The sequence below is a fragment of the Chanodichthys erythropterus genome, chromosome 10 (assembly GCF_024489055.1).
Source record: "Chanodichthys erythropterus isolate Z2021 chromosome 10, ASM2448905v1, whole genome shotgun sequence".
Taxonomy (NCBI): domain Eukaryota; kingdom Metazoa; phylum Chordata; class Actinopteri; order Cypriniformes; family Xenocyprididae; genus Chanodichthys; species Chanodichthys erythropterus.
In genome coordinates, this window is record NC_090230.1 from 25,479,003 (window position 1) to 25,612,483 (window position 133,481).

Sequence of the window (133,481 nt, forward strand, 5' to 3'; positions counted from 1 at the left end):
GATTTCAACACTGATGCACCAAAGTTTCACCTTCTTGCGGTGAACTCAAACGTACTACGTAACACGAGAATGAACCTCATTGGTTCTTGCGGAAGCTCAAATGTGATGCGTAACAGGAGAATGAACCTCACTGGTTCTTGCTGAAGCTCAAACTTGCTGCGTAACATGAGAATGAACCTCATTGGTTCTTGCGGAAGCTCAAATGTGATGCGTAACAGGAGAATGAACCTCATTGGTTCTTGCGGAAGCTCAAATGTGATGCGTAACACGAGAATGAACCTCATTGGTTCTTGCGGAAGCTCAAATGTGATGTGTAACACGAGAATGAACCTTATTGGTTCTCGTGAAAGCTCAAATGTGATGCGTAACATGCAAATGAACCTAATTGGTTCTTGTGGAAGCTCAAATGTGATGCGTAACAGGAGAATGAACCTCACTGGTTCTTGCTGAAGCTCAAACTTGCTGCGTAACATGAGAATGAACCTCATTGGTTCTCACGGAAGCTCAAATGTGATGCGTAACAGGAGAATGAACCTCATTGGTTCTTGCGGAAGCTCAAATGTGATGCGTAACACGAGAATGAACCTCATTGGTTCTTGCGGAAGCTCAAATGTGATGCGTAACACGAGAATGAACCTTATTGGTTCTTGCGGAAGCTCAAATGTGATGTGTAACACGAGAATGAACCTTATTGGTTCTTGCGAAAACTCAAATGTGATGCGTAACATGCAAATGAACCTCATTGGTTCTTGCAGAAGCTCAATCGTGCTGCGTAACACGAGAATGAACCTCATTGGTTCTTGTGAAAGCTCAAATGTGATGCGTAACATGCAAATGAACCTCATTGGTTCTTGCGGAAGCTCAAATGTGATGCGTAACAGGAGAATGAACCTCATTGGTTCTTGCGGAAGCTCAAATGTGATGTGTAACACGAGAATGAACCTTATTGGTTCTTGCGGAAGCTCAAATGTGATGTGTAACACGAGAATGAACCTTATTGGTTCTTGCGAAAACTCAAATGTGATGCGTAACATGCAAATGAACCTCATTGGTTCTTGCGGAAGCTCAAATGTGATGCGTAACAGGAGAATGAACCTCACTGGTTCTTGCTGAAGCTCAAACTTGCTGCGTAACATGAGAATGAACCTCATTGGTTCTTGCGGAAGCTCAAATGTGATGCGTAACAGGAGAATGAACCTCATTGGTTCTTGCGGAAGCTCAAATGTGATGCGTAACACGAGAATGAACCTCATTGGTTCTTGCGGAAGCTCAAATGTGATGTGTAACACGAGAATGAACCTTATTGGTTCTTGCGGAAGCTCAAATGTGATGTGTAACACGAGAATGAACCTTATTGGTTCTTGCGAAAACTCAAATGTGATGCGTAACATGCAAATGAACCTCATTGGTTCTTGCAGAAGCTCAATCGTGCTGCGTAACACGAGAATGAACCTCATTGGTTCTCGTGAAAGCTCAAATGTGATGCGTAACATGCAAATGAACCTCATTGGTTCTTGCTGAAGCTCAAATGTGATGCGTAACAGGAGAATGAACCTCATTGTTTCCTGCGGAAGCTCAAATGTGATGTGTAACACGAGAATGAACCTTATTGGTTCTTGCGAAAACTCAAATGTGATGCGTAACATGCAAATGAACCTAATTGGTTCTTGTGGAAGCTCAAATGTGATGCATAACAGGAGAATGAACCTCATTGGTTCTTGTGAAAGCTCAAATGTGATGCGTAACATGCAAATTAACCTCAATGGTTCTTGCGAAAGATAAAATGTGATGCGTAACCGGAGAATCAACCTCATTGGTTCTTACTGAAGCTCAAACGCGATGCGTAACACGAGAATGAACCTCATTGGTTCTTGCAAAAGCTCAAACGTGCTGCGTAACATGCAAATGAACCTCATTGGTTCTTGCGAAAGCTCAAATGTGATGCGTAACACGAGAATGAACCTCATTGGTTCTTACGGCCAGCGACACCAGTTATTAAAAATTGCATTGTGTTGTATAGCATTGTGGAGACAGACATGGGACAGCAGGAGGCAAATTCACTGGAACTTTTTACTCTAATATATTTAAAAACAGAAAAGTAGCCTCAATGAGAGACTCGTCCTTATCGTACATTTATCACCATGTGATCACTATGTGCTCATTTCCATATATTAGACAAAAAAGTGCAAAATGACAAAAAGAATCAAACAGATAAGTAAAATAACATTATACACATATTGGAGTAAAAAATCAAGACATGAAAGCATTAATTACAAAAAAGATTAATTAAGATTATCAGGAGTCAGATTATAACACACCCCTTCCATGCAACTTACAATGCCAAGAAGAAGAGGAGGGGACAGAAAAAGAAATAATGCTGGCTCATGATGATATCACCACAAAGGGGAAAGCACTCACCTTTCAATTAGGCCGTCATATCAGGTGTATGTAAACGAACAATGTGTAAATTATAACAATATGTATTTAACAGTACACTTTGTATAGCTGTTACACAAACACGCTTGTGCATCCGTTTACCATATCTGATGTGTACGCTTATGAATGTTTAGATGTGAATAAAAGCCTATACTAAATCTGTTCATAAGATGAGATTAACGTTTTAAGTACATTGTGCACAACTAGCCAAGTTGTCACAATCCCTGCATGTGTTTCCTGTGTCTCCATTGTTGTTTGTTCACCTCATGTTTCCCTGCCACTCTGCTCACTTGTTTGTTACCGTGGACACTTATTGGACCATGCCACCTTGTCATCTTGTTGCCTTTGTTAAGTTTGTTTAGTCTCATCACCTCATGCTATATGCAGAGCTAAAGACTTCATGAGTTTCAGGAAGTTTCAGTTTTTTTTTTTTTTTACTTTATGTTGCGCGCCACCTGGAGGAATACAAGCTACATGCATATTTGAACAGTGTCAGCACTCTGCTGTTTATGCACTCTGCAAACCACATATACAGGTAATATATATATATATATGTTTTTTTGTTTGTTTAATTGTTTTTTTTTGTTTTTTGTCTCGTTGGAGACGTTGCTTCACTAAAATGTTGAATGTTTTCAGTGTAATTTTTTTCCAATCCGTGTTACAATCACAGTTAAAATATGAAAGTTGTTATATAAGCTCATCATAATTTCAGGAAACACTGATCCAGGCCTCTACACTTCTCAGATTCTCCAGAAGAAAAGACCAGACGACTCATCAGTTTTTACCAAGATTAAATCTCTCAAGTAACCAAATGCAAATTTCTCTAAATGAACAATTACATTTACATGATACTGTATGTTTTCATTAACATTGACTTTACAAGCAAAAATATGTATAATATAGCCTATTCATTTCTGAGTCAAAATGGAGTCTGCTATGGTTTTTCTCTTATTTTATCTGTACTAACATCAGTGTGTCTGGTTTGATCTGTCAGTGGATAAACAGCGTCTGCTGGATGTTTGTGGTTGATGTGCGTGTCAGCAGTTTGTGGCTGAAGTGTTTCTTCATTTTCTATCCTGCTAATAAGAATATCACAATCTTTCACACCACACTAAACATCTTTACACTGAAATAAAGTGAATCCATCAAAAGTCAAATAGATCAAATGTGACTGACAGCACACAACACTTAATAACACACCAGTAGACACAGATCCAACATTTCACTCTTCTGCTGTTAGTTTTCATTCAGGTCCTGAATTCATTAAAAAAACTTAAAGTAATGTGAAAAAAAAAAAAAAAAAAAAAAAAAACTCATATGATTTTACATATCTGTATATATATATATATATATATATATATATATATATATATATATATATCATATTTTTAACTGGTCTTAGTTAAATACAACCTTAGATGAACAATGATATACGCGGCATATTACACAGTGTCATTATTCATTTAACAAAAATAAAGCCAAAGCCAACCAAAAAATGAAGCCATGTATAAGTATCTAGTACACCCTATGATTCAGTTGCTTGTAGATCCACTTTTAGCTGTAATAACTCAAAGTAATCATTTTCTGTATGACTTTATCAGTCTCTCACATTGCTGTAGAGGAACTCTAGCCCACTCTTTTTTAGATCATTGCTTCAGTTCATTGAGGTTTGTGAGCATTTGTTTATGCACAGCTTTCTTAAGGTCCACCACAGTTTTTCAGTCAGGATAAGGTCTGGACTTTGACTGGAACTTTACATTCTTTTGTTTTTCAGCAATTCTGTTGCAGATTTTCTGGTGTGCTCATTGTCCTATTGCATGACTCAAATTCAGCAAAGTTTTAGCTGTGGGACGGATGGCCTCACATATGATTCTAGAATACTTTAGTATAGAGGATATCATGGTCAACTGAATGACTAAAGGAGTCCTGCGGCTGCGGCTCCTCACCTCTCCACCGCTGTGATGGACAGTTGCTATGAAGTGTTTGTGCCGAGATGCTGTGTTTGCTTTTCTGTGAATTATGGCCTAACATCTCCATTTTGGACTCGCATGTCCAAAGGACATTGTTTCAGAAGTCTTGTGGTTTGTTCAGATGCAGATTTGCAAACCTAAAGGTCCCAATATACTTACAGTGAAGCTCTTTTTTATTCTTCGTTTAGGGGTAAAAAGAAGTTCAAAATACATGAGCAGCGATATACTGTTATCGAATATCTGACATCGCCCACGTTTAGATGAATATGTGACGCGCTCGTTCCTCTCAGTAACAAAATAAACATAACAAAAATGAGAAAACAGCAGTTATTTTTTATAGAAAACATAAGAAAACATAAAAAATTCAATAGATTGCTTAAAGTAAGCAGGTTTACTGTATTAAACATGAAAAACAGTGTCAGTGCCTCATTTCATCAGAAGCACAACTTTATTTTGTACTATAAAGCAGCTTTCCAGCATAGATGGAATCCTATGGAACTCGATGGAATCAACGGATGAAATGAGTCAGAGGAGAGTTCCGCGTGGAAGGAGGTGGAGGCTCCTATGACATCACATCATTGCTTTCTTCTATTTCATTTGAAGTCTGGGCCTTGAGTCATGCTGCCATGGTCTTTTTAGAGAGAAGCTTTCTCCTGGCAACCCTTCCAAACAAGCCATACTCGTTCAGTCTAATTCTAATTGTACTGCTATAAACTTTAACATTGAGCATGTTAACTGAGGCCTGTAGAGTCTGAGGTGTAGTTCTTGGATGTTTTTGGTCTGACCTTGGGGTGAATTTGTTGGGACATCCACTCCTGGGAAGATTCCACTTGTGAATAATCTTCCTCTCTTTAGAATGATGGAAAATAAAACCCTTCCCAGATTGATGGCAACAACAATTGTTTCTCTAAGATCATTGCTGATGTCTTTGGTTGTTGTCATTGTGTCAACACACACCTGAATGATCCAGACCAGCAAACTGCCAAAACTTCTGCTTATATAGAGCTGCTCCCACTTGCTGATGATCGATTAATCAACGGGATTAGACTAGCAGTGCCTGACTGATACTGTCCCTCTTAATGGAAGCAGTAAGAGTGTACTTAGTTTGTCACTGTAACAATGACTGACTCGGTTGAGTATTTGAATCCATGTGTAGAGTTTTATTCAGCACAACAGCACAAACAAAGCTAGATGTAGTGCAGGAAGCGTGGTCAAAAAACAAGCAAAGGGTCGATAACAATAGCGGAAGTCCAGGCAGCAAACAAATCCAAAATAGTAATCCAAAAGTCAAGGTAAGAAACAGGCAGAGAGACATACACGTGCAAACAAACAGGGATAAGTAAATGCTTGGAAGAGACAAATGGCAATACTTTGCAACATGATGTACAAACAAAATCCCTTCGTCCCAATGTCCTTACTATCCATCCTAAATAGTATGTGAGATAAATGTGTGTCCCGAAGCATAGTATGTTGAAAAGAGTATGCCAAATGTCCCCGGATGGTCTACTATTTCCGGTAGATTTTCGAAGTGTGGATCCGTGCACACTATAAAGGCTAATATTGCCCACAACCCATTGCGCATTGGACGAGGATTCAGTTCGGAACTACAAACACGAGTAAAAAGTGTTAAAAAACTACAAAACATGGCGGATATGCGCGATCGACGCTGAGAGGTTTGAGTGACTAATAATCAGTTCAACCTGATAGAAAATATTTATTTAATGTTATCTGTGTCATATTTCATCAGCAAATACCAGTGTGGACTTTTATAAAGATCCGATTGGCCATTAACTTTTAAATGCATCATTATGCATTAATATGAGGACAGTTCTCCACATGAAAGACTCGCGACTGCAGATCAACGTGCTGCATTTCTCTCCTAATTTTTAGACTTTTTACCTAATTTTAAGACTTTTTTTTTATTATGTCTTGATACATAAGACCCTAAGATTCAATCAGATGTCCTTTCTTTATCACAAAATCTTGAATTTTGAGATGTTAAAGGAAACGTACATGTGAACGGAAACTGAGGTTGGAGGAGGATTCACACACAAGCAGATAAATATCAGTTCAGTTGTGAAAGTTTTCAGACATTTTAAGAGTAACTGCTGTGGACTTTTCAGTGAACCAATGAACAAAATGTCTCTGAAATTAGTTTTGTTCTGCTTCTGTCTGTGGCGTCTGGATGGTGAGTTTTAAATGTGTTTTTATGACTTCAGTTGTTTCTGTTCTGATACCATGTGATACATTACTGGTTAAATTAGTCAGAGAAGATCAACATTTACTGTTATTCTCATAGAGAAATAATTGAACTGTGATTTTATTGTCAGATCGATTTAGAATTCAGGTCTAAACTCAGTTATTATGGATTGATTAAATAAAATAATATAAATATGAAGCTCAAATACTAAAAAGCATTAGTTTTAGTGTGACATTAAACATTAAAGCAAAATTGTCTTTTTTATTTATTGTTCCATATATAAATCTATTTCTCTTTTAATTCATCATCTTTTGTCTTTGTACTGCTGCAGAACATTAAAATCACATTTAAAAGATTAAAAGTACTTTAGTGAAGCTTCATCAAACCAACATCAAGTGATTTTAAAGCTTTAATCTGTGAAAAACTCTGATCTTCAGGTGTGTTTGGTGCTGAATGGAAACGTGTGATAGAAGGATTTTCAGTCACTCTAGACTCTGATCTTACTGAAATGAAGGATGATGATGTGATTCAGTGGATGTTTAAAAACACTTTAATAGCTGAAATCAATAAACAGAACGACAGCTTCACTGTATATGATGATGTTCTTGATGGGAGATTCAGAGACAGACTGAAACTGGACAATCAAACTGGATCTCTGACCATCACAAACACCACAAATGAACTCAGGGGAGATTATAACCTACAGATCAACAGGGTGATCAAGAGTTTCACTCTCATTGTCTGTGGTGAGTTAAATATTTATTTCACCTGTTTTATATTTTAATCAGCAAAAAGATACAATTATTAACCCAAACTAATTTTTTCTTCTATTGTTTAATGATGATTTTCATTTCAAATTTAAATTTTTAACTATTTACATTTGTAAACTGTCAAATGACCATCTTAATCTGTGACAAACCCTGTTTCTGTTTGTTGATACAGTTGAAATATCAGTGAATGAGGGAGATTCAGTCACTCTAAACTCTGATCTTACTGAAATGAAGGATGATGATGAGATTGGATTGGAGTTTTGGGGCACTAGAATAGCTAGAATCTGGTATTGGGTCAACAGCTTCGCTTTATATGATGATGTTCTTGATGGGAGATTCTGGAACAGACTGAATCTGAACAAACAAACTGGATCTCTGACCATCATAAACATCACAACTGAACATACTGGATATTATACACTATATAACAAGAATATGGGCATGACTTTCATTCTTGCTCTCTATGGTGAATTAAAAATGTGTTTCATTATATTTTTAATTAACAGATATTGTTAATTCACACACCATGTTTTTTTTTGTTGTTTTTTTTGTCTTATCTATTGCATTATTCATTTTGAATTTAAATTTTAAAAATTAAGTTATTTTAAAAGCATTAATCTGTGATGAACCCTGTTTCTGTTTATTCTGTGTGCGTTTGTTGATACAGATGAAATATCAGTGAAGGAGGGAGATTCAGTCACTCTAAACTCTGATCTTACTGAAATGAAGAAAAATGATCAGATTTCCTGGATGTTTGGAACTGAAATCACTATAATAGCTAAAATCAATAAAGAGTTCAACAGATTCGCTGTATGTTATGATGTTACTGATGGGAGATTCAGAGACAGACTGAAACTGGATCATCAAACTGGATCTCTGACCATCACAAACATCGAAGCTGAACATGCTGGACGTTATGAACTACGGAAAACTGGAGCAAAACAGTTATTAAAAGCTTTCAGAGTTTCTGTCTATGGTGAGTAGAGATCATCTGTCCTTCAAATATTCTTGATATTAGAGTTTATTGACTGATCTGATCTCAGTTTGATGTTTTTATTCCTCAGACTCTGTCCACTGTTGTGGTCCTACTGAAGCCGTGATCCGATTGGTCCTCTCTGCTCTGGTGGGCGTGGCTACTGTCATTCTTCTGGTTTATGACATCAGATCCAGAAGAGCTGAACGAGATCAAGTACATATTCCTCCATTACAAACCTAAATTGTGATGTAATTAATTCTATAATGATTTTGTTTATCATTTATTAATCTTCATTTACTTGTAATGGCTTTATATGTTCATATTCTGGTTGTGATGTTCATTCATTTTCACCCTGAGAGTATTTAAGAGCAGAAAGTAACATTCTTGCTCACTTTTTTTTTTTTTTACAATCTTAGCTATTTTACATTTTAATATTTTATGCTGATGGAGCTTTAAAGTACTTTACTGTTTTACTGTTGTTCAGATCAGACGTCTCTAATACTGAAGCTCTTTGTGCTGGCTGTACATGAAAACATGAGTGCTTTCTTTTGCATTTTTCAGTGTCAGGCTTTACTGTTTCCCTCAGATAAATCAAACAAATGCATAAAGAGACACAGATCTCACTTCACTAATACTGCTGTTCATCTGTCATATGTATTTGCTTGTCTTTATCAATAAAGTTTTCTCACTCTGAGGTTCAAGAGTCTCGCCATGGTTTATTACATTTATTATGTCGAGCGCCCCCTGGAGGAATACTAACTTTATGTGTATTTGAACAGTTTCAGCACTCTGCCACATACACACACATTTACATTATTAAAACATTATTTGTGAATGATTACCTTATTATTAAGCTGATTCTTATTCTACTATAAAGATTATTTTTATTTTGAAATTATTGTCAAATTGTTTTGTACCTTTGCAAGAGTTTAGATAACCACATATACAGGTAAAAAAAACAAAAAAACGTTTTATTAATGTACAAATGCACATTAATGATTTCATTTTCCCAAATGGTCTTTTTTCCTCATGTGGTTCTGAGAAGCGTAAGTTGATAGATCTGTGAACTTTATTATTATTATGATTATTTTATTATTGACCAATTAGTCAATATCTTGGCATTAGACCAACAACTTTGCAATTTCAGTACATCTTTGCATTAGAATATACAGAACAGATACATACAAATACAACAGGAAAAAAAAAGAAAAGGAAAAAAAAATTACAGGGCTAAGTTTTTTTTTTTTTTTTTTTTTGTAAATCATATTCTTCAATAATAGAAAAAAAAATATTGCATTCCTTTTCATCACTTTCAGGGCTGAAATAAACTTATTATGAAATGCATAAAATGTTGGTTTCACCTTCAAGTTCTTAGTTGTCACATGTCTGGTTGCAGTAGAGACGATACTGGATTCAAGAGCAGCAACATTTATTGACAATAAACACTTTTTTTTTTTTTTTTCTTCCAATATAGATGTTCATGGAACCTCCACAGAATGTAAAAAAATAATAATAATAAAAAATCAGCCACAAATCCATCCATAGTCAGTAAAACTATGGAGATAGAATTACATTATTCCAGATAAACAGATTATGATCCACAAATAAATTTAAAGACCTTTACAAAAAATAATCATATGCACAAATAAACAGAATGAGATCCACAAATATATGTCAGGAGTTTCACAAAAAATGTATTAAATTCACAAATAAATAAAACGAGATTTGCAAATAAAAAATATGTTCACAAATATGTTTTTATGTCACAAGCATAACTCTGCCTGGCATTCATTTATGAATCTACACCTGTACATTGTGGATCTCTGCCTGTGCATTTGTGGTTTTTCAAACAGTTCTAGCATCAAGACCACAAACAAATCCACAAATACGTTGACTCCACCCACCAACTAATTAAGCCAATCAGATAACAGCCACATTGTGCTGACCAATCGTGGCATATTCTTGCTTAAAACCAATCACATTTTGCTTTTCGTGAGCGGTCTCGTCCTGTCCTGCATTGGCTTAGATAGGAAATATAGGGTTCTTAAACACTGGTACAGTAAAAAGATGTTTAAAATGTAGATTTCGGTGTGTCAAACCAAGCCAAACTATTATATTATCTGTCATTAGACAGAGGCAATGACTAATACTTGTAGACGCCGCACCATGCTTGCTTATTTCTAAAAGTATGTTATTTAGTCCCCATAGATCTGAACACACTGAATTAAAGCAAGACTATATCTAACCAGAGGTCATGACCATTACCATAGCACCAAGCTGACCAACCTAACCTTTCTAATGGTAACTTTATATAATCATGTCGTGGTTTCCCCGTACACTTAGTTAGAATAATATTTCAGTAATCAGAGGTTGAGGCTCACCCTATTCAGATTGGTCTGACAACCCTATGTTGTTCTGAACGGAAATGGTTCTGAACCATTACAGTAGCCTACACAGTCTAAGTATACATAACTAATGCTGATGTGTTAGTCGGAGCTCTAAAGTATCAGCTGGTGTGCCCCACTGCTCCACTTAAACTGTACTTTAGTCCATTACTAACCTGAGCGTAGATTTGTGGGGTTATGGCCTTAACGTAATCTACTAGAGCCAATAATTTCAGAGTAAGTCAGAACAAAATCAAATATAACAATTTATTAGTCAGGTAAATGTATCATGCCAATTACATAATCATTTCAGAGATGATCAATACAAAACATCAGATGCTCAGAAACAGAGTAAAAGATGAATACCTGACATTAGAAAAATACACATTGTTGAGTGTCTGAAGGACTGATCTGATTACTGGATCGAGCCCTGAGCCTCCTGCAACATCTCTTTAAATACTTAGACCAAGACAGAAACTTCTTTCAAATGGAAACATGAGTTCACGATGGTAATTTGCATTAATCAGGGTCCAAGACTGAGTAGTTTACACCTTTTAGGGACAGGAGGCCATTTGCATTAAAGACCCTGTGAAGGTGGACACACCCATTACAGAGAGCAAAATATCTCTAAAATCTTTAAACCTTTATTACCTTCTGGTTTACTTCTGTGGGAATGAGACCTTTGTACCAGTCGCACTGAGACATTTCAAATGATACCTAACATGTATAATGTTGTATGATAACTGTTCACATTGAACCAGATTTTGGGTGAATTTCAGGTCATCTCTGCATGTAGAGAGGAAATGTAGATTAAGGCATTGCTGAGGTGTGATCGACTCTCAAATGGGGATGCTAATTTTACAAGAGAGAGCTCAAATGTTAATTTCCTTTGTTTTCTCAAAGAGTAGCGCTTTCTCGGTCCAGACAGTCCAGCATTAGTCTTACAGAGGCGTCATGTTAATCAAAGAAGAACAGAAAGCACCAATAAGCTATTAACTTAACTAACTAGATCCAACAGCGATAAACATGCAAGTTCATGAAATAGATGAAACTGTCGTCACACAACAGCCAACAGTCAAACATTTTAATGATGGATATAGGCAAGGCAATTTTATTTGTATAGCACATTTCATACACAATGGTAATTCAAAGTGCTTTACATAAAGAAGAAGAATAAAAATAAAACATAAGGAATAGAAATAACAGTAAAAACAGATAATTTTGCTATTTGGATTTAAAATGCATTAAAAGTCAGAATCATGATGATACATAAAAGATATAAAAATACATTAAAAATGAAATAAAAACAGGAAAAGAATTTAAAGAATAAAAAGATAATACGTATAAAATATAAGCAGCAAACAAGCCCTGTTGAAAAAACAGCATATGCTGGTTAGGTATGTTTTGAAGCATGAAAGTTTGAGCTGGTTTATGCTGGTTCTTAACTGGTTCTGAGCAACTATTATCAGCATTGCAATGTTTTTATTTGCATTATCCACTCATAAAAACCATACACTCTGCAGTGATGCTGAGGCTCATACTCTTACATCACTGATGGTCAATCGGGCTCATATTTGGTATTATAGATGATATTATGCAAGTGTGGAATACTGTAGGCACTTTGGGAGTAGAATGGGTCGTTTACTGCCGGTGACTTGCCGTGCCGCTTGACAGTATCACTAGCTGCATTTACACGGACCATTAAAATGTGATCCTTTGTTTATTTATAGTGATTATAATGCCTTCTATTTGATGCATCGTGCCGCGCCGCTCCCGTGGGCAAGTCCTGATATTGCTGAGTTAGATGCGTTCCTGGGACAACATATTTTGTTGATCCTGGAACAACATTCTAGTCTGAAAATTTAGTCTTAACCCTATTCCTACCCCTAAACCTAACCCTAACCAAAAGTTATCCCAAAAATCAGTGTGAAATGATAGATGAATAACACTGATGTAGAAGCACCAATTCATGATTTTAAGCCTAAACTTGTCATAATTTGTAAACTTGTACCTCAAATCTGATATGAATGTTGTTCCAGGATCAAAAAAAATGTTGACCCAGGAACATGTTGAACTCAGCAATATCAGGTTATGCTGTTATAGCATGGGATCTGTGAATGATCATAATTTGTGCATAGCCCTTTATCCTGATTCACTGATCCTGATGCAATATAAAGAAACATTATCCTCCAAAAATCTTTTTTGAAAATGGGGTGTTTTAATCACTCAAACAGCATTTCAGCTCAATTGAAATGAAGTGCCCACAGAGTAGTACAGAACTGTAGAGGTGTAAATCTATTCCCGCCCTGACTGTAAAGCAAAACGTGATTGGTTGTAGCGAGAGCGTGCCATGATTGGCTAACGCATTGTGGCCGTTCTCTGACTGGCTTGAGTAGTCGGTGGGTGGAGTCGACCTATTTGTGGATTTGTTTGTGGTCTTGACGCTAGAACTGTTTGAAAAACCACAAATGTGCAGGCAGAGATCCACAAAGTACAGGTGTGGATTGCAGAAGGAATGCCCAGCAGAGTTGTGCTATTGTGAATATGTTTTTTATTAGCAAATCTCATTTTATTTTTTTGTGCATTTAATTCATTTCTGTGGATCTCATTCTGTTTATTTGTGCATATGATTATTTTTTTGTGAATCTCTTTGCATTTATCTGTTGGTCATAATCTATTTATTTAGAATATTGGAACAAAAATACCCACACAGTTGATTCACTGAAATGTTGAATCGTCATTTTTTCCTGTAGCCTTGTTGCTGTAATATACAGAGTGAACAGTTAAAATATGAGGATTATTGTGTACATTTATCATAAATTAACTTCTATTTCAGGAAACACTGATCCAGGCCTCTACTACACTTCTCAGTTTCTCCTGAAGAAAAGACAAACTCACGCTCCAACTAGTTTCACAAGTTAATTTGTTAAGATTCACCAAATAACCAAAGTCTGTAATCAAAAGACAGAGATCTAATTATGAACTCAAACATTTCTCATCAGTGACCAAATTTCACAGGCAGCAAAATAAAAAATGTAAGTCTTATTTTGGTTTAAATGCTACTCTTCTCATAAATTTACACTCATTGACTTTACTGTAGCAACACAGGTAATGATCATAAAAGTCATTCTCTAAATGTAGCGTGAGCAGCTCTGTTTGTGATGATTTGAATTATGAAATCAAACATTCATTCACAATCATTAGCATATATTATTGATGAATTATACAGAGCTAGAATTCATGTTGAAAATGTAAGATACAGTAGAAGATTCATTTTCATGATGTCCTGTTTTACAGGAAGTGGTCGTGTGAGAAAACTGTGACAGAGGTTCAGTCTTTATAGAGAGGATCACAAACACCCACAGCATCTGTTCAGTTGAGTTTCAGATCAATCTGAGAGTTTTCAGACATTTTAAGGGTTTTCAGTGAACCGATGAAGAAAATGTTTCTCAGATTAGTTTTGTTCAGTTTGTGTTTGTGGCGTTGGGCTGGTGAGTTTTAACGTGTTTTTATGGTTGTTTCTGTTCTGGTATGTGATTAATTATTGACTATATCAGTTAGAGATGATTAACATTCACTGTTATTCTCATATAGAAATAACTGAACTGTGGGAACAAGTTTGAATTCAGCTCTATATTCACTATCTAGTAGCGAAAGGTTCATTCAGACTGATTTTATTAATTTGAAGATCAAATACTAGCAGCATTGATTTTCATTTTTATTTTTTTTTTTTTATTTATCATTTTTGTCTCTGTAGAACTGAAGAAAATTATTCAAATACTTTAAACTAGAACTATTCATGGCTTATTTAAACCAGGATAAATTAATTATATTGAAGCTTTAATCTTTGACAAACGTCTCGGTTACATAGGTAACCCTCGTTCCCTGAAGGAGGGAACGGAGACGTACGTCGGACAGACCGACGAATAGGAATCTCGCTAGAGAGGCCAATCTACTTCGAGTGTAACTAAACGAGCCAATGCACATTGGCATGCAATCATATGCATCAGCTGCTTGCCTCGCAGCGCGGGTATATAATGAGCAGCAGGTGCGTTGCATCTTCAGGTTTTCGCTGAGGAGCCGAACCCAGCAGGCGGCAGCATCAGCAGGACAACGCCTGTGGCGACGGGACGTACGTCTCCGTTCCCTCCTTCAGGGAACGAGGGTTACCTATGTAACCGAGACGTTCCCATTCAGTCGGTCACGTTCGACGTACGTCGGACAGACCGACGAATAGGAATCCCTACCAAAGCGCCACAGGAGCTGCCCTCTTCCAGCGCTCTGTCGTGAGCCACCTGAACCCCCTTGCCTAAGGACGGTGGGACCAGGCTCATGCAGAGAGGGTCGATCACTGTTGTTCCCAAAACCCACTCAGTGCGACAATTGGATAACGCTGGGAAAGCGTAGCCTTACATGCGATAAGGAACGCTGCGGAAGCCATATCCTTCCCCGAAGGAGTTATATGGATAAGTACATATGGACTAACCTTGTAGGTTGTACAACATATGGAAGAACTGGGGTGACTCCACTCGGTGAGAGATGGGTTCTCCCAGAGGGAAAGACACGGGCTTCGTTTAGGAGCAGCCGTGGAAAAAGCCATATGGGATCCCCGTAGGGTCACACATATAGAACCCAGCCTAAATCCGGTTCTCAAGGATACAACGGAGTATAGGCCTGGCGCCAGACGCTCCGCCACGTCGGCTGCCGAAGGGTAGCCGGAGGACTCAACAGGGTCTGCCCGTAGGGACTCTCTGGAGAATAGAATGCGCATGTAGCGCAGCAAGCCGACACTAAGCCGGGGCCTCTCCGTGCCTCTGACCTGAGGCGAGAACACGGGAGGAGACCGGCTCGACACGAAGGCTATAGTATCTAGCGAACGTGTTAGGTGTCGCCCAGCCCGCAGCTCTACAAATGTCTGTTAGCGAGGCGCCACGAGCCAGCGCCCAGGAGGAAGCCACACCTCTCGTGGAGTGGGCATGCAACCTGAGCGGGCAGGGCACGCCCTGAGCTTGGTAAGCCAGGGCGATGGCATCCACTATCCAGTGGGCCATCCTCTGCTTGGAGACAGCCTTTCCCTTCTGCTGGCCTCCGTAACAGACAAAGAGCTGGTCCGAGGTCCTGAAGCTTCGAGTTCTGTCTATGTACAGTCGCAAGGCGCGAACTGGACAGAGCAAAGCCAGGGCTGGGTCTGCCTTCTCCGAGGGCAGCGCTTGCAGGCTCACCACCTGATCCCTGAAGGGAGTGGTAGGAACCTTGGGCACATAGCCAGGCCGGGGTCTCAGTACCACGTGGCTGTCACCCGGCCCGAACTCTAGGCACGATTCGTCGACCGAAAATGACTGCAGGTCCCCTACCCTCTTGATGGAGGCCAATGCCACCAGCAGCAAAGTCTTCATAGACAGAATCTTTAAGTCTGCTGACAGCAAAGGCTCAAAGGGAGCAATCTGGAGTGCTCTGAGCACCAGAGTAAGGTCCCAAGAGGGTATGGAGGGGGGACGAGGAGGATTTAACCGTCTCGCCCCCCTAAGGAACCTGATGACCAGGTCGTGCTGACCAACAGATTTGCCATCTATGTGGTCGTGGTAAGCGGATATGGCAGCAGTATGGACTTTGAGGGTGGAGGGGGACAGCCTACGCTCCAACCCTTGCTGCAAGAAGGAAAGCACGACTCCGATCGAGCATCTTCGGGGGTCTTCTCGGCGAGAAGAACACCACTCGACGAACAGGTTCCACTTCGAGGCGTAAGCACGTCTCGTAGACAGTGCACGTGCCGAAGTGATGGTGTTAAGTACCTCAGGGGGTAAGTCACCTAGAACCTCCGCGTCCCGTCCAGGGACCAGACATGGAGTTTCCAGAGGTCTGGACGCGGGTGCCAAAGAGTGCCCCATCTCTGAGAGAGGAGGTCCTTCCTCAGAGGGATGGGCCAGGGAGGGGCTGTCGCGAGGAGTGAAAGTTCTGGGAACCAGGTCCGGTTGGGCCAGTAAGGCGCAACTAACAAGACCTGCTCCTCGTCCTCCCTGACTTTGCACAGGGTCTGTGCAAGTAGGCTCACTGGGGGAAACGCATATTTGCGCGGGCCCCGGGGCCAGCTGTGAGCCAGTGCGTCTGTCCCGAGTGTCCCCTCGGTCAGAGAGTAAAACAACTGGCAGTGGGAGGTTTCTGGTGAGGCAAACAGGTCTACCTGAGCCTCTCCGAACTCCCTCCAGATCAGCTGAACCACCTGGGGGTGGAGTCGCCACTCTCCTGGCAGCGCAGCTCGTGATAGCTCGTCGGCCACACGGTTGAGCACACCGGGGACATGAATGGCGCGAAGCGACCTCAGATGCTTCCGACTCCACAGGAGGAGATGGCGGGCGAGTTGCGACATGCGACGGGAGCGTAGACCACCTTGACGGTTGATGTACGCAACGGTCGCAGTGTTGTCCGTACGGACCAGTACATGCTTGCCCTGAAGCAGGCCTTTGAGGCGGCTCAGAGCAAGGCGTACTGCCAGCAACTCGAGGCAATTGATGTGCCAATGCAGATGGGGTCCCGTCCAAACCCCTGAGACTGCATGCCCGTTGTACGTGGCACCCGTGAAAACCACAGCATGCCGGGACACTTGTTCTAGGGGCACTCCTGCCCGAAGAAACAAAGGGTCCGACCACGGACTGAAGGTTCGGCGGCACTCCTGAGTGATTGGCACCCGGAACGTGCCGCACTGCCACGCCCATCTCGGGACTCGGCCGTGAAGCCAGTGCTGAAGCGGTCTCATATGAAGCAGACCGAGCGGTGTTACAGCCGCTGCAGCCGCCATATGCCCCAGGAGCCTCTGAAAGAACTTCAGTGGGACCGCTGTCCTGCCATTGAACATATTCAGGCAGTTCAACACCGACCGAGCTCGTTCCTCTGTGAGGCGTGCTATCTGTTCGACCGAATCCAACTCCATACCGAGAAAAGAGATCCTCTGCACTGGGGCGAGTTTGCTCTTTTCCCAGTTGACCCGAAGCCCCAACTGGCTGAGGTGACTGAGCACCAAGTCCCTGTGTTCGCACAACTGATCCCGAGACTGTGCTAGGATAAGCCAGTCGTCTAGATAGTTGAGAATGCGAACACCCTGTTCTCTCATGGGAACAAGGGCTCCCTCCACGACTTTCGTGAAGACGCGGGGAGACAGGGCCAGCCCGAAGGGTAGGACTCTGTACTGATATGCTCGACCTTCGAACGCGAATCTCAGGAATGGCCTGTGTCGCGGAAGAATCGAAACATGGAAGTACGCGTCCTTCAGGTCGATCGCTGCAAACCAATCTCGGGGACGGATGCACTCAAAAATGCATTTCTGCGCGAGCATTTTGAACGGTAGCTTGTGGAGGCTCCGATTCAAAACCCGCAGGTCCAAGATCGGTCGTAACCCGCCGCTTTTCTTGGGTACAAAGAAGTAGGGGCTGTAGAACCCCGACCTCAAATCGGCTGGAGGGACCGGCTCTATCGCGTCCTTCGCCAGTAGGACTGCGATCTCCGCACGCAGAACAGGGGCATCGGCATCTTTCACTGTAGTGAAGAGGATGCCCCTGAACTTGGGGGGGCGCCGGGCGAACTGAATCGCATAGCCGAGCCTGATGGTCCGAAGGAGCCAGCGGGACGTACTGGGGAGCGCTAGCCAGGCTCCCAGAGACCACACAAGCAGCACCAAGGGGACCACCGGCGTACCCGCCGCGGGGCAGCGAGGTGGAACGCAGGGACGCGGCCCGGGAGGCTCTCTGTGTGAGGCGGCCCGAAGCGGGGTCACAGTGTGCTGTGCAACACTTACCTGCTTCCACGGGTGGACAGAGGGAGCAGTCGAGGTTTTGCCTACCTGCTGCTCGCTGCTGTCCGCTGGCGACAGAAGAGGTGGATGAGAGTGGTGAGGTTCTAGCCCTCCCACTGCTCTCCGAGCCCTCTTCGGACCCGGAGATAGAGGAAACTGCTCTTTTATTGAAAATTTGGGTACCGCTGGCCGTTGAGCCAGCGGCGGAAAAAAAAGGGGAAACAAAAGATTCTCCACCCGGCCCTCCTCCGGGGGAAGGAGCGGTGCGGTCACCACCTCCTGAAGAGCAGTCCCATCCATCTCCGGGTCGCCCGTCCTAGGGCCGCTTGGACTTGGCCTTGCCACCCTTCTTCTTAGGGGGTGGCTGGACGGGCTGGGCACCCCGCCCGCGACCGGCTCCACGACGCCGCTTGGATGAAGGCTGCTGCTGGGGCGTGGGAGCGGGGGCGGCTGCAGGGGGGCGCCCTCGGCGACGGGCAGTCTGAGGTGCCGCAGGCGGTGGAGGTGCAGCAGCTGACCGCCTCGGCAGGATGTGACTGATGGCCTCTGACTGCTTTTGTACAGCCGAGAACTGTTGGGCAAAGTTCTCGACCGCGTCGCCGAAAAGGCCGGTCTGGGACACGGGGGAATTAAGAAACCTGACCTTGTCGGTATCCCTCATGTCCGCGAGACACAGCCAGAGATGGCGTTCCTGGACCACCATGGTTGATTTCATCTCGATGATTATGATAATTGAATAGCATGACGGATGCGCAATGTTGGGAGACATGCAGCGGGTCAGATTTGAGTTTGACCACTTCATTAAGTTTTGTTTTATAGTAAGTCTTTCTTTAAAGTGAATTTCGTTTTGTAGAAATTGTATCTTAATTTCAATCAATGTTTCATCAACCAATTGCCTATATTTAATAAATGGGAAGAAAACCAAGAACGTCGAGTTTGGAATGGATTGAAGTGCGTAACAAACTGGTTATTTGTTTCCAACCCCAGAACGAAAAAAGAAAAATCAAGCCAGTTTTTTTCTTTTTATTGTTTTCATTTTTAAAAAAGTGCAGTTTTCAAATTTTTCTGATTTCAATATCAAATCAAAACATGAATGAATGAAAGATAACCTGATTATAATATGTATCTGATATGAATATAACGTGTCATCTAATTATAATGGAATGGATTATTATTGCCACTTCCATAGACATAAAGTTATGTTTTGATTGCTTTACTATTACACATTGTGTTCACAGTTTTATGTTAAGAAAAAATCCTTTTTATTGGATTGAAATTAAATAAGCTGACAGTTCTAACACTGTATAAATACCATTTAATTTTTTAAATGTCATTTGTGTTACTACTTTGGAGGGCTCTGAAGTATAATCATTATTAACATATATTTTTTTAATAAAAATAACTCCAAATGACACTTATTTTTGAGCCCCACACTTTTCAGCGCTCCAGAGCTCTAACATTGGATAGTTTGGACAAAAAGAATAGAGTTATTTCTGAATTAAATGTAACTCTTGTGTTCTCGAGTTCTTATATCGAACAATTAGTGGTACAGTCTTTGCTACCCAGCTAACAAAAAGGAGTTGTCAGAACGTTTTGTTAACATTCTCTTTAAGTTATGAAAACGTTATTTTGGAATGTTTTTTAAACGTTCAACACGTCCAGTTTTTTTAATGTATCAAGAACGTTTTTTCTTGGTTTATGTTAACGTTAGAGGAACATTCCATTCTATCATTTTGGAAATGTTATGAAAATGTTATTTTCTGAACGTTCAAAACACCCTGCCCCGCTAGAAATGTTACGTTCCCAGAACATTCTCAAAACGTCCCCACTGGTGTTAAGGGCGTTGTCTAGTAATGTTCCCAGAACGTTCAGAGACGGTCACGATGTGGAGTTCTTTTAAGGTTTGGGGGACGTTATTTGGCGGACATTCACAGAACATTCAGAACGTTCTCTGAACATTTAGGGAACCATATATATATATATTTTTTAGGGAACATCCTTGCTGCCCTTGTCAAAAAAGTCAATAAAAGTATCTGCTCAAACAAAAAATAGTTTTTCTTAAATGTCTTACAAAAGACAGACAGACAGACAGACAGACAGACAGACAGACAGACAGACAGACAGACAGACAGACAGACAGACAGACAGACACACACACACACACACACACACACACACACACACACACACACACACACACACACACACACACACACACACACACACACACACACAAAAAAAAAAACCAACAGAACATGAGTGAGCTAATGTAACTGCTGTATCACTGCATCAGTAACTACACAGTTACTGTCTGTATTGCTATAATTACACTTGATAACACAGTTAAAGCAGCCAGAGAAAAAACTAATGTAATACGTCAATAATCAAGAGCGCATCTAAAGCAAACGCTCACCTCTATAACGGTGACTTCAAACTTTATTATTTTCTATAAAACACACATGCAGAAGGCGATGTTCTCGTGACCTTGTGCAACTTTGCCTTAAAGTTCTCTAAAAGTGATAAAAATTCTGACATTTTATAGAACATTTGTGACATAAACGTCCTCTTTTGGTGATGAAAGTGCTGCAGTTCAAGGTTCCTTATATGACTTTAGGGGGACGTTCCAATTTGGGTCATTTTATGGTCACATAAGAACGTTCAAAACACTGAACTTCAAAAACATTTACCAAATATTAATAACATCATAAAGACACTCCGGCAATGTTGTTCTAAGTACGTTTTCTCTCAATGTTATGTATTTTATGTATAAACATGTTTCAAGAACGTTGTTATGAGAACGTTTTTACTCAACATTAGGAGAACATCAGTCAAGTACAAATAACGTGATAAAGACGTTACAAGAACGTTGTTATGAGAACGTTTTTACTCAACATTAGGAGAACATCAGTCAAGTACAAATAACGTGATAAAGACGTTACAAGAACGTTGTTATGAGAACGTTTTTACTCAACATTAGGAGAACATCAGTCAAGTACAAATAACGTGATAAAGACGTTACAAGAACGTTGTTATGAGAACATTTTTACTCAACATTGCGAGAACATCAGTCAAGTACAAATAACGTGATAAAGACGTTACAAGAACGTTGTTATGAGAACGTTCTCACTCAACATTAGGAGAACATCAGTCAAGTACAAATAACGTGATAAAGACGTTACAAGAACGTTGTTATGAGAACGTTTTTACTCAACATTAGGAGAACATCAGTCAAGTACAAATAACGTGATAAAGACGTTACAAGAACGTTGTTATGAGAACGTTTTTACTCAACATTAGGAGAACATCAGTCAAGTACAAATAACGTGATAAAGACGTTACAAGAACGTTGTTATGAGAACGTTTTTACTCAACATTAGGAGAACATCAGTCAAGTACAAATAACGTGATAAAGACGTTACAAGAACGTTGTTATGAGAACATTTTTACTCAACATTAGGAGAACATCAGTCAAGTACAAATAACGTGATAAAGACGTTACAAGAACGTTGTTATGAGAACGTTTTTACTCAACATTAGGAGAACATCAGTCAAGTACAAATAACGTGATAAAGACGTTACAAGAACGTTGTTATGAGAACGTTTTTACTCAACATTAGGAGAACATCAGTCAAGTACAAATAACGTGATAAAGACGTTACAAGAACGTTGTTATGAGAACGTTTTTACTCAACATTAGGAGAACATCAGTCAAGTACAAATAACGTGATAAAGACGTTACAAGAACGTTGTTATGAGAACGTTTTCACTCAACATTAGGAGAACATCAGTCAAGTACAAATAACGTGATAAAGACGTTACAAGAACGTTGTTATGAGAACGTTTTTACTCAACATTAGGAGAACATCAGTCAAGTACAAATAACGTGATTAATTAGTTACAATAACGTTGTTATGAGAACGTTTTTACTCAACATTAGGAGAACATCAGTCAAGTACAAATAACGTGATAAAGACGTTACAAGAACGTTGTTATGAGAACGTTTTTACTCAACATTAGGAGAACATCAGTCAAGTACAAATAACGTGATAAAGACGTTACAAGAACGTTGTTATGAGAACATTTTTACTCAACATTGCGAGAACATCAGTCAAGTACAAATAACGTGATAAAGACGTTACAAGAACGTTGTTATGAGAACGTTCTCACTCAACATTAGGAGAACATCAGTCAAGTACAAATAACGTGATAAAGACGTTACAAGAACGTTGTTATGAGAACGTTTTTACTCAACATTAGGAGAACATCAGTCAAGTACAAATAACGTGATAAAGACGTTACAAGAACGTTGTTATGAGAACGTTTTTACTCAACATTAGGAGAACATCAGTCAAGTACAAATAACGTGATAAAGACGTTACAAGAACGTTGTTATGAGAACATTTTTACTCAACATTGCGAGAACATCAGTCAAGTACAAATAACGTGATAAAGACGTTACAAGAACGTTGTTATGAGAACGTTTTTACTCAACATTAGGAGAACATCAGTCAAGTACAAATAACGTGATAAAGACGTTACAAGAACGTTGTTATGAGAACGTTTTCGCTCAACATTACGAGAACATCAGTCAAGTACAAATAACGTGATAAAGACGTTACAAGAACGTTGTTATGAGAACGTTTTCGCTCAACATTACGAGAACATCAGTCAAGTACAAATAACGTGATAAAGACGTTACAAGAACGTTGTTATGAGAACGTTTTTGTTCAACATTATGAAAACATCAGTCAAGTACAAATAACGTGATAAAGACGTTACAAGAACGTTGTTATGAGAACATTTTTACTCAACATTATGAGAACATCAGTCAAGTACAAATAACGTGATAAAGACGTTTCAAGAACGTTGTTATGAGAACGTTTTCACTCAACATTACGAGAACATCAGTCAAGTACAAATAACGTGATAAAGACGTTACAAGAACGTTGTTATGAGAACGTTCTCACTCAACATTAGGAGAACATCAGTCAAGTACAAATAACGTGATAAAGACGTTACAAGAACGTTGTTATGAGAACGTTTTTACTCAACATTAGGAGAACATCAGTCAAGTACAAATAACGTGATAAAGACGTTACAAGAACGTTGTTATGAGAACGTTTTTACTCAACATTAGGAGAACATCAGTCAAGTACAAATAACGTGATAAAGACGTTACAAGAACGTTGTTATGAGAACATTTTTACTCAACATTGCGAGAACATCAGTCAAGTACAAATAACGTGATAAAGACGTTACAAGAACGTTGTTATGAGAACGTTCTCACTCAACATTACGAGAACATCAGTCAAGTACAAATAACGTGATAAAGACGTTACAAGAACGTTGTTATGAGAACGTTTTTACTCAACATTAGGAGAACATCAGTCAAGTACAAATAACGTGATAAAGACGTTACAAGAACGTTGTTATGAGAACGTTTTTACTCAACATTAGGAGAACATCAGTCAAGTACAAATAACGTGATAAAGACATTACAAGAACGTTGTTATGAGAACGTTTTCGCTCAACATTACGAGAACATCAGTCAAGTACAAATAACGTGATAAAGACGTTACAAGAACGTTGTTATGAGAACGTTTTTGTTCAACATTATGAAAACATCAGTCAAGTACAAATAACGTGATAAAGACGTTACAAGAACGTTGTTATGAGAACGTTTTCACTCAACATTAGGAGAACATCAGTCAAGTACAAATAACGTGATAAAGACGTTACAAGAACGTTGTTATGAGAACGTTTTTACTCAACATTAGGAGAACATCAGTCAAGTACAAATAACGTGATAAAGACATTACAAGAACGTTGTTATGAGAACGTTTTCACTCAACATTACGAGAACATCAGTCAAGTACAAATAACGTGATAAAGACGTTACAAGAACGTTGTTATGAGAACATTTTTACTCAACATAATGAGAACATCAGTCAAGTACAAATAACGTGATAAAGACGTTTCAAGAACGTTGTTATGAGAACGTTTTTGTTCAACATTACGAGAACATCAGTCAAGTACAAATAACGTGATAAAGACGTTTCAAGAACGTTGTTATGAGAATGTTTTTACTCAACATTATGAGAACATCAGTCAAGTACAAATAACGTGATAAAGACGTTACAAGAACGTTGTTATGAGAACATTTTTACTCAACATTATGAGAACATCAGTCAAGTACAAATAACGTGATAAAGACGTTACAAGAACGTTGTTATGAGAACGTTTTCGCTCAACATTACGAGAACATCAGTCAAGTACAAATAACGTGATAAAGACGTTTCAAGAACGTTGTTATGAGAACGTTTTTGTTCAACATTATGAAAACATCAGTCAAGTACAAATAACGTGATGAAGACGTTTCAAGAACGTTGTTATGAGAATGTTTTTACTCAACATTATGAGAACATCAGTCAAGTACAAATAACGTGATAAAGACGTTACAAGAACGTTGTTATGAGAACGTTTTTGTTCAACATTATGAGAACATCAGTCAAGTACAAATAACATGATAAAGACGTTACAAGAACGTTGTTATGAGAACGTTTTTGTTCAACATTATGAGAACATCAGTCAAGTACAAATAACGTGATAAAGACGTTACAAGAACGTTGTTATGAGAACGTTTTTGATCAACATTAGGAGAACATCAGTCAAGTACAAATAACGTGATAAAGATGTTTCAAGAACGTTGTTATGAGAACGTTTTTGATCAACATTATGAGAACATCAGTCAAGTACAAATAACGTGATAAAGATGTTTCAAGAACGTTGTTATGAGAACGTTTTTACTCAACATTATGAGAACATCAGTCAAGTACAAATAACGTGATAAAGACGTTTCAAGAACGTTGTTATGAGAACGTTTTTGTTCAACATTATGAAAACATCAGTCAAGTACAAATAACGTGATAAAGACGTTTCAAGAATGTTGTTCTAAGAATGTTTCTTCTCAATGTTATGAGAACGTATTTTAACTATGAAAACATTATAAGAATGTTCCTGAAACATTATTTTAGAAATGTTTTTTTCTAACATTTACAAAACTTTAACATAACCTTAGTGAAAGTTATGGAAACGTTCCCTGTTAGCTGGGTAGCTAGGTCTAGAATGAATGGTTCATGCAGTTTTACACAGCAGAGTAGCGTGGTCACGTGGCAACGTTACAAAGAGGACATTTGGGATGTTAACGGAACATTGCCAGATGGTTAGTTATTTATATGAGGATGTTTCATTTTGGACTGCGCTGCACTGTGCGGCATCTCACTTCCCTGTTTTTCCTCAAACAGCCTATTTACATCTGGTGCTGCAGCAGAAGCCATTGTTCCTTATGCAGAGCTTTCAAAACGACAGATTAAGGATCTGCAGACCAAGAACCAGTGTTAAAGAAGAGCTGCAGTAACATTCTAGGTCCATTCTAGTAACATTCTAGTTTGGTCCCCTTAAAGTTCCTGGATTTTACTAAAGGTTCTGAAAACATTTAGTAAATGTGACAGAAGAACCTAAATAGGACCAAAAAAATAATATTCTAGGTTGGACCCCTAAAGGTCCTGCAAACATTATGGGAATGTAGTGTAGAGACCTAGAGGGAACGTCCTAGATACAGTCCCCTAAACATTCCCAGAACATCCTTAATGTTCCCTGAAGGTCCACCAAATTAAGTCCCCCAACCTTTAAAAATCATTACCATCCTGACAGTCTCTGAACGTTCTGGAAACTTTACTAGGTAACATCCTTAACACCAGTGGGGACGTTCTGGGAACGTAAAATTTCTAGCTGGGAACCCAGAGTCTTGCAGCCACGAACTAGCTCACCGTACAGCTTACAATAAAAATATTTACACAGACACACAATAAACATAATTTAACTTTGAGTTTAACTACAAAGCAGGAACTATAACAAAAAAACAAACAAACAAACAAAAAAAGAATTAAAAACAACCCACTGAACAAAGCTATGTCCAGAAGACGTCTTTTCAACGTCTTTGTCACAAAAGTCAGACATTGAACAGGCGTCCACTGAGGAGCCAGAATGAAAGTCTTTTTTTGACGTCTTCTGCATGTCCGATATAGACGTTCATTGAACCTCCGTACAAGGTTAAAATGATGCTAACCCAGCTAGAAATGTGATTGTTATAAGAATGTTTTCAGAACATTATGCTATGTTTTGGTAATGTTTTCAGTGGCAAGTTTTATTTTTGTTGCCAGAATATTCTCCTAGGATAACATTATTAAAAACATTGTAAAAATGTTTAGTGATAACATTGTTAGAACATTATCCCCTAACATCCTTATACAGTTTTTAGAGGGAAGCTTCCCATCGGGCGCTGGATGTGGACTTCAAGATCACTCAAGGAAGAATAAAAGTCTTGCCATATTTTTATTCCACCCACTGAAGCATTAATGAGATAAATAAGTGATTAATTGAGTGATGATTGACCATTATTGAAGACACCTGATGATAACAAGCAGAATCACCAAAGGAGAAAATCACAATTTTTAAGTTACCATCATCGAGGTCAGGGTTTGCTCAATCATCACTCAATTTATCACTTATTTATCTCATTAATGCTTCAGTGGATGAGATAAAAATATGGCAGGACTTTTACTTTCTGACCCCTGGAATGTCCACCTCTGAACAGCAGTATTAGTAAAGTGAGATCTGTGTGTCTCTTTATTAATGTGTTTGTATCAGAGATAAATATAAACAATAAAGCCTTACAAATAAGATTTTTAAAAAATCTGACACTGAGCGAGAGAAGCTCAAATAATCATCAATGTTTATTATGACAAAAACACACTTGAAGAATCTTTTAAAGTTCAGCGTTCTGCTTTAGATTTCAATACTTCCTGAAAAGATGAAAATATAAAGCCATTAATTAATAAATCTCACAAATATTACTATATGCAAAATCAGTGTGTGAGAAATGACATCATCAATCATGTACCTGATGTGTGAATCTGAGCTTGATCTCGTTCAGCTCTTCTGGATCTGATGTCATAAACCAGAAGAATGACAGTAACCACGCCCACCAGAGCAGAGAGGACCAATCGGATCACAGCTTCAGTAGGACCACAACAGTGGACAGAGTCTGAGGAATAAAAACATCAAACTGAGATCAGATCAGTCAATAATCACTAATATCAGCGCTGACATCAACTAATATCAGCACTGCCGTACCTGCACATGTGTGACAGAGGTGAGTGATGTCCAGATGTTGAGTCTGGTTGCTGATGGGATTGTTCAGCACACAGCTGTAGGTGTTTTTATCCTGATATTCCACCTCCAGAGGTAGAGAGAGACTGATGCTGAGATCAGACACACTGATGCTGGACAATAAACTGTTTCCTTTGTACCAGGAGAGAGTCACATGACTCACATTCACAGCTGAACACACCAATGAACAATTTGATGATGATGATGATGATGATGATGAAGAACATTGTGAAGAGTTTCCGCTGATGAGAGGAACAGGCAGATGAGCTGGAAAACATGAGAGAATAAAGAGAAATATGGACATGTTTAGACATTTGGTACTGTAGAAGTTAATTTAATAAGAATAATTGAAGGAAAGGAAAAATGATCTCACCATAGACAGAAACACTGAATGTTTTTGATATCAGTTTCACTCCCTTTATCTCTAGTTGATAAAGTCCAGCATGTTCAGGTCTGATGTTTGTGATGGTCAGAGATCCAGTTTGATCGTCCAGCTTCAGTCTGTCTCTGAATCTCCCATCAGATGTGATGAAGGTTTGCTTCTTTTCCTTCATTTTAGCTATGAGAGAGTTTTCAGCTCCATATTTCCACAGTATGTTGTCTTCTTCATGTATTTCAGTAAGATCAGTGTATAAAGTGACAGAATCTCCCTCCATCACTGACACTGAATCACCAAACACACCTGAAGAACATGAACAGGTTTTGTTGGTTTATAAATCCTGAGATCAGCTGTAGTTTTTATTATTAACATGTGAGCTGAAGAACATTCACGACAGCAGCAGAGACACAGAATGACAGGTGAGACTGATGAACAGATGTTTGTGTGAACCTTTGATCTTTCATTTGTTTGAAAGTTATATTCTGTAGTTTATAGTTTAATTGTGCTGGACAACTTACTGTTTTATCACCGTCTCTCAAGCTCTCAGGGTTACTGCACATTTTGAGTTTTGTAGCTACATTTATAAAATTGTATTTTTATAAATTAATTTTTTTAAAGGATAAAAACGGCCTGATATTTGGAAGCAACTGCAAGCAAAGTTTTGTCTTTCTGTGCCTCCATGCAGATCAGAAACAGAAACATTTACATTCACTAGAGATTTCCATTATTTCCCATGACTTTTAATTTTATGACATTTCTAGACCTGGAAATTTCAGTGTCTTCAACAGAGACCTGAATTCAAAGTAAGCAGATCTCACAATATTCATTATTCATTTAGTACATTTACAGCCAACGGAAATAGTCTAATATGCAGCAGCTTTTTCACTAAATTAAACCAAAAATATATTTATATCTTACCAATCAGTCTCCACCAGCACAAACAGAACGAAACAAGCATGTGAAACATTTTCTTCAGTTGTTCAGTGTCTGATGAAACTATCTGTTAAAAACACTGGAGCTGGTGTGAATCCTCCAGAGTCTGACCCTCCTACTTTCACTCGCTGCATTTGCATACAATCAAATGTTAGTTACACAGAGTTATCTTATTAAGACTTAACTGTTCTTAATGGATTCTTTATTTTTGTCATTTAACACAATCTTTGTAAATATCTGACTGTTAAATGGCTAAAAGAATATCATGTGAATAGTGTATAAACTACACTTCATGGTAAAATTGAGCCTAACTCTAGTGATTTAAAATGTGTTGTGTATATTTGTATATTTACTCAGTTGTCACTTTCAGTGTATGGGAAAATGAAAATAAATAGTTAAACCCGTCTGCCGTCTCACAGTAGCAGTTTTACTGAAGTTCATCTTCTGAGTCAAACTGAAACCTGCTGCGGTCTGATTCCTGTCTTCAGCAGAGACTCTTCATCATCGTTATCATTGGTGTGTTCAGTGATGGATTATTAATCGTTTATTCCAGAAGTGAACTATGAATCTACAGTGTTTTTAGGAGCATGTAAGGGAACAGAAAGATCAGTTCTCATTTCGTAAATACACAAATAAACTCAGCAGTAAAAACATGAATCAGCATCTTAAATGCGTCTCAAAAGGCACAATGTTAGAGGCAACAACACATTAGTTATAAGAAACTACAAAGAAAAACATGGCTCTGTTGGTGCCCTAAGTGAGTTTTTAGATAGTGCCCAACTAAATTTGATAGTTGAAATTGATTTGATTTCTGTCACACATCAACAAAAGTTCATACTGAGAATGAACAGATGTTTAGATGTTAATGTTTTAATGAAAGTTTAGTTTCAAGTCACCATGATGGTGAAAAGCGCTTTCTTTAGTTGAGCTCTTGACCCTTTAGCCTAATATTTCTTATTAGTTTTTCTCTGGCTGCTCCAGCTTTGTGTTTGTAAAGTAGTGATGAGCAAATGAAGCCTCATGATTTTCCCCTCATAGTTCCTGGAAAAGGTTCAAAGCTTCGAGAGTGTTGAAAACAGCGGCATCTGGTGTTTAGTAACAAATAAAGCAGCCAAAACCCTGTGAAAGAAGCTTCGCCGGACGAAGCAGCCACCACACGTTTCATGTTACATGCTCAAATAAAAGCCCAATAGTGCATGTGTGTGTGTTGAATTTATCTCTGTGTTAAATTAATTTACCCATTAAACTGTGGCATTTAATGCCAGTATGGATATCAATATGATGTAACAGAAGAAAAAAATACACATATATGAATTGCATATGGCAAATATTTTATTTTCCTGAAATGATTTGTATTCTTCATACTTTTATACCTGGGTATTTAAAAATGTTACTGAATAAGTCTGAATGAAAACCTACTAAAAACGTAAGATTTGGGGGTTCGAACATTCCGATACGCAAAGCGAATCACGCACGTGATTGGACAGAATGTGAGGGTTCCTTTGTCATTGGTCACGTGATTTCTACACTACCAACACAAGCCTCGAATCGAGGCTTCATCTGGCACGCCCATTTATCCTTGACACAAGCTCTGAAGGTTTAAATCACTATTGTGAAGCACATTTGTTGTGGCAAGAGGAAATATGATCTGGTCGAAATATGTTTTGAAGCTTACATTATCATTCTGTACTGACCTGATTCACTGATGTCATTATACTGACAAACAGACCAACTCTGAACATCACAAAACAAGCTACTGTCACAACAAAACAACAGAAAAATAAAAGCAAACTTGAACAATCTACAAAAATTACAGGACAAATCAGCTGCATAATTTATTCATACAGCAATGCATGATGGGAGCCATGGATGAGTTTTGATTGGTGGCTCCCATCATGCACTGCAACATGAAGCACTTTGTTTGATTGTCACCATTGTTGAGGTTCATATGCTGATTCTTGATATCTGAGTGTGTTGTAACATCACAGATTTACTGTAATGAAAAAAATTATATTAAAAAAAAGCATCTACAGCTAATAATACTTGATGTACCCAGTGAATCAGACCATTATACAATGACAATCTTTTTGTCTACTTGTTTTCTTTAAATTAGGACAGGTTTTGTATTTATTTTTTAAACTGATTGATCATAGGCCTCATTGATATTGGTCAAAAATTAAAACGAATGGGGTCGGAAATCAGAGAAACAATTAGTGTTCATATATACATGTGGGCGAGCAAAACCTCTGCATGTGTGGCATACTCGTGCATCCCTGCACATACACATACACGTTCATGTACACAAACTATTTTGAGTATTACAGGCTTTCCTTTGCACAGAGATGAACTTTATCCTCAAACCAGTGAGGCTCCGATCGATGAGGCCTGCGGTCAATCGGTTTAAAAGATAAATACAAAACCAGTCCTAATTTAAAGAAAACAAGATGACAAAAAGATTGAATACAATATTTGGTAATAAAATAGCATAACAAGTGATTTATAAGTTATTTTTCTGCAGGGCGGTCAGTTTTGTGCCATTTTGTAATAAATAAAACAAAATAAAACCATTTCAACAGTAAAAGGGTCAAACACAGTGTGCATAATGTATTATTGAAATTGTTCATATTGTTGTTGGATTTCAAAGCTGTAAAATCACAGGGCTACAATCACCAATACTAAAGTTACTCATAAAGCATATATATATATAGTCAGAGATTTAGACTCTGAATGACATCAGTGAATCAGGTCATTTCAGGATGATAATGTCATCAAAACATATGGTGACCAGATCAGATTTTATTCTTGCCATAATAAATGTGCTTTACAAACACAAAGTTGGAGCAGCCAGAGAAAAACAAATATCAAAAAATAAAGGGTCAAGAGTCCAACTAAAGCAAACACTGACCTCCATAACGGTGACTCATATTACATAACACATTAATTAACATAATTTTCTCTCTTTTTCTTTTAGTGATTCTGCTTATTAACATCAGGTGTCAACACTAACTGTCAATCATCACTCAATCATCTAATTAACTTTAACACTGCTTCAGTGTTGCTTTTAACACCCTGTAAAACCACTACATATATATATATATATATATATATATATATATATATATATATATATATATATAATGCCATATAATATATACCATATAATAAGAGCTTTTATTATGTTTTGCACAGTAAGATGATTTAAGCATTTTCAGATGTTTCAGTGTGGGGCAACTTTTGGAAAATGCTTGAAAACGCTAGCCTGTTTATTTCCCCTTGATTTACAGTGGTTTTGACTTTGTTCATTGATTGTGTGTTTTGCCTTGCTTCAGAAATGTTTACTGAACTTTGAATGAACCTGAACTTTGACTGCTCCTGGTTTTAAGTTTGAAAATGCAAGATCAGCAAAACCTCACTAATTTTCATGATGTTAAAGGAGATGGATTTGTGAGCGGAAACTAACTGAGGTTGGGGGAGGATTCACACTCAACCAGATAAATATCACAGTTCAGTGTGTTTCAGATCAGTGTTTTCAGACATTTTAAGAGTTACGATCGTGAGCTTTAAAGTGAACAGATGAAGAAAATGTTTCTTAGATTAGTTTTGCTCAGTTTGTGTTTGTGGCGTCTGGATGGTGAGTTCGAAATGTGTTTTTATGACTTCAGTTATTTCTGTTCTGGTTACATGTGATACATTACTGGTTAAATTAGTCAGAGAGGATCAACATTCACTGTTATTCTCATAGAGAAATAATTATTTCTTTCCTTTGTAAATTCAGGTCTAAACTCTTATTTGAGTAAAAGTCTCTCTTTTCTTCTTTTTAGTTATTGGTCAATAAAAAAACTATAGTTTTATATTGACCAATAACTGAAAAGAAGAAAAGAGAGACTTTTACTTCTTTTATTTTTTCTTTCATTCAGGATATTTAGTGTTTGTACTGCTGCAGAATATTATTCACTTAACATCTAAATAATTATTTTTGTGAAGCTTCATCAAACCATCTTCAAGTTATTTAAAGCTGTAATCTGTGACAAACTCTTCTTCATGTGTGTTTGATGATACAGCAATGGAGTCAGTGTCAGTGACACAGGGAAATTCAGTCACTCTAAACTCTGATCTTACTGAAATAAAGGATAATCATCTGATTCAGTGGATGTTGGGAAACACTTTAATAGCTGAAATCAATAAACAGGAAGACAACTTCACTGTATATGATGATGTTCTTGACGGGAGATTCAGAGACAGCCTGAAACTGGACAAACAAACTGGATCTCTGACCATCACAGCTCAAAACACTGGAGTTTTTCAACTATGGATCAATCAACAACTGAAGAAAACGTTCCTTCTCCATGTCCATGGTGAGTTAAATATTTGTTATACCCATTTTATTTTTTTATCAGATACAATAAGATCAATTTTAAAATAAAATACTATGGCATAATTTGTTGTTTGAAACCTTTCATATAAATATCAGTATTTTTAAAAACTGTTGAGACCATTTGCCCGGCAATTTGTAAAATCTCAATTGTTATAGTGGCACAACTGCAAACATGGCTCTTTTATTAAAAATTGACACGGTAATAACAGTAAACATGATAATGCAGCATACAGAGGATGCTTGTGGCAGAGAAAAAAGTTTTTTAGATCTCTCTCAAATACTAATAAAAATTGTCAGGATTCTGAGAGCACAGTAAATTTCCTGGTGGTAAATCAACAATGCTCGGTGTTCATATGGGAATCACCAATAGGGTGTTAAAAGTAACACCAAAGCAGTGTTAGAGTTAATTAGGTACTTAAGTGGCTAATTGAATGAGGGTTGTTTGATTATTGAAGACATTTGTTGTTAACAAGCGGATTCACTGAAGGAAAGAGAAACACAAGAACTACAACTAACTTCCAGCCACAGCCTTAAGCCGAGTTCAGACTGCAAGATTTTAGCCCCGATTTTGGCTCGCCGACAGGTTTTGAGAAATCGCTGACAAATGCCCGAAATCACAGGCAAATCGGTGCTTGTTCACGCGAGTGACAATCAGGCAGTGTGAATGAGCAAAGATGCGATCTGAGAGAATCGCTGACGAGTCGCCGACACCCATGAGATATTTGGCATGCTAAATATCTGGACCTGTCGGCGATTCAAAATACTGCTGTGTGAAAAGTGTTCTGACTGAAAACTACATCGGCGATGACCGACAGCCAATGAGAGAGCGAGATACAGAGCAGCGGGGAGTTCGGGGAGGAGTTATAGACCACAACATCAGCAAGCATGGCTTCGTACACATAAACATTACAATTCTATCAAACAGAAACAAAGCACAAACCTTTGCTTGACCATCCGCAACAGCAGCACATTGAAAAGTTATTTATTTACCTCCAACTCTCCCCAACCATTTCCTCCTCCATATCCTTCTTTTCTTTTTCTTGTTTTCGCTGCAAATCATCCCACAGGCAATTCGTATTGCAAGCTTCTTGCGGGCTACCGTTGCTAATAATAATAATAACTCCGTAAAACCCTTGCACTCGTGATATTGCGTTGTTTCCTTGTCACGTCTCGCGTGTGTTTGGTTGTGAAACGTAGTTTGCGTGCCAGACAGAGTTGTCGGCGATTCTTCCTATTGTAAAGTCATGCAGTGTGAAACCTTCTGTCGCCGATCCATCGTGCAGTTTGAACACAGCAGCAGCTGAATGCTGGGCAAGATAGTCATGCAATGTGAAAAGAACAGTGACCTGACTACTTTGAAAATCGTGCAGTCTGAACTCCCCATGAAATCAACATTAAATCTCTCTTATTACAAGCCAGACTGACTTTAAGTATTTTTTATAAATGCACATATAAAAAAAAAAAAAAAACATTACTGCTGTGCATCTTGAGAAAAAACAACGGCACTGACATATTTTAAGATAAGTCAGTATAAGTTGCTTTCAGCTGAAACAGCTCAAACATTCGTTTTAGTATAGGACTAACAAAAAAAATAACTAAGCGTTAACCAGGGGCATATCATACAATTCTGACTTTATAACTCACAATTGTGAGTTTATATCTTGCAAATGTGAGAACAAAAAGTCAGAATTGTGAGATAAAAACTTGCATTTGTGAAAAAAAAAAAATAATAATTGTGATCTTGCAATTCTGACTTTATATGTGGACTTTGTAACAATGTTTGTCAAAACACATCATTTGTTGCAAATAATACCAGAAACAAAAGTGATCAGGTGATATAGTTTTCATTATCATAAAGTATAACAAGTCACTAACCTCATCGCTGACCAAAACTGGATTTTGAGAGATTTATTGTCTTCTTTTATCTTCAGTTGATTTGGGGCTGTGTGGCTTTAAGTCAGTTGTAGTTGTGTTTCATTTTCTGAGAGTTCAAACATGATGTTGAACAAACATGACATTGTAACATTGATTCAATCCCATTGCCATTGATTTTTTTTGAAATTTCAACATTTTTTCAACATTAATCGCTTGTGCAAAAGTAGGGTGACTTTTGCGGGACAGTCCAGAAATTGGGAATTTTGTCCCGCATTCCGCAAGACTTAAATAGTGTCCCACATGTCATTTATGTCTTTACTTTTTTATCCCTGAAATTACAATACAACAGTGAGACATTTAATAAAAACTGTGACTGGCATTTAAAAATCTATTTGTGCAGCCGTCATATTCTAGCTGTGAAAATAAACAACCAACACAATCATAGAGAGAGGTTTTCCCGCTGATGACAACTGAGTGGACAGAGCAAAGGGATAAGAGCAGGCCTCATCAAAGTCGGTAAACACAACTACACCATCAAGGATCTCACATACTAGATAAGAACCTCAAGAGCTGATCAAAGCTGCCCAAACAGGGATGAGCACCCCAACAGGATGGAGTCAAGGATAACGACACAGGACAAAGGAAAAACGATGATGACAATACAGTGCAGCTGCGGCAAGATCTGCAAGAATGTGAGGGGTTTAAAAAATCCTTCAAGGAAGAAAAAGATGTTTGACAGTGGCAATGATGACACAATGCACAGAAGTAACTTCTGGTAAGATGCAGAAGGAGCTAGGCCCGGAGGCAACCAGTGCCCAGAGCCTACTAGTGTCACCAATACCTGCTGCCAGCAGCTCACCTGCCATCACAACTCAAGAGACAGAATTTCCTGATAACCTAAGCCAGCAAGCTGCAGATATAACAACTGGCTGTGCCCCTTCAATCCAGCCAAAGATCCAGTGGCCCAGATCCTGAGAGAGAGTGGTGTGGTAACACTTTGATGAAGATGTAAGCTAGGTCTTGGAAATAACAGCAAAGGGGGGCGTAGACCACCGACTGAGAACGATGACCACCCTCATAGTGAACATCACAGCTGAGCGATTTGGAACCGAAGCATCCAAGCCTGCTCCATTGGCATGTGCTCCAAGCCGCAGAGCAAGGAAAATCCAGTACCTCAGGGAAGAACTCAGGCTGCTTAAGAGGCAATACAAGTCAGCAGAGGAAGTTGATTCTGATCTAGTTGAGTCCGGTCTAGCAGATCTGAGAGCAATCCTAAGGAAACAACTCTTGACCTTATGGAGGGCAGAGTTCCACAGGAGGCAGAAGGAGAGAGCTAGGAAGAGGGCAGCATTCTTGGCCAACCCATTCAAGTTGACCAAGCAGCTCCTTGGACAAAAGAGGGGTGGCCACCTCACCTGCTCCAAAGATGTCATAAACGACCACCTCAAGGCCACCTAGTGACTCTATGAGAGATCAACCGCTGGGTCCATGTCTGGAACACATGGGTGTGGTAATCCAGTTTATCAGGGAAGCAAGCGAAGGCAGAGGGGACCTGGCTGTACTGTGGCTGGACCTCACCAACGCTTATGGCTCAATACCCCACATGCTGGTGAAAGATCTCATCCTGGACTATTACAGCAAGTTCAGCCTGAGAGTCTCCATGGGCCAGCTAACATCTGGCTGGCACCAGCTGGAGGTGAGGATAGTCACTGGCTGTACCATCTCAGTGATCCTCTTTGCGCTGGCAATGAATATGCTGGTCAAGGTAGCTGAAACAGTGCAGAGGCCCTCTCAGCATGTCTGGAGTAAGGCAACCTCCCATAAGAGCCTTCATGGATGACCTCACAGTTACAACAACGGAGGTACCAGGAGCCAGGTGGATCCTACAGGGGTTGGAGAGACTCCTGCAAAATCCAGGTCCTTGGTTCTAAAGAAGGGGAAGGTTACAGACAGATTCCGCTTCAGGTTGGAAGAACACCAGATTCCATCAGTCACTGAGAAACCAGTGAAGAGCCTTGGAAAGGTCTTCAACTGCAGCCTGAATGACAGAGACTCCATCAAGGCAACTGGTGCAGACCTGGAGGGATGGTTGAGAACAGTGAACAAGTCTGGGCTCCCTGGAAGATTCAAGGCCTGGGTCTACCAGTATGGAATCCTCACAAGTATCCTCTGGCCTCTGCTTATCTATGAGGTCCCCATGACTGTGGTGGAAGGTTTTGAGCAAAAGGTGAGCAGCTATCTACTCAGATGGCTGGGTCTACTGCACAGCCTAAGTAACATTGGGCTATATGGGAACACCAACAAACTTAGGCTCCCTTTTAGCTCTGCCAGGGAAGATTTCATTTCTGCAAGGGCACGGGAGCACCTGCAGAGATGCCAAAGTGTCTGGTGCAGGGATTGTTGTGAGGACAGGGAGGAAGTGGAGGGCAGCCAAGGCCGTCTAGCAAGCAGAGTCTCGGCTGAAGCACAAGGCCATCCTTGGAACAGTGCCGCAAGGCAGACCCGGACTTGAAAGTCTAAAAGTGACCCGATATGACTCTGCCGGCGGAAAAGAGAGGCAGAGGCTGGTACAGGAGGAGGTGTGAGCTTCAGTTGAGGAAGAGCGAACCAGCAGAGTGGGTGCTCTGGGTGAACAGGGGAGAGCTGTGGGGGCAGTAGAATGCCACTTGGACACAGGCCGGGGTCTGATCAGCCTCGGTCGGGTCACCAGGATGAGGGTGTCTGTTGTAAGACCCGAAACACCCAGTGAGTCCTGGAAACAACACTGATGATGTGTCCAGTGTTGTGCATCAGAAGATGTTTCTGTAAACTAAAATTGTTATAACTGGATTGTTATAACTAAAATTGTTATAACTAATTGTAAAACTGGATGTTTTTAATGTTCTCAGAACCAACACTGAATATTTAGAGAACGTTCTTATAACAAAATTCTGTTAGCTGGGTTAATGCCGTGTTGAAGCAAAAGTCAGTGCCGATTGTAATGAACTGCGTATGTGTGTGATGAGATAAGGTCCTTGTTGCAGGTCCTAGCAGATAGATACAACTATAAAATGCTCACTGCCGTTCACCATGTGAGAATGACTGAAAAATGTCAGGAATCAAAATGCACGTATTGTATCGAATCCCAGGTTCTTTAAAAATTTGGAACCAGTTGAAAAAAGGGAACAGGTTCTCGATACCCAACCCTACTTATCAATACATAAAATTAATTCACACACAATTTTGCTTTTTTTGGGTCTGTTGTGTTGTTTCATATTATTAAGTTCTAATTTAAAAGTCAGACTATTTACCTTTGTAAACAATCACAAAGTTATTTAAAAGTCTTAATCTGTGACTAAAACTGTTTCTATTTGTTCTCTGTATGTGTTTGGTGATGATGCAGCGAAGGCAGTGTTTTTATCAGTGACGGAGGGAAATTCATTTACTCTGAACCCTGGTCTTACTGACATTTTTGATGGTGATGAGATTCAGTGGAAGTTTGGAATTGAAGAGACTTTAATAGCTGAAGTCAATAAAAGGGCAGACAGATTCACTGTATATGATGATGTTCTTGATGGGAGATTCAGAGACAGACTGAAGCTGGACAATCAAACTGGATCTCTGACCATCACAAACACCACATTGAAACATGATGGACTTTATGAAGTAAAAAGAACTGGAGCAAGATTTTTATCAAAATTAATCAGTTTTTCTGTCTATGGTGAGTAGAGATCATTTTTCCTGTTCTCAAATATTCTTATTTCATTGACTATTTACATATTGAATTATTGAATCATGAGATGACAGACTGTATAAACACTCAACACTTTGAACTGAAAATAAGATTATTGATTAGATTTCTTCATATTTCTCTTTATTCTCTCATGTTTTTCAGCTCGTCTCCCTGTTCCTGTCATCAGCAGAAACTCTTCACAATGTTCTTCATCTTCATCATCATCATCATCATCATCATGTTCATTGGTGTGTTCAGCTGTGAATGTGAGTGATGTGACTCTCTCCTGGTACAAAGAAAACAGCGAATTGTCCAGAATCAGTGCATCTGATTTCAGCGCCAGTCTCTCTCTACCTCTGGAGGTGGAATATCAGGATAAAAACACCTACAGCTGTGTGCTGAACAATCCCATCAGCAACCAGACTCAACATCTGGACATCACTCACCTCTGTCACACATGTTCAGGTACGGCAGTGCTGATATTAGTTGATGTCAGCGCTGATATTAGTGTTTATTGACTGATCTGATCTCAGTTTGATGTTTTTATTCCTCAGACTCTGTGAAGCGGTAATCCGATTGGTCCTCTCTGCTCTGGTGGGCGTGGCTGCTGTCATTATTCTGGTTTATGACATCAGATCCAGAAGAGCTGAACGAGATCAAGCTCATATTCACACATCAGAAACCTAAATGATGATGTAATATCTCATAACTATTTCAATCCTAAATCTTCATTTATTTGTAATTACTTCATATATTCATCTGCTGTTATAGATGTTCAAACACATTATAACAGTGTTTGTCAGGATTAATACTGATGACTGCTGCTTTTTTTCTTTCTTTTCTTCTTTTTCTTTATTTATTTTTTTTTGTAACAGCTAATCTTCATGTTTGATTGCGTTCTTCAGTATCTTTTTTTTCTTCATTAAATTGGTTAATTTGAAATGAAATAAATGTTTTTATTTCCCTTATATAAGACACTGATCTCACATTCTGATATCATTCTGATATCCATATGCCATGTATCTGCCTGTAATTATCAATAAAGTTTCCTCACTCTGAGTTTCAAGAGTCTCAGCATGTTTTAATACAACATTCTGTCATGAAACTCTAGATGGCGCAAGCTGATGGGCCGTTAACGCATCCTGCTTGCAGTCAGATCATTCTCTTATAGGGCACAGCTGATTGGCTCCTGCTATGTCAGTAGCCAGTGAGCTCAACCTTTGCCTTAGCAATGCAATGCACTTTCAGAAACCCTCCACCTTCCCCAGCTCCACCTGTATAGATCTGCTATGAGTAATTCATGTACGCCATATTGTACAGCAGCATGTCTGTGAATGTATTGCAGTAGCAAGTCCTGTACTTGCAGCAGCGTAGCAGATTACCATGCCAAACCCTTAGAGAGCTGTCATATTCTCCGGGGATGAATTTTCCCTTTGAACCTTTCATATTTGGAATTGTCATGACCTTTGGGGAACAATATGACCTACGACCATTTTTTTTTCTGTGTGCAGAGACTTGTGACTCTGACTTAATTCTTTCTGAGAAGGACAAATAAACCCTTTTTAATCGTATATATTCTATAGATAACTACGTGATAAATGTATAAATATGTATCTGATTTCCCTCCCTCTTAATTTTCCTTTTATAGGGTTTGTATTAATTCTCTCTTTTGAACTTCTTTGTATTAATGTTTCAGAGTTGCATACTACTGTATGGTTAACTAAAATCACATGGGTTACATGTTTGGTATCGATGGACTCCAACTTTTGTTTTCCATTTGGTAATTTATGTTACATGTTGCTAACCCTGACACTTTAGTATTACAATAATCTAGAGGGTTCTTCTCTCAAGCATCCAATCCAATGTCTTATTCTAATATCATGCTAGAAAACAAAGGACTGTAAACTTTCCTTTCGGAATCTCAAGTAAGATTGGCCCAATGACCCAGAGAAGGAGAGACCAGCAACAGATGTTAAAAGCCAGAGCACACTGCTCCTCCCTCTCTATCCTCTTGCCTGATCCGACTGAAACTGTATCTGCGGGTTGTTACCTGTGGGTCTGCCAGGCCTTCAATTCAGAAGGCATCGATTGCAACTTCAGCACCATCTGACCGAATTCTTAGGACTTTCTACGGACACAGTATATTGGGACGCTCTTCAACCACTGAGGCCTAATGCAAGTATCAGACGATATACTAAATTGCTGCTAGTTAAAGTTATGAACCTCCTTTGTTAACAAAGGAGCTTTGTTATACTGATGTTTTTTTCTTTTCTCCATGGCGTCATGCCCTGTTCCCACTTCCAGTTCCACTCCATCAGTTCTCATTTTCTATATATGCATGATTTGTATGTATGTGTTTGTTAGTTTCGTTATGTGTTTGTGATTTAATAAAACTACTGCACAATACATATTTGTTTCTGACTCCCTGTTTGCTCAGAAGTGTCACTTAAATGGTCAGTAAATGCTAAGAAAGAATTATTTTTCTGTGGCCATGAAAAATACCCTTCTCTTAGAATTAATTATAATCAATAATGAGTGATCACAGAATGAAACTGATTTATTGATTGTAATTTTAATGTAGCTACATCAAGTTAATCTGATTCAAATATTCACAACATACATTATACAAAAGTCTTGTGAACAAATATTCAATATGGGTTTTATTACCTTATTTCAGTGACTAGGGGGACCAATTATGCAAAATTCACTTTTGCATGGTGTTGTAATGTGTGTTGGCAGTGTGTATACACAACCACCCTATAGTGATAAAAATCCACCCACTCTTTTTTTTTAATCCCCATAAGCAGTGTCTCAGAACAAGCCGTTTCCGGCTGCCTGGCAATGTGAGGTCACAAAAGCCACAGGCCCCGCCCACAGATGTTGACAGACACTTAAGTTTGAACATAGACCCGCCCTGAGCACGTTGTTCACAGCGAGTCCACCATTGCTGCACTGATGAGAATGATCCCAAGCGTTTTCGGTGTTCTGTAGCTGGATGGATTAATCCATTGAGCTCTCTCCATTTACTCCCTAAACGAGGTGGATTAACTTGGTTTTCCAGGAAAATCCTCCCTCAGTTCTGTCGAAATTCGTTTATTATCTGTGTGAATCATTTCAAACCGGACTGCTTTGTGAACGAATATCAATACAAAGGGACAATACAAAACAAAGACTGTGGTAGAAATATGCCACTCAAGGAGATACAAGTACAAACTGTTCGACATCTAGCTTACAGTCTCCAGAGTGATACTGGATACAGCAGTAATGAAGGTGAGAGCACTTTATTACAGTTCATCAGAGTTTATTTACGGATATAAATTGTTTATTAAGCACCGGAAAGGCATTTGTTTACTGTTAGTTGTAACGAGAGTTTCTGTGTTCTTCGCTATGTTTGTTGGTGATGATAATACAAGGATAACAGAGAGATTATGGATAATATTTTAATGCACACTTGCAGTGTTTTATTAAGATCTTACAGAGATTTTCTAAAGTGAAAACAGACGCTTCATCTTTTGTGTTAAGTACAATAAATGTTATAAAACTCATCTGTACATTTTTGGCCATCATTCAGATGGTTCAACAGGCCTGTACTAATATGGTGGATAAAAACAAGATGACAATATAAGTTATAACCGTAATTGAACTAAACTATACCTGTTACATCTGAATGCAGCAAATATTCGCAGTTTCTGACATTATAGCGCGTCCTCACTGAATCCTGACAGGGGAGAACAAGCTCTTGAAGCTCCGCCCTCTTAGGCCAATCACAGCAGCTCATTTGCATTTAAAGGGACCACACTGAAACGGCGTGTTTTTGCTCAACCACAAAAAGTGGCAATTTTAACATGCTATGAAAAATTATCTGTGGTGTATTTTGAGCTAAAACTTCACATACACACTCTGGGGACATCAGATACTTACTTTACATCTTGTAAAATGGGGCATAATAGGTCCCCTTTAAGGGTGCATGTTGAAGACATGTAAAGTCTATTTGTCTAAAGTCTACTCAAATTAGATGAGTTCAAAATACTTAGAAGTCAGATGTGAATAGTTGCCTCAATTTTTTGGAGTAAAACCAAGGTTTTTTTACAGTGCTCAGTAAGAGACAATAATTGTGTTCCTTGTGCTCTAAGAAGAAGATCTTCAGACTGTCTCTTAGTTTTCTTTAACTTTGTAAAAGCCAAGGAAAAAGTTGAACCTATATAAACACTATTTCAACTGCATGCTAGTAATGCAGACACTACTGACACACACTCACAAACAGGAAGGAACAATACACTTCCAGTAATACTACGTGTTCAAACCTGTTTGTTCACCCAACAGATCAAACCACATTTTTGTGTAGGAAGTAAATGCAACATATAGATGAGTATCTCACACTACAGTCGAGGCTTCAGCTTATGTTTACTTTAACTAGTGAAAGAACTCAGTCTCCAGTGAGGCACAATCAATAAATCTGAATCGGAATTCATTTTTCTTAAGGGAAAAGGTTGTGAAAATGAAGCTCTTTAATTTTCTTGCAGTGATGTTGTTTTTACTCGACCATGGTAAGACTACTTATTATCTCTTTTTTGATTAATTTTGAAGTCATTATTACTGTTTTAAGTCATTGATAAATGAAATGTGTTTGTAAACAATTTTAACATTCATTGTTATGGTTTTATATGCATTTCTGTGAGCGCTGGGACACAATTGTAAACAGCCTAAATTGTACCAATGGCTTAAGAATTAGGCTATATGCTTTTGAGAAACACAGTCCTGCGGTTTAAGTGGCAAATTAAAATCTAAATGTAGCATTATACGCTGAGAAACGACATGTTAATCTTTGATATCATAGCACAATCTGATCAACAGACCTTGAATACACCATCACTTCATGCAGTAGAGAAGTATTATATTACAGACTTCTAGTGATTTTCAAGTTGAAATTACGCATAACGAATAACAGTGATTGCATTTTTCTTTAGATATGAGGGTGGCATACACTGTAAATAATTGCCAGGAATTAAAGAGTATTATTTTACAATAAATTGATGTAGCCAGAAATGTACAATGAAATTAATGCATAGGCTTGGTTGGTGTTGTGTCATAGCTGGGGGTGTGGCTTTGGCATGGGGGAAAACAATCCTTTCCCCCTGAGTGGAAAAGTATGGTGTTAAACCAGAATAACATAACTAGAATCACTTCTGCCCCTTGATAGAGCCAGATACATTTAAAAACAGCCGTGTTGGGTCAGGTTGTCTGTACAAACGACCCAACGGAATGGCCAGAATGGCGACGTACTTGACAATGTGCTATAACACACAGGCATCTATTTGCAGAGCAACATGAAGAATTACAGGTCCCTGGAGGCTCACAATTTTTTCACCTGTGGTTATGTGGGAGTGGTTTTACATCACAAAATATCAGGAAATTACATTTGTTTATTTATTTCAGCCACTTTTTCCTCCTTGCCGGTGGTGTCCTTACATTTCATCCTACCTGTCAGATTGCCTACCCATGCACATGCGCACACCAATATTACATCTTTTTTGTCAAGATAAATAACACAAAATGACTGTATTTGCATTGGTGCAAGGGTAGGTTTAGGGTTGGGGTAAGTGTAGACATTAATAAAGCACAATCTCATAGGTAGCATTTTTCACTGTCGATTTGCACTTTTTATAACTTGTTCTTGTTCTAATGCTGCACACTAGTGGTGGTTGAGGAGAATAACAGTAATTTACTACCCTTGTTTTACTGTAAATTCATGTTTGACATGATAAAGTTGCCTTTAATCATGCCACTGTAAGGAATTATATTGTTTAGTACTGTAATTGTTTAGAAGTCACCACAATTGGGATCAGTGTTCTGGTTGATTGGGATCATGGACCTTGTATAATCATATTCAAATTTCTGATCAAGCCAGAAAAGTGACAAATGAAAACATTTGTTAAAACAAAGCTACAATATAAAATAAGCTAGTTGGCTGATTTTAAGGTACTCAAGCTATTCTATTATTTTAGCATAAGAATTTACCAATATCTTATTTTGAAGATATGATATTTATCTTTGATAGGTGTGACATCATCTTGCAACACAAGACTTTTTCTTCCATCACCTAATGATGCAGAGATATCAATACTCGACAACAATGGTGACACTCAACAAATAATAATGATAAAAAAGATCAATTCTGAACATTTTGAAATAAACAACACAAACTACAAAAAGTGAACCAAAAAATACAGATAAGATAAAACTGATAAAACCAACAAGAATCAAGAAACTCCACAGCATAATCTATTCATGCCGCACTGCATGCTGGGTACCTTCATATTAGACTGTAGAAATACAGTTTGATATTGTTTGTTTACAATATTTTTTTGAGAGTGCAGTTATACAAGAGAAGTCCTAATGGAGTTACTGGGAAAGGGATGCAATTATTGAACTAAATACACTGTTTCACATTAACATTGTTAACAGTGTATGTAGAGTTTTGAATAGGTTTAGTGGTTTGATTGGGGTTATTTTTGGCACCACTGTCCTGTAGCGTAGACCATATTCTTTAGGATTTTCTGGTTTTAAATGCCGCCAATAGAAAACAGCAAATTACCAGTAGAAACCCACAGTGACAGTTTCTATTAAAACCAATGCAATTCCCATTATAACCATGACAAATTCAGTTCAGTTTGCGTTCAAAGGAGAGCTGAGATACATTGCTTAGATGAATATTTTTAGGAAAAACATGCCGTTGTATTATTTGAGTCTTAGAAAAAAAGAGCGTAATTATCTAATTTAATTTCTTAATGTAATGTAATATGATCCGAATGAAGCATTTCATAATCTATGAGAGAGGTCCGTTTGGGAAAAAAACATTCACAAGACATTCACTTCTTAGATGCCGTTTTGTTTTCAGCAGCTGTTGGCTTGTGTTTCAGGTGTTCCTGCTCAACTGCTGGGAGAAGATGTTACTTTAAATACTCATCTAACAGAACCAAGCGATATGATTACATGGTATTTTAATGGCATTATCATCGCTCAGATCAACGGATATCTCAGCTATACCTGTCCAGATGTTCAGTGTGATAATAGTACTGAGAGATTCAGAGACAGACTGAAGCTGGACGATCAGACTGGATCTCTGACCATCACAAACAGCAGAATCACAGACTCTGGAGAATATAGTGTAGAGATCATCAACGATGACATCAGCACTGAAAGGCTCTTCACTCTTACCGCGACTGGTAAGTTTACTTCAGTACATTCAGTACATTTTCCTTTGCAGTGTATTTGTTTTCACTGTGGCAGAAATGCAGAATGCCTGGCGTTTCTTCTTTTGAGTCTGTTCACTCATTCTCTTAAAACTCAAAAATTGTCATGATATGATGCTAATATCTCATTAATATTGAAAGAGGGTAGAGGACGGAGCCCTCATCTGATCGTCCTATTGCATTACTGAACTCTGACATTCAATTTTTAATGAAATGATTAGCTAATAAATTAAATAAACAGAATTTATGTATACAGATCAAACTGCTTTTATAGATGGTTGTTAGAAGTTGAACATACAGTATTAATGCACTACTGAGGCTCTGAGTTTTGCCAAATAATTCAGTAAATGCTAATTGGCGACACAATGCTTTGATAACATTGACATATCATTAGCTTAAAGTTTCTAAAATATCTGTCATTAATTACCCTCATGTCGTTCCACACCTGTAAGGCCTTTGTTCATCTTCAGAACACAAATTAAGATCTTTTTGATAAAATCTGATGGCTCAGTGAGGCCTCCATAGACAGCAAGACAGTTAACACTTTCAGATGTCTAAAAAGGTACTAAAACATGTTTAAAACAGTTCAGTGGTTCAACCTTAATGTTATGAAGCGACCAGAATACTTTTTGTATGGCAAAAAAACTAAAGAAAGACTTTATTCAACAATATTTAGCTTTATGAATCTTTACGAATCTGAGCATGTATCACATGCCCCCCAGTGGTGAACCATTGAAATTTTGAAACACTTGATTTACTGAAATCATGTGACATTGGCAGTTTGATAAGCACTCCAAACCTCTGATTCGAAACAAAAGATTCGTAAAGCTTCACAAGGCAGTGTTTTGAAATCGCCCATCACTAGATATTGATGAAAAAAGTCAGTGTTTTTTTTGTTTTTGGTGCATGAAAAGTATTCTATTAGCATGTACTAGCCCAGTTTCAAGTGTCAAAGAAATATATATCCTCGCCCAGTTTCAGTTAAATTCTTCATTGAAATTAAAAGAAACAGACAATGTAACATTGTAACATTGTAACAATTACTCAAAATGTGTCAGTTTTTTGACGTTGAAAGAAAAGAAAATTCTAAAAAAAAAAAATATTTGATTGAACTATTTTGTTTAATTAAGTTAAGGTTTAATAATCAGTTGATCTCTTCTAATAATGGCTTTCTGTGATTCTGTCAGGTACTGAAAGAGAACCAGATGCTGGATTGGATGCTGGAACTGTTGCTATCATTGTTGTTTTTGTGATTGTAAAAGTATGTGTAATGGGTGCTGTGTGGTACCTCAGGTGCAGACGACTCGCACAAGGAATTCAGAATGGCAAGTATTGCACACAGACGATTTAGCAAACAATATGTACTAAAAGATGTTAAATAAAGATGTGGAGTTATGTATTTTTATTCTAATGAACTAATGTGTGTCTAATTGAGTTTTTTTGGTGTTCAAACAGAAATCTTGATACGTCGCAATGATCAGGTAAGATACTATGAGCACTGAATGTGTCGGTCTGTAAGATCAGTTTTACACTGCAAAGAAGGCACAGATGCAAAGCCATAAATGAAATAACATATAACAAAAAGCTATACTGTCATTTTAGATGCATAGATGAATGTTGGATTTTCAATTGCAAACAGACACTGATGCAATTTTATTTTTGTGTGCCATTTTATAAAACAATGACATTTGACATTGCATTAAAACATGTTTTTTTGTCAGACTGAAGATTCATATTTTTGTGTAACTCTCAAACATTTTCTTTCAGACTGACGTAGAAGCCTGGCCCCTTCATCAGAACGATGCTTTAGTGATTACTTCTGCTTATCCAACGTCCTTTAATCGTCCATAAAACATCTGTGATATTTAGAGGGATGAACAGTAAAAGTCTTATTTGCTTATATCGTCTTATACACTGCTTATATACTCTGCTTGACCAGGCATAATTGATGTTAAAATGTATTTTGCAGATACTTAAGTATTTTTACTACATAGCAAGAGTGTTTTGCACCAACTGTACATTTTGTTTCATGCAGACAACCAGAACTAGATATGGATTTCACAATTTTTTTCTACATATTTTCAGAACAATGTTGAAATATTACAAATTATCAGTCTATATAATCAATTGTTTCCTGTGCATTCTGATTGCAATATGTTTTGTAATCCCACTGTTTTCTGGGAAAAGCAGGGGATCTTTGTATGTTCATCTGATACAGAAAATGCTATTAAAACAGGTTGTATTCTCTCATTAAGGTTCAGATGTGAGTTTGTTTGCTATTATTTTTTTTTTAAGTTTGTACAGGCTTGCTGCGATAGTCAGTGTTACCAGTGATCAGCAGGAGTCAGATTTCACCTCACTTCACCCATTTCACCTTACTCCTGACTGACAAGACAATGGCGGAAGATTTGGTTTCAAAGTTCAAAGTTATTGTGCTTTTCATAAGGATAATAATGAACCCACCATTCAAGCAATTGCCGCTAATTTGAAAGCAAAAGTCAAATGTGCAGGCATTCATAATGGTGCATGTCCACTGGCAGAGAACAATCACAGGTCAGAAACAAAGCAAATTTTCCAATGGGCAGGCAGCAGAGAATCGTAAACGGGAATCAAACAGGGTCACAACTGGAAGGCAAAAACAATAAAGAACACTCAGAAATGCAAACTGTAGTCCACACAAAGAGGATTGGTCTGAAGGCAGTATGTACTCTGGGTTCGGTGGAATTCCTCCACAAGATTAGGGTCAAGTATGCCATCTGCATTGACCCAAGAATGTTCCACTGGACCGTACCTCCCAGTCAACCAGATATTGGAGATTCCTTCCTCGGCGCCTGGAGTCCAGCAGTTCACAAACTCGATAGGCCTCCTCGCCTTCCACCATGATGGGTAGGGGGCCCTGCTCACCGGACACCTCCTCCCCCTCCTCGCTGGGACCATCAGCGGGCTTGAGCAGGGATACATGGAAGGTGGGAGAGATACAATAACGATTAGGCAGGAAAAGACGTAATGAAATTCCGACGTACTATCTGAAATGGTCCCACATACCTTGGACTGAGCTTTTTGCAGGGAAGCCTGAGACGCAAGTCTCGGGTAGATAGCCACACCCACTGCCCAGGACGGTATTCTGGACCAGGACGACGAGGACGGTCAGCCTGTTCTCTGTCTGCGAACGGCGTGCTGGAGATGGATGTGGGCCCTATTCCAGGTTGCTTCACTTCTGTGTTTGACTGCAGGGACATTCTGGGTTCTCGTGACCACGGGAATAGAGGAGGTTGAAATCCCAGGATACACTGGAATGGTGTTCAGTAGTGACCTTATGTAGGGAATTGTGCATATTCAGCCCACATTAAGTAACGGTCCCAATCGTTCTGGTGGTATGATCGGAGGAATCAGATTAGTTCCTGGTTCTTTAATCTCACCGTTGGATTGAGGTTGGTACCCGGATGTCAGACTCAAGTTTATATTAAGTGCTTGGAAGAACGCTGACCAGAGTCTAGAGGTGAACTGGACCCGTCTGTTGGAGACTATGTCTTCTGGTAAGCCGTAGATTCAGAACACCCAGTGATACTAGTGCTCGGCGGTCTGCATAGCAGTTTGGTTAGTGGTATCAGACGACAGGCTTTGGAGAATCTGTCAGTGACGGTTAGAATGGTGGTGTGTCTGCTGGAGGTGACAAAGTCAATGGCAATGTGTGACCAGGGGCATTGTGGCAGAGGTAGAGGTTGAAGTAGGCCGGTGGGTAGTTGACATGACGGTTGTGAACATTGCAAATCTGGCATTGGTTTACAAATAGTGAGGAATCTTTGCATAGGGTTGACCACCAAAACCGGTTCTGTAGCAGATGGATTGTGCAGTGATTCCCAGATGCCCGGAGGAGGGCAAACTATGGACCTGTTCCAATAAGTGCTTGCGGAGAATTCAGGAATGAAGACTTTGTCAGGAGGGAATTCTACTGGAATTTCGATCTGAGCATTGGCTTGTTCTATCTCTGTCATAATATCCCACTGAATGAGAGCAACAATTAGGCTGGATGGTATAATGGTCTCAGGAAGTTGGGAGGAGTGATTACCTTATACTGTCTGGACAGAACACCTGCTTTTGTGTTCTTGGATCCTGGGCGGTATGTGACTGTGAAATTAATTAGTGAGAAGAACAATCACCATCTTGGCTGTTCTCAAGTACTCCAGGTTCTTGTGATCTGTTAGTACCACAGAAGGATGAGTAGATCCTTCTAACCAGTGGTGCCACTCCTCAAATGCTGTTTTCATGGCCAAGAGCTCTCTGTCACCTACAACATAATTTCTCTCTGCTGTGTTCAGTTTTGTGGAGTGATAGGAATACGGATAGAGTTTGGGAGGAATACCTTGTCTCTGAGAGAGAATGGCGCCAAGACCGGAGTTGGAGGCATCCACCTCTACCACGAAGGGGAGTTCAGGGTTAGGATGATGCAGAATGGGGGCTGAGATGACGCATTGTTTCAATTGTTGGAAGGACTGGATCACAAGTCATGAACCCGTCTTCACCATAGACGTTAGAGGATTGGCCACAACACTGAAGTTTCTGATGAAAGGTCTGCAGAAATTTGCAAATCCCAGGAACCATTGCAGTTCCTTCATAGTGGTAGGTTGAGCTTAGTATAGGATCACAACAGGAAGGCATAAAACAATAAAGAACACTCAGAAATGCAAACCGTAGTAATACAACACCTCACAAAGAGGATTGGTCCGAAGGCAGTTTATAGGCCAGATAATGAGCTTCAGCTGGGTGGGGTAATCAGTGCCAAGGTACAGGCCGATGGGAAATGTAGTGTGTGAGTGTGTCAGTATTGTCTCTGTGACATGCATAGTGTACGTGCGTCATTTAGGAAAGCAGCTGAACACTGCTGTTTCAAACAGCCATTCAGATTTTTGAATTCGCAATGGTGTTCATCGCAGCACCAAATACTCAAAAACTTAATAGGCTTTTTATTTTCAAACTAAAACATTTTTATATTTTAAGCTGGACTGCAACATGCCCTAAATATTGAGTGAAAATGTTTTTATTCTTTATTATTCTTATTCTTAAGTAACACTTTGCACTAAGGCTTCATAAACTAATTCATTAGTAAACATAAACTGACAATGGAAATGACTTCTAAAGCATTTAATAATCTTAGTTAATTTCAACATGTAATAATACATTATTAAAATCAAAAGTTGTAATTATATTATTTAAAGGCATGATTTGCAGGATTTTGGGTTAAAATATCCAAAATCCACTAGAACAGTGTGATATATTTTGTTGATTTACATTATCCTAAATGTTTCCAAGATGGAGAAAACTTCATTCATGCATGCAGACAGCTACATATAGAGAAAAAAATAATCATGTTATACTAAATAGGCCTAATTGAAGCATTATTTGATAATCTACAGTAATTATCATACAGGATCACAATAAACTCATTAAAGATCACTTTGTGGAAATATAAATGAGAAAACAAAGATTATATTTGAAACAGTAATAGATTGTAAAGGCAGATGCAGTTGTTCATTAGTGAGAAACAGAATCACAGAGTTTGATCATTGTTCTGATCTGAAACACGTGTACGTCTCCTCCGTCACCTCAGATTCCTGTCAGACAAACACAAACACAAAAGGAGAAAAATAAACTTAATGTTACAGATGCAAAACCTGATTCATGAAATATAATACAGACAGAAATCCATCATGATGACTGATAATGAACTGGACTTGAACATCATTATTAGTGTCAAATGAGCAGATTATGACAGAGATCAACTCAATAAATAAATAAATAAATTTAGCAAGATTGCACTGTGAGAGAGGAAAAACAAAAATGACCAAATGAAAGACTAAATATAAACAATAATGTGTAAAGAAAGTGCTTCAATAATTGCAAGAGTGGTATTGTTTTATAAATACTTATTAAATAAATATTTGTGTAAAAATACTTTATTATTGTGAAGCTGGCAGCACAAACGACACTGTAATCGTGACTCACCAGAGACAGAAACACTGAATCTGTATCTGATCTCTTTCTTTCCTTCGATGGTCCCTTCATACAGTCCAGAGTCTGTAGTTCTGGTGTTTGTGATGGTCAGAGATCCAGTCTGATGATCCAGTTTCAGTCTGTCTCTGAATCTCCCATCAAGAACATCATCATATATAGAGATCTTACTGGACTTTCTATTGAGTTTAGCTATGAGTGATTTGTTCGGTCCAAACGTCCACAGGATCAGATCATCTGTCTGTATTTCAGTAAGATCAATGTTTAGAGTGACTGAATATCCGTCCGTCACTGACACTGACTCCACTTTATCTGTCAAACACACATGCAGAACAAAAAGAAATAGGGTTTGTCACAGATAAACCAATTATAATGGTTTACTAAATAGTTTAAAATTTAAAATAAAAAAACAATATCAGAAAATAAAAAATAAATACAAAATGGTGCATGAATTAATTTTAATTTTGTCATTAAAAACAGGTGTAAACATTTTTTTTTAACTCACCAATAACAGTGAGAAAGAATGATTCAGCCCTCATATAGTTGATCTGTAATTTATAATCTCCAGCATGTTTCATTGTGATGTCTGTGATGGTCAGAGATCCAGTTTGATTGTCCAGTTTCAGTCTGTCTCTGAATCTCCCATCAAGAACATCATCATATACAGTGAATCTGTCGTCCTGTTTATTGATTTCAGCTATTAAAGTATTTTCAAATCTCCACTGAATCACATCATCATCCTTCATTTCAGTAAGATCAGAGTTTAGAGTGATTGAATCTCCCTCCTTCACTGATATTTTAACTGTATCAACAAATAGAGAACAAACAGAAACTGAAGCAAAGAGAGACTTTTACATAACGTTGTTTATAAAAGAAAATTATTTTATATTTAAATAATGATGATGATAATAATAATAACAAAAATAACGTCTCGGTTACAAAGGTAACCCTCGTTCCCTGAAGAAGGGAACGGAGACGTACGTCGGACAGACCGACGAATAGGAATCTCGCTAGAGAGGCCAATCTACTTCGAGTGTAACTAAAACGAGCCAATGCACATTGGCATGCAATCATATGCATCAGCTGCTCGCCTCGCAGCGCGGGTATATAATGAGCAGCAGGTGCGTTGCATCTTCAGGTTTTCTCTGAGGAGCCGAACCGGATAGGCGGCAGCATCAGCCGGGTACAGCGACTGTGGCGACGGGACGTACGTCTCCGTTCCCTCCTTCAGGGAACGAGGGTTACCTTTGTAACCGAGACGTTCCCATTCAGTCGGTCACGTTCGACGTACGTCGGACAGACCGACGAATAGGAATCCTTACCAAAGCGCCACAGGAGCTGCCCCCTTCCAGCGCTCTGTTGTAAGCCACCTGAACCCCCTTGCCTGAGGATGGTGGGACAGGGCTAACACAGAGAGAGTCGATCACTGCTGTTCCCCAAAACCCATTCAGTGAGACTATTGGATAACGCTGGGAAAGCGTACCCTTCGCTGGGAAAGGAACGCTGCGGAAGCCACATCCTTCCCCGAAGGAGTTATGTGGAGAAGTACATATGGACTAACCCTGTAGGGCTGTGCTACATATGGAAGAGCTGGGGTGACTCCAACCCGATGAAGGGTAGGTTCTCCCAGAGGGAAAGACACGGGCTTCGTTTAGGAGCAACCGTGGAACCAACCATATGGGATCCCCGTAGGGTCACACATATGGAACCCAGCCTAAACCCGGTTCTCAAGGATACAACGGAGTATAGACCTGGCGCCAGACGCTCCGCCACGTTGGATATCGGAGGACTCGACAGGGTCTGCCTTGTAGGGACTCTCTGGAGAAAAGAAGCGCATGTAGCGCAGCAAGCCGACACTAAGCCGGGGCCTCTCCGTGCCTCTGACCTGTGGCGAGAACACGGGAGGAGACCGGCTCGACACGAAGGCTATAGTATCTAGCGAACGTGTTAGGTGACGCCCAGCCCGCAGCTCTACAAATGTCTGTCAGCAAGGCGCCACGAGCCAGCGCCCAGGAGGATGCGACACCTCTCGTGGAGTGAGCATGCAACCTGAGCGGGCAGGGCACGCCCTGAGCTTGGTAAGCCAGGGCGATGGCATCCACTATCCAGTGGGCCATCCTCTGCTTGGAGACAGACATTCCCTTCTGCTGGCCTCCATAACAGACAAGAGCTGGTCTGAGGTCCTGAGGCTTTAGGTTCTGTCTATGTACAGTCGCAAAGCGCGGACTAGACAGAGTAAAGCCAGGGCTGGGTCTGCCTCCTCCGAGGGCAGCGCTTGCAGGCTCACCACCTGGTCCCTGAAGGGAGTGGTAGGAACCTTGGGCACATAGTCAGGCCGGGGTCTTAGTACCACGTGGCTATCACCCGGCCCGAACTCCAGGCACGATTCGTCGACCAAAAATGACTGCAGGTCTCCTACCCTCTTGATGGAGGCCAATGCCACCAGCAGCAAAGTCTTCATAGACAGAATCTTTAAGTCTGCTGACAGCAAAGGCTCAAAGGGAGCAATCTGAAGTGCTCTCAGCACCAGAGTGAGGTCCCAAGAGGGTATGGAGAGGGGACGAGGAGGATTTAACCGTCTCGCCCCCCTAAGGAACCTGATGACCAGGTCGTGCTGACCAACAGATTTGCCATCTAAGTGGTCGTGGTAAGCGGATATAGCAGCAGTATGGACTTTGAGGGTGGAGGGGGGACAGCCTACGCTCCAACCCTACTGCAAGAAGGAAAGCACGACTCTGATCAAGCATCTTCGGGGGTCTTCCCGGCGAGAAGAGCACCACTCGACGAACAAGTTCCACTTTGAGGCATAAGCACGTCTCGTAGACAGTGCACGTGCCGAAGTGATGGTGTTAAGTACCTCAGGGGGTAAGTCACCTAGAACCTCTGCATCCCGTCCAAGGGACCAGACATGGAGTTTCCAGAGGTCTGGACGCGGGTGCCAAAGAGTGCCCCGTCTCTGAGAAAGAAGGTCTTTCCTCAGAGGGATGGGCCAGGGAGGGGCTGTCGTGAGGAGTAAGAGTTCTGGGAACCAGGTCAGGTTGGGCCAGTAAGGCGCAACTAACAAGATCTGCTCCTCGTCCTCCCTGACTTAGCACAGGGTCTGTGCAAGTAGGCTCACTGGGGGAAACGCATATTTGCGCAGGCCCCGGGGCCAGCTGTGAGCCAGTGCATCTGTCCCGAGTGTCCCCTCGGTCAGAGAGTAAAACAACTGGCAGTGGGAGGTTTCTGGTGAGGCAAACAGGTCTACCTGAGCCTCTCCGAATTCTCTCCAGATCAGCCGAACCACCTGGGGGGGTGGAGTCGCCACTCTCCTGGCAGCGCAGCTCGTGATAGCTCGTCGGCCACACGGTTGAGCACACCGGGAACATGAATGGCACGAAGCGACCTCAGATGCTTCCGACTCCACAGGAGGAGATGGCGGGCGAGTTGCGACATGCGACGGGAGCGTAGACCACCTTGACGGTTGATGTACGCAGCGATCGCAGTGTTGTCCGTACGGACCAGTACATGCTTGCCCCGAAGCAGGCCTTTGAGGCGGCTCAGAGCAAGGCGTACTGCCAGCAACTCGAGGCAATTGATGTGCAAATGCAGATGGGGTCCCGTCCAAACCCCTGAGACTGCATGCCCGTTGTACGTGGCACCCCAGCCAATGGCAGAAGCATCTGTGAAAACCACAGCATGCCGGGACACTTGTTCTAGGGGCACTCCTGCCCGGAGAAACAAAGGGTCCGACCACGGACTGAAGGTTTGGCGGCACTCCTGAGTGATTGGCACCCGGAACGTGCCGCACTGCCACGCCCATCTCGGAACTCGGCCGTGAAGCCAGTGCTGAAGCGGTGTCATATGAAGCAGACCGAGCAGTGTTACAGCCGCTGCAGCCGCCATATGCCCCAGGAGCCTCTGAAAGAACTTCAGTGGGACCGCTGTCCTGCCGTTGAACGTATTCAGGCAGTTCAACACCGGCCGAGCACGTTCCTCTGTGAGGCGTGCTATCTGTTCGACCGAATCCAACTCCATACCGATAAAAGAGGCCCGAAGCCCCAACTGGCTGAGGTGACTGAGCACCAAGTCCCTGTGTTCACACAACTGATCCCGAGACTGTGCTAGAATGAGCCAGTCATCTAGATAGTTGAAAATGCGAACACCCTGTTCTCTCATGGGAACAAGGGCTCCCTCCACGACTTTCGTGAAGACGCGGGGAGTTTACAGGGCCAGCCCGAAGGGTAGGACTCTGTACTGATATGCTCGACCTTCGAACGCGAATCTCAGGAATGGCCTGTGTCGCGGAAGAATCGAAACATGGAAGTACGTGTCCTTCAGGTCGATCGCTGCAAACCAATCTCGGGGACGGATGCACTCGAAAATGCGTTTCTGCGTGAGCATTTTGAATGGTAGCTTGGGGAGGCTCCGATTCAAAACTCGCAGGTCCAAGATTGGTCGTAACCCGCGCTTTTCTTGGGTACAATGAAGTAGGGGCTGTAGAATCCCGACCTCAAATCGGCTGGAGGGACCGGCTCTATCGCGTCCTTCGCCAGTAGGACTGCGATCTCCGCACGCAGGACAGGGGCATCGGCATCTTTCACTGAAGTGAAGAGGACGTCCCTGAACTTGGGGGGGAAGCCGGGCGAACTGAATCGCAAAGCCAACCCTGATGGTCCGAAGGAGCCAGTGAGACGGACTGGGGAGCGCTAACCCGGCTCGCAGAGACCGTACAAGCGGGACCAAAGGGACCACCGGTGTACCCGCAGCAGGGCAGCGAGGTGGAACAGGGATGCGGCTTGGGGGCTCTCTTTGTGAGGCGGCCTGAAGCGGCGTCACAGTGTGCTAGGCAACACTTACCTGGCTCCACGGATGGACAGAGGGAGCAGTCGAGGCTTTGGCTGCCCGCTGCTCGCTGCTGTCCGCTGGCGACAGAAGAGGGGGATGAGAGTGGTGAGGTTTTTCTCCTCCCACTGCTCTCCAAACCCTCTTCAGACCTGGAAATGGAGGAACTGCTCTTTTAAATTTGGGTACCGCTGCCTCTTGGGTCAGTGGCGGAACAGAAACAAACCCAATAAAAGGATTTACCACCCGGCCCTCCTCCAGGGGTGGAAGAGCAGCCCCACCCATCTCTGGGTCGCCCGTCTCAGGGGTGATTCTCACCAACCACTTAAACAGCTGCAGAGACGGGAGGCGTCATCTCCCCGCAATGGATACAGCAGAGCCTGCTGGGCCGGAGTTTCTTGCAGGGGACGACCCCCTTGGCGACAAGCAGACTGAGGGGCGGCCCAAGAGGAACTCAATGGTTTGTCATGGGAAGCTCCCCGATCCGCTACTAACTGAGGAGAACCGCTGGGCTCAGTCCTCGACAGTGTCACCGAAAGGCCACCTCGTAAGATGGGAGCATTGAGAAAGCATTTAGCTTGACAACCTCTCACACCTCACAAGGTAAGCCAGGGGGCACTTCTGGACCACGGAGGTGGACATCGTCTGGCTGAGGGTCTGCCCCGTGACTTTGATCACGGTTAGTCATCAAGCGCAGCTCAACCCCAGCACAGAACTACCCTCATGCAAAAAGAGTGCCTTGGCCTCACATGCAGGGTGGGTGTGGTCTGTGTACAGCCACCCCATCCAAGAGGGTAGTGAGAGAGGAAAAACTTATGCAGATTGGCACCTTTGGCATTCCATATTTATGGCACCAATATACCCCCATACTGCCAAGTTTTCCATGCACATCTGGAAGACCCAGGAAAGCATGGCTGTAAACTCTGAATCTGAGTCAGCATAAGCACACACCATTACAGTGGGCAGCGTCACCCTCATTTCCAGAGCATAACAGCACTCTCTCCGATGCTGCAATCGACGTCTGTCCCTCAGTTGGAGCTCTGAATGAAATGCTAGGTTCCCCTATGAAAAGGACCAGCAATCCAATCCAGAAACTGCACAGCTTGCAATGTGCTAGAGAGGGAGGGGCCCTAGGGGGTTGGTTCCCCGAAGGAACCCCTCAACCTCATGTCACCCAAGCCATATCAGCAAAGTAGACCTCTTCTGGTGCACCAGAGAGGGCGCTACAATGGAGATTACGCAAGGGAACCGCGCATCTAGAGCGCAGAGCGAGCGCTGGGTTGCCGTGACAACCTGCGCTGCAGCCCGGCAGCTTGACGGCACACGACACGCAGAGGAGCGAGAGGTTTGCTCTCGTTGATCTCCACGGTCTCCCAGAGTGTCGGGCAGACCCGCGGCTGTGCTTTTACACACAAGCGGCAGCTGGCCAACAACAGAGGGGACTCAAGCTTCCCGGAGAAAGAAGAGTCACGACCGGCGTGTCGACGTGATCATGTTCTCATATGAAAACATGAACACTCACGAACATCATTTCAGCACGCGCCCAGACATGTGAAACGGTGATCGTGGCCGTCAGTGAGGACAGGAACGATCGCATCCAGAAACACAAGTAGGATGTCGTCTTTAAAAAGACGCGAATCTACTGGTGTAAGCTCTTTCAGGGACTTTACTCTTTTAGAAGTGCTGAAGCACGCAGGGGAACGGCCACCGCAACAGACAGGGATTGTGTGCAGCCTGTCATGTGCTTTCTCTCTCTTTGAAGGCGTTCACTCTTACCAGCTGTAAAAACGGCTTTTCAGCGCTCAAAGCGCACCGTACCGGCCGTGAGAACAGCCTTCTGACGCTGTCAAACAGCTATTTGCTCAAAAACGGTAAACGAAACAAAAACAGAAAAGAGAGGACTTCGACCCCGCTGCTGTGCTGTTCGCCCGCACTCGGAAAAAAAGAGAAGTTCAACCAAAAAGCTTGACTCGTCTTCTAGCAGACACTCGCTTGCAGAGAACAGGAACAAACACCGTTCGGCTCCGAAGCGAAAAGCTGAAGATGCAACGCACCTGGTGCTCATTATATACCCGCACTGCGAGGCGAGCAGCTGATGCATATGATTGCATGCCAATGTGCATTAGCTCGTTTTAGTTACACTCGAAGTAGATTGGCCTCTCTAGCGAGATTCCTATTCGTCGGTCTGTCCGACGTACGTCGAACGTGACCGACTGAATGGGAACAAAAAAATTCCTAATCTCTGGTGATTGAAACATAAAATGTTGAAACTGATATTTAACTCACCAGCGAGAAGGAAATCAACACTCTTATAGTTCATGTATAGTCTATAACGTCCAGCATGTTTCATTATGATGTTTGTGATGGTCAGAGATCCAGTTTGATTGTCCAGTTTCAGTCTGTGTCTGAATCTCCCATCAAGAACATCATCATATACAGTGATTCTTTCGTCTTGTTTATTGATTTCAGCTATTAAAGTGTTTTCAAACCTCCACAGAATCAGATCATCATCCTTCATTTCAGTAAGATCAGAGTTTAGAGTGACTGAATTTCCCCCCATCACATTCACATACTTCACTTCACCTCGAATACCAAACACACCTGAAGAAGAGACAGATTAAAGAGAATTTGAACTAATTAGATGTAATTTGCCAGATTTAATCTCACAGAAAAATCACAGTTCAATTACAGTATTTCTAAAAGAGAATAACAGTGAATGTTGATCCTCTCTGACTAATTTAAGTTTATCACATGGTACCAGAACAGAAACAACTGAAGTCATAAAAACACATTTAAACTCACCATCCAGACGCCACAAACACAAACAGAGCAAAACTAATCTGAGAAACATTTCCTCATCGGTTCAGTAGCAACACTTAAAATGTCTGAAACTTGACTGGACTGTGATATTTATCTGGTTGTGTGTGAATCCTCATCTGACCTCTATAACAGTTTACTCTCAGACGTTCATCCTCTTTTACATCACGAAAATCAACAAGCTTTTGTTGATCCTGGACTTTCAAACTCAAAAACAGAAAAGTAAAGTTCAGGCGATCAGAACACAGGTCAGCTGAAGCTGTTTAAGTCAAAGTTTAGAGGAAATCGAGCAGAAATAAACAGGCTTGTGTTATGACCCTGGTCTAGGTCAGGGAAGCAGCATAAATAAAAATGTCCTGCAAAAATCAGTTTCAACTATTTCTTTTTTTTTTTTTTTAATTTTTCTGTTTAGTTTCGTCACAGAGTCAAGAAAACAAATGAAGCATTTTTTTCAGGGCTGGGCAAGGACAAAACAATAAACAAAATGGCCACTAACTAAACTCGTATTATTCCTAACTAAACTAAAAAGAAAAGAAAAATACAGTGGTCCTTACCTAATGTCACGATCACCGTCTGTTCCTGTCAGTTCCCGGACTACATTACCCACAATCCTCCCTGCCAGTCACATGTTCACGCCACACCAATCACCTGTCGCCACATACAGCCATGCACACACTCCTCACTAATCACCACACCCAGCTGCAGTACGTTAACAGGACTATAAAGGACTCACACTCACACCACCAGTTTGCAAAGTCTTGATTCCTTGTGACAATTCTGAGCATTTCCTTGTTTTCTGTCTGCCTGTGATTGATCTTGCCTGTTCCTGTTTTTTGACCCGTTGCTGCCTGTCCTGACCCTTGCCTTGTATACTGTTCTGCGAATGATATCCGCCTGTCCTGACCATTGCCTGCACCCTGATTACGATCCTGCCTGTCCCTTGCTGTTCTCGTCTGCTCCTGATTGACCCTGCCTGTACGACATTCTTAATAAAGCTTGCATTTGGATCTTACCATGACTCCCGCTTCGTTACACCTAACTTCTTGGCTAATTCAACACAGGAGAAAAAAATGTATCAAAAGAAAAAGGCACCCAACCCCTACCACTTCAGTATCAAAGAGAATATTATATGTACAATATTTACAAAGAATGACAACACACTGCCACAATAAAGAAACGAAAAATGAAAAGAATTATAATCAAATAAAAACAAAAATCAAAATGAAAGTGCTGGTTCAGAGCCAGAGCCTAGTTTAAAATCAGTTCTTTGTTTTTCAACACACAAAGCACCAAAGCACCAGCTCAGAAACCAGGAAAAGTGGTTCGTAAGTAGCACCAAAACATTGGCTGTTTCTCAATTCCAAGAACGCAGAGAACGGACTTGCGTTCTCGTGGAGTCCGGTCTTGCCAGGCGACCTTGAAAGAATGAACTCGGAAGGACGCGAGAACAGAGAACGCATCATTTGAGAATTGAGATGTGCTACGATCTTGTTGCTCAACTAACTGTCCCAGCATAATATAAATGGCTAAATAATGCACAATAATTACAACATAACATCACAAACAAATGTCATAACCTGTTAGAAGCTTTCTTTCATATTATTATAGACATTGTTTTCATACAATTTTATATCTTTTTATTTCACTGTGTGTATTTATGAAAATGAGTAGCCTTTGTGTTGCTTTGTCAATGTTAAGATTCTTTATATTCCAATAAAAATACTGCAGGCTAGCTCAGGTTATCACTTTATTAAAATTAAGCAAAACAAACGGTTTGCTTTTAAAACCGTATTTGAAAGCGTAATAGCGGGAATCTCATAAGTGATTACGAACTCTGTTCTTGCGTTCTTGAGTAATGGAACAAACTTCGACGGTTGTTGATGAAGAGCAAGAACACAAGGACGCAAGATCGCTGAAGAATGCATATTGAGAAACAGCCATTGCTGGGCTAGAAGTAAGAACCGTTTGGGTAAGGGGCTGGGGGCGGGGTTACCGTGACCAACAAGAAATTTAAGACCGCCATTTTGGAAATAGAAGCTAATCGAGCTAATAGCAGCTCGATTATAATCTCCGTCTGTATACAAATTACGGCAAGCCGTGTTTGGATGCCGATGTAGGTTCGCAAAGCCATGAGCATCAAAAGTAGTGAAACATCCGCGATTGTTGATAGAAGGCTTGTTCGAGATGCATCTGAGCAGCGCGGACCGAATCGGCGGGTGCCGCGGATTCGCGGGAGCGTTTGTAGAGCATAATGACTCCTTGTGCTTTTGGATAATTCTTGCGGAGCTTCGATGTCATGCGCCGATCATTTTGCGGAAAGCCGATGCATCAGGAACAAGCCTGGTGTTTGTGTTTGTCGCTGCAGCGCTAGCTTTGCTGTGAAATATGAGTATACAGTGACGCAAGACCTGGCTCTGTGCTGCTCTCTAGCCCGTGGAAAGGCAAACCGGTTCTTAGAAGGCTCATCAGTTGAACCAACTTCGAACTAGCACCCGGTTCGTGATGGTGGAAAGGGGTAGTAAGACTCTGGTAATAAAGTCACACACACAATATCATCATTACATGTATGGTTCAATACATAAATCATCTATTAACATTCCTTTTACTGTTTTTTTGCAAGCTTCTGTTGTTGGTTTCTTTCTTCATTTGCTCCTCTAGTTCAACTTTAGTCTCTTTTCTAAATACGACATGCATATCTTTACTTTAAAGGTGCTGTAAGTGTTTGACTCTCCTAAACCATTAAAGTACCATAATATGTTTGCAGAAGGCCGGAAGTTAAAGAGCCAACAGTGACACTTGAGCATCAGAACTGGACCACTAAGTATCTGTAATGTCTGATGTAAAAGACATTGACGAAGTCAGAGAAATTGCTTTGATGACAGATGTTGTAAATATATCTATTTTGTTGATCAGTTATAATTAACATACAAAACATTCATGCTGTTCTTGTGACAAAATACAGTGCTATCATTGAAACATACTATTGTTTGTGTGTTACATAAATTATGACTGCTTTACAAAACAGTTGTTGATTACAAACTTTTCCCAAGGGACAATCATTTCCATCGTGACCACTTGTTTGGAACAGTCAGATGTTACAACCAAATCTGGTTAAGCTGTTCTGCTTATGTAACCCAGAGTGATTACAAATAGGAATAAGTATAAGGGAAAAATGGTTACTTAAAAAAAGAAAGAAAAGTAAGTTAATAACTCAATTCATAAATGCAAAGTTAAAACTTTATATAAATTATCAAAAAGAGTATGTTTTCTTTTTCTTATTTTTCTTATGTTGTGAATGTAAGAAATGTATACCGGCGTGATGAATACGATCCTCAACTGGATGGAACTGAAATAAATAATTTGAATGTTGTGATCCTATCAGACTTATGATAGCAACCTGATTCGTAACAAATCACTGTTTGCCAGAGGGGAACTGGCTCCCCAACTAAGCCTGGTTTCTCCCAAGGTTTTTTCTCCATTTTAACACCTATTTGTCACCTGATGTCACCTGTTGGAGTTTGGGTTCCTTGCCGCTGTCGCCTTTGGCTTGCTTAGTTGGGGACACTTGATATTTGACTTAACATTTGATATTCAACAGTGCTTTTGATCTGCCTGCATTGACACTATTCTTTAAGAGCAGCTGTGCAGCCAAAATAATGTACCAGTTATCAATGTAAAGCTGCTTTGATACAATCTACATTGTAAAAAGCGCTATATAAATAAAGGTGACTTGACTATGATATTGTAATAAAAATAATATTTTTGCATTACATTAATCAGTGTCTAGCACACCTTCCTAATGAAAGGATATGGACCAGAAGACATTGAAATTACTAAATGATATTTAAACAGACTTAAAGAAGTTCCAGATCTATACTTGAGCTTTTATTATTTAAGTTATTTTGCCTTTAATGTAAATAAACATTGTGTGCGCTGTCTCTTTAATACCGCGTGGTTTATATACATGTTGATGCTGATTGTGCTGACTTTTTTTGACACCCACCAAACAAGAGAAAACGTATCTCAAACCCATTACACACCGTTTACAGGAAACATGTCATTTTTATATAAAAATGTCATTATTTTTATATTTTAATCTGGACTGCAACATGCTCTAGATATTGAGTGAAAATGTTTTTATTCTTTATTATTCTTCAGTAACACTTTACAGTAAAGCTTCATTACTTAATTCATTAGTAAACATAAACTGACAAAGGAAATGACTTCTAAAGCATTTAATAATCTTAGTTAATTTCAACATGTAATAATACATTATTCAAATCAAAAGTTGTAACTATTATTTAAAGGCACAATATGCAGGATTTTTGGGTTAAAATATCCAAAATCCACTAGAACAGTGTGATATATTTTGTTGATTTACATTATCCTAAATGTTTCCAAGATGGAGAAAACTTCATTCATGCATGCAGACAGCTACATATATAGAGAAAAAAAATGTTATACTAAATAGGCCTAATTAAAGCATCCATTGATAATCTACAGTAATTATCATACAGGATCACAATAAACTCATTAAAGATCACTGTGTGGAAATATAAATGAGAAAACAAATCAGATTATATTTGAAACAGTAATAGATTGTAAAGGCAGATGCAGTTGTTCATTAGTGAGAAACAGAATCACAGAGTTTGATCATTGTTCTGATCTGAAACACGTGTACGTCTCCTCCGTCACCTCAGATTCCTGTCAGACAAACACAAACACAAAAGGAGAAAAATAAACTTAATGTTACAGATGCAAAACCTGATTCATGAAATATAATACAGACAGAAATCCATCATGATGACTGATAATGAACTGGACTTGAACATCATTATAAGTGTCAAATGAGCAGATTATGACAGAGATCAACTCAATAAATAAATAAATAAATTTAGCAAGATTGCACTGTGAGAGAGGAAAAACAAAAATGACCAAATGAAAGACTAAATATAAACAATAATGTGTAAAGAAAGTGCTTCAATAACTGCAAGAGTGGTATTGTTTTATAAATACTTATTAAATAAATACTTATGAAGCTGGCAGCACAAACGATACCGTAATCGTGACTCACCAGAGACAGAAACACTGAATCTGTATCTGATCTCTCTGTTTCCGCTGATGGTCCGTTCATACAGTCCAGCATGTTCAGTTGTGATGTTTGTGATGGTCAGAGATCCAGTTTGATCCAGATTCAGTCTGTCTCTGAATCTCCCATCAGGACCATTATATAGGAAGATCTCACGGAGCTTTCTATTGAGTTTAGCTATGAGTGATTTGTTCGGTCCAAACGTCCACAGACAGATGTTCCGATCCTTCATTTCAGTAAGATCAGTTTTTAGAGCGACTGAATCTCCCTCCTTCACTGACACTTTCACTTCATCTGAATCACCAAACACACAAACACAACAAGATTGAGACTTTTAAATAACTGAAGTCAACAGTCTGAAATTTAAAATGAATAATATCTGCAAACAAAACAGACATTTAATTAGGGGCCAAGCCCCGAAGGGGCTGTAGCCCCTATTGTAATTGTACGTTTTCCCTTTTATTAGGGCCCGAGCACCGATGGTGTGAGGACCCTATTGGAATTGCTCCGTTTATTATTATTATTATTATTATTATTATTAGGGCCCAAGCGAAAATTCGCGCAGGGCCCTCTTGTTCTTCTAAGGATTATTATTATTAGGGCCCAAGCGAAAATTCGCGCAGGGCCCTCTTGTTCTTCTAAGGATTATTAGGGCCCAAGCGAAAATTCGCGCAGGGCCCTCTTGTTCTTCTAAGGATTATTATTATTAGGGCCCAAGCGAAAATTCGCGCAGGGCCCTCTTGTTCTTCTAAGGATTATTAGGGCCCAAGCGAAAATTCGCGCAGGGCCCTCTTGTTCTTCTAAGGATTATTATTATTAGGGCCCAAGCGAAAATTCGCGCAGGGCCCTCTTGTTCTTCTAAGGATTATTAGGGCCCAAGCGAATTAAGCGCGCAGGGCCCTCTTGTTCTTCTAAGGATTATTATTATTTTTTATTTTTTTTTTTTTTTTTACGTCTTCCGGGGCTTTTTGGGGGCCTTAACATGCTCAAAAACTCTTGAAAATTGGCACACACATTGGAATCCGCGGCCATTAGGACGCCGGAGAGGCTGGTACCCGGGCGTGGCAGGGGGGCTCGACAGCGCCCCCTTGAAAAAAGTCTGAAAATTTGGTCCATATATTAAACATGCTTGCACGTATTAGTATGAAACTCGGTACACATATAGACCTCATCGGGCCGAACAACTTTCGCGCTCTAAGTTAATCGCCACGCCAACAGGAAGTCAGCTATTAAGGGTTGTTTGAAAAACGCATGCTCTGGAATTTGATATACTCCTCCTAGACGATTAATCCGATCGCCACCAAACTCGGTCAGCATGAAGTCAAGACACTGATGATTAAAAATTGCCAGGGGATTTTTGATATCTCGAACGGTTTGGCCGTGGCGAGGCAACGAATTTATGGCGAGAAAAAGGAAACAGGAAATGTGTTATAACGTCTTAATACATATATTGATCTTTATGAAACTTCACGAGTGTGTTCGTTATAGGAGTCTGATCACATGGATGTGACTATTGTGAGTCAAAGTTATAGCGCCACCAACTGGCAGCAGGAAGTGTATCACTTTTTGAAATGTTTTGAGATCACCCTCTTATTTTTACCTGATTTGCTTCAAACTTCATCAGTGTAATGTCAATACACAGCAGATGTAGACCTATGACAGGATTTTTGATATTTGAAATATTGTTGCCATGGCAACAGGTCAAACTGTAATAATATTCTTGAGTGTTTTTGAGGCTCTTAACATGCTTCAAATTGCATGAAACTCGACACACACATCAATATTGTCAACCAGTAGACATGGACAAAGCCATAGAAATGGGCGTGGTGGAGGGGCTCAGTAGCGCCACCTTTTGACAAAAGTGGGGGTTAGTTTTTCCTACAGTCACCAAACTCGGTACACATATTATTCTCATCAAGCCGGACAATTTTCTAATTTACATTCATTAGCTCCGACCAACAGGAAGTCAGCTATTTTGGTTTGAATGTTAATTTTTTGAAAAAACAGGCTATGAATTTTATACTACTACTCCTACAGGGTTTATCCAATTTACACCAAGCTTTTTTTAACTTGTTGCGAACACATTGAAGTTGTTTAATTGCAAACGGATTTTGGATATCTCAAACGGTTTGGCCGTGGCGAGGCAACGAATTTATGGCAAGAAAAGGGAAACAAAATGTGTTATAACTTCTGCATACATTAATTGATTTTGATGAAACTTTGGCTTAGTCTTCGTTGTACAAGGCTGATCACATGGATTTGACTATTGTGATTCAAAGTCATAGCGCCACCAACTGGAAGCAGAAAATGTGTCACTTTCAGCATACATTGAGATCACCCTCTTATTTTTACCTGATTTGCTTCAAAATTCATCAGAATAATGTTAAAACTTGGCACATGTAATCCTTTGAAAATGGGCAGGGAGGAGGGGCTCTATAGCGGCACCTTGTAGTGCAGTAAATGTGGAGTGAATTTGACATAGTCCTTTGATGTTTAACCGTTTTAAGTGCCTATTGCCCGCTGTGCACAGTTGCCCTGAAGCCACCGGGGTGGCGGTGCCACCGGGCTTGGGCCCGCCATCGCTGCTCGCAGCTATATTTATTATTATTATTATTATTTTTTTTTTTTTTTTTTTTTTTTCGTCTTCCGGGGCTTTTTGGGGGCCTTAACATGCTCAAAAACTCTTGAAAATTGGCACACACATTGGAATCCGCGGCCATTAGGACGCCGGAGAGGCTGGTACCCGGGCGTGGCAGGGGGGCTCGACAGCGCCCCCTTGAAAAAAGTCTGAAAATTTGGTCCATATATTAAACATGCTTGCACGTATTAGTATGAAACTCGGTACACATATAGACCTCATCGGGCCGAACAACTTTCGCGCTCTAAGTTAATCGCCACGCCAACAGGAAGTCAGCTATTAAGGGTTGTTTGAAAAACGCATGCTCTGGAATTTGATATACTCCTCCTAGACGATTAATCCGATCGCCACCAAACTCGGTCAGCATGAAGTCAAGACACTGATGATTAAAAATTGCCAGGGGATTTTTGATATCTCGAACGGTTTGGCCGTGGCGAGGCAACGAATTTATGGCGAGAAAAAGGAAACAGGAAATGTGTTATAACGTCTTAATACATATATTGATCTTTATGAAACTTCACGAGTGTGTTCGTTATAGGAGTCTGATCACATGGATGTGACTATTGTGAGTCAAAGTTATAGCGCCACCAACTGGCAGCAGGAAGTGTATCACTTTTTGAAATGTTTTGAGATCACCCTCTTATTTTTACCTGATTTGCTTCAAACTTCATCAGTGTAATGTCAATACACAGCAGATGTAGACCTATGACAGGATTTTTGATATTTGAAATATTGTTGCCATGGCAACAGGTCAAACTGTAATAATATTCTTGAGTGTTTTTGAGGCTCTTAACATGCTTCAAATTGCATGAAACTCGACACACACATCAATATTGTCAACCAGTAGACATGGACAAAGCCATAGAAATGGGCGTGGTGGAGGGGCTCAGTAGCGCCACCTTTTGACAAAAGTGGGGGTTAGTTTTTCCTACAGTCACCAAACTCGGTACACATATTATTCTCATCAAGCCGGACAATTTTCTAATTTACATTCATTAGCTCCGACCAACAGGAAGTCAGCTATTTTGGTTTGAATGTTAATTTTTTGAAAAAACAGGCTATGAATTTTATACTACTACTCCTACAGGGTTTATCCAATTTACACCAAGCTTTTTTTTAACTTGTTGCGAACACATTGAAGTTGTTTAATTGCAAACGGATTTTGGATATCTCAAACGGTTTGGCCGTGGCGAGGCAACGAATTTATGGCGAGAAAAGGGAAACAGGAAATGTGTTATAACTTCTGCATACATTGATTGATGTTTATGAAACTTCAGGAGTGTGTTGGTTGTAGTAGTCTGATCACATGGATGTAACTATTGTGAGTCAAAGTTATAGCGCCACCAAATGGCAGCAAGAAGTGTATCACTTTTAAAATGCTTTGAGATCACCCTCTTATTTTTACCTGATTTGCTTCAAACTTCATCAGTGTAATGTCAATACACAGCAGATGTAGACCTATGACAGGATTTTTGATATTTGAAATATTGTTGCCATGGCAACAGGTCAAACTGTAATAATATTCTTGAGTGTTTTTGAGGCTCTTAACATGCTTCAAATTGCATGAAACTCGACACACACATCAATATTGTCAACCAGTAGACATGGACAAAGCCATAGAAATGGGCGTGGTGGAGGGGCTCAGTAGCGCCACCTTTTGACAAAAGTGGGGGTTAGTTTTTCCTACAGTCACCAAACTCGGTACACATATTGTTCTCATCAAGCCGGACAATTTTCTAATTTACATTCATTAGCTCCGACCAACAGGAAGTCAGCTATTTTGGTTTGAATGTTAATTTTTTGAAAAACAGGCTATGAATTTTATACTACTACTCCTACAGGGTTTATCCAATTTACACCAAGCTTTTTTTAACTTGTTGCTAACACATTGAAGTTGTTTAATTGCAAACGGATTTTGGATATCTCAAACGGTTTGGCCGTGGCGAGGCAACGAATTTATGGCAAGAAAAGGGAAACAAAGTGTTATAACTTCTGCATACATTAATTGATTTTGATGAAACTTTGGCTTAGTCTTCGTTGTACAAGGCTGATCACATGGATTTGACTATTGTGATTCAAAGTCATAGCGCCACCAACTGGAAGCAGAAAATGTGTCACTTTCAGCATACATTGAGATCACCCTCTTATTTTTACCTGATTTGCTTCAAAATTCATCAGAATAATGTTAAAACTTGGCACATGTAATCCTTTGAAAATGGGCAGGGAGGAGGGGCTCTATAACGGCACCTTGTAGTGCAGTAAATGTGGAGTGAATTTGACATAGTCCTTTGATGTTTAACCATTTTAAGTGCCTATTGCCCGCTGTGCACAGTTGCCCTGAAGCCACCGGGGTGGCGGTGCCACCGGGCTTGGGCCCGCCATCGCTGCTCGCAGCTATATTTAGGGCCCAAGCGAAAATTCGCGCAGGGCCCTCTTGTTCTTCTAAGGATTATTATTATTATTTTTTTTTTTATTTATTTATTTTTTTTTTTCCGTCTTCCGGGGCTTTTTGGGGGCCTTAACATGCTCAAAAACTCTTGAAAATTGGCACACACATTGGAATCCGCGGCCATTAGGACGCCGGAGAGGCTGGTACCCGGGCGTGGCAGGGGGGCTCGACAGCGCCCCCTTGAAAAAAGTCTGAAAATTTGGTCCATATATTAAACATGCTTGCACGTATTAGTATGAAACTCGGTACACATATAGACCTCATCGGGCCGAACAACTTTCACGCTCTAAGTTAATCGCCACGCCAACAGGAAGTCAGCTATTAAGGGTTGTTTGAAAAACGCATGCTCTGGAATTTGATATACTCCTCCTAGACGATTAATCCGATCGCCACCAAACTCGGTCAGCATGAAGTCAAGACACTGATGATTAAAAATTGCCAGGGGATTTTTGATATCTCGAACGGTTTGGCCGTGGCGAGGCAACGAATTTATGGCGAGAAAAAGGAAACAGGAAATGTGTTATAACGTCTTAATACATATATTGATCTTTATGAAACTTCACGAGTGTGTTCGTTATAGGAGTCTGATCACATGGATGTGACTATTGTGAGTCAAAGTTATAGCGCCACCAACTGGCAGCAGGAAGTGTATCACTTTTTGAAATGTTTTGAGATCACCCTCTTATTTTTACCTGATTTGCTTCAAACTTCATCAGTGTAATGTCAATACACAGCAGATGTAGACCTATGACAGGATTTTTGATATTTGAAATATTGTTGCCATGGCAACAGGTCAAACTGTAATAATATTCTTGAGTGTTTTTGAGGCTCTTAACATGCTTCAAATTGCATGAAACTCGACACACACATCAATATTGTCAACCAGTAGACATGGACAAAGCCATAGAAATGGGCGTGGTGGAGGGGCTCAGTAGCGCCACCTTTTGACAAAAGTGGGGGTTAGTTTTTCCTACAGTCAACAAACTCGGTACACATATTATTCTCATCAAGCCGGACAATTTTCTAATTTACATTCATTAGCTCCGACCAACAGGAAGTCAGCTATTTTGGTTTGAATGTTAATTTTTTGAAAAAACAGGCTATGAATTTTATACTACTACTCCTACAGGGTTTATCCAATTTACACCAAGCTTTTTTTAACTTGTTGCGAACACATTGAAGTTGTTTAATTGCAAACGGATTTTGGATATCTCAAACGGTTTGGCCGTGGCGAGGCAACGAATTTATGGCGAGAAAAGGGAAACAGGAAATGTGTTATAACTTCTGCATACATTGATTGATGTTTATGAAACTTCAGGAGTGTGTTGGTTGTAGTAGTCTGATCACATGGATGTAACTATTGTGAGTCAAAGTTATAGCGCCACCAAATGGCAGCAAGAAGTGTATCACTTTTAAAATGCTTTGAGATCACCCTCTTATTTTTACCTGATTTGCTTCAAACTTCATCAGTGTAATGTCAATACACAGCAGATGTAGACCTATGACAGGATTTTTGATATTTGAAATATTGTTGCCATGGCAACAGGTCAAACTGTAATAATATTCTTGAGTGTTTTTGAGGCTCTTAACATGCTTCAAATTGCATGAAACTCGACACACACATCAATATTGTCAACCAGTAGACATGGACAAAGCCATAGAAATGGGCGTGGTGGAGGGGCTCAGTAGCGCCACCTTTTGACAAAAGTGGGGGTTAGTTTTTCCTACAGTCACCAAACTCGGTACACATATTATTCTCATCAAGCCGGACAATTTTCTAATTTACATTCATTAGCTCCGACCAACAGGAAGTCAGCTATTTTGGTTTGAATGTTAATTTTTTGAAAAAACAGGCTATGAATTTTATACTACTACTCCTACAGGGTTTATCCAATTTACACCAAGCTTTTTTTAACTTGTTGCTAACACATTGAAGTTGTTTAATTGCAAACGGATTTTGGATATCTCAAACGGTTTGGCCGTGGCGAGGCAACAAATTTATGGCAAGAAAAGGGAAACAAAGTGTTATAACTTCTGCATACATTAATTGATTTTGATGAAACTTTGGCTTAGTCTTCGTTGTACAAGGCTGATCACATGGATTTGACTATTGTGATTCAAAGTCATAGCGCCACCAACTGGAAGCAGAAAATGTGTCACTTTCAGCATACATTGAGATCACCCTCTTATTTTTACCTGATTTGCTTCAAAATTCATCAGAATAATGTTAAAACTTGGCACATGTAATCCTTTGAAAATGGGCAGGGAGGAGGGGCTCTATAGCGGCACCTTGTAGTGCAGTAAATGTGGGGTGAATTTGACATAGTCCTTTGATGTTTAACCGTTTTAAGTGCCTATTGCCCGCTGTGCACAGTTGCCCTGAAGCCACCGGGGTGGCGGTGCCACCGGGCTTGGGCCCGCCATCGCTGCTCGCAGCTATATTTAGGGCCCAAGCGAAAATTCGCGCAGGGCCCTCTTGTTCTTCTAAGGATTATTAGGGCCCAAGCGAAAATTCGCGCAGGGCCCTCTTGTTCTTCTAAGGATTATTATTATTATTTATTTATTTATTTTTTATTATTTTTTTTTTTTCCCGTCTTCCGGGGCTTTTTGGGGGCCTTAACATGCTCAAAAACTCTTGAAAATTGGCACACACATTGGAATCCGCGGCCATTAGGACGCCGGAGAGGCTGGTACCCGGGCGTGGCAGGGGGGCTCGACAGCGCCCCCTTGAAAAAAGTCTGAAAATTTGGTCCATATATTAAACATGCTTGCACGTATTAGTATGAAACTCGGTACACATATAGACCTCATCGGGCCGAACAACTTTCGCGCTCTAAGTTAATCGCCACGCCAACAGGAAGTCAGCTATTAAGGGTTGTTTGAAAAACGCATGCTCTGGAATTTGATATACTCCTCCTAGACGATTAATCCGATCGCCACCAAACTCGGTCAGCATGAAGTCAAGACACTGATGATTAAAAATTGCCAGGGGATTTTTGATATCTCGAACGGTTTGGCCGTGGCGAGGCAACGAATTTATGGCGAGAAAAAGGAAACAGGAAATGTGTTATAACGTCTTAATACATATATTGATCTTTATGAAACTTCACGAGTGTGTTCGTTATAGGCGTCTGATCACATGGATGTGACTATTGTGAGTCAAAGTTATAGCGCCACCAAATGGCAGCAGGAAGTGTATCACTTTTTGAAATGTTTTGAGATCACCCTCTTATTTTTACCTGATTTGCTTCAAACTTCATCAGTGTAATGTCAATACACAGCAGATGTAGACCTATGACAGGATTTTTGATATTTGAAATATTGTTGCCATGGCAACAGGTCAAACTGTAATAATATTCTTGAGTGTTTTTGAGGCTCTTAACATGCTTCAAATTGCATGAAACTCGACACACACATCAATATTGTCAACCAGTAGACATGGACAAAGCCATAGAAATGGGTGTGGTGGAGGGGCTCAGTAGCGCCACCTTTTGACAAAAGTGGGGGTTAGTTTTTCCTACAGTCACCAAACTCGGTACACATATTATTCTCATCAAGCCGGACAATTTTCTAATTTACATTCATTAGCTCCGACCAACAGGAAGTCAGCTATTTTGGTTTGAATGTTAATTTTTTGAAAAAACAGGCTATGAATTTTATACTACTACTCCTACAGGGTTTATCCAATTTACACCAAGCTTTTTTTAACTTGTTGCTAACACATTGAAGTTGTTTAATTGCAAACGGATTTTGGATATCTCAAACGGTTTGGCCGTGGCGAGGCAACGAATTTATGGCGAGAAAAGGGAAACAGGAAATGTGTTATAACTTCTGCATACATTGATTGATGTTTATGAAACTTCAGGAGTGTGTTGGTTGTAGTAGTCTGATCACATGGATGTAACTATTGTGAGTCAAAGTTATAGCGCCACCAAATGGCAGCAAGAAGTGTATCACTTTTAAAATGCTTTGAGATCACCCTCTTATTTTTACCTGATTTGCTTCAAACTTCATCAGTGTAATGTCAATACACAGCAGATGTAGACCTATGACAGGATTTTTGATATTTGAAATATTGTTGCCATGGCAACAGGTCAAACTGTAATAATATTCTTGAGTGTTTTTGAGGCTCTTAACATGCTTCAAATTGCATGAAACTCGACACACACATCAATATTGTCAACCAGTAGACATGGACAAAGCCATAGAAATGGGCGTGGTGGAGGGGCTCAGTAGCGCCACCTTTTGACAAAAGTGGGGGTTAGTTTTTCCTACAGTCACCAAACTCGGTACACATATTATTCTCATCAAGCCGGACAATTTTCTAATTTACATTCATTAGCTCCGACCAACAGGAAGTCAGCTATTTTGGTTTGAATGTTAATTTTTTGAAAAAACAGGCTATGAATTTTATACTACTACTCCTACAGGGTTTATCCAATTTACACCAAGCTTTTTTTAACTTGTTGCTAACACATTGAAGTTGTTTAATTGCAAACGGATTTTGGATATCTCAAACGGTTTGGCCGTGGCGAGGCAACAAATTTATGGCAAGAAAAGGGAAACAAAGTGTTATAACTTCTGCATACATTAATTGATTTTGATGAAACTTTGGCTTAGTCTTCGTTGTACAAGGCTGATCACATGGATTTGACTATTGTGATTCAAAGTCATAGCGCCACCAACTGGAAGCAGAAAATGTGTCACTTTCAGCATACATTGAGATCACCCTCTTATTTTTACCTGATTTGCTTCAAAATTCATCAGAATAATGTTAAAACTTGGCACATGTAATCCTTTGAAAATGGGCAGGGAGGAGGGGCTCTATAGCGGCACCTTGTAGTGCAGTAAATGTGGGGTGAATTTGACATAGTCCTTTGATGTTTAACCGTTTTAAGTGCCTATTGCCCGCTGTGCACAGTTGCCCTGAAGCCACCGGGGTGGCGGTGCCACCGGGCTTGGGCCCGCCATCGCTGCTCGCAGCTATATTTATTATTATTATTTATTTATTTTATTTTTTTTCCGTCTTCCGGGGCTTTTTGGGGGCCTTAACATGCTCAAAAACTCTTGAAAATTGGCACACACATTGGAATCCGCGGCCATTAGGACGCCGGAGAGGCTGGTACCCGGGCGTGGCAGGGGGGCTCGACAGCGCCCCCTTGAAAAAAGTCTGAAAATTTGGTCCATATATTAAACATGCTTGCACGTATTAGTATGAAACTCGGTACACATATAGACCTCATCGGGCCGAACAACTTTCGCGCTCTAAGTTAATCGCCACGCCAACAGGAAGTCAGCTATTAAGGGTTGTTTGAAAAACGCATGCTCTGGAATTTGATATACTCCTCCTAGACGATTAATCCGATCGCCACCAAACTCGGTCAGCATGAAGTCAAGACACTGATGATTAAAAATTGCCAGGGGATTTTTGATATCTCGAACGGTTTGGCCGTGGCGAGGCAACGAATTTATGGCGAGAAAAAGGAAACAGGAAATGTGTTATAACGTCTTAATACATATATTGATCTTTATGAAACTTCACGAGTGTGTTCGTTATAGGAGTCTGATCACATGGATGTGACTATTGTGAGTCAAAGTTATAGCGCCACCAACTGGCAGCAGGAAGTGTATCACTTTTTGAAATGTTTTGAGATCACCCTCTTATTTTTACCTGATTTGCTTCAAACTTCATCAGTGTAATGTCAATACACAGCAGATGTAGACCTATGACAGGATTTTTGATATTTGAAATATTGTTGCCATGGCAACAGGTCAAACTGTAATAATATTCTTGAGTGTTTTTGAGGCTCTTAACATGCTTCAAATTGCATGAAACTCGACACACACATCAATATTGTCAACCAGTAGACATGGACAAAGCCATAGAAATGGGCGTGGTGGAGGGGCTCAGTAGCGCCACCTTTTGACAAAAGTGGGGGTTAGTTTTTCCTACAGTCACCAAACTCGGTACACATATTATTCTCATCAAGCCGGACAATTTTCTAATTTACATTCATTAGCTCCGACCAACAGGAAGTCAGCTATTTTGGTTTGAATGTTAATTTTTTGAAAAAACAGGCTATGAATTTTATACTACTACTCCTACAGGGTTTATCCAATTTACACCAAGCTTTTTTTAACTTGTTGCGAACACATTGAAGTTGTTTAATTGCAAACGGATTTTGGATATCTCAAACGGTTTGGCCGTGGCGAGGCAACGAATTTATGGCGAGAAAAGGGAAACAGAAAATGTGTTATAACTTCTGCATACATTGATTGATGTTTATGAAACTTCAGGAGTGTGTTGGTTGTAGTAGTCTGATCACATGGATGTAACTATTGTGAGTCAAAGTTATAGCGCCACCAAATGGCAGCAAGAAGTGTATCACTTTTAAAATGCTTTGAGATCACCCTCTTATTTTTACCTGATTTGCTTCAAACTTCATCAGTGTAATGTCAATACACAGCAGATGTAGACCTATGACAGGATTTTTGATATTTGAAATATCGTTGCCATGGCGACAGGTCAAACTGTAATAATATTCTTGAGTGTTTTTGAGGCTCTTAACATGCTTCAATTTGCATGAAACTCGACACACACATCAATATTGTCAACCAGTAGACATGGACAAAGCCATAGAAATGGGCGTGGTGGAGGGGCTCAGTAGCGCCACCTTTTGACAAAAGTGGGGGTTAGTTTTTCCTACAGTCACCAAACTCGGTACATATATTGATCTCATCAAGCCGGACAATTTTCTAATTTACATTCATTAGCTCCGACCAACAGGAAGTCGGCTATTTTTGTTTGAATGTTAATTTTTTGAAAAAACAGGCTATGAATTTTATACTACTACTCCTACAGGGTTTATCCAATTTACACCAAGCTTTTTTTAACTTGTTGCTAACACATTGAAGTTGTTTAATTGCAAACGGATTTTGGATATCTCAAACGGTTTGGCCGTGGCGAGGCAACGAATTTATGGCAAGAAAAGGGAAACAAAGTGTTATAACTTCTGCATACATTAATTGATTTTGATGAAACTTTGGCTTAGTCTTCGTTGTACAAGGCTGATCACATGGATTTGACTATTGTGATTCAAAGTCATAGCGCCACCAACTGGAAGCAGAAAATGTGTCACTTTCAGCATACATTGAGATCACCCTCTTATTTTTACCTGATTTGCTTCAAAATTCATCAGAATAATGTTAAAACTTGGCACATGTAATCCTTTGAAAATGGGCAGGGAGGAGGGGCTCTATAGCGGCACCTTGTAGTGCAGTAAATGTGGGGTGAATTTGACATAGTCCTTTGATGTTTAACCGTTTTAAGTGCCTATTGCCCGCTGTGCACAGTTGCCCTGAAGCCACCGGGGTGGCGGTGCCACCGGGCTTGGGCCCGCCATCGCTGCTCGCAGCTATTTTTTTTTTTTTTTTTTTTCGTCTTCCGGGGCTTTTTGGGGGCCTTAACATGCTCAAAAACTCTTGAAAATTGGCACACACATTGGAATCCGCGGCCATTAGGACGCCGGAGAGGCTGGTACCCGGGCGTGGCAGGGGGGCTCGACAGCGCCCCCTTGAAAAAAGTCTGAAAATTTGGTCCATATATTAAACATGCTTGCACGTATTAGTATGAAACTCGGTACACATATAGACCTCATCGGGCCGAACAACTTTCGCGCACTAAGTTAATCGCCACGCCAACAGGAAGTCAGCTATTAAGGGTTGTTTGAAAAACGCATGCTCTGGAATTTGATATACTCCTCCTAGACGATTAATCCGATCGCCACCAAACTCGGTCAGCATGAAGTCAAGACACTGATGATTAAAAATTGCCAGGGGATTTTTGATATCTCGAACGGTTTGGCCGTGGCGAGGCAACAAATTTATGGCGAGAAAAAGGAAACAGGAAATGTGTTATAACGTCTTAATACATATATTGATCTTTATGAAACTTCACGAGTGTGTTCGTTATAGGAGTCTGATCACATGGATGTGACTATTGTGAGTCAAAGTTATAGCGCCACCAACTGGCAGCAGGAAGTGTATCACTTTTTGAAATGTTTTGAGATCACCCTCTTATTTTTACCTGATTTGCTTCAAACTTCATCAGTGTAATGTCAATACACAGCAGATGTAGACCTATGACAGGATTTTTGATATTTGAAATATTGTTGCCATGGCAACAGGTCAAACTGTAATAATATTCTTGAGTGTTTTTGAGGCTCTTAACATGCTTCAAATTGCATGAAACTCGACACACACATCAATATTGTCAACCAGTAGACATGGACAAAGCCATAGAAATGGGCGTGGTGGAGGGGCTCAGTAGCGCCACCTTTTGACAAAAGTGGGGGTTAGTTTTTCCTACAGTCACCAAACTCGGTACACATATTATTCTCATCAAGCCGGACAATTTTCTAATTTACATTCATTAGCTCCGACCAACAGGAAGTCAGCTATTTTGGTTTGAATGTTAATTTTTTGAAAAAACAGGCTATGAATTTTATACTACTACTCCTACAGGGTTTATCCAATTTACACCAAGCTTTTTTTAACTTGTTGCGAACACATTGAAGTTGTTTAATTGCAAACGGATTTTGGATATCTCAAACGGTTTGGCCGTGGCGAGGCAACGAATTTATGGCGAGAAAAGGGAAACAGGAAATGTGTTATAACTTCTGCATACATTGATTGATGTTTATGAAACTTCAGGAGTGTGTTGGTTGTAGTAGTCTGATCACATGGATGTAACTATTGTGAGTCAAAGTTATAGCGCCACCAAATGGCAGCAAGAAGTGTATCACTTTTAAAATGCTTTGAGATCACCCTCTTATTTTTACCTGATTTGCTTCAAACTTCATCAGTGTAATGTCAATACACAGCAGATGTAGACCTATGACAGGATTTTTGATATTTGAAATATTGTTGCCATGGCAACAGGTCAAACTGTAATAATATTCTTGAGTGTTTTTGAGGCTCTTAACATGCTTCAAATTGCATGAAACTCGACACACACATCAATATTGTCAACCAGTAGACATGGACAAAGCCATAGAAATGGGCGTGGTGGAGGGGCTCAGTAGCGCCACCTTTTGACAAAAGTGGGGGGGTTAGTTTTTCCTACAGTCACCAAACTCGGTACACATATTATTCTCATCAAGCCGGACAATTTTCTAATTTACATTCATTAGCTCCGACCAACAGGAAGTCAGCTATTTTGGTTTGAATGTTAATTTTTTGAAAAAACAGGCTATGAATTTTATACTACTACTCCTACAGGGTTTATCCAATTTACACCAAGCTTTTTTTAACTTGTTGCTAACACATTGAAGTTGTTTAATTGCAAACGGATTTTGGATATCTCAAACGGTTTGGCCGTGGCGAGGCAACGAATTTATGGCAAGAAAAGGGAAACAAAGTGTTATAACTTCTGCATACATTAATTGATTTTGATGAAACTTTGGCTTAGTCTTCGTTGTACAAGGCTGATCACATGGATTTGACTATTGTGATTCAAAGTCATAGCGCCACCAACTGGAAGCAGAAAATGTGTCACTTTCAGCATACATTGAGATCACCCTCTTATTTTTACCTGATTTGCTTCAAAATTCATCAGAATAATGTTAAAACTTGGCACATGTAATCCTTTGAAAATGGGCAGGGAGGAGGGGCTCTATAACGGCACCTTGTAGTGCAGTAAATGTGGAGTGAATTTGACATAGTCCTTTGATGTTTAACCGTTTTAAGTGCCTATTGCCCGCTGTGCACAGTTGCCCTGAAGCCACCGGGGTGGCGGTGCCACCGGGCTTGGGCCCGCCATCGCTGCTCGCAGCTATATTTAGGGCCCAAGCGAAAATTCGCGCAGGGCCCTCTTGTTCTTCTAAGGATTATTAGGGCCCAAGCGAAAATTCGCGCAGGGCCCTCTTGTTCTTCTAAGGATTATTATTATTATTTATTTATTTATTTTTTATTTTATTTTTTTTTTCCCGTCTTCCGGGGCTTTTTGGGGGCCTTAACATGCTCAAAAACTCTTGAAAATTGGCACACACATTGGAATCCGCGGCCATTAGGACGCCGGAGAGGCTGGTACCCGGGCGTGGCAGGGGGGCTCGACAGCGCCCCCTTGAAAAAAGTCTGAAAATTTGGTCCATATATTAAACATGCTTGCACGTATTAGTATGAAACTCGGTACACATATAGACCTCATCGGGCCGAACAACTTTCGCGCTCTAAGTTAATCGCCACGCCAACAGGAAGTCAGCTATTAAGGGTTGTTTGAAAAACGCATGCTCTGGAATTTGATATACTCCTCCTAGACGATTAATCCGATCGCCACCAAACTCGGTCAGCATGAAGTCAAGACACTGATGATTAAAAATTGCCAGGGGATTTTTGATATCTCGAACGGTTTGGCCGTGGCGAGGCAACGAATTTATGGCGAGAAAAAGGAAACAGGAAATGTGTTATAACGTCTTAATACATATATTGATCTTTATGAAACTTCACGAGTGTGTTCGTTATAGGCGTCTGATCACATGGATGTGACTATTGTGAGTCAAAGTTATAGCGCCACCAAATGGCAGCAGGAAGTGTATCACTTTTTGAAATGTTTTGAGATCACCCTCTTATTTTTACCTGATTTGCTTCAAACTTCATCAGTGTAATGTCAATACACAGCAGATGTAGACCTATGACAGGATTTTTGATATTTGAAATATTGTTGCCATGGCAACAGGTCAAACTGTAATAATATTCTTGAGTGTTTTTGAGGCTCTTAACATGCTTCAAATTGCATGAAACTCGACACACACATCAATATTGTCAACCAGTAGACATGGACAAAGCCATAGAAATGGGTGTGGTGGAGGGGCTCAGTAGCGCCACCTTTTGACAAAAGTGGGGGGGGTTAGTTTTTCCTACAGTCACCAAACTCGGTACACATATTATTCTCATCAAGCCGGACAATTTTCTAATTTACATTCATTAGCTCCGACCAACAGGAAGTCAGCTATTTTGGTTTGAATGTTAATTTTTTGAAAAAACAGGCTATGAATTTTATACTACTACTCCTACAGGGTTTATCCAATTTACACCAAGCTTTTTTTAACTTGTTGCTAACACATTGAAGTTGTTTAATTGCAAACGGATTTTGGATATCTCAAACGGTTTGGCCGTGGCGAGGCAACAAATTTATGGCAAGAAAAGGGAAACAAAGTGTTATAACTTCTGCATACATTAATTGATTTTGATGAAACTTTGGCTTAGTCTTCGTTGTACAAGGCTGATCACATGGATTTGACTATTGTGATTCAAAGTCATAGCGCCACCAACTGGAAGCAGAAAATGTGTCACTTTCAGCATACATTGAGATCACCAGTAAATGTGGGGTGAATTTGACATAGTCCTTTGATGTTTAACCGTTTTAAGTGCCTATTGCCCGCTGTGCACAGTTGCCCTGAAGCCACCGGGGTGGCGGTGCCACCGGGCTTGGGCCCGCCATCGCTGCTCGCAGCTATATTTAGGGCCCAAGCGAAAATTCGCGCAGGGCCCTCTTGTTCTTCTAAGGATTATTAGGGCCCAAGCGAAAATTCGCGCAGGGCCCTCTTGTTCTTCTAAGGATTATTATTATTATTTATTTATTTATTTTTTATTATTTTTTTTTTTTCCCGTCTTCCGGGGCTTTTTGGGGGCCTTAACATGCTCAAAAACTCTTGAAAATTGGCACACACATTGGAATCCGCGGCCATTAGGACGCCGGAGAGGCTGGTACCCGGGCGTGGCAGGGGCTCGACAGCGCCCCCTTGAAAAAAGTCTGAAAATTTGGTCCATATATTAAACATGCTTGCACGTATTAGTATGAAACTCGGTACACATATAGACCTCATCGGGCCGAACAACTTTCGCGCTCTAAGTTAATCGCCACGCCAACAGGAAGTCAGCTATTAAGGGTTGTTTGAAAAACGCATGCTCTGGAATTTGATATACTCCTCCTAGACGATTAATCCGATCGCCACCAAACTCGGTCAGCATGAAGTCAAGACACTGATGATTAAAAATTGCCAGGGGATTTTTGATATCTCGAACGGTTTGGCCGTGGCGAGGCAACGAATTTATGGCGAGAAAAAGGAAACAGGAAATGTGTTATAACGTCTTAATACATATATTGATCTTTATGAAACTTCACGAGTGTGTTCGTTATAGGCGTCTGATCACATGGATGTGACTATTGTGAGTCAAAGTTATAGCGCCACCAAATGGCAGCAGGAAGTGTATCACTTTTTGAAATGTTTTGAGATCACCCTCTTATTTTTACCTGATTTGCTTCAAACTTCATCAGTGTAATGTCAATACACAGCAGATGTAGACCTATGACAGGATTTTTGATATTTGAAATATTGTTGCCATGGCAACAGGTCAAACTGTAATAATATTCTTGAGTGTTTTTGAGGCTCTTAACATGCTTCAAATTGCATGAAACTCGACACACACATCAATATTGTCAACCAGTAGACATGGACAAAGCCATAGAAATGGGTGTGGTGGAGGGGCTCAGTAGCGCCACCTTTTGACAAAAGTGGGGGGGTTAGTTTTTCCTACAGTCACCAAACTCGGTACACATATTATTCTCATCAAGCCGGACAATTTTCTAATTTACATTCATTAGCTCCGACCAACAGGAAGTCAGCTATTTTGGTTTGAATGTTAATTTTTTGAAAAAACAGGCTATGAATTTTATACTACTACTCCTACAGGGTTTATCCAATTTACACCAAGCTTTTTTAACTTGTTGCTAACACATTGAAGTTGTTTAATTGCAAACGGATTTTGGATATCTCAAACGGTTTGGCCGTGGCGAGGCAACGAATTTATGGCGAGAAAAGGGAAACAGGAAATGTGTTATAACTTCTGCATACATTGATTGATGTTTATGAAACTTCAGGAGTGTGTTGGTTGTAGTAGTCTGATCACATGGATGTAACTATTGTGAGTCAAAGTTATAGCGCCACCAAATGGCAGCAAGAAGTGTATCACTTTTAAAATGCTTTGAGATCACCCTCTTATTTTTACCTGATTTGCTTCAAACTTCATCAGTGTAATGTCAATACACAGCAGATGTAGACCTATGACAGGATTTTTGATATTTGAAATATTGTTGCCATGGCAACAGGTCAAACTGTAATAATATTCTTGAGTGTTTTTGAGGCTCTTAACATGCTTCAAATTGCATGAAACTCGACACACACATCAATATTGTCAACCAGTAGACATGGACAAAGCCATAGAAATGGGCGTGGTGGAGGGGCTCAGTAGCGCCACCTTTTGACAAAAGTGGGGGTTAGTTTTTCCTACAGTCACCAAACTCGGTACACATATTATTCTCATCAAGCCGGACAATTTTCTAATTTACATTCATTAGCTCCGACCAACAGGAAGTCAGCTATTTTGGTTTGAATGTTAATTTTTTGAAAAAACAGGCTATGAATTTTATACTACTACTCCTACAGGGTTTATCCAATTTACACCAAGCTTTTTTTAACTTGTTGCTAACACATTGAAGTTGTTTAATTGCAAACGGATTTTGGATATCTCAAACGGTTTGGCCGTGGCGAGGCAACAAATTTATGGCAAGAAAAGGGAAACAAAGTGTTATAACTTCTGCATACATTAATTGATTTTGATGAAACTTTGGCTTAGTCTTCGTTGTACAAGGCTGATCACATGGATTTGACTATTGTGATTCAAAGTCATAGCGCCACCAACTGGAAGCAGAAAATGTGTCACTTTCAGCATACATTGAGATCACCCTCTTATTTTTACCTGATTTGCTTCAAAATTCATCAGAATAATGTTAAAACTTGGCACATGTAATCCTTTGAAAATGGGCAGGGAGGAGGGGCTCTATAGCGGCACCTTGTAGTGCAGTAAATGTGGGGTGAATTTGACATAGTCCTTTGATGTTTAACCGTTTTAAGTGCCTATTGCCCGCTGTGCACAGTTGCCCTGAAGCCACCGGGGTGGCGGTGCCACCGGGCTTGGGCCCGCCATCGCTGCTCGCAGCTATATTTATTATTATTATTTATTTATTTTTTTTTTTTTTTCGTCTTCCGGGGCTTTTTGGGGGCCTTAACATGCTCAAAAACTCTTGAAAATTGGCACACACATTGGAATCCGCGGCCATTAGGACGCCGGAGAGGCTGGTACCCGGGCGTGGCAGGGGGGCTCGACAGCGCCCCCTTGAAAAAAGTCTGAAAATTTGGTCCATATATTAAACATGCTTGCACGTATTAGTATGAAACTCGGTACACATATAGACCTCATCGGGCCGAACAACTTTCGCGCTCTAAGTTAATCGCCACGCCAACAGGAAGTCAGCTATTAAGGGTTGTTTGAAAAACGCATGCTCTGGAATTTGATATACTCCTCCTAGACGATTAATCCGATCGCCACCAAACTCGGTCAGCATGAAGTCAAGACACTGATGATTAAAAATTGCCAGGGGATTTTTGATATCTCGAACGGTTTGGCCGTGGCGAGGCAACGAATTTATGGCGAGAAAAAGGAAACAGGAAATGTGTTATAACGTCTTAATACATATATTGATCTTTATGAAACTTCACGAGTGTGTTCGTTATAGGAGTCTGATCACATGGATGTGACTATTGTGAGTCAAAGTTATAGCGCCACCAACTGGCAGCAGGAAGTGTATCACTTTTTGAAATGTTTTGAGATCACCCTCTTATTTTTACCTGATTTGCTTCAAACTTCATCAGTGTAATGTCAATACACAGCAGATGTAGACCTATGACAGGATTTTTGATATTTGAAATATTGTTGCCATGGCAACAGGTCAAACTGTAATAATATTCTTGAGTGTTTTTGAGGCTCTTAACATGCTTCAAATTGCATGAAACTCGACACACACATCAATATTGTCAACCAGTAGACATGGACAAAGCCATAGAAATGGGCGTGGTGGAGGGGCTCAGTAGCGCCACCTTTTGACAAAAGTGGGGGTTAGTTTTTCCTACAGTCACCAAACTCGGTACACATATTATTCTCATCAAGCCGGACAATTTTCTAATTTACATTCATTAGCTCCGACCAACAGGAAGTCAGCTATTTTGGTTTGAATGTTAATTTTTTGAAAAAACAGGCTATGAATTTTATACTACTACTCCTACAGGGTTTATCCAATTTACACCAAGCTTTTTTTAACTTGTTGCGAACACATTGAAGTTGTTTAATTGCAAACGGATTTTGGATATCTCAAACGGTTTGGCCGTGGCGAGGCAACGAATTTATGGCGAGAAAAGGGAAACAGAAAATGTGTTATAACTTCTGCATACATTGATTGATGTTTATGAAACTTCAGGAGTGTGTTGGTTGTAGTAGTCTGATCACATGGATGTAACTATTGTGAGTCAAAGTTATAGCGCCACCAAATGGCAGCAAGAAGTGTATCACTTTTAAAATGCTTTGAGATCACCCTCTTATTTTTACCTGATTTGCTTCAAACTTCATCAGTGTAATGTCAATACACAGCAGATGTAGACCTATGACAGGATTTTTGATATTTGAAATATCGTTGCCATGGCGACAGGTCAAACTGTAATAATATTCTTGAGTGTTTTTGAGGCTCTTAACATGCTTCAATTTGCATGAAACTCGACACACACATCAATATTGTCAACCAGTAGACATGGACAAAGCCATAGAAATGGGCGTGGTGGAGGGGCTCAGTAGCGCCACCTTTTGACAAAAGTGGGGGGTTAGTTTTTCCTACAGTCACCAAACTCGGTACATATATTGATCTCATCAAGCCGGACAATTTTCTAATTTACATTCATTAGCTCCGACCAACAGGAAGTCGGCTATTTTTGTTTGAATGTTAATTTTTTGAAAAAACAGGCTATGAATTTTATACTACTACTCCTACAGGGTTTATCCAATTTACACCAAGCTTTTTTTAACTTGTTGCTAACACATTGAAGTTGTTTAATTGCAAACGGATTTTGGATATCTCAAACGGTTTGGCCGTGGCGAGGCAACGAATTTATGGCAAGAAAAGGGAAACAAAGTGTTATAACTTCTGCATACATTAATTGATTTTGATGAAACTTTGGCTTAGTCTTCGTTGTACAAGGCTGATCACATGGATTTGACTATTGTGATTCAAAGTCATAGCGCCACCAACTGGAAGCAGAAAATGTGTCACTTTCAGCATACATTGAGATCACCCTCTTATTTTTACCTGATTTGCTTCAAAATTCATCAGAATAATGTTAAAACTTGGCACATGTAATCCTTTGAAAATGGGCAGGGAGGAGGGGCTCTATAACGGCACCTTGTAGTGCAGTAAATGTGGAGTGAATTTGACATAGTCCTTTGATGTTTAACCGTTTTAAGTGCCTATTGCCCGCTGTGCACAGTTGCCCTGAAGCCACCGGGGTGGCGGTGCCACCGGGCTTGGGCCCGCCATCGCTGCTCGCAGCTATTTTTTTTTTTTTTTTTTCGTCTTGCGGGGCTTTTTGGGGGCCTTAACATGCTCAAAAACTCTTGAAAATTGGCACACACATTGGCATCCGCGGCCATTAGGACGCCGGAGCCGCTGGTCCCCTGGCGTGGCAGGGGCGATCGACAGCGCCCCTTGAAAAAAGTCTGAAAATTTGGTCCATATATTAAACATGCTTGCACGTATTAGTATGAAACTCGGTACACATATAGACCTCATCGGGCCGAACAACTTTCGCGCACTAAGTTAATCGCCACGCCAACAGGAAGTCAGCTATTAAGGGTTGTTTGAAAAACGCATGCTCTGGAATTTGATATACTCCTCCTAGACGATTAATCCGATCGCCACCAAACTCGGTCAGCATGAAGTCAAGACACTGATGATTAAAAATTGCCAGGGGATTTTTGATATCTCGAACGGTTTGGCCGTGGCGAGGCAACAAATTTATGGCGAGAAAAAGGAAACAGGAAATGTGTTATAACGTCTTAATACATATATTGATCTTTATGAAACTTCACGAGTGTGTTCGTTATAGGAGTCTGATCACATGGATGTGACTATTGTGAGTCAAAGTTATAGCGCCACCAACTGGCAGCAGGAAGTGTATCACTTTTTGAAATGTTTTGAGATCACCCTCTTATTTTTACCTGATTTGCTTCAAACTTCATCAGTGTAATGTCAATACACAGCAGATGTAGACCTATGACAGGATTTTTGATATTTGAAATATTGTTGCCATGGCAACAGGTCAAACTGTAATAATATTCTTGAGTGTTTTTGAGGCTCTTAACATGCTTCAAATTGCATGAAACTCGACACACACATCAATATTGTCAACCAGTAGACATGGACAAAGCCATAGAAATGGGCGTGGTGGAGGGGCTCAGTAGCGCCACCTTTTGACAAAAGTGGGGGTTAGTTTTTCCTACAGTCACCAAACTCGGTACACATATTATTCTCATCAAGCCGGACAATTTTCTAATTTACATTCATTAGCTCCGACCAACAGGAAGTCAGCTATTTTGGTTTGAATGTTAATTTTTTGAAAAAACAGGCTATGAATTTTATACTACTACTCCTACAGGGTTTATCCAATTTACACCAAGCTTTTTTAACTTGTTGCGAACACATTGAAGTTGTTTAATTGCAAACGGATTTTGGATATCTCAAACGGTTTGGCCGTGGCGAGGCAACGAATTTATGGCGAGAAAAGGGAAACAGGAAATGTGTTATAACTTCTGCATACATTGATTGATGTTTATGAAACTTCAGGAGTGTGTTGGTTGTAGTAGTCTGATCACATGGATGTAACTATTGTGAGTCAAAGTTATAGCGCCACCAAATGGCAGCAAGAAGTGTATCACTTTTAAAATGCTTTGAGATCACCCTCTTATTTTTACCTGATTTGCTTCAAACTTCATCAGTGTAATGTCAATACACAGCAGATGTAGACCTATGACAGGATTTTTGATATTTGAAATATTGTTGCCATGGCAACAGGTCAAACTGTAATAATATTCTTGAGTGTTTTTGAGGCTCTTAACATGCTTCAAATTGCATGAAACTCGACACACACATCAATATTGTCAACCAGTAGACATGGACAAAGCCATAGAAATGGGCGTGGTGGAGGGGCTCAGTAGCGCCACCTTTTGACAAAAGTGGGGGTTAGTTTTTCCTACAGTCACCAAACTCGGTACACATATTATTCTCATCAAGCCGGACAATTTTCTAATTTACATTCATTAGCTCCGACCAACAGGAAGTCAGCTATTTTGGTTTGAATGTTAATTTTTTGAAAAAACAGGCTATGAATTTTATACTACTACTCCTACAGGGTTTATCCAATTTACACCAAGCTTTTTTTAACTTGTTGCTAACACATTGAAGTTGTTTAATTGCAAACGGATTTTGGATATCTCAAACGGTTTGGCCGTGGCGAGGCAACGAATTTATGGCAAGAAAAGGGAAACAAAGTGTTATAACTTCTGCATACATTAATTGATTTTGATGAAACTTTGGCTTAGTCTTCGTTGTACAAGGCTGATCACATGGATTTGACTATTGTGATTCAAAGTCATAGCGCCACCAACTGGAAGCAGAAAATGTGTCACTTTCAGCATACATTGAGATCACCCTCTTATTTTTACCTGATTTGCTTCAAAATTCATCAGAATAATGTTAAAACTTGGCACATGTAATCCTTTGAAAATGGGCAGGGAGGAGGGGCTCTATAACGGCACCTTGTAGTGCAGTAAATGTGGAGTGAATTTGACATAGTCCTTTGATGTTTAACCGTTTTAAGTGCCTATTGCCCGCTGTGCACAGTTGCCCTGAAGCCACCGGGGTGGCGGTGCCACCGGGCTTGGGCCCGCCATCGCTGCTCGCAGCTATATTTAGGGCCCAAGCGAAAATTCGCGCAGGGCCCTCTTGTTCTTCTAAGGATTATTAGGGCCCAAGCGAAAATTCGCGCAGGGCCCTCTTGTTCTTCTAAGGATTATTATTATTATTTATTTATTTATTTTTTATTTTATTTTTTTTTCCCGTCTTCCGGGGCTTTTTGGGGGCCTTAACATGCTCAAAAACTCTTGAAAATTGGCACACACATTGGAATCCGCGGCCATTAGGACGCCGGAGAGGCTGGTACCCGGGCGTGGCAGGGGGGCTCGACAGCGCCCCCTTGAAAAAAGTCTGAAAATTTGGTCCATATATTAAACATGCTTGCACGTATTAGTATGAAACTCGGTACACATATAGACCTCATCGGGCCGAACAACTTTCGCGCTCTAAGTTAATCGCCACGCCAACAGGAAGTCAGCTATTAAGGGTTGTTTGAAAAACGCATGCTCTGGAATTTGATATACTCCTCCTAGACGATTAATCCGATCGCCACCAAACTCGGTCAGCATGAAGTCAAGACACTGATGATTAAAAATTGCCAGGGGATTTTTGATATCTCGAACGGTTTGGCCGTGGCGAGGCAACGAATTTATGGCGAGAAAAAGGAAACAGGAAATGTGTTATAACGTCTTAATACATATATTGATCTTTATGAAACTTCACGAGTGTGTTCGTTATAGGCGTCTGATCACATGGATGTGACTATTGTGAGTCAAAGTTATAGCGCCACCAAATGGCAGCAGGAAGTGTATCACTTTTTGAAATGTTTTGAGATCACCCTCTTATTTTTACCTGATTTGCTTCAAACTTCATCAGTGTAATGTCAATACACAGCAGATGTAGACCTATGACAGGATTTTTGATATTTGAAATATTGTTGCCATGGCAACAGGTCAAACTGTAATAATATTCTTGAGTGTTTTTGAGGCTCTTAACATGCTTCAAATTGCATGAAACTCGACACACACATCAATATTGTCAACCAGTAGACATGGACAAAGCCATAGAAATGGGTGTGGTGGAGGGGCTCAGTAGCGCCACCTTTTGACAAAAGTGGGGGTTAGTTTTTCCTACAGTCACCAAACTCGGTACACATATTATTCTCATCAAGCCGGACAATTTTCTAATTTACATTCATTAGCTCCGACCAACAGGAAGTCAGCTATTTTGGTTTGAATGTTAATTTTTTGAAAAAACAGGCTATGAATTTTATACTACTACTCCTACAGGGTTTATCCAATTTACACCAAGCTTTTTTAACTTGTTGCTAACACATTGAAGTTGTTTAATTGCAAACGGATTTTGGATATCTCAAACGGTTTGGCCGTGGCGAGGCAACGAATTTATGGCAAGAAAAGGGAAACAAAGTGTTATAACTTCTGCATACATTAATTGATTTTGATGAAACTTTGGCTTAGTCTTCGTTGTACAAGGCTGATCACATGGATTTGACTATTGTGATTCAAAGTCATAGCGCCACCAACTGGAAGCAGAAAATGTGTCACTTTCAGCATACATTGAGATCACCCTCTTATTTTTACCTGATTTGCTTCAAAATTCATCAGAATAATGTTAAAACTTGGCACATGTAATCCTTTGAAAATGGGCAGGGAGGAGGGGCTCTATAACGGCACCTTGTAGTGCAGTAAATGTGGAGTGAATTTGACATAGTCCTTTGATGTTTAACCGTTTTAAGTGCCTATTGCCCGCTGTGCACAGTTGCCCTGAAGCCACCGGGGTGGCGGTGCCACCGGGCTTGGGCCCGCCATCGCTGCTCGCAGCTATATTTATTATTCTTCTTCTTCTCCAAAGTGAATCGCATTTTAGAGGGCCTAAACGTGCTCGAAAACTCATGAAACTTTGCACACGCGTCAGAAGTGGTGAAAATTTACGTCTGTTATGGGTTTCGGAATTGGGCGTGGCAAAATGGCTCGATAGCGCCATCTAACGTACAGCCCCGCTCGCTACATAACACTAGGGGTTTGAAATTCGGTACACACATTTATCAGCCCAGTACCTACAAAAAATTATCTTGAAGCGAAATCCGAAACCAAACAGGAAGTCAGATATTTTTAATCAATTCACCGTTTTTTGCATTTTCCAGACGTTGTACTTTAACGAACTCCTCCTAGAGATTTAATCAGATCAACATCAAATGTTGTCAGTCTAATCTAAAGGCCTTTGTGACGTTAAATTGCGAAGATCTAGAGTTTTCACTGAAGGGCGTGTCCGTGGCGGCCTGACAAATTTTGATGTCTTCGCCATGAAAAAGGAAGTTGTTGTAACTCAGACAAACAATGTCGGATCTGCCCCAAACTTCACATGCTTTATTAGAGTCCTAACCTGAAGACATCTTCATAACAATATTCAGTTAAAGTCATAGCGCCACCTGTAGGCAACAGGAAATGACATGTTTTATACTGTGATTAACTCCTCATAGAGATTTAACCAGATCAACATCAAATGTTGTCAGTCTAATCTCAAGACCTTAGCGATGATAAATTTCAAAGATCTTGAGTTTTCGCTGAAGGGCGTGTCTGTGGCGGCCTGACAAAGTCTGATGTTTCGCCATGAAAGAGGAAGCTGCTATAACTCAGGCATACAATGTCCGATCTGCCCCAAACTTCACATGTGTGATAAGAGTCCTGGCCTAAAGACATCTATATGACAATATTTAGTTAGTCATAGCGCCACCTGCTGGCAACAGGAAATGGCATGCTTCACAATGTAATTCACTACCAGAGTCACATTTCATTATGCCACGAAGTACCAAACATGCTAGAGACACGTTAAATCATGCAACACTTGGCTGAGTGCTAATTTATGCGATTAACGCCACGAAAGAAACAGGAAGTTGTTGTAACTCAGGCATACAATGTCCGATCTGCTTCAAACTTCACGTGTTCAATGATAGTCCTGGCCTGAAGACATCAACATGGCAAAATTCAGTTATGGTGAAAGCGCCATCTGTTGGCCGCAGGAAGAGTGGCATTTCGAAATGACTTTGGCATAATTCTCCTGTATTCACTCACTTAAATGCATGACGCCCACTGTTCACTGTTTTCCTGAGGCCAACGGGTGGCGGTGAGCCCGGGTGCGAGGGCCCTCTCAACGCTGCTTGCAGCTTTAATTATTATTATTCTTCCTCCCGAATGGGAGTCTATGGCAGCCCTATCAACGGAACATGAGAAAATGATGAAATTTGGCACAGTTGTAGAGATGCTCATGAATAGTGATTGGACCGAATTTGGAGTCTCTAGAACCAACTCTATAGCGCCACCACCAGTTCAAAATTTCAACATTCTAACGGTTTTAACATTTGAACTGTTTGTCATAGAAAAATTAAATTTAGTTCATCTGATTCGTCTCTTCATGCTGATGCTATTCAACTTCTTACATTAAGTCTCCACCCATTACAGTAGCGGCCATTTTGTAAAGTACAGTATTTGTTTTTTTCGCTTCTCCTCCTTCAAAATTTGTCCAATTTTGTCCAATCTTTGATCAGATTATCTTTGGACTGAGCCGCACAGAAATGACTGAACAGATTTTTTTTTATTCATCTTTGTTCAAAGGTTATGATGTCATGAAGTTAACGAGGTCGACCCGAAATTAGTATAGAGGCTGTATCTCGGCCAAACTTTGAGCAATCGAAACAAAAATTGGTACGCTTCATCAGAACCATGGTCTGAGGGTCTATGCCAAACTTGGGAACAGCGCCACCTACAGGTCATGAGATATGAAAAATGGCTATTTTGGCCAATAACTTTTGAACAGTTTGTCAGAATCAAGATCTTGGTGTCTATGGATTCCTTGGATCATGCCGAATCCGACGATACCGATTCTGTCAATATTGGATGTATCACGTGTCCGCCATTTTGAATTTTGTCATAAATTGCGATATCTTTTAAACAATTTTACATATCTTCACAAAAATTGGTATGTATGACCTTTAGAAGGTTGTGAAGGTACCTGAGAAGTTTCAGCACAGCGCCACCTACTGTTCCACAGATGTAATGATTATTTCAAAAACGCTTATAACTTTTGAAAACACTTTCCAAAATGTGTATGCTTCATGTCATTTTATTCCCTGGCTTATGCCGGTTCCGACAATGTATAATTTGCCATTTTCCTTAAATGTACCTGTCTGCCATATTGAAGTAAATGAAAAACAGTTTTTTCGCTACTCCTCCTACAAATTTTGGTCAATTTTGTCCAAAATCAGCTCAGATGATCTTTGGACCGAGCCGCACAGAAATGACTGAACAGATTTTTGATATTCACTACCATTTTCGAGATATTCATCTCTGAATGTGACCTTGCTTGTGTTTGTTGTCTTATGCTAGTTAGCTTAGCACAGTAATTGCTTAGCATGCTAAACTATTGCTATTCTTTCTAATGTGGTCTTCAGTCAACAGGTTAACCAAAACTTAGTTGGCATTAAATAACTTTGCATACTAATATGGTTAACATGCTATGAAGCTTTTTTTTTTTTTGTGAACTCTTTCTCACACTGAAACCTCTGCTTAGCATACTGATGAACTTGCATGGCTGATTAGCTCAATGTGTTACGCCACGGATCCCGAATGCTCTGCATCGTGGGTTCGAAACTCAGTGTGACACATGCCCAGACCGCATGAGGTACTGTGGCAGGAAAAGATGCAGAACTTGTGTCTGTTCTAGGCATTCTGCCTAAAACTGGTCTAATCTGAAGCTATCACATGCAATTCCTTTATGTCCAAATTCGTAGTTATTCTTCTTCCCCCTGTATGGTAATCAATGAACAATAAGAAGGAAAATTATCAAATTTGGCATGCTTGTAGTGATAGTAATTAAAAGTAATTTGACCAACTTTGGAGTATCTAGGACTAAGTCTATAGCGCCACCACCAGTTCAAATATTCACTTTTGTAAAGGTTATAACTTTTGAACCCTTTGTTCCAGAAAAATGAATGTCAATACAACTGATTCCTCTCTTCATACTGATCGGATTCAATATCTTACATTAAGACTCCACCCAGTACAGTAGTGGCCATTTTGAAAAGTACAGTATTCCATTTTTTCACTACTCCTCCTACAATTTTTGTCCAATTTTGTCCAAAATCAGCTCAGGTGATCTTTGGACCGAGCCGCACAGAAATGACTGAATGGATTTTTGATATTCGCTACCATTCCCAAGATATTCATCTCTGAATGTGACCTTGCTTGTGTTTGTTGTCTTATGCTAGTTAGCTTAGCATGCTAATTGCTTAGCATGCTAACCAGTTGTCATTCTCTTTAATGTGGCTCTTCAGCTATCAAGTTAACCATGAGCTTCATTAGCATTAAGTTAGCTTAGCATGCTAATATGGTTAGCATTCTAAGTAATGCTTTTTTTGTAAATTCTTTCTTACACTAAAAGTTCTCTTCCACAGATTGTTGAATTTGCATCCTCAAGTAGCTCAATGTGTAAAGCCAGTTACCTGATGAGCTCTGCACCCCAAGATAGTGGGTTCGAATCCCAGGTGGAGCGGTTTTATGAAATAGTGTGTTTTGATTCCTTTACTGCCTCTTGGATTAGAAATAAATGCTTTTTGTTTCATGCTGTGTTCATTTTCATCTAAGCTTATGTACATAAGTTCTGAGTTCATTTTCGCCCGTAATTCTGAACCAGCTGTTTCATGTTTGTTCATTTTCTGCTGTTTTTCCTCTTCCTGCTCTGTATTGCGCTACAGCATGATGAGCTGCAGAATGATCTAAAGTAGTTATTAAATATAACATTCAGTGCAGTTTTATAAAAATTCTTCATTTTGAGTTCATTTTCACATGAACTAATGAACTTCGGCAGGTGTGCCAACATTCACCTGCACAGTGGCGCAATGAGTTGAGAAATGGACATTGGACCCGGAGGTTGTGGTTTCGAATCCCGTGTGTGGTGCCTTTATACAATTGTGTGTAATGAGTCATTTTGATACCTTTTTTATCCAAATAAGCATTGTACTAATCTTTATTCCTCTTGAATGAGATACAAGTGTTTTTAGTTCATTCCGTGTTCATTCTCTGAACTTCTATTAATTTTCATTTCATTTCCACCTGTCCTTCTGAACGAGCTGTTTAGCATGTACATTCAATTTCTGCTGTTTTTGCTCTTCCTGCTCCGTATTGCGCTACTGCCCCTTCTGGGGCTTGGCCCCGAATTGCTGCTTGCAGCTATATTTATTATTATTCTTCCTCCCGAATGGGAGTCTATGGCAGCCCTATCAACGGAACATGAGAAAATGATGAAATTTGGCACAGTTGTAGAGATGCTCATGAATAGTGATTGGACCAAATTTGGAGTCTCTAGAACCAACTCTATAGCGCCACCACCAGTTCAAAATTTCAACATTCTAACGGTTTTAACATTTGAACTCTTTGTCATAGAAAAATTAAATTTAGTTCATCTGATTCGTCTCTTCATGCTGATGCTATTCAACTTCTTACATTAAGTCTCCACCCATTACAGTAGCGGCCATTTTGAAAAGTACAGTATTTGTTTTTTTCGCTTCTCCTCCTTCAAAATTTGTCCAATTTTGTCCAATCTTTGATCAGATTATCTTTGGACTGAGCCGCACAGAAATGACTGAACAGATTTTTTTTTATTCATCTTTGTTCAAAGGTTATGATGTCACAAAGTTAACGAGGTCGACCCAAAATTAGTATAGAGGCTGTATCTCGGCCAAACTTTGAGCAATCGAAACAAAAATTGGTACCCTTCATCAGAACCATGGTCTGAGGGTCTATGCCAAACTTGGGAACAGCGCCACCTACAGGTCATGAGATATGAAAAATGGCTATTTTGGCCAATAACTTTTGAACAGTTTGTCAGAAAATCAAGATCTTGGTGTCTATGGATTCCTTGGATCATGCCGAATCCGACGATACCGACGATTCTGTCAATATTGGATGAATCACGTGTCCGCCATTTTGAATTTTGTCATAAATTGCGATATCTTTTAAACAATTTGACATATCTTCACAAAAATTGGTATGTATGACCTTTAGAAGGTCGTGAAGGTACCTGAGAAGTTTCAGCACAGCGCCACCTACTGTTCCACAGATGTAATGATTATTTCAAAAACGCTTATAACTTTTGAAAACACTTTCCAAAATGTGTATGCTTCATGTCATTTTATTCCCTGGCTTATGCCGATTCCGACAATGTATCATTTGTCATTTTCCTTAAATGTACCTGTCTGCCATATTGAAGTAAATGAAAAACAGTTTTTTCGCTACTCCTCCTACAAATTTTGGTCAATTTTGTCCAAAATCAGCTCAGATGATCTTTGGACCGAGCCGCACAGAAATGACTGAACAGATTTTTGATATTCACTACCATTTCCGAGATATTCATCTCTGAATGTGACCTTGCTTGTGTTTGTTGTCTTATGCTAGTTAGCTTAGCACAGTAATTGCTTAGCATGCTAAACTATTGCTATTCTTTCTAATGTGGTCTTCAGTCAACAGGTTAACCAAAACTTAGTTGGCATTAAATAACTTTGCATACTAATATGGTTAACATGCTATGAAGCTTTTTTTTTTGTGAACTCTTTCTCACACTGAAACCTCTGCTTAGCATACTGATGAACTTGCATGGCTGATTAGCTCAATGTGTTACGCCACGGATCCCGAATGCTCTGCATCGTGGGTTCGAAACTCAGTGTGACACATGCCCAGACCGCATGAGGTACTGTGGCAGGAAAAGATGCAGAACTTGTGTCTGTTCTAGGCATTCTGCCTAAAACTGGTCTAATCTGAAGCTATCACATGCAGTTCCTTTATGTCCAAATTCGTAGTTATTCTTCTTCCCCCTGTATGGTAATCAATGAACCATAAGAAGGAAAATTATCAAATTTGGCATGCTTGTAGTGATAGTAATTAAAAGTAATTTGACCAACTTTGGAGTATCTAGGACTAAGTCTATAGCGCCACCACCAGTTCAAATATTCACTTTTGTAAAGGTTATAACTTTTGAACCCTTTGTTCCAGAAAAATGAATGTCAATACAACTGATTCCTCTCTTCAAACTGATCACATTCAATATCTTACATTAAGTCTCCACCCAGTACAGTAGTGGCCATTTTGAAAAGTACAGTATTCCGTTTTTTCGCTACTCCTCCTTCAAAATTTGTCCAATTTTGTCCAAACTTTGATCAAGTGATCTTTGGTCTGAGCCGCACAGAAATGACTGAACAGATTTTTTTTATTCATCTTTGTTCAAAAGTTATGATGTCACGAAGTTAACAAGGTTGACCCAAAATTGCTATAGAGGCTGTATCTCGGCCAAACTTTGAGCAATCAAAACTAAAACTGGTACACTTGATCAAGACCATGATCTGAGGTTCCATGCCAAATTTGGGAACAGCGCCGACTACAGGTCATGAGATCTGAAAAATGGCTATTTTGGCCAATAAAATAATAATTTAAACTATTTGACATATCATCACAAAATTTGGTACATATGACCATCAGAGTGTCCTGAAGGTACATGAGAAGTTTCAGCACAGCGCCACCTAGTGTTCCACAGATATAATGATTTTTGCAAAATTGCTTATAACTTTTGAAAACATTATCCAAAATTTGTCTGCTTTATGTCATTTTATTCCCTGGCTTATGCCGATTCCGACAATGTGTCATTTGTCATTTTCCTTAAATGTACCTGTCTGCCATATTGAATTAAATCAAAAACAGTTTTTGTCCAAAATCAGCTCAGGTGATCTTTGGACCGAGCCGCACAGAAATGACTGAATGGATTTTTGATATTCGCTACCATTCCCAAGATATTCATCTCTGAATGTGACCTTGCTTGTGTTTGTTGTCTTATGCTAGTTAGCTTAGCATGCTAATTGCTTAGCATGCTAACCAGTTGTCATTCTCTTTAATGTGGCTCTTCAGCTATCAAGTTAACCATGAGCTTCATTAGCATTAAGTTAGCTTAGCATGCTAATATGGTTAGCATGCTAAGTAATGCTTTTTTGTAAATTCTTTCTTACACTAAAAGTTCTCTTCCACAGATTGTTGAATTTGCATCCTCAAGTAGCTCAATGTGTAAAGCCAGTTACCTGATGAGCTCTGCACCCCAAGATAGTGGGTTCGAATCCCAGGTGGAGCGGTTTTATGAAATAGTGTGTTTTGATTCTTTTACTGCCTCTTGGATTAGAAATAAATGCTTTTTGTTTCATGCTGTGTTCATTTTCATCTAAGCTTATGTACATAAGTTCTGAGTTCATTTTCGCCCGTAATTCTGAACCAGCTGTTTCATGTTTGTTCATTTTCTGCTGTTTTTCCTCTTCCTGCTCTGTATTGCACTACAGCATGATGAGCTGCAGAATGATCTAAAGTAGTTATTAAATATAACATTCAGTGCAGTTTTATAAAAATTCTTCATTTTGAGTTCATTTTCACATGAACTAATGAACTTCGGCAGGTGTGCCAACATTCACCTGCACAGTGGCGCAATGAGTTGAGAAATGGACATTGGACCCGGAGGTTGTGGGTTCGAATCCCGTGTGGGGTGCCTTTATACAATTGTGTGTAATGAGTCATTTTGATACCTTTTTTATCCAAATAAGCATTGTACTTATCTTTATTCCTCTTGAATGAGATACAAGTGTTTTTAGTTCATTCCGTGTTCATTCTCTGAACTTCTATTAATTTTCATTTCATTTCCACCTGTCCTTCTGAACGAGCTGTTTAGCATGTACATTCAATTTCTGCTGTTTTTGCTCTTCCTGCTCCGTATTGCGCTACTGCCCCTTCTGGGGCTTGGCCCCGAATTGCTGCTTGCAGCTATATTTAATAATTGCATCTTTACGGTGATTTTGAATGAATCTCTGAATGAAGCCTTGTTTACCGAAATCCAAATATCCAGTTTAAAATAAATGATTCACAAAGGTTTCAAACCTTGTTTCGCAATCACCCGTCACTGATGAAAGGATTTTGCCCTTAAAATGTACGACTCTTATCAGCGCTCAAAAGTTTGAGACGCACACTGTATTTTTATCTTCAGCATCATCATCCTGGGCGAACAAACATGATCAGACAAAACAATGCTGTCTTCCCGTGTGCTTCATCATACATGACAAGACCCCGTCTAGAGGATTCTTCATGCAATGATTTTTCATTTTAAATTAGAAAATGATTCAACAATTCTTGAGGTACAGGATAAATAATCTCTACCCACCTCTGACAGAAACTCTGAATGTCTTCGGATAGTTTCTTCCAATTATCTGTAGTTTATAAACTCCAGTATGTTCAGTTGTGATGTCTGTGATGGTCAGAGATCCAGTTTTTTTGTGCATCTTCAGTCTGTCTCTGAATCTCCCATCAAGAACATCATCATGAACAGCGGTTCCGTCGTCCATTTCATCGACTACAGCTAATAAAGTGTCTTCATCTCCAAACTTCCACTGAATCATATCAAATTCCATCATATAAATAAGATCAGTGTTTAGAGTGATTGAATCTCCCTCCTTCACTGATATTTCAACTGTATCATCAAATAGAGAACAAACAGAAACTGTAGCAAAGAGAGACTTTTACATAACTTTGATTGTTTATGAAAGAAAATATTTTTATATTTTTAATAATAATAATAAAACAATATCATAAACAATCTATATCTGGTGATTAAAACATAAAATGTTGAAACTGATATTTAACTCACCAAAGACATTGAGAAGAAATATCTTGCTCACACTGTTGGAATTATAATATAGTCTATAATATCCAGCATTTCCAATTCTGATGTTTGTGATGGTCAGAGATCCAGTTTGATTGTCCAGCGTCAGTTTGTCTCTGAATGTCTCATCAAATTCATCATCATCATATACTGTGAATCTGTCGGCCGTTACATTGATTTCAGCTATCAAAGTGTTTCCAAACCTCCACTGAATCACATCATCATTCTTTATTTCAGTAAGATCAGAGTTTAGAGTGACTGAATCTCCCTCCTTCACTGACTTCACTTTAACACCACCGAACACACCTGAAGAAGAGACAGATTAAAGCTTTAAACAACTTGAAGTTGGTTTGATGAAGCCTTCATTAAAATACTTTTAATAATTTAAGTGTTCAGTGAATAATATTCTGCAGCGTCATGAACACTAAATATGCCTAATGTTGTAGAAATTAGTTTTATCATTAAAAAAATAAAAAAGAAAAGAAGAAACAGTAGAATTTTACACAAATAAGATCTTAGAATTTGAACTAATTAGATATAATTTGCCAGATTTAATCTCACAGAAAAATCACAGTTCAATTACAGTATTTCTAAAAGAGAATAACAGTGAATGTTGATCCTCTCTGACTAATTTAAGTTTATCACATGGTACCAGAACAGAAACAACTGAAGTCATAAAAACACGTTTAAACTCACCATCCAGACGCCACAAACAGAGCAAAACTAATTTCAGAAACATTTTCTTCATCGGTTCAGTAGCAACACTTAAAATGTCTGAAACGCGACTGGACTGTGATATTTATCTGGTTGTGTGTGAATCCTCATCTGACCTCTATAACAGTTTACTCTCAGACGTTCATCCTCTTTTACATCACGAAAATCAACAAGCTTTTGTTGATCCTGGACTTTCAAACTCAAAAACAGAAAAGTAAAGTTCAGGCGATCAGAACACAGGTCAGCTGAAGCTGTTTAAGTCAAAGTTTAGAGGAAATCGAGCAGAAATAAACAGGCTTGTGTTATGACCCTGGTCTAGGTCAGGGAAGCAGCATAAATAAAAATGTCCTGCAAAAATCAGTTTCAACTATTTCTTATTTTTTTTTTCTGTTTAATTTCGTCACAGAGTCAAGAAAAGAAATGAAGATTTTTTTTCAGGGCTGGGCAAGGCCAAAACAATAAACAAAACGGCCACTAACTAAACTCGTATTATTCCTAACTAAACCCTGTAAAAAAAAAGAAAAGAAAAATACAGTGGTCTTTACCTAACTTCTTGGCTAATTCAACACAGGAGAAAAAAATGTATCAAAAGAAAAAGGCACCCAACCCCTACCATTTCAGTATCAAAGAGAATATTATATTTACAAAGAATGACAACACACTGCCACAATAAAGAAACGAAAAATGAAAAGAATTATAATCAAATAAAAACAAAAATCAAAATGAAAGTGCTTTACAGACATGAATGGGATTGGTGATAACTTAAAACAATGTACATATTTAGATCCCACAAGTCAACTATGTCAGTAACAACAGTAGCCAACGCCAACACCACTCTCCCCTCTGCCATGTCCACATCCCGGCGCTTTTTCAAAGGAACGTTCCCCTCAAGTCCACCAATCCGTCTCGCCTACGTTCAGTCAAGGCGGAGCTACCTGAGACCGAGAGAGAGATGCGCACGCACGTCTCCACACACAAGTTAAAAGGAGGAGGGGAAACAACAATACGTCTTCTGACATAACACACTAGAGCTTTTTAAGTGTTTTCCAAAAGTGTGAAAATCATCTTTTGTATGTGTAAAACATAATAAAAGCTCACTAATAACCCTTTTCCACCAAGGCAGTTTGAGTGCTGGTTCGGAGCCAGAGCCTAGTTTCAAATCAGTTCTTTGTCTTTCGACACACAAAGCACCAGCTCAGAAACCAGGAAAAGTGGTTCGTAAGTAGCACCAAAACATTGGCTGTTTCTCAATTCCAAGAACGCAGAGAACGGACTTGCGTTCTCGTGGAGTCCGGTCTTGCCAGGCGACCTTGAAAGAACGATCTCGGAAGGACGCGAGGACAGAGAACGCATCATTTGAGAATTGAGATGTGCTACGATCTTGTTGCTCAACTAACTGTCCCAGCATAATATAAATGGCTAAATAATGCACAATAAATACAACATAACATCACAAACAAATGTCATAACCGGTTAGAAGCTTTCTTTCATATTATTATAGACATTGTTTTCATATAATTTTATATCTTTTTATTTCACCGAGTGTATTTATGAAAATGAGAAGCCTTTGTGTTGCTATGTTAAGATTCTTTATATTCCAATAAAAATACTGCAGGCTTTCTTCAGGTTATCACTATATTAAAATTAAGCAAAACAAACGGTTTACTTTTAAAACCATATTTGCGAGCGTATTAGCGGGAATCTCATAAGTGATAACGAGAACTTTAAAGCTTGCAGGCTTCCCTATGTCGACCACACGCAGCGTCTTCTGGGATTCTTAATGGTTTGCATTCGATGCATCCTCGATATCAAGAACACATCCAGGTACTTTCATGCGTCCTCTGTTCTTGAGTATAGAGGGTATGCACGTGACGTCACCGTCGACCGTTACGACTGCGGTCACGTCCATTGAGTGACAAAAGACTGAGCGGCAACGTTTGTTTTCAGCGTGAATGTCACGAAAAACACACAAAATACTTCCCAAATGGGAAAGAGCTTTTGGATTGACTGTACAAATAGCTTTGACACAAAACTTGAGGTATATATTTAAAAACTGCAGAAAGCAACATAAAAATAAGCAAATGGATCCCTGAAATTCACAGAAACAACTGGACTCCAGCAGAGAAACATGGATTTGCAGTTATCATTTTGTGTCAAATTGTTGGATTTTGAGGTAAAATCATACCGTATATACTGTATTGTTATATATTATGTTGACAACTCATCAACTAAATATTTGACATCTTATATTCTGCATAATTTGGTGTTTTTAAATAAACAACACTGACATAAACTATACTATAAAACTATATATGTTTGACAATATGACGATTGTGACGAACACTGATATGATTATGCGGATTTAGACCTACCGATATTGGAGTTATATAAAATATTCACAGGCAGATTTGCTTTATGTATTTCCCCACCGTCGAAATCAGGCACATATTATTGTCAGGAAACACGATTCCTGGCTGCATGTCAATATCAATGTTATAAGGAACACTTTCAAGTCCAAACTTTAGTGTAATTCGTTTTAGTCGCGTTTTCGCAATTTCCTCTATTAAATCCAGTCATGCAGCAGGTTCTTTTGCCACTCAGTCCAGCTGAGGGGGCGCGTTTTCGGCGGGAAAGTGACGTCGTTGCATACCCTCTATTGGAACGAACTTCGACGGTTGATGATGAGGAAGAGCAAGAACACAAGGACGCAAAATCGCTGAAGAACGCATATTGAGAAACAGCCATTGCTGGCTAGAAGAACCGTTTGCGTCAGGGGCTGGGGGCGGGGTTACCGTGACCAACAAGAAACTTGAGACCGCCATTTTGGAAATAGAAGCTAATCGAGCTAATAGCAGCTCGATTGTAATCTCCGTATATATACAAATTACGGCGAGCCGTGTTTGGATGCCGATGTAGGTTCGCAAAGCCATGAGCATCAACCGTAGTGAAACCTCCGCGATTGTTGATAGAAGGCTTGTTCGAGATGCATCTGAGCAGCGCGGACCGATTCGGCGGGTGCCGCAGATTCGCGGGAGCGTTTGTAGAGCATAATGACTCCTTGTGCTTTTGGATCATTCTCGCGGAGCCTTGATGTCACGCGCCGATCGCTTTGCAGGACGCCGATGCATCAGGAACAAGCCTGGTGTTTGTGTTTGGCGCTGCAGCGCTAGCTTTGCTGTGAAATATGAGACGTATACAGTGACGCAAGACCTGGCTCTGTGCTGCTCTCTAGCCCGTGGAAAGGCAATCCGGTTCTTAGAAGGCTCAGTTGAACCAACTTCGAACTAGCACCCGGTTCGTGATGGTGGAAAGGGGTAGTAAGACTCTGGTAATAAAGTCACACACACAATATCATCATTACATGTATGGTTCAATACACAAATCATCCATTAACTGATCATCTATTAACATTCCTTTTACTGTTTTTTTTTTGCAAGCTTCTGTTGTTGGTTTTTTTCTTCATTTGCTCCTCTAGTTCAACTAGCTTTAGTCTCTTTTCTAAATACGGCATGTGTATCTTTATTTTAAAGGTGCTGTATGTAAGTGTTTGACTCTCCTAAACCATTAAAGTACCATAATATGTTTGCAGAAGGCCGGAAGTTAAAGAGCCAACAGTGACACTTGAGCATCAGAACTGGACCACTAAGTATCTGTAATGTCTGATGTAAAAGACATTGACGAAGTCAGAGAAATTGCTTTGATGACAGATGTTGTAAATATATCTATTTTGTTGATCAGTTATAATTAACATACAAAACATTCATGCTGTTCTTGTGACAAAATACAGTGCTATCATTGAAACATACTATTGTTTGTGTGTTACATAAATTATGACTGCTTTACAAAACAGTTGTTGATTACAAACTTTTCCCAAGTGTGGCGAGAAAGCGGTACAGGTTAACGCACACACAAGCTCAAGTTTGACTACTTGTAGAAAATTCGACTACGCCACCTGGGAGGGTTTCACCCAGGAAATATAAATAAACCCCAAAGTTTGTTATTAGGTCACACAGGTTCGATTCTCTTAAAAAAATAATGTAGGCAGGAAACGTGGGCATCATATAAAAATACAAAAATTTATTCACAACTTGAATTCAAGATAGAAAAATCACTTAAAATAGACTCAATGATATAGTACCATTCATAACAGCTCTCAGTGACACTGCAAAATAAATTTACACAAAATGAAATTTCAAAAAGACAAAAACAGCACACAAAAATAATCACAAACTTAAATTATACCAAATTACAAAAAACAACCTTAACAAAAAGGGAATGTCCTCACTGGTAAAAAGGTCCAGTGACAGACAATTACACAAATAACAAAAACAACCAGAAAGAAGAAACATTAAACAAAACCAATTTACACAACTTCCAAATAAACTAAACAATATAATATAATTACAGGGCTGGGGTTACCCACCGGAGTGATCACCAGCGCTAGTTATCCAAAAGCACACTTCCACACACACCCCACCGTGAACTCAGATCACACACTCGTACACTTCAAAAGTGTCACACGGCAAACGTTGAAGCAGCACCACCACCACAAAAAGATCTTTCACCCGTGGGACCCCAGCTCCTGAAAGAAAGCAAAACCAAAATAAATAAATCTCAAACAGAAATAAATGAAAAGCAAATTACAGTCACAATTCCACCGTAACACGATGGGCAACAGTCACCACAACACAGTACAAGTCACCGTATACAAATCTGCAAAAGAAACACAAAAATAAACGAAAAACTATTAAAGGTTTGAGGAAAACAGGACTCGAAGGAGCGGCCACGTCGTCCTTAGGCCAGCCCCAATAAATGTACGATCGTCCACCCCAAAATAAACAAAAAAAAAAAGTCAGTTAAACCCAATCACAGAAACCAGACGGCAGCAGCAGAAGTCCCTTTAAATAGTTGTAATCCGATATCGTTCGCTCGGCGCGCTGCGGAGACAGAACCGAGCTGCAATAATAATCGCCCAGGACGAAAGGGAGAATCCTATAGCATGCGTGAATGATACAAACACAAAACAGGGTTACTATTAATTGCACAATCACACACCGAAATTCCCCCCCGTAAACCCAACAAAACTTACCAAATGCGGATAGACGAGTTTTACAATCAGTTCACTGCTCAGGATACACAGCCTTCAAATAACCCGCTGGTAAAACTGAAGTACAGGGACTGCACATTAATCAAACCACCCGCCCCTCAGTGAAACGAGACCTAGCTTACAATAAAACTTCCTCATACCTGAAAGGAGGGCAGTAATCGCATCCAAAACAGCATCCGGAGAAACACACAAACCGATGAAAAGACAGGCTGGTGTACAATAAGCAAGCTATTAGTGCAACAAGCAATAATAAACAGTTAGCAAAATGCTACGTGCTAACAGCACATACCTGAAACCGCTGAAACAAAACAGAAAAAGGGGGGGGATCCGGACGTGACGCATCCCAGGCTGCAACCAACCAGCCCTGAAATAGTGCCCACTCGCTGCTGATTGGTGCTCATGAGCGTCAATCACCAGCCTTACCTCATTCATACTGTCACACAAGGGACAATCATTTCCATCATGACCACTTGCTTGGAACAGTCAGATGTTACAACCAAATCTGGTTAAGCTGTTCTGCTTATGTAACCCAGAGTGATTACAAATAGAAATAAGAATAAGGAAAAAATGGTTACTTAAAAAAAAAAAAAAAAGGAGAAAAGTAAGTTTTTTCTCCATTTTAACACCTGATTGCCACCTGATGTCACCTGTTGGAGTTTGGGTTCCTTGCCGCTGTCGCCTTTGGCTTGCTTAGTTGGGGACACTTGATATTTGACTTGACATTTGATACTCAACAGTGCTTTTGATCTGCCTGCATTGACACTATTCTTTAAGAGCTGCTGTGAAACCAAAATTATGTACCAGTTATCAATGTAAAGCTGCTTTGACACAATCTACATTGTAAAAAGCGCTATATAAATAAAGGTGACTTGACTTGACTGATATTGTAATAAAAATAATATTTTACATTACATTAATCAGTGTCTAGCACACCTTCCTAATGAAAGGATATGGACCAGAAGACATTGAAATTACTAAATGATATTTAGACAGACTTAAAGAAGTTCCAGATCTATACTTGAGCTTTTATTTTGCCTTTAATGTAAATAAACATTGTGCGCGCTGTCTCTTTAATACCGCGTGGTTTATATACATGTTGATGCTGATTGTGCTGACTTTTTTTGACACACCCACCAAACAAGAGAAAACGTATCTCAAACCCGTTACACACCGTTTACAGGAAACATGTCGTCATTTTTATATAAAAATGTCATTATTTTTATATTTTAATCTGGACTGCAACATGCTCTAGATATTAAGTGAAAATGTTTTTATTTATTATTTTTCAATAACACTTTACAGTAAAGCTTTATTACTTAATTCATTAGTTAACAAACTGACAATGGAAATGACTTCTAAAGCATTTAATAATCTTAGTTAATTTCAACATGTAATAATACATTATTAAAATCAAAAGTTGTAACTGTATTATTTAAAGGCACAATATGCAGGATTTTTGGGTTAAAATATCCAAAATCCACTAGAACAGTGTGATATATTTTGGAGAAAACTTCATTCATGTGTGCAGACAGCTACATATAGAGAATTTTTTTTATACTAAATAGGCCTAATTAAAGCATTCGTTGATAATCTACAGTAATTATCATACAGGATCACAATAAACTCATTAAAGATCACTGTGTGGAAATATAAATGAGAAAACAAATCAGATTATATTTGAAACAGTAATAGATTGTAAAGGCAGATGCAGTTGTTCATTAGTGAGAAACAGAATCACAGAGTTTGATCATTGTTCTGATCTGAAACACGTGTACGTCTCCTCCGTCACCTCAGATTCCTGTCAGACAAACACAAACACAAAAGGAGAAAAATAAACTTGATGTTACAGATGCAAAACCTGATTCATGAAATATAATACAGACAGAAATTCATCATGATGACTGATAATGAACTGGACTTGAACATCATTATAAGTGTCAAATGAGCAGATTATAGGATTATGGGATATAAATCAGGGAGTATTATGACAGAGATCAGCTCAATAAATACACAAATTTAGCAAGATTGCACTGTGAGAGAGGAAAAACAAAAATGACCAAATGAAAGACTAAATATAAACAATAATGTGTAAAGAAAGTGCTTCAATAACTGCAAGATTGGTATTGTTTTATAAATACTTATTAAATAAATATTTGTGTAAAAATACTTTATTATTGTGAAGCTGGCAGCACAAACGATACCGTAATCGTGACTCACCAGAGACAGAAACACTGAATCGGTATCTGATCTCTCTGTTTCCGCTGATAGTCCGTTCATACAGTCCAGCATGTTCAGTTGTGGTGTTAGTGATGGTCAGAGATCCAGTCTGATCCAGATTCAGTCAGTCTCTGAATCTCCCATCAGGACCATTATATAGAAAGATCTCACGGAGCTTTTTATTCAGTTTAGCTATGAGTGATTTGTTCGGTCCAAACGTCCACAGACAGATGTTCTGATCCTTCATTTCAGTAAGATCAGTTTTTAGAGCGACTGAATCTCCCTCCTTCACTGACACTTTCACTTCATCTGAATCACCAAACACACAAACACAACAAGATTGAGACTTTTAAATAACTGAAGTCAACAGTCTGAAATTTAAAATGAATAATATCTGCGCAACAAAACAGACATTTAATTAATTATTGCATCTTTATGGTGATTTTGAATGAATCTCTGAATGAAGCCTTGTTTACTGAAATCCAAATATCCAGTTTAAAATAAATGATTCACAAAGGTTTCAAACCTTGTTTCGCAATCACCCGTCACTGATGAAAGGATTTTGCTCTTAAAATGTCCGACTCTCTTATCAGCGCTCAAAAGTGTGAGACGCACACTGTATTTTTATCTTCAGCATCATCATCCTGGGCGAACAAACATGATCAGACAAAACAATGCTGTCTTCCCGTGTGCTTCATCATACATGACAAGACCCCGTCTAGAGGATTCTTCATGCAATGATCTGTCATTTTAAACTAGAAAATGATTCAACAATTCTTGAAGTACAGGATAAATAATCTCTACCCACCACTGACAGAAACTCTGAATGTCTTCGGATAGTTTCTTCCAATTATCTGTAGTTTATAAACTCCAGTATGTTCAGTTGTGACATCTGTGATGGTCAGAGATCCAGTTTTTTTGTGCATCTTCAGTCTGTCTCTGAATCTCCCATCAAGAACATCATCATGAACAGCGGTTCCGTCGTTCATTTCATCGACTACAGCTAATAAAGTGTCTTCATCTCCAAACTTCCACTGAATCATATCAAATTCCATCATATAAATAAAATCAGTGTTTAGAGTGATTGAATCTCCCTCCTTCACTGATATTTCAACTGTATCATCAAATAGAGAACAAACGGAAACTGTAGCAAAGAGAGACTTTTACATAACTTTGATTGTTTATGAAAGAAAATAATTTTATATTTTTAATAATAATAATAAAACAATATCATAAACAATCTATATCTGGTGATTAAAACATAAAATGTTGAAACTGATATTTAACTCACCAAAGACAGTGATAAGAAATATCTTGCTCACACTGTTGGAATTATAATATAGTCTATAATATCCAGCATTTCCAATTCTGATGTTTGTGATGGTCAGAGATCCAGTTTGTTTGTCCAGCGTCAGTCTGTCTTTGAATGTCTCATCAAATTCATCATCATCATATACAGTGAAGCTGTCGGCCGTTACATTGATTTCAGCTATTAAAGTGGTTACAAAGCTCCACTGAATCACATCATTATTCTTTATTTCAGTAAGATCAGAGTTTAGAGTGACTGAATCTCCCTCCTTCACTGACTTCACTTTAACACCACCGAACACACCTGAAGAAGAGACAGATTAAAGCTTTAAACAACTTGAAGTTGGTTTGATGAAGCCTTCATTAAAATACTTTTAATAATTTAAGTGTTCAGTGAATAATATTCTGCAGCGTCATGAACACTAAATATGCCTAATGTTGTAGAAATGAGTTTTATATGGACCATTAATTAAATAAAAAAGAAAAGAAGAAACAGTAGAATTTTACACAAAGAAGATCTTAGAATTTGAACTAATTAGATATAATTTGCCAGATTTAATCTCACAGAAAAATCACAGTTCAATTACAGTATTTCTAAAAGAGAATAACAGTGAATGTTGATCCTCTCTGACTAATTTAAGTTTATCACATGGTACCAGAACAGAAACAACTTACATCATAAAAACACATTTAAACTCACCATCCAGACGCCACAAACACAAACAGAGCAAAACTAATTTCAGAAACATTTTCTTCATCGGTTCAGTAGCAACACTTAAAATGTCTGAAACGCGACTGGACTGTGATATTTATCTGGTTGTGTGTGAATCCTCCCCTGACCTCTATAACAGTTTACTCTCAGACGTTCATCCTCTTTTACATCACGAAAATCAACAAGCTTTTGTTGATCCTGGACTTTCAAACTCAAAAAAACAGGGAAAAGTAAAGTTCAGGCGATCAGAACACAGGTCAGCTGAAGCTGTATATATAAGTCAAAGTTTAGAGGAAATCGAGCAGAAATAAAAAGGTTTGGTAATGTGTCTCTGTCCAACCCGATCTCACGGCAATTTGTACGTATTTTATGAGGTGGCTAAACTGTATGAATTCATACGACCTCACTCGTACTAATTCATACGTTTTTTGCTAAATCGTATGTATTTTAGGAGTTGACAAATTCGTATGAATTCATACGAATGACCTACCCCAAACCCCGCCCCTAAACCTAACCGTCACTGGGGTTTAGACAAATCGTACGAATTTGCACGAGTGAGGTCGTATGAATTTATACGAAATAGCCACCTCGTAGAATAAGTACGAATTGGTCGTGAGATAGCGTTGCTCTGTCCACACTAGTGCTTTTTAAAGGTGTCCTAGATTCAAAAATTGAATTTACCTTGGCATAGTTGAATAACAAGAGTTCAGTACATGGAAATGACATACAGTGAGTCTCAAACTCCATTGTTTCCTCCTTCTTATATAAATCTCTTTTGTTTAAAAGACCTCCGAAGAACAGGCGAATCTCAACATAACACTGACTGTTACGTAACATTCGGGGTGTACACCCCCAATATTTGCATATGCCAGCCCATGTTCCCAACATTATGAAAATCATTAGACAAGGGCAGCCAGTATTAACGTCTAGATGTGCACAGCTGAATCATCAGACTAGGTAAGCAAGCAAGAACAACAGTGAAAAATGGCAGATGGAGCAATAATAACTTACATGATCCATGATATCATGATATTTTTAGTGATAATTGTAAATTGTCTTTCTAAATGTTTCATTAGCATGTTGCTAATGTACTGTTAAATGTGGTTAAAGTTACCATCGTTTCTTACTGTATTCACGGAGACAAGAGCCGTCACTATTTTCATTACTAAACACTTGCAGTCTGTATAATTCATAAACACAACTTCATTCTTTATAAATCTCTCCAACAGTGTAGCATTAGCCGTTAGCCACGGAGCACAGCCTCAAACTCATTCAGAATCAAATGTAAACAATATAACAGTATACAATACTCACATAATCCGACGCATGCATGACGAACACTTTGTAAAGATCCATTTGAGGGTTATATTAGCTGTGTAAACTTTGCTGACTCCACTAATTCTGTCTGATTGGTTTTGATGTTCAGCTGGGGTGTCGTTTTCTCACTAAAGAATTTCTTCACAAATGTAGTATTTCTTTTATATTGTGTTTCTCTTGGATCTTCGATGGTCACAGATTTCCCCTTGTTGGACACAGTAGTGTACGAAACACAGCGGAATGGAGTTGGTATTTTCTTGTCTTACCAGAATCCAGTCTGGTAAATCACATTTATTGGCAATATCAACTTATGATTTGCATTAATAAAATCAGTCTGTATGACATTTTATTCACTCTCTGCCGCTGATGCTTCTTCAGCCGTTGTTGTGACGGACCTGCTCAGATTCAGTAAGTTATGCACTCTTCTGACATTACTGTGTGTGACGGTGGTTCAGGACCCGCTGACACCCGTGACTCACAAACCTTTTTGTCGCCCTGTCCTTTCCGGTGTTGTTTTGTTCCTATTACACCAACATGAGCATGAACCTACTGTAATGCTCTTCCTCAGAGCAACTGTGGCACAAACATAAACCTTGTATATTCCTCTGCTTAATGTTCGTGCCTCTCGCCTCCCATGAATGATTGCAGTGTTTGCATGTCTCATGTCTAAGCACATCCTTATTTCTGCATGCACTTTGGCCACAATGACAAATGGGTTTTCCCAGGGAGTTACTCAGCTTACTGTCTTGATAATGTCCATTTTGATCAGTTCATTCCCACAAATAACTGTAAACTCTTAAAAAAGCTTTTGTGCTGCATTTTCCAATTCCTACCTTGCACCAGAAAAGTCCTTTTACTGGCAGGGATTCACTTAATGAGTATGCTTAATGAATTTAATCCTCTTTTCTTTCAGCATTGAGTCAACTGACTGAATCCCCCTACTGAGAGCGTTATTTTGTCTATCAATAACTGACCAAGGTGGAACCAGAGGGACGATGGTGCCAAGGTGGAGCAGAATGGTCGATGAGCCGAGGTGGATTGATGGGCTCAGTGGCTGGAGGTGGAGCCAGGGGATCCTCTTGACTAGGCAGAGACTACCCATCATGCACTGGGCCATGAATAATTAATACATTTTTTTTTCAAGGTTTTCCAGTTGTATTTACAGATTTACCATATTGCTTCTGTTGTTAGGTTTAGTAAATTGCCATCTTGTGGCATCTGGAAGTCATTTTCTACTCAAAATAACACATTCATACTTAAAAAAAATCCATTAAATGTTACGGCTGGTGTCTAAATATGATCTGTTTTATAACTTTAATGTTTCTAAGTAAAGCATATATTGCTTTAAAAACACGGCTTATTTCGGTGTTGGCTTGTATCAGTGCTGACAGAGTGTATAATCACTCCCTCGACACATTGAATCAAAAATAAGATTGATGTTTAGCTTTGTACATATTTCTGTTTAATCTCTCATGTTCTCCATCTCATCTGCCTGTTCCTGTCATCAGCAGTAACTCTTCACAATGTTCTTCATCATCATCATATTGTTCATTGGTGTGTTCAGCTGTGAATGCGAGTCATGTGACTCTCTCCTGGTACAAAGAAACAGTTGAGTGACCGCTGTTCATATGTGGCATATAGAAAGTGTAAAGACCAGCTGTCATTTGCTATCTACCCATAGTTGGCCAGCATGGGCGTTTACTGGGTTTTTCTCTTAAAAACAGAAAATCCTCGGTAGAACTAAGATTCGGTGGTTCTGCTTTGCCCTTATCATCCCAACCACAGCACTCCTTAATTCTGTTCCCCTTTCTCTTTTATATTTTGTAAAAATATCAATGTAACCATTTTCTTTTGAAAGGATGTGAGGAATGTCAAACAAAAAGATAATTTCATTTGACCAAAAGTATTTTTAGATTCATAGAAACTGATAGAAGTTGAATCCAAAAAGTGTTGTGGGTCAGTCCACACGCATACTCAAAATAACTGTATTACTGAGTTTTGTTTTACATAAATGTTAACAATAAAATAATAATAACCATAAAATAATATTTAATGAATTAGAAAAACTATTGCAACTTTTTTTTAAAGAAATAAAACAGGATTTTTGCAAAAAATTCTGAACTCTTTGGATTGTAATATCAGTAATAACAAAATTTTGAAAATGTTTAACTATTACATCTTTGACATTTGATTAAAGCAGATGCAAGTAGAAAACAAAAGGGTGTGATGTTTACATTTACTAAAGACTGATTGCATTTGATACTTTATATTATATCCTTATGAACTTAAAGGTGCTAAAGAGGATGTTTTGTTTTATACATTTTTGCAATATTACTTGAAACTGTCTTTACTAACTGATAAAAGACTATTTATTAGGTGCACTGAAATGAATAATATTAATATACATCATCTGTGCACAAGGTAGGGCCTTAAAAACATCAGCCAATCGTTTACGCGATCATCGCGTAAACGATTGGTCCTCTGGCTTGTCAATCACTGCCGTGACATTCCTTGTGAGAAACGAGCGCGGCTGCGCGCTCCAGTAACTTTCCACACTCCACAGGCGCCGTATGCGATGTTTTTGTCCGGAGACAGGAATAACAACTGCAGATTATGAGTTACCTGCGGTGAGTCCGACATAATGAATCCACTAACACGACACAGCGAATGCTGGTAGTAAACACTCGTCTTCCAATACTCGTGCACGTGTTTTGGGAGGCGTTCCCTCGAAAGGAGGGGGGTTGTTCTTACGCATGCACGCATTTAAAAAACTCAGTAACAGTCTTTGGTTTCTCAGTCGACGAAAAGATCCTCTTTAGCACCTTTAACACAACATGAATCACAATGTACTTTGCACAAGATTTTCTCATTTACCTCTTATGTCTAAAGCCAAACTTTAATGAGACGGGCTCTTCCTGTCCTGTCAAATCTAGTATTAAAGTTTTCAAGTCTTTTGAAAGAGTTTGTTCAAATGGACAATTCTGTTATGTCATTTATGTCAAATTGTGTCAACTTATGTGGTTTTACTGAAACTGTGATTTGATTGGTCAAAGATACACTGTATTAAAAAAAAAAAAAAAAATAGTTTATTTAACTTTTTGAGTTACCCTTTAACATTGACTCAGTTAAGGTGTAGAAGTAATGTTAAGAATTTCAATAAAGTTTAGTTGGAATAACTTTATGGCTGTTTTAATTAAATAATTAAAACTAAAACTTAAACAAGTCAGTGGAAATTAGTACCTCAAAAAGTTAAGTTGAGTGAACAAAAAACATTTTACAGGGAGCGTCTGTACTGAAAATTTAAAAAAAGTAAGATCACCTTACTTTTATAAAGTTAGTCCAACTAAACTTTATAAGTTCAAACAACATTAAATTTGTTTTGTTTCGCAATTTAAGCATACTTACACAACACAACGTAACTGAGTCAGTGCAAAAAGATAACTCAAAAAGTTAAGTTGAGTGAATGAATGATTTTTCTAACAGTGGCTCTAAAACATACTTGGAAACTTACAATGATAAAAACACTTAAAATATAAAAATTTCACTTGATTAGTTAAAATACCAAACCAAATTATCAGTGAACAAATGATTAACAAGGTTTTCTCACAATTAACATTTCTGAGAACAATCTAGTCACAAGATAAATAGAAAACTCATTTTTACTAAGTCACATACACCAGAAACAGCATGTAATGAGTACGAGTCCAATCAGTCCTGCAAACATGAAGGGCAAAACTAAAAGGAAACGAGAAACATTTAGATTACACAAATGAATACTTTAAAGTGTACAGAAGCATTGCTGATATATCAATTTTCTTGTAGCCTTTAAATGAAGTAACATTGTGCATTGATGTATATCATAATATTTACTTACCCATTTTTACAATATCATGTATTGGAAGGGTTTCCCATATTTTTTTCTTGGAAGGTCCTGGCTTTTCTGAAATAATGCAATAAGATCAGTGAACTTAATCAAAGTCCCTTTAAGACAAGTCATTTCACTCGGCGGCCATCTTTGAAACGCCTCTCGGGCATCCTGGGCATCATGCAATCTCTTTGAATGGGGAAACATTCAATTCTCAAACTGTTCGCCAACCTTACGATTAAATTTCATATTTGAAATCACCAATGAAATCTAACAACAACCGGCTCATAAATTTAGTTTCTAAATGCATGCGCAGACCTTTCTTCGGAGACGCGCGTCTGACTGTTTCTATAGAAACCAGTGATTCTAACGGCCGCTGAAGTGACGCGATGAATTTACCAGTCGCGATTGGCTCTTATTTAGAAGGCGGGACTTATTCCGCAATATTGCGCATTACACTTTCTCCCATTCAAAACAATACGAGTGACACGTCTTGTGTTATTCTATAGTCTTTGTTTACAATCGCCTGACAAAGTCTCCAAGGAAACAGAGACGTCATCAGTCGCAAATATTATGCTGCCTTCACATACTCTCATCGCTATTGTAAAAATTACTTTCCTTGAAAAAAAATTTAACGCCCCCCAGTTTGAAACTTGAATGCGATTTGCTCGTAATCACTACTTCAAAAGTGGGAATTATCAAATTTGAGAAGAATCTTTGTGAGGAGGACTGGCAATGACTGTTTCTAAAATTCTAAGACTAGAATCGTTAGACGCAGCACACTGCACGATTTTAAGCACCAACTGTAAACACCGACTGAACGCAGCTGGCTCTGACTCGGCGCAATTGGACATGATCAGTCGTAAGTATCAAATTACATTCATAATCGGCCTTACAATCGTTAAATGTGTGCCCGGCTTTAGTGGACAACAACTGATGCTGTGTCCGTGGCAACAGATTTGTTGCTAGGTGAATGAAAGAAGTCTCAAAGCAGTTGGGGCAGTTGCTAAATCTAGCAACAAAATTGTTAAATTGACAGCACTGTTTACATTCAAACAACTTGTCAGCCTTCTTGATGACATCACACGCGTCGTTAAAGATGCCAACTGATGATTGGTCGGGAAGCAACGTGTAGTCTCACATCACACAACAAGGAAAAGTGATGGCTTGGTCCAGAATTAAGCACCATTTACCATAGTTCATATACCATGTACAATCGCTGAGCTTTGGGAAGCATACAGAGCTGAATCAGTTATGGTAATGGACATTTGTTTCCGACTTGTGCTGTAGGAGGTCGACCAATCAGAGCAGACTGGTCCGTCTGGCCAATCAGAGCAGAGCAGGCTCTCGGAAAGGAGGTTTTTAGAGAGATTGATTATTCCGACGAGTCGTTTGAGAATTATTGAACAATGTGGTGATATGCAAATGTTTATTATGACAAAATTAAAGTGTTTTTTGACCTTGGATGCATGTAAACCTGTTGTAGGAGGCATCCAAAACAAAACTAGGAACTCAAATACCATAATAGGGGCACTTTAACTGAGGCATTTGAAGTAATGACCACAGATAACAACCATAGATAGCTCCTGAAGAGATCAGAGTAACAATAGGTGTTTTGCTACTAAACAAACCCTTCAGTTCCTGGAACTAGTTCAGAGATCACATTGTCTTTTCCAGTAAATTAAATTATTACACGCTGAACTAAAATGAAACCATAAAGAACAGAACAAAAACAGAAACCATTTTAGTAGAGGGAGAGGTAGTAGTATGTGGGATGTACAGTACAGATGATGATACACAAAAAGACAGCTTGATCTGCACAGCTGATAGCCGAGTCACTGTACATCACAACTGTTTTGAAATGTTTCCAAATGTTAGTGGTCGATCTCAGTGAAACTATGAATTACTGAATAACACATTTCAAAACAGTTTTAAACAGCCTGTTTAAAACATTTACTCACCATCACCTCTGACTTTGACCTGGAATCTCTTGTATACGGTTGCGCTATTTTTGATGATCTTCATATGATAAACTCCAGAGTGTGAGGATTTGGTGTTTCTGATGATGAGAGATCCAGTATATCTGTCCAGCTCCAGACTGCTGCCAAATCTCCCATTGTAATCATATGTTTCGAAGATATTGTTCTTTAAATGGATTTCAGCTAAGAGTGTGCGATCGTCTCCGAACATCCACAGTATGTTATCATCCCTCTTTATTTCAGTCTCACCACTAAGCAGAGCAACATCTTCTCCCTCTTCCACTGAAACTACTTTGACTTTATGTGGCTCAGCACCAAATGCATCTGGGGAACAAATATGAACAGTTTTAAAACTGTCAAGTTTAAAATTAGTTCACCCCAAAATGAAAATGATCCTATGATTTACTCCTCCTCACTCATTTCTTTCAGCCAAACACAGTTTGAGTTATATTAAAAAATATCCTTGCTCTTCCAAGCAAGATTTTGAAGCCCAAAAAAGTGCATCCATCCATCATAAAAGTAATCCACACAGCTCCAGAGGGTAAATAAAGACCTTCTGAAGCAAAGCCATGGGTATTTGTAAGAATAACATCCATATTAAAAACTTTATAAAATAATAACTGGCTTAGAAGATCCAGTTTGGAAGTGGCAGGATATTTTTTTTATATCATTCCAACTGCGTTCATCTGAAAGAAGATTATTTTAATTCAAGTTCATTGAAATCTGGCTGAGATCTGTATTTTCTCATAAGGAGAGTGGCAGGTGTGCAGCAGGTGCTCGCCCACGGGCCGTCACCTGCTGCAGGTGTGTACCTGAGATTTCCCCGTCACAATGCTGAGTGAGCTAAAACGAAACTGTTAGTAAGTGGAAACATTCTAAGCAATTTCAGGGAAACAGAATGCACTGCATCCAGATAAAAATAGATAAGAATACCAGTTCTTTAGTTCACATGTGGTTTCTGCAAGTTTCAACAAGTTAAAGACCTTTTAGTACTTTTTTTTAAAGACTGTTATGGATTCAATTTGTGAGCTATTTCACAAAATCTGACTTCCAGACATACCTGAAAAGTAAAATTATTTCAACCAAGAACAACAATTTATATGAAGTTTAAATAATGGCACATTTTTTTAGAGATGTTGAAAAAGCAGTGACCACTAAGCTATCCGTTTCTGAATAAATAAAGCAGTAAACACGTCTGTTTATTATTTATGAATATAATTATCGTTATAACGTTAAAGAAATCTTGTTTTTACAGTATAATTACTGTAAAATTACATAGCCTATAATATAAGTTGGTTAAAAAAAAAAAAAACACACTGAAGTGCAACCAATTTAATATCAATTTAAAATAGAATTAGAATTGAATTTAACAATCATACGTAGCTTAATTAGCAGCCTTTTTTTTTTTTTTTTTTTACTATTTTTGAGAAAAAAAAAATAGTAAAAACCTAAATTGAAACCGAAATTGTTAAAACAAATAGATGAAACTCACCATTCAAGAGTAGTAAAACCAGAACCATTTTGAAAGTGCTCTTCGTATCTCTGTACAGGTGTAAGTTTATTAAACATGATCTTGATTTCATAATTTGTTCCATCATGTCTCCGTTTCATTCCCAGCAAACACATTTACGTTGTGGCAACATCCAGCCATGGCGTGTAACATTTCTACTATGGCAACGTCGCTGTCTACGTGCCCACAACATTGTGACAACGCTGTAACAACCTTCACAACGAAACGAAGTTACAGCAACCTTTTGGCCACGTTGTTAAAACGTTGTTAGAAGGTTGTGCCAACGTTCTGTGTTTGTTGGGTTCCCCACATCTGACAGACAGGCTACGCCTCTCTAGGTAGGCTACTGTTGATTTTCGGTTTTTTTTTTTTTTTTTTTTTTTTTTTTTTTTTTGTTATAGTCGCATATATGAATAGAGTTTCCTAGAGACATATCAACAACATTTCATGCTTTCTGTCGTGTCTGATCCCCACACATCAGACTAACCTAATAACCACAGGCTAATATTCTGACTGCCACTCACTGAAACACGACGTTTTTAAACAGTTCAAGGAGATCTGAGAAAGTATGCCTGATATATGCTATTATTTCACCACAGGGAGTCACTAAACTACCAATCAGCCACAGCCCGCTGAAGCTCGCTCACCTGGATCAGAACAAAATACCTCTTTAATTGATTCAAACGTATGTTCTGTTTTACTAAATTTGCTGAATGCCCTTGATGTACAGTCAAAAGCCCCTGATCTCTTGGAATATAGAATGTTTCACTTCACAAACACAATAGGTAGGTTGTATACAGCATTTATTTAGTTATCCAAGCACCTAAAATCTGTGATGAAAAGCAGTCTGCGCTGCTGTCTGTGTCAGATTACCGTTCATCTTACACGCTTTTGTGTCGGGTATTTAAATAGTCAGCTGAGGACCAGTTTCTACCGGCAGGTGGGAATGTTGTCAGATGGCAATCTTAAAAAAAAAAAAACGACCCTTAATCGCCTACGTCGCTGTGACGTCACCGCTCTAGCTGAGGCAAAATAAGAACAAATAGCAGGCGCGGTAAAAATTTGAGGTTTTGACTTTAAAATGTCGTCTTGTTGTGTTTTTGGCTGCCAGAATAGAAGGAACAGGACTTTTGGTTCAAAACTAAAGTTTTACCAGATCGGTAGACATTCCTTCACAGAAATCAAAAAGATAATTGTGGTTTAAAGCAATACGGCGTACAGACTGGACGAAGACGATCATAAATAATGCTCGTGTTTGCAGTGCACACTTCATATCAGGTAAAATAATCGATGCAAATGTAATGGTGTGTTAGTTTTAGTACAAATTAGCAAGTTTCTGTTTTATAGGTGAAAAGTCACCAACTTTCAGCGCGCTAGCTAGCTTAAATGTTAAACAAACATACAGCGATAGATGTGTCTCTTAAAATAATCCATAATCATAGTTAGCCCAGCGTTAGGTTACATTAGACAATAAGCCTTGACAAAATTCCCCGAACCACCCGAAAGTAATTCATGTTGTCTAGGAAATATCCAAAACTTAAGTTAATTTACAAAAATAGCTGTCACTGTCCCGCAGAGTCAGTGATTGTACATATTCGGACAGTTCTGAACCTTCTTCTGCATCTATGTTTCATAAATCCCTCCTAAAACATGCTAGCTTACGCTTGTCAACATTGAGTCCAGCGTCTCTTTTTGCCTCCAGCTAAGCCCCGCCCACCAGGAAACGTTGCAATGTTTACAAACTTTTAAGGGCTTTTTATGGCTGGGTATTGACACAGTTTTCACATTTCTATTCGATTTCTATTCACATGCTTGTGATTCGATTCAATTTGATATCGATTATTTTTGATGTAGTATATCAGTCACAATACAATGGCAAATTTTCTAGAGAAAATAAATCTCAACGAATGCTGTAAACTATACAGGGGAGTCAGTTGGTACTGCTATAATAATATTGAAGGTTAAAATTAACTTATATACAAACACTTAAAGGTGCAATACATAATATTTTTTTGCAGTAAAATATCCAAAAACCACTAGGCCAGTGTTATATATTTTGTTCATTTGAGTAACGTTACTTGCAATATCCCAAATGTTTATTTGTAAATCGTGAGAAAATTGTGATTTTAACCAAGACTCCGGGACGTGTGAGCAGTCAAGTGCGTCATATTACCCTCGGTTTCCGGTTTTATTTTGTAAAAACCATGGAAAGACCAAAGACGCTTTAATATTTACATGTTTTAATAGACAAGAGAACAACTGTTTGGTTACGTTTATAGACAGAAAACTTATTGTTGTTATGACATTCAACACATTTAGTCTTATTATTTAAATCTAATTTTCTTGATTTTTTGCGAGTACCATGCTTTACCATGCCTCAGAGAAAAACACTATTTTGTCAAGTAGCTAACATAGCATAATCAGATGCAGCTTTATTTTTAGTAACAGTAATACAGCAGTTTCTCCATCATACAATACGTTTTAATTAATTGCATGCCATTATCAACACAAGCATCCAGCATTTTATATGATATACAGAGCATGTTTCCTCATATACGGTACGTACCGGAAAAGCAGAAACGGCGCAGGCGACTGTGTCATAATAAAAGTCCCGCTGCTCGTGAGGCGTGTGTTGATCAATCGCTCCAGCTCCTCGTTCAGCTCCACAACACTCGCTCCTGCTCTGCTTCATATTACAGTAACGTTAATAATCACATCCATGAACATGATTTCTTCCCGAGTCCTATTCCGATTGTTCCCACCTGCCGTTAAGGTGAAGACCACATGTCCCAAGATTCCATGCTCCAGCTTGCCATCATCAAGCTACGCCTTTGTTTTGAATAGGCCTCTAGCGACCTCTAGGGGACAGAAAATATTACATATTGTACCTTTAAATTTCACTCATGTCTTTTATAATAAAGTTTAGAATTACATAATCATATTTCTAATCCAGTTCGTTTTTTTTTGTTTGTTTTTTTTTAAATTGTGGCTGTCATAACTGATTTATTCAAACATGCATTAAATATTGAAGAACATTAAAAATCATAATGAATATGTAACGGTGCATACATTTATCAGAATGCTGCTCTCTATAGAGTTTTCATTTTTCTAGCTGACTAATGAGAGTATGTTTTTCTGAGGTAAATGTGACGTTACGTTGTTTACAAGCTGTTTTATGGATGTTTTTCTGAGGTTTAAACACTGATTGAGCGATTACACAAGACATGATATGGATTTCGGTAAGTTGTACTGTATTTTTTAACATACCTTAACATGTTCATTCATGTTTGTTTCATGCTGTAACTGGTATTAAAGCAGAGGAGAGGATGTTAACAATCGCTCCTTGCTGCCCCTACATTCACCATTTTGTCACGGTCACGTGACCCACCAGCATCAGTTGTGTCGCTCCACCTCCATTCACAAATCCTCTCCCGTGGCCTCACGGGTTAGTAAAGTGTCCATCGAATGAACACTTCAGAGTCTCAATAGAAGTAGTACTCAGAGATGAACAGTGGTCTGAAGCTTTCTGAAACAGTTAAAGTCTTAATAAGAGCCAGAAGATTGTTGTGATGTGACTAAATGCCATGTAACGTGTTCAAGATTGTGTGAACTATAGGAGGGTCAAACTCTGCGGTGGGAGGATTCACACCTAATAGCTATCAGCAGATAGTCTTTTTAGGTCAGACACTGAACGGGTGAAGAAAATGCTTCAAATGCTTGTTTTCTTCTGTTTGATCTGGTGCCGTCTGACTGGTAAGTTATAAAAACATTATTATGGCTTAATATTTCAGCGTAACAAACTACTGTTAGTTTTCACTTGCCGTTTACCAGAACATTTTAAAGTCCTGGAAAAAGTCCTGAAAATGTAAATTTCAGGGAAAATAATGGAAATTTCAACACTAAAATTCAGCAGGGGCTCAGAAAGCACTTTTCAAAACGCTTTCTTTTTAAAAAAAAAAAAAAAAAAAAACGTATTCCTTAATGTAATTTCAAAGATTGTTACTGAAGACACTACAAATAGCCATCGCTACTACTAAATGCATTGGTAGTAATCATGAACAACAAAAGTAAAATATAGTCAAAAAGCAACTGACATATAATTAAAAACTACAGGGGCTGATTTAGACAACTGGACGTAATAAAGTGGTTTTAAGCTTCAGCGTTCCAGTAAATATTTACACCTATTGCACCAACTAAAGCTATGAACAGGCACAACTACGCTGTGTTTCGAGAAAATACTCATTACATTTAGAGAAAAAAGTCAAAATAAAAGGTTGAGAATAAACTCAATGTATTTTGAGAATGAAGTTGTTGTGTTTTGAGAAAAAAAGTATTAAATTTCAAATAAATAAAAAATAAAATGTCGAGAATAAAAACGCATTCGCATATCACAGTTGGATCACTTAGTCAAGCTATATTTTACGCTTTCTTTCAAAAACAAAGAAAAACTGTTAGCTTTAGCTAATTATAACCAAATAATAAGTAGGCCTAGCATACAAACTTTAAACGATTTCAACCTCTGCATAAATGCAATACATTTTGATTTATAGATTTGAATCTACGATGAGACGCCAAAAAAATCTTTAACAAATAAATAAACAGAGGTGGACATTCCAGGGGTCAGAAAGTAAAAGTCCTGCCATATTTTTATTCCACCCACTGAAGCATTAATGAGATAAATAAGTGATTAATTGAGTGATGATTGAGCATTATTGAAGACACCTGATGATAACAAGCAGAATCACCAAAGGAGAAAATCACAATTTTTAAGTTACCATCATCGAGGTCAGGGTTTGTTTTAGTTGGGCTCTTGACCCTTGACTTTTTAGTATTAGATTTTGTTTGGGCAGTTTTAACTGCATTAAAACCAAACAGAAAAGCAAAGTTAAAAAAATGATCAGGTGTTCTTGGTTATGTTTTTACATATTTGATCTGAATCACTGAACTCATTTAGAGCCCAATCTCTGAGTTAGATTTACATTATTGATTACAGCAGCACTGTGATTCTACAGCACAAGATCAGCTTTTACAATACAATTTTTTTTTTTTTTTTTTTAAGAGTTCTGATTTAAAAAAAAAAAAAAACACTCATTTAAACACAGAGACATCAAGAATCATCCTGTGAATCTCAACAGTGGTGGCCATCATAAAGCATGTTGCAGTGCATTCTGGGAGCCACCAATCAAAACTCATCCACGCCTCCCATCATGCATTGCTGCATGAATAAATTATGAGCTTAATTGTTTTAGTAATTTTCTTTATTCTCACTATTTTGTTTTTTGCTGTTTTTATGGGACTTTTTAGTAGCTTGTTTTCTAATGTTCAGAGTTGATCTGTTGATCAGAATATGTTGCTTGTCACCGTTGTTGAGATTCACAGGATGATACTTGATGTCTGTGTGTGCCTAAAAGAATTTTTTTTTTTTTGTGATGACAACTTTAAAAAAAAAAAAAATTCTGTATTGAAAAAGCTGATCTTCTGCAGAATCACAGTGCTGCTGTAATCAATAATGTAAATCTAACTCAGAGATTGAGCTCTAAATGAGTTCAGTGATTCAGATCAAATAATGATTTTGAGAAAACATAACCAACACCACCTGATCATCTTTTAACTTTGCTTGTCTGGTTGGTTTTAATGCAGTTAAAACTGCCCAAACAAAATCTAATATTAAAAAGGCAAGGGTCAAGAGCTCAACTAAAACAAACCCTGACCTCGATGATGGTAACTTAAAAATTGTGATTTTCTCCTTTGGTGATTCTGCTTTTTATCATCAGGTGTCTTCAATAATGCTCAATCATCACTCAATTAATCACTTATTTATCTCATTAATGCTTCAGTGGGTGGAATAAAAATATGGCAGGACTTTTACTTTCTGACCCCTGGAATGTCCACCTCTGTATATATATATATATATATATATATATATATATATATATATATTAACTGTATATACTAGTTTAATTAGTGACACTTAGCCTATATTTTAAAACCTTTATGGCAACAATATGGCAATATTTATTTGAATAGGGCAACATTTGTATTTTTAAACCTTTATTTTAATGTGGAAACATGACACCTCATTCTACAATATTTCTGTGATTAAATCACTGACTCCTCCCCCATCAGCCAATCACTGTGTGTATAGTCCATAGCAACGAGGTCAACCCCGCCCTTACTCTTAGCTTAAGACTTCAGTCTATTCCTTAGTAAATGTTTGTCTCAGCAGCTTTGTGAATAGGTTTTAAGAGAAAACTATTAGCTAAGAACTTTTACTGCTATTTAGGAGAACTCTTAGTGGTAAGATAAAATGTTTTTTGAATACGGCCCCAGGTCTCTTAAGGTACAAATCATAAGGGTACAAATTTGTACCATTGTACCCCTAAAGGTACAATTATGTACTTTATTTTCTGAGAGTATATGTTAGCATCTGTTTTGGAGTATGTAGTTTGTCAATACAACAGATCAAGCTTTAAACAGGTTTAATTTTCAGTTGTATCAGTAACATTCCTAACTGAGTGCTTTTTATCCTTGCAGAAATCAAAGACAAATGCTGTGTATGAAAATGTCCCTAAAAACCGGTGATGAAATACTCTCCCATTTGCACACAAGTAGTTATTGTATTGTTTCAAATGTTGTTGGTCTGTCATTGAGTGGAGCACAAATAGCATCCAGAAACCTAACTAACATTTTCTAATATCTTACCATATGGAAACTGATCTAACTTTCATTATTAAACATTTACTAAACAACTTTCAATTACGGTTCTTTTTTTTTTTTTTACAATATCACACAGACACTAATATATTGTGGATATTTTGGTAAGTGTTGCACAAGCACCTCATCGCTCTCTAGTGTCCAAATCAGGAAACTGCATCTCTTGAAGAATAGCAGTACTTAATTGTCACCAAAGGACTGATATCACAGGGTTAGTTCACCCCAAAACATTAAAATTGTCATAATTTAATCACCCTCAAGTTGTTTCAAACATGGAAGCCTTTTGTTCATCATTTCTTCATATCTGAAGACTCAATCCCTTTATATGATGAATGAACAGATTGAATTTAGGCTTTTATTCACATATTCATCAGCACATACAGATAGGGTTAATGGAAGCTTGAGCATGTTTACTTGATGTGCGAAAACCAGTGAAGTTTATTCTCATGTGCCACACAACACATTTGAACTTCAAGAATCAATGTTGTTCTAAAAAAAAGTTGTGAGCCTGGAAATTAGAGTGTGATGTAAAAAAAGCAGCAGCAAAATGACTTTAAAAAAATAACTTAAAGTATTTTCTACTCAAAAGTATTACATAAAACATGTTTTTTTGCAGTCATTTTCAATGCTGTTAGTATAATTATCCCAAAAAATGCCAGCAGGATCAATATGAGGACGTTCAATTAAGATATTCAGATGAAATGGCCCCTTAAAAAGGTCTATTAACAATTATCAGTATTAAATGGCCCAATTTAGCATTTGAAGAGTTTCGTTGCAAAACGAGATAACTCCGTTTTTTTAATTTTTCAAAAATCTTGTTTTTTGGTTGTGCATTCCAATTAATATCAATTCAACTGCAGTTGGTTTGTTTTGATTTAAACCTTCATAACTTAAATACAGCTAAGTATCACCATAAAACAAAATAATAACATGATAACATAATAATAAACATGTTTTGACAAAAATGTTAAAAACGGAGTTATCTCGTTTTGCAACGAAACTCTTCATTTTCAGGCTTGAAACTAAAAGTCTAAAAAAACAAATGAATCAGACTGCATGCATGTATACATCCTGTATATATACTCCTCTGTACAGAAGTGTGGTCTGATGTGTTTATGGTGGACACATGAACACATGCTATTACAGGAAGTGTGTGGTTGTTAGTTTTTAAGCTCATTGAGGTGTTATTTTTGTCTGTATGAACAGCATGTGGTTAAAGGCCTTTCAAAACAATTCAGTTTTAGCTTATCTCAGTTATTTCTGACAACAAAATTAAATGAACAGCTTTCAGCCATTGTCAGTGAATGATGTTTTATTGACATCTGTAACATGAATGTACAGTTCTTTCAGTTTACTTGAGTTGCCAAGGTAAGAAAAACTTGAGTTGCTCATGCAAAGTAAAAAAAATAAAAAGAAAAAAGAAATAAGCTATTTTTTTACAGGCTTTTATGAAGAGTTTGGCACATTACAATACTTCAGCTCTGATTTTGCATAAAAGTTCCATTAAAAAAGGCACTGCGATGACATTTCTAAATCCTATTCTTCACAGCAGAAATACTGTGTTCAGTAGGCAGCCGATGAGCTCTTTGAACAGGCGACTCTGGGATCCGATAAACAAAAAAAAAAATCTGAGAAAGAAATATTTTTACAGTTAGAAGTCTTCCAATTGTTTGGAAAAACACATGAAATGTAAAGTGGGATCAAACATACCTGCTGTTCTCCACGGCTCCTCAGGAAGCACAGATCATACTGACCATGCAGTAAAACTGAAGGCGATAATTTCAATCACACAGTGATAATGTTCTACAACACAAACACATCAGGAAAACACAATATTTACATGATAACACTGAAATGACAGCAGAATGTTTTAGTAATTGAAAATGGAATGGAAAATAGATTATATAATATGAAATAGTTAATATTCACCCTGAAAGATCCAGAGGTCTTCACTTCTCTCTTCACATGAAACGCATAGACCTCACTGTAAAAATACTATAACAATTCACAACAGTTCTGGAGAGAAATTAATAAGCTTGGACCGAAAAGGAAAAAGCCAATTCCACAGATTGTTACAGATACAGGGGAATCTATATTTACAACAGAGCAAGTGATAAGCAGATGGGAGACAGACTATAGTAACTTGTTTGCATGCAATAACACCCATCAGTTTGATGATGAGTTCTTAGTAAATATCTGCAGATCTAAAATGCTGCTTGAACATAAACGTCCATTTTTGCTCTTCACTAATGATGTTTTAGATCGTGAGATTACTGTGGATGAGGTGCAGACTGTTATTGAAAAGACTAAAACATATAAAGCTGTTGGTGTGGATGAATTGTCTAATGAGGTCCTTAAATGTCCAAAGCTGTTAAAGACTCTGCATTGTTTATTTAAATATTGTTTTGAAAGTGGTTTTATACCATCAGTGTGGTATAAGTCTATTATCCAGCCTATCCCCAAGTCTTCTCAAGCTGACCCAAGAGTCCCCTTGAATTACAGAGGCATCAGTTTGTTAAGTACAGTTTATAAAGTGTTCTCTGGCATCCTCAACAATCGGCTTTGTGAATTTTTAGAAATGAATAAAATCTTGGTGGATGAACAGAATGGATTTAGAAAAAACAGAGGGTGCATTGATCACATTTATGTTCTGTCCTTAGTGGTGAGAGCAAGACTGCAGGAAGACAAAAGTACTTTTGTTTGTTTTGTGGATTTTAAAAAAGCTTTTGAATGGATAAACAGAGACATTCTGAAATATAAGTTAATTATGTGTGGTATTGGTGGACGTTTTTATAAATCCATTAAAGCCCTGTACAAGGCCCCACTAGCCTGTGTGCAGGTGAATGAGCTAAGGACAGGTTGATTTCCTACTCCATTTGGAGTGAAACAAGGAGACGTTCTCTCACCAACTCTATTTGCAATTTATGTGAATGACTTAGCTCAAGAAATAAAGAGAGCCAACTTGGGTGTAGACATTGATGATTTGAATCTTAGCATATTATTGTATGCTGATGACATTGTTTTGGTTGCTGACGAGGAGGCAAAGCTGCAGAAGATGCTGGATATTATGTATAAATGGTGTAATAAATGGAGACTTGCCATTAATGGGGATAAAACACAAATAGTTCAATAGTTTAGAAAGCCTTTTGTACATCAGAGTGATTATGAATTTTATTTTGGACAAACATTACTGATGTATTCTGTAACTTATAAGTATCTTGGTTTTGTTTTTCATGAAAATATTAATTTTTCAGAAGGCAGACGAGTGTTATCAGAGTCTGCTGGGAGGGCACTTGGAGCTGTGGTTAATAAGATGAAGGTCTGTCCTGAGCTGAGTTTTGATATATTTACTAAACTGTATGATTCAGTGGTTAGACCTGTGTTGTTCTATGCTGCTGGAGTATGGGGCTTTGAAGATGCTCCAGAATGTAATGCGGTCTAAAAAAAAGTAGGTATTTTCTTGGAGTACACAGGTTTACCACTAGGGCGGCCATAGAGGGGGACATGGGCTGGGAGCCCTGTGTGGTCAAACAAAGAGCGGAAGTCCTTAGGCTATGGAACGTACTTGGTTACGTACGTAACCTTGGTTCCCTGAGATACGGGAACGAGTACTGCGTATGGGGAAAAGCTCCTTTTTCCTCCTTGCTGAAGCCTTATTCAATAGCACAGTGTAACTGCACGTCTATTGACTCAAAGGAATGAAACTCTTTGAACCAATGACGGCGCGGCGTAGTCGCGCGAGCCTATGGCGAAGCAGCGCGCCAACAAGCCTGCCAAAACGGGCGTGGTTTATGGCTATATAAGCCGGTGTTTCGCCATGGGATTCAGTTAAAACTCAACTGAAGCGACGACACTGAGCCGCAGTGTCGAGGCACGGCATAAGACGCAGTACTCGTTCCCGTATCTCAGGGAACCGAGGTTACGTACGTAACCGAGTACGTTCCCTTTCGATACTCTCACTCATACTGCGTATGGGGAACGAATACAATCACGCTGTGCCATGACAGGGAACGACAGACATATCATAGGCGCGAGAGGGCCCAGAGGATACGTGAGGGGCCAAGGCCGTCGAACCCTAGGTACACAGGAGCAGGGAGACTCCTGAGGAGGCGTGACGACGGGGCTTGGAGGGGCCGTCGTATCACACCGAGAGGACCCGAGCATTTAAGGTCGGGATGTCCAAGTTGTAAAACCTGACAAAAGTGGACGGCGAGGACCAGCCGGCCGCGTCACAGATGTCCTTGAGAGAAATACCACTAGACCATGCCCAAGATGAGGCCATGCCTCTAGTGGAGTGGCCTCTTACTCTTATGGGGCAATCCAGGCCCATAGAGGAGTAGCATAGAGCGATCGCGTCAACTATCCAATGCGAGAAGCGTTGCTTTGAGACCGGAGACCCCTTGGTGCGGCCTCCAAAGCAGACAAAGAGCTGGTCCGACTGCCTGAACGGTTCGGAACGCTCAATATAGACTCTCAATGCCCTAACGGGGCAGAGTAAATGCACCTCTCGCTCATCCGGGGAAGGAGGTAGCGCCGAGAGGGAAATGACCTGTGCTCTGAACGGGGTCGAGAGCACCTTGGGGACATAGCCATGCCTGGGTTTCAGAACGACCTTAGAGTCATTGGGCCCGAATTCAAGGCATGCAGGGCTCACAGAGAGGGCATGCAGGTCGCCGATGCGCTTAACCGATGCCAGTGGGAGTAACAGAGCGGTTTTGAGCGTCAAGGGCCGGAGATCAGCTGACTGCAGCGGCTCAAAGGGCGGGCCCTTGAGGGCTGCAAGGACAGTGGAGAGGTCCCAAGAGGGAACGGTAAATGGTCTAGGAGGGTTAAGACGCCTAGCACCTCTTAAGAAACGGACAATGAGGCCGCTTCTTCCCACCGTCTGGCCAGCGATAGGGGCGTGGAACGCTCCAATGGCTGCAACGTACACCTTGAGCGTGGAAGGGGTGAGACCACTGTCCAGCCGCTCTTGGAGGAAAGACAATATCTGAGATACGTCACTCTCCACAGGGGCGACGCAGCGCGTTGAGCACCAGTCAACGAAGACTGACCATTTTTGAGCGTAGAGACGCCTGGTAGACGGAGCTCTAGCTTGAGAAATGGTGTGCAAAATGTTCCCGGGGGACCACAGGTGCAGAGCCCACAGCTCGGGCTGGGGGTGCCAGATTGTCCTCTTCGCCTGAGAGAGGAGGTCTCTTCTCAGGGGGATTGGCCATGGGGCTCTTATGGAGAGCCTGAACAGCTCCGAGGACCATATTTGGGTCCTCCAGAGTGGGGTCACCAAGAGGACTCTGTGTTTGTTTTCCCTGACCCGTCTGATGACGTGAGGAATCATCGCGATCGGGGGAAAGGCATAAAGGAGGAGCCTGGGCCATTCGTGGGCCAGCGCATCCCTTTCCTTTGAAAAGAAGGTTGGGCAGTGAGAAGTGTCTTCTGAGGCGAAGAGGTCTACCTCTGCCTTCCCGAAGATTTCCCATATTTTCTGAACCGTCTGGGGGTGGAGCATCCACTCGTCCGAGGGGACGTTGCTTCTAGACAGCATATCTGCCCCCAAGTTCGTTTTCCCAGGTATGTGGGTCGCTATGAGCGACCGTAGCCTGGGCGCTGCCCATTCGAGGAGGCGCTTTGTCAGGGCACAAAGGCGGCTGGACGAAAGACCTCCCTGGTGATTTATATATGACACGACCGATATGCTGTCCGATTGGACCAAGACGTGGTGTCCTTTCAGGAACTTCTGGAACGCGGCCAGGGCGCATTCTACTGCCAGCATTTCGAGGCAGTTGATGTGCAGATGGCTCTGCTTGTGGGTCCACGAGCCAAAGGTCGGTCTGCCCTCGAAAACGGCTCCCCAACCCGTGTTGGAGGCGTCCGTCGAGAGCACCTTCCTTCTTGACACCGCCTGAAGGGGAACTCCACGCTTGAACCAGCTGGGGTCTGTCCAAGGTCTCAGAGCTGTGACACAGGCCTGATTGACCCTGACTAAGAAGCGGCCATGCCGCCAAGCATGCAGTGGAACCCTGAGTTTCAGCCAGTATTGCAGTGGCCGCATTTGGAGGAGGCCGAGCTGCAGTACCGGGGAGGCGGAAGCCATCAGTCCCAGCATCCTCTGGAAGAGCTTCAGAGGGTAACGGACATTGTTCCTGATCGATGCCGAGAGCTTCTGAATCGTCAGAGCGCGCCCTGGAGAGACTATAGCCCTCATATGGACTGAGTCTAAGACTGCGCCCAGGAACGTGATACGTTGGCTGGGGAGCAGTGAGCTCTTGGCAAAATTGACCCTGAGTCCCAGGCACTGAAGGTGGCTGAGGAGCACGGATCTGTGATGCTATAACTCGGTACGAGACTGGGCCAGTATTAGCCAGTCGTTGAGGTAGTTCAAAACTCGGATCCCCATCTCTCTCAGAGGGAGAAGCGCCGAGTCCATGCACTTGGTAAATGTGTGGGGAGCTAGAGACAGCCCGAAGGGCAGGACCTTGTATTGATAGGCCACACCCTCGAAGGCGAATCTCAAGAATCGCCTGTGGTGGGGGGCTATCTGGATGTGAAAGTATGCGTCTTTCAGGTCCAGTGAGAAGAACCAGTCCTCGGGGCGGATCTGCGCGAGGATCTGTTTCAATGTTAGCATTCTGAACTTCCGTCTCATGAGGGAGAGGTTTAGAAGCCTGAGGTCTAAGATGGGTCTGAGACCGCCATCTTTCTTTGGGACGACAAAGTAACGGATGTAGAAGCCCGACTCGCTTTCTGCTGGGGGAACAATTTCTATGGCTCCCTTCTGCAGCAGAGACGTTACTTCTGCACGGAGGACATGCACGTCATCCGCTTTGACTGCAGTGGTGACCACACCGCTGAAGCGCGGGGGCCTTCGGGCAAACTGCAGGGAGTAACCACGAGATATGGTCCCTATGACCCACTGTGACACTCCTGGGATGGCTTGCCAGGCCTCGACCCGTGTGACCAGTGGTTGAATAGTGTCCAGTGACAGACCGCTGTGCAGGGGTCTTTGCACCGTAGTTACAATATGAGGAAATTTGCTCTCTTTTTGAGAATTTAAAAATATTGGGTTCGCCATTACAATGGCGGTTTGTGTGGGCACAACATCCTTGGGCCCAGGGCATGTGACCCAATGATTCCCAACACGCGGAACTAAGCGAGGTGGCGGGGAATGCATGCGAGAGAGCTTTTGGGGTGGTCTGGCTGTGGCGAGACTTAACCCCATCCTCTTCCTTCCTTGTTGATCAGGAAGACGCCGGAGGCGTCGGGTTCAGCACTATCCTAGGCCGGGGACCCTGGCGTCTCGGGAGCGTGGAGCGCTTCGCAGGGCGGGCTCGCTGGCGCTGCTCCTTAGGTGGCGCTGCTTGGGATGCGGAAGGGGCAGGTTTGCTCTGGAGCTGGGTCGGCGCAGGTTTGGACCGACTTGCAGCGGATGAAGAGCTGGAGCGCTTCGGCAAAAAAAATGTCGCATTGCCTGGGGCGATTTCTGCGCAGCGGAGAAATGCTCAGTTAACCCCTCCACGGCTGGCCCGAAGAGACCTGAAGGTGAGACAGGGGCATCCAGGAAGGCCATCTTGTCTGCATCTTTAATCTCTGTGAGGTTGAGCCAGAGATGGTGCTCCAACACAACCAAATTGGCCATGGACCTTCCTATGGCCTGGGCCGTGGTCTTTGTGGCATGCAGGGCCAGGTCGTTGGCGCTGCGCAGGTCACGGAAGGCTGGTGCGTCGATTCCAGACTCGTCCAGGGTACGGAGGAGTTTGGCCTGGAAGACCTGAAGGATGGCCATCGTGTGTAGCGCCGATGCAGCTTGCCCTGCTGAGGAGTATGCTCGGCCGGCAATGGCGGAGGTCGTACGGCAGGGCTTGGAGGGAAGGGCCCTCTTGCTTTTCCAGCCCACAGCAGCGGGCGGGCAGAGGTGAGCGGCCACGGCCTCGTCCAGTGGCGGCATCTGCTCGTAGCCCTTCTCACGGGAGCCGTCAACCGAGGTGAGAGCCGCGGGTGAAGAAGTGCGAAGGCGGGCGGAGTATGGAGCGCGCCAGGACTTCGTTAGCTCTGCGTGGACCTCAGGGAAGAAGGGCGCAGATCGCTGGCGAGGGGTCTGGCGGGGCCCCGGCAGAAACCACTCATCCAGCCTGCTGCGAGATGGCTCCTCAGGTGCAGCCCATTCCAGGTCGAGCTCCTCGACGGCCTTGGAGAGGATGCAGAGTAATTCGGCGTCCGTTCCTGGCCTGGATTCAATGGGCTCTAGTGACGGCAGGGGGGCGGGCTCCTCCTCGCCGACCCACTCCTCCGGTCCAGATGCTGCGAGCAACATGGAGTCGTCGAGC

General features: G+C 39.8%; 6 protein-coding genes across 9 annotated transcripts; 2 read left to right on the plus strand and 4 right to left on the minus strand.

The window, feature by feature from the left end:
* Positions 1–27,352: 27,352 nt before the first annotated feature.
* Positions 27,353–28,692, minus strand: LOC137028218 (SLAM family member 5-like). The gene is made up of 5 exons (XM_067396990.1): positions 28,662–28,692; positions 28,127–28,435; positions 27,718–28,020; positions 27,485–27,628; positions 27,353–27,386 (listed from the first exon to the last, which is right to left on the minus strand). The coding sequence occupies exons 1-5, from the start codon at positions 28,690–28,692 to the stop codon at positions 27,370–27,372; spliced, it is 804 nt and encodes a 267-aa protein (XP_067253091.1). The 3' UTR covers positions 27,353–27,369.
* Positions 28,693–32,535: 3,843 nt separating this feature from the next.
* LOC137028050 (uncharacterized) lies at positions 32,536–40,073 on the plus strand. Its single transcript, XM_067396760.1, has 5 exons — positions 32,536–32,696; positions 33,127–33,420; positions 38,698–39,015; positions 39,190–39,492; positions 39,582–40,073. Exons 1-5 carry the CDS (start codon positions 32,639–32,641, stop codon positions 39,596–39,598), a joined length of 990 nt encoding a protein of 329 aa, XP_067252861.1. The 5' UTR covers positions 32,536–32,638; the 3' UTR covers positions 39,599–40,073.
* Positions 40,074–43,399: 3,326 nt separating this feature from the next.
* LOC137028058 (uncharacterized) lies at positions 43,400–48,972 on the plus strand. The gene is made up of 5 exons (XM_067396775.1): positions 43,400–43,574; positions 45,948–46,253; positions 47,468–47,605; positions 47,736–47,761; positions 48,048–48,972. Exons 1-5 carry the CDS (start codon positions 43,526–43,528, stop codon positions 48,129–48,131), a joined length of 603 nt encoding a protein of 200 aa, XP_067252876.1. The 5' UTR covers positions 43,400–43,525; the 3' UTR covers positions 48,132–48,972.
* Positions 48,973–50,718: 1,746 nt separating this feature from the next.
* On the minus strand, positions 50,719–60,048 carry LOC137028051 (uncharacterized). Its single transcript, XM_067396761.1, has 5 exons — positions 59,916–60,048; positions 59,400–59,714; positions 52,795–53,091; positions 52,284–52,601; positions 50,719–51,892 (listed from the first exon to the last, which is right to left on the minus strand). Exons 1-5 carry the CDS (start codon positions 59,962–59,964, stop codon positions 51,885–51,887), a joined length of 987 nt encoding a protein of 328 aa, XP_067252862.1. The 5' UTR covers positions 59,965–60,048; the 3' UTR covers positions 50,719–51,884.
* Positions 60,049–64,041: 3,993 nt separating this feature from the next.
* LOC137028049 (uncharacterized) lies at positions 64,042–100,538 on the minus strand. The gene is made up of 5 exons (XM_067396759.1): positions 100,411–100,538; positions 99,700–100,020; positions 99,217–99,522; positions 65,005–65,313; positions 64,042–64,634 (listed from the first exon to the last, which is right to left on the minus strand). The coding sequence occupies exons 1-5, from the start codon at positions 100,460–100,462 to the stop codon at positions 64,627–64,629; spliced, it is 996 nt and encodes a 331-aa protein (XP_067252860.1). The 5' UTR covers positions 100,463–100,538; the 3' UTR covers positions 64,042–64,626.
* A 4,747-nt stretch (positions 100,539–105,285) lies between these two features.
* Positions 105,286–109,888, minus strand: LOC137028056 (uncharacterized). Of its 4 annotated transcripts, none has more exons than XM_067396769.1 (6): positions 109,761–109,888; positions 109,044–109,364; positions 108,561–108,866; positions 107,753–108,061; positions 105,676–107,333; positions 105,286–105,592 (listed from the first exon to the last, which is right to left on the minus strand). In XM_067396769.1, exons 1-4 carry the CDS (start codon positions 109,816–109,818, stop codon positions 107,877–107,879), a joined length of 870 nt encoding a protein of 289 aa, XP_067252870.1. In that variant the 5' UTR covers positions 109,819–109,888; the 3' UTR covers positions 105,286–105,592; positions 105,676–107,333; positions 107,753–107,876. The 4 variants fall into 4 exon arrangements, with proteins under 4 accessions (XP_067252870.1, XP_067252872.1, XP_067252869.1 ...); XM_067396771.1 differs by adding an exon at positions 108,279–108,396 and having other exon boundaries at positions 105,286–107,333; XM_067396770.1 differs by having other exon boundaries at positions 105,298–105,420; positions 105,518–107,333.
* Positions 109,889–133,481: the final 23,593 nt, after the last annotated feature.

Coding starts and splice junctions, on each gene's coding strand:
- LOC137028049 (XM_067396759.1), bottom strand. CDS start 100,462: ATGAAGAAAATGTTTCTGAAATTAGTTTTGCTCTGTTTGTGGCGTCTG. Junction 100,021..100,410: donor CTGTTTGTGGCGTCTGGATG/GTGAGTTTAAAC, acceptor TCTCTTCTTCAG/GTGTGTTCGGTGGTGTTAAA. Junction 65,314..99,216: donor ATTCAGAGTTTCTGTCAGAG/GTGGGTAGAGAT, acceptor TTGGTGATTCAG/ATGAAGTGAAAGTGTCAGTG.
- LOC137028058 (XM_067396775.1), top strand. CDS start 43,526: ATGAAGCTCTTTAATTTTCTTGCAGTGATGTTGTTTTTACTCGACCAT. Junction 46,254..47,467: donor CTTCACTCTTACCGCGACTG/GTAAGTTTACTT, acceptor TGATTCTGTCAG/GTACTGAAAGAGAACCAGAT. Junction 47,762..48,047: donor TGATACGTCGCAATGATCAG/GTAAGATACTAT, acceptor ATTTTCTTTCAG/ACTGACGTAGAAGCCTGGCC.
- LOC137028050 (XM_067396760.1), top strand. CDS start 32,639: ATGAAGAAAATGTTTCTTAGATTAGTTTTGCTCAGTTTGTGTTTGTGG. Junction 32,697..33,126: donor GTGTTTGTGGCGTCTGGATG/GTGAGTTCGAAA, acceptor TTGATGATACAG/CAATGGAGTCAGTGTCAGTG. Junction 33,421..38,697: donor GTTCCTTCTCCATGTCCATG/GTGAGTTAAATA, acceptor GTGATGATGCAG/CGAAGGCAGTGTTTTTATCA.
- LOC137028051 (XM_067396761.1), bottom strand. CDS start 59,964: ATGTTTCTCAGATTAGTTTTGCTCTGTTTGTGTTTGTGGCGTCTGGAT. Junction 59,715..59,915: donor GTGTTTGTGGCGTCTGGATG/GTGAGTTTAAAT, acceptor TCTCTTCTTCAG/GTGTGTTTGGTATTCGAGGT. Junction 53,092..59,399: donor TGTTGATTTCCTTCTCGCTG/GTGAGTTAAATA, acceptor TTGTTGATACAG/TTAAAATATCAGTGAAGGAG.
- LOC137028056 (XM_067396769.1), bottom strand. CDS start 109,818: ATGAAGAAAATGTTTCTGAAATTAGTTTTGCTCTGTTTGTGTTTGTGG. Junction 109,365..109,760: donor GTGTTTGTGGCGTCTGGATG/GTGAGTTTAAAT, acceptor TCTCTTCTTCAG/GTGTGTTCGGTGGTGTTAAA. Junction 108,062..108,560: donor ATTCAGAGTTTCTGTCAGTG/GTGGGTAGAGAT, acceptor TTGGTGATTCAG/ATGAAGTGAAAGTGTCAGTG.
- LOC137028218 (XM_067396990.1), bottom strand. CDS start 28,692: ATGTGCAGTAACCCTGAGAGCTTGAGAGACG. Junction 28,436..28,661: donor CCCTGAGAGCTTGAGAGACG/GTGATAAAACAG, acceptor CATGTTCTTCAG/GTGTGTTTGGTGATTCAGTG. Junction 27,629..27,717: donor CCTCTGTCACACATGTGCAG/GTACGGCAGTGC, acceptor TTTATTCCTCAG/ACTCTGTCCACTGTTGTGGT.